At 40.9% G+C, this 110,313-nt stretch overlaps 13 protein-coding genes across 22 annotated transcripts; 4 read left to right on the top strand and 9 right to left on the bottom strand.

Annotated features, from left to right (window-relative positions):
* The first annotated feature begins 1,800 nt into the window (after positions 1-1,800).
* fbxl22 (F-box and leucine-rich repeat protein 22) lies at positions 1,801-5,561 on the top strand. The gene is made up of 2 exons (XM_018739293.2): positions 1,801-2,216; positions 4,489-5,561. Exons 1-2 carry the CDS (start codon positions 1,882-1,884, stop codon positions 4,850-4,852), a joined length of 699 nt encoding a protein of 232 aa, XP_018594809.2. The 5' UTR covers positions 1,801-1,881; the 3' UTR covers positions 4,853-5,561.
* Positions 5,562-6,917: 1,356 nt separating this feature from the next.
* On the top strand, positions 6,918-11,086 carry commd4 (COMM domain containing 4). Its single transcript, XM_018739238.2, has 8 exons — positions 6,918-7,014; positions 7,215-7,286; positions 7,405-7,470; positions 7,650-7,689; positions 7,800-7,919; positions 8,844-8,924; positions 9,597-9,773; positions 9,971-11,086. The coding sequence occupies exons 1-8, from the start codon at positions 7,012-7,014 to the stop codon at positions 10,009-10,011; spliced, it is 600 nt and encodes a 199-aa protein (XP_018594754.1). The 5' UTR covers positions 6,918-7,011; the 3' UTR covers positions 10,012-11,086.
* A 1,074-nt stretch (positions 11,087-12,160) lies between these two features.
* Positions 12,161-26,132, bottom strand: man2c1 (mannosidase, alpha, class 2C, member 1). Its single transcript, XM_018739245.2, has 26 exons — positions 25,884-26,132; positions 25,261-25,386; positions 23,962-24,085; positions 23,767-23,837; positions 23,460-23,637; positions 22,958-23,147; positions 22,701-22,807; positions 22,509-22,619; positions 22,340-22,432; positions 21,640-21,756; positions 20,766-20,861; positions 20,525-20,670; positions 18,834-18,957; positions 18,624-18,745; positions 15,981-16,066; positions 15,478-15,627; positions 15,116-15,198; positions 14,942-15,036; positions 14,737-14,841; positions 14,475-14,631; positions 14,143-14,286; positions 13,568-13,677; positions 13,349-13,428; positions 13,116-13,258; positions 12,943-13,046; positions 12,161-12,864 (listed from the first exon to the last, which is right to left on the bottom strand). Exons 1-26 carry the CDS (start codon positions 26,000-26,002, stop codon positions 12,750-12,752), a joined length of 3,096 nt encoding a protein of 1,031 aa, XP_018594761.2. The 5' UTR covers positions 26,003-26,132; the 3' UTR covers positions 12,161-12,749.
* Positions 26,133-34,801: 8,669 nt separating this feature from the next.
* On the bottom strand, positions 34,802-40,524 carry LOC108926637 (cholesterol side-chain cleavage enzyme, mitochondrial). Its single transcript, XM_018739466.2, has 9 exons — positions 40,119-40,524; positions 39,629-39,784; positions 39,211-39,410; positions 38,810-39,013; positions 38,513-38,673; positions 38,167-38,333; positions 37,659-37,737; positions 37,346-37,537; positions 34,802-37,097 (listed from the first exon to the last, which is right to left on the bottom strand). Exons 1-9 carry the CDS (start codon positions 40,385-40,387, stop codon positions 36,975-36,977), a joined length of 1,551 nt encoding a protein of 516 aa, XP_018594982.1. The 5' UTR covers positions 40,388-40,524; the 3' UTR covers positions 34,802-36,974.
* A 1,489-nt stretch (positions 40,525-42,013) lies between these two features.
* On the bottom strand, positions 42,014-51,904 carry hexa (hexosaminidase A (alpha polypeptide)). Its single transcript, XM_018739315.1, has 15 exons — positions 51,438-51,904; positions 50,755-50,772; positions 49,964-50,035; positions 49,313-49,378; positions 47,659-47,705; positions 47,051-47,161; positions 46,862-46,963; positions 46,619-46,751; positions 46,164-46,344; positions 45,915-46,001; positions 45,655-45,727; positions 45,327-45,501; positions 43,351-43,441; positions 43,064-43,171; positions 42,014-42,825 (listed from the first exon to the last, which is right to left on the bottom strand). The coding sequence occupies exons 1-15, from the start codon at positions 51,709-51,711 to the stop codon at positions 42,762-42,764; spliced, it is 1,602 nt and encodes a 533-aa protein (XP_018594831.1). The 5' UTR covers positions 51,712-51,904; the 3' UTR covers positions 42,014-42,761.
* Positions 51,905-55,267: 3,363 nt separating this feature from the next.
* LOC114910939 (uncharacterized) lies at positions 55,268-65,428 on the bottom strand. Its single transcript, XM_029253533.1, has 3 exons — positions 65,357-65,428; positions 58,427-61,546; positions 55,268-56,388 (listed from the first exon to the last, which is right to left on the bottom strand). Exons 2-3 carry the CDS (start codon positions 61,512-61,514, stop codon positions 55,268-55,270), a joined length of 4,209 nt encoding a protein of 1,402 aa, XP_029109366.1. The 5' UTR covers positions 61,515-61,546; positions 65,357-65,428.
* A 3,700-nt stretch (positions 65,429-69,128) lies between these two features.
* ppcdc (phosphopantothenoylcysteine decarboxylase) lies at positions 69,129-72,617 on the bottom strand. 10 transcript variants are annotated; one of them, XM_018739427.1, is made up of 7 exons: positions 72,577-72,617; positions 71,648-71,706; positions 71,204-71,384; positions 70,345-70,440; positions 70,064-70,192; positions 69,786-69,954; positions 69,129-69,435 (listed from the first exon to the last, which is right to left on the bottom strand). In XM_018739427.1, the coding sequence occupies exons 3-7, from the start codon at positions 71,342-71,344 to the stop codon at positions 69,356-69,358; spliced, it is 615 nt and encodes a 204-aa protein (XP_018594943.1). In that variant the 5' UTR covers positions 71,345-71,384; positions 71,648-71,706; positions 72,577-72,617; the 3' UTR covers positions 69,129-69,355. The 10 variants fall into 10 exon arrangements, with proteins under 10 accessions (XP_018594943.1, XP_018594942.1, XP_018594946.1 ...); XM_018739426.1 differs by lacking the exon at positions 72,577-72,617 and adding an exon at positions 71,801-71,866; XM_018739430.1 differs by lacking the exon at positions 72,577-72,617 and adding an exon at positions 71,801-71,848 and having other exon boundaries at positions 71,204-71,372.
* LOC108926624 (40S ribosomal protein S27-like) lies at positions 71,994-75,477 on the top strand. The gene is made up of 4 exons (XM_018739433.2): positions 71,994-72,452; positions 73,077-73,185; positions 73,277-73,387; positions 75,227-75,477. The coding sequence occupies exons 1-4, from the start codon at positions 72,447-72,449 to the stop codon at positions 75,253-75,255; spliced, it is 255 nt and encodes an 84-aa protein (XP_018594949.1). The 5' UTR covers positions 71,994-72,446; the 3' UTR covers positions 75,256-75,477.
* A 629-nt stretch (positions 75,478-76,106) lies between these two features.
* LOC108926622 (dnaJ homolog subfamily A member 4-like) lies at positions 76,107-81,571 on the bottom strand. The gene is made up of 8 exons (XM_018739420.2): positions 81,148-81,571; positions 80,749-80,894; positions 79,651-79,831; positions 79,122-79,226; positions 77,501-77,728; positions 76,953-77,183; positions 76,771-76,871; positions 76,107-76,394 (listed from the first exon to the last, which is right to left on the bottom strand). Exons 2-8 carry the CDS (start codon positions 80,878-80,880, stop codon positions 76,182-76,184), a joined length of 1,191 nt encoding a protein of 396 aa, XP_018594936.1. The 5' UTR covers positions 80,881-80,894; positions 81,148-81,571; the 3' UTR covers positions 76,107-76,181.
* Positions 81,572-84,132: 2,561 nt separating this feature from the next.
* snapc5 (small nuclear RNA activating complex, polypeptide 5) lies at positions 84,133-87,165 on the top strand. Its single transcript, XM_018739334.2, has 3 exons — positions 84,133-84,319; positions 86,015-86,089; positions 86,262-87,165. Exons 1-3 carry the CDS (start codon positions 84,230-84,232, stop codon positions 86,400-86,402), a joined length of 306 nt encoding a protein of 101 aa, XP_018594850.1. The 5' UTR covers positions 84,133-84,229; the 3' UTR covers positions 86,403-87,165.
* Positions 87,166-87,225: 60 nt separating this feature from the next.
* zwilch (zwilch kinetochore protein) lies at positions 87,226-94,290 on the bottom strand. Its single transcript, XM_018739300.2, has 18 exons — positions 94,097-94,290; positions 93,753-93,789; positions 93,527-93,610; positions 93,330-93,436; positions 93,061-93,248; positions 92,873-92,952; positions 92,585-92,740; positions 92,294-92,365; positions 91,479-91,572; positions 91,351-91,403; positions 91,169-91,280; positions 90,959-91,038; positions 90,052-90,208; positions 89,175-89,203; positions 88,401-88,537; positions 88,109-88,204; positions 87,765-87,883; positions 87,226-87,650 (listed from the first exon to the last, which is right to left on the bottom strand). Exons 1-18 carry the CDS (start codon positions 94,144-94,146, stop codon positions 87,559-87,561), a joined length of 1,743 nt encoding a protein of 580 aa, XP_018594816.1. The 5' UTR covers positions 94,147-94,290; the 3' UTR covers positions 87,226-87,558.
* Positions 94,291-99,479: 5,189 nt separating this feature from the next.
* LOC114910969 (beta-1,3-galactosyl-O-glycosyl-glycoprotein beta-1,6-N-acetylglucosaminyltransferase 3-like) lies at positions 99,480-101,563 on the bottom strand. The gene has a single exon (XM_029253675.1). The coding sequence runs from the start codon at positions 101,440-101,442 to the stop codon at positions 100,156-100,158; it is 1,287 nt and encodes a 428-aa protein (XP_029109508.1). The 5' UTR covers positions 101,443-101,563; the 3' UTR covers positions 99,480-100,155.
* A 5,792-nt stretch (positions 101,564-107,355) lies between these two features.
* On the bottom strand, positions 107,356-109,793 carry LOC108926031 (beta-1,3-galactosyl-O-glycosyl-glycoprotein beta-1,6-N-acetylglucosaminyltransferase 3-like). Its single transcript, XM_018738496.2, has one exon. The coding sequence runs from the start codon at positions 109,791-109,793 to the stop codon at positions 108,507-108,509; it is 1,287 nt and encodes a 428-aa protein (XP_018594012.2). The 3' UTR covers positions 107,356-108,506.
* Positions 109,794-110,313: the final 520 nt, after the last annotated feature.

Genomic DNA, 110,313 nt, shown 5'->3' with positions numbered 1-110,313 from the left:
ACAGCATGAATATTATGATGTTGTATTGTATTTAAATGAGTACTTATTCTATTTTAGCATTACACAATGTAACAAATTTCATTATGCTGATTGTTTTTCCATTGAGTTTTATTACATTAAGCATACAGTTCATACTATATTCCACGTTCGTAGCAAATTTTGAAACCGGGTTCCAAGCACCAAATATTTTAGTACTTTTCAGGATCTGATGCTTTCTAGAACATTTTGGTGCCATCTAGAATCTTCCAATGACTATAAAATACTGAACTAAAACTGACACTCCAGAAGAACTAGTGGTATTTTTGTAATCACTCAACTTTAAATCATAATCAAACACAGAACTGCCCGGCTCAAATTCAAGACCCTGGTTATTGTCTACAAATGCATCAACAGAACTGCTCCCAGCTATTTACATGACTTGATCAACCGCTACACCCAAACCAGACCCCTTCGCTCATCTACTTCTGCTCGCTTGGTGGTCACGCACACGAAAGGTAAAGTGTGGGGGTTCTTGGTTTTGGCTCCGTTGTGGTGGAATGACCTCCTCCTCTCACTCAGAACTGCTGAAACTCTGTCCACATTCAACAAGGGTCTGAAAAACTCACCTTTTCCAGACTCACTTCGCCCAAGATCTCTCCAGCTCATGTATGGTGTAAATGTTCATGCACCATAATTTCATGATCATCCCCAGACAAGCCTTTACACAGCCGCTACTCCTGCATTGTATGTGAATGTTTGTTTACTTATTAAAATAAAACTGAGAAAAAAAATTTATAGGAAGGTTATCAGGAATCATCTATCCTGCGTTTTATGCACCTACTCGAGTGATGAATATCGGTGCATAAAATGAAAAGTAACAAACTAGGTTTACTTAAGAATCATATGTCTGCAGCCATGTCTTTCTCTTAATGTAATGCACAAATTGTATTTTTGTTGAGATGCATGTTGCTTTGGAGAAAAGCATCTGCTAAATGAATAAATGTTAAAAAAAAAAAAAAACACAACATAACTAATAAGCTTGAAAAATTTTGTTTCACTGCTATTTCAATCAAAATATAACAAAGGCCTGTTATACAATATAGCATTTGGACTTGTTGATTGTTTATATACCTTATTGTTCCTGAACTACAATAAAAGGGTGTGTTACAACCCAGCCGTCTAGGGGTGACTAGGGTATAACATCAAGGTGAGTGGGGACAAAAGCACAATAAAAACACATGCACATAAAAATAATGTGCTAAGTGCAAGGTTTTTTTTATAGTGCTAAATGGTGCAGATATTTAGGGGACTTTTCAGAGACCACAAAGACACTTTTCAGGGGAAAAAGGAAATAAAACAGTGCCAAAGCAAAGAACTTAGGAAAATCAAGCAAAACTGTCTCAAGTTGGTAGACTACTCTAGCTATAAAATGAAACAAGTCTTCAGCATCTAGGACACCCTAACTAACCTACTGTACCAAAAACCAAAAGTATGGGGGATGGCATCCATCTCTTCCTTAATGTGTCTAGACAGGAGGCTGAAACCTACATGCTGGAAATGTAGAACATGTGAGATGCTTACCTGTTTATTCTTCTGGAAAGTCATCTCAATAACATTTGGTTCACACACTGATAGGCTCCTTCTCTAGAGCAGCTGATAAGCTGCAGGGACAAGCGCAGCTCACACATGTCCATTTTTCTCTCAGTGGCAGGCAGTTGTTATCCGAGAATAGCCACCACGTCCAGACCTTATATGTGCAAGGCATCTCCTTATATGTACAAGCCCTTTCTGTGCAAGTGCCAGTGGAGTACTCCTACAGCTGTCCCGCTGCTCCACATTGTTGCTCTATCTCTGCTTAGACCATCTACCCTGCTAGAGTTTAAAGACTTCGAATCGTTGAGTATGCACATCCTACAGCTCAACCGTGAATGCTTGCTTCACCTATACTCTTTTTTGGATAAGGACAGTCGTCGCAACCTGTCTCTCACCTGCCACCACCTCAGAGAGGTGTTCTTGGAGCCAAGCTTATGGTGCTTGCTACACTTCCACTCCCCAGGCGAGCTGAAGAAGGACAACTTTGTGTTGGGTCCCTTCCTACACCACCTGTCCATTAGCTGGCACTCCAGTAGGGTTAAAGTATGCAACATAGAGGACTGGATGAAGACCAGTTTTCAAAGAGAAATGTGCAGGAAACATGAGAGATTGGTCAGCTCATTCCTGGACCGTGTCTGCAACACGTAAGTGCTTCACTCGCTTTCCTTTGTCATGCAAATATCCAGCTTGAACATGTGTTGCATGTAGCTGTGAGATACTACACTGTGGTAAACCTACAGTGAATAGCAAGTGGAGAGAATATAACATTTCAGAAATTTAAAAAACTGAAAAGGTTACTAAAGTATAGAGAAGCTTGACAACTATAGCTGGACCTTCAAAATCCAATTTATGGTAATACATGTTAAGAAACATTTAGTACATAAAACTGATGTAGCCTGGAGAACCATCAAAAATACTATAGAAGTATGGTTGAGTACATCAATACATATTCCACTTATAAGAAAAATTACCCAGTTTTTAAATGGGTAAGTCTTTATAAGTAGCTTTATACTACTTCTTCAGCTCTGCATCAGGAAGATGAAGTAGCTGGTGGCAAATTTTTCCTGTGTTAAAGAGCCATTGCACCTGGTTACCTCTGAGGTTGCAGACATGGAGTTTTGTTTGCTAGAAGTCCCTAGGGATCCATATCAGCAACAAAATGGGCTGCTTTCACAACACAGATGGACTATATAAGGATTCAGCAGACTGTTCCTTCTTAAAAGGCTTGTGTATGATGTGTACTAAAATTCTACACATTTTATCAGACCATAGTCAACAGTGTCATCTACTATGCTGTTGTGTGCTGAGGGAAACATCACTGCTGGCGAGACCCACAGACTCAACATACTTCTGTAATGGGTCTGAATTCTGCAGGCTGTGGTATAGGTCAGGATGAGGAGGATCTTAGAGTTCATTATGGACAGTGGTTCACATCCTCTCCATGAAGTGATCAACATACCAAGAGCTCCTTTAGGATTGTTCAGTTATGGTATACAATTAGGCACTTGGGAGTCTTTCTTACCAACAGCCACCTTCCTCCATAATTCCACTCAAGGGCCTATTAACTCTACAATACTGAGAAGCAGGCAAGGGCCTTGTGACCTTAGAGCTGTGGCACAACTGTCTAGTGTAACCGTAATTTGTAATTGTCTATTTTTGTTATTTATTTCTTAATTTTTATCTGCTGTTTAAGTATTTTTTTTCCAGTACAACTGTGCACCTTGTTATGTATCATGTGTTAAGCTGTTGTATGTATACATTTCCCTGCAGGAATTAGTTAAGTACCTATCGTATCCAATCTACCCAGTCCTATCCTAATAATAATAATAACCCATCCATCGATTTTTTATTAACTACTTGTCCTGGTCAGGGTCCTGTAGGTTCACGGCCGATTCTGAAATTACTGGGTGCAAGGTTGAAGGGACACCAGTCTATCACAGGGTAGCCACACACACAGTCACTCACCAATTCACACACTCCAAGCAATTTAGCATCACCAGTCCACCTGAACTACATCTCTTTGGACTGTGGGAGGAAACCAGAGCTCTGGAAGAAACCCACACAGGCACAGGGAGAGCATACAAACCCTACAGACTTAGCTGGAGTCAAGCCTACACCCAGACAACTCAGGCACAATAATAATAATAATTATAATAATAATCTCTGCTATTGGGGGGGGGGGTGCAGTGGCCATGTCCTGCTCTCCGGTGGGTCTGGGGTTCGAGTCCCACTTGGAGTGCCTTGCGACGGACTGGCGTCCTGTCCTGGGTGTCCCCTCCCCTTCCAGCCTTGCACCCTGTGTTGCTGGATTAGGCTCCGGTTTGCCGCAACCCCGCTTGGGACAAGCAGTTTCAGAGTGTGTGATATCTGCTATTTCAGTTGTTAAATTGACATTATTTGATGGTTGTTGTTTATTGAAACTGGACTGAGAGGGCAATATTGGAACACAATGTCCTATGCTAAGCATAATTAAGCTTCTGTCCTTTTTTGTTGTTGTGCTGAGTAACTGCTCTGAACTGATTATCAGTGAAGGGAGGTGAATAAGGGGTTCAGTGCATTTGAGTATCATTGCACTGCCTGTTGTTAGTCAGGATTGTTTTTTTTGTTTTTTTTGCTTTCTTTTTGTGCTTGTTTAGTGGTGTTATTGTCGTTCATGTCAACGGCTACCTTGGAGAAAGTTCTTCACAAAATATTTTAAATGCTTTATTACTAAATCCAGAACTTATAGTACAGAATAAAGGGTAGTCAAAAAAAAAAAAAAAAAACTATGACAAAGATGATTGTTAGTCAATAATAATATCACTTTTGCAGTCTGACTAAAAACAAATTTCTTTGAATGTTATTTAATTTGTCACATGCTTGTATCCTACACCTACGTAATTAAGATTCAACAATGCATTTGTACTCTGTTGTCAGGTGCCCAAAGCTGATCTCTCTGACATTATCAGGGTGTGGTCACATCATGGACAATGATGTGGTTAGCATCCTGCGGAGCTGCACAACCCTACGTAGTCTACGGCTGGAGAACTGTGTCCGCATCACCGATTCTGTCTTGCATGCCATTGTTTCTTATGGCCAAACCTTGAAGACAGTCCAGGTAGACTTCTGTCGCAATGTGACTTTGGAAGGACTCCAAATGGTGGAACTGCAGCGGCCCCTGCTCCAGATCACAGCTGAACGGAGCGCAGGCATGATCCCTGACTGTCCACTGCCGATCAAGCATCCAGCAAACAGACAGACACTAACAGGTGTTCGGCAGAAGATCCTTTCATTCTCCTGACAAACAGTGCCATCAGGAATCAGGTTCCTTTCCAGGTTCAGAGGCACATACCATCTTGTTAGCTGAACTGTCAGCCAGTACTTTGATTATAGCTAGACATGAGAACAATCACTTCTGTTCCCTCAATTTGCATATGGTACTGCATGAAAGTCATGAAAAGGATTTGTATTTAATATCTGATGAATACTGCAGTTTGTGCTTCAAAATCATATCTTTCACATGTTAGTCACTAATGAAAACAGAAACATAAAAACAAAATATTGTGTGGCATTTTGAGCTTAACTATAAAATTGAGCATACCTTTTAATTTTTTATTTTCATGAAAACTCAGGGGACATTGAGATCACGATATTACATTTAGATTTATTCATTTAGCAAGATGCTTTTCTCCAAAGCGACATCATAGAAATGAACTAAGTACATTTGAATAGTATACATTGCATAAATTGACATCCTCCATCCTGCATGGATAATTCAGACTAGTTGCTTTTCATGGGTTGCTTCACATCATGTTCATGCTGTGCATTTATGGTGTTTATCTATGTACCTGTATCAGGAGTCAATGGTTCTGTTTTCTACTTGCTGTCAGTCATATCCTGCTTGTTCCATTGTCCAACACTGGTGGTGTACGAAACAGAGTCAGCATAAAAGAGCCAGCAGACTGTTGTATGTAGTCATAACACCAGCAGTCATTCCAAGAACAGTATACTGGGAATGGCAACATGGCTCCATCCTCAGAGTTGAAAAGAACAGAGGCAATTACTGGAAGCTGTCAGGTCCACCTGTGAGCAGTTAAAGTCTTTCTGGTGCATCTGGCCTGCTTGTCCCCACTTCAGGATAAGATCCTTCAGGCATTATAAATGGAAGAACCCCCAACTCATGAGTTCTCATGCCCAAGGGCCTTTTTACACAGTGAGGCATAAACCTAAGTCTTTCATCCTCAACACTTAGCAGTAAGAGAGATCAGCAACATGGGGCAAGGTTCTAAAGAAGCTAATCAATCTGCACTTCCTGCACTTTTGAATAAATAACTTCCATATACTCAGACACCAAGTCACAGAACTTAGAACTTGTGTCTGTCCATTTCCTGCCTCTAAATGATCTGCAACTTCCTCATTCATCTGAGAGGCAACGTCAACTCTCCTATCACTGTTGATACTATGTGGACTGCCACATCACAGAGAATCTTCACTCCACAACATTTTGGATTCAGAGCACAATTACCCTTAATAAGGGTATCTATTGATACCTTGACAGTAAGAATATTCTAGATGCAAAGACATCAGCTAATAACTGCAGTTTAAACAGCTAAACCAGTATACAGCTACTCCAGTATTCTCAGGACTGGAGAGAAAATTGAAAGCAAATCTCAGTCTGGTATGATGCAGGACAAACCTTGATCCACCCCACCCATGCATGCAATATTACCAGTGCATTTGATTATCTATTTCAACTGGTTAGTCAGTCAAATGTGTTCCCTATAATTAATGAAAAAAATTCAAATAAAGGTTGTTTTTATACTTGACAAAAAGACAGTGTAGTCTTAAAAACAAGTGTTTGACTCATTTGATAACTTTGAAGCGTAATTAAGGGTACTGGTGTTATTAAAGCTGTGCACTGTACAGGACAGTGACAGCACAGAGGGAGGAGAGACAATGCCCTCAGAAACCTCTATTTAACCTACTTAAACCTGTAGCAGCAGAGAGGGGCATGACCTTGAACAAACCAGGATACATGGACCTGCCAGAGAGAGTTCTCTCACCTTCCCCATCATGTTTCTAGTCCCTCAGCAGTCACATATTATGTAAAAAGCACAAACAAGAGCACAAGTTTTACACAGGCCTTTGATTGGTCCTGCTTCCTGATAGCCCAATGTGTCACAATGTAAGTTTTTTAAAAACTAAGTTTACCGTTACTTCTTGGGTTAATTTCTGTAAGTATTTAAAGTGATTCAGGTTTGAATGCCATCCCCTTCTGCAGTGCCCCTAATCCGGTTCAAACTCGTTTGACACACCAAACCGCAGCGAAGCTAAAGACACGAGGGCCTCAGAAACTCCGGGTTCCGTATTTGTTGTCCAGCACGCGGGAGAGAGAAGTCAGCTGACTTGGTCTCGAGCAGAAAGAAGTCTGTTAACGGAGTGGATTAGAAGCACAAAAAAATGGTAGTTTTTCATTTTAATTGATAGCTATGGATAAATTTTACAGTAAATATATATATATATAATGGGTGGTAGTTAGACTCTGCAATATACAAAATTGTCACCTGGGTATTACACAGTTAGGTTGTTCCTAAATGCTAACTGCACTCCACTTGCGAAGATTTAACCCAAACGATTAAGTTAATGTGTTTGTTTTCTCTAAGCGATTCCGGTTTTGTGGAGACCTGGACTGCCCCGACTGGGTGCTCGCCGAAATCAGCACTTTAGCGAAAATAGTTAAGTGACAAATGCGATCTGTCCGCCCACGAACACTGACAGTGAGAGAACTTTATTTCTGTAAAGTATTTCACCTGATTGTAGACGTACTTACAGGAACCATGAAATGTCTTGCAGTCGAGTGTAAAGATGAAACTGCTCTGCGTTCAAGTGATGAAAGATCTTCTTGGAGAAGGAATTGACGTAAGTGGCCTTTTAACTTTTTTTTTTTTTTTTTTTTTTTTTTGCTTCGCAGTGAGTTAGTAAGCCACCTTGGCTGGTGATATAACCGTGTGTGACGTGACGTACGAAAACCGAATTAGCGACTTAGTTTGACCTTAACAGTCAAAACACATTAACCGTGCATTACTGTGTATTTCCAGTACGACAAACTGGCAAAGCTCGCCACGGATGTGAAGTTTGGTAAGTTGAACCGCCGGCAAATCTGTACCGAAGTGTTTCATTAGTCTGCACACTAGCGACTGAAAAGTGTTCCTGCTTGTGCTGGTGTAACGGCTCCGTGTTCCTCTCAGAGAGCAGCGATATGAAGGCCAGCCTGGCGGTGCTCACTTTCATCCTGCTGAGCGCGAGCAAGCATGACGTGGACAGCGAGTCGCTCTCCAGCGAGCTGCAGCAGCTGGGTCTGCCCAAAGGTGAGTCAGTAGGTAGGGGGTGGGGCAGGCTGTAAGAATCTTCGAGTGAAGAGCCACGCCCCCAGCGCGTGGCTCTTCACTCGAAGATTTTCGTTTGTCTGTTTGTTAACCTGTGCGGGACGAGAACTCGCGACGTGTCCCACGCGGTCAGCCGAGCGCTGTATTATTTAGTCGCTTTTTTGTGTGATTTTAATAATTGTGTAGCTGAATTCGTCGCAGAGTCCACATCATGTCAAATTAGGAATAGTTATGGAATTATTATTTTTTTAAAATCCTTTATTACGTTTCTCTCACCAGTTAAACGGGCTATTATCTCAAATAATGTAGTTACTTTCAAAGACATTTGTACCCAGAAATTCAGGCACCTAAACAGAGGCAGTATAATTTTGTAAGACAGATATGACTATGATATTTTCAACTGACGTGAAAAAAATTCTTCAAGTTCAGTAACTCTTGATTAAGTCTGGTAAATTGATGTAACACAGATCTATGCCAGCTGACACTGGCCTAGGAAATTCAATAATATAATACAAAATATTGGATGGACAGACATTTAGTCAGTAAAAATACTGCAAGAGTTATTAACTCCAGAAGTGTGCATTTCTGACTTAACGTAGCTGTATCCTTGTCATTCTTTAAGCCTTCATGTTAAACTGTTAACCTAAAGCTTTTTAAAAAGTTCTGCAACATAAAATAACATTTTACATCTGATTCATAATTAACTTCCCACTTTGACTGTTGCTTTTACTTTTTAAAAAAAAAAAAAAAAAAAAACCCACTGCCTTCACGGTGCCTAGACAAGACTCTACAATGTAAGCTTTTCAGTGCTGTGGCTGTAAGACTCTAAATAAATTGCCACAGTAGTTATTGTCTAATGTTATTTTCTCTTCATATGCTCACGCTTAACTGATATCTTTCCACCAGAGCACACTACAGGTCTGTGTAAATCATATGAAGACAAGCATACTGCCCTACAGGAGAAGCTGAGAGAGACCAGTCTGCGCTGTGAGTTCCTGCATAAACAGTACTGACTTTGTTGTGGAATGTAACAAAATACCATTTTGTCTACATTAGAGCAGAGACTTATGCAAAGTATTTAAAAAGAGGTTTTTCATAACAAGTGTAACTGATTCCTGAAAATCTGCTTGCAAAGTAAATCCTGATGAAACAAACTCAAATTTTAGATGTCAAAAATGTGTTCCTGTGCCTCAAAATTTTTAGCCTAGCCCCTTTCTGCCGAGCTATGTATGAAGTACCATTTGTGATAAAATAATAGTAAATTAAGGTGGGACAGTGGTGCGATTGTTCCAGAGCACCTAGGCTTTTTGGGCATAGGTTTCAATCTGGCTCAGTCTGTGTAGAGTTTGCATGTTTACCCCCTGTCTGGATGAATTTCTAAGAGACAGCTGTGTGGGAGAAACCACAACTGGGGGAAGGTTCTCACCTTGTGTGGCACATGAATTCAACAAGGCTCACCTTCAGCATGGAAATTTCTGTTCTCATAAGGCATTTCTCGTGAGAGTTGATAGCTTGTTTTGCAAATTTTTTTAAAGTAGTGCATAGTCCAAATTTTTGTGTAAATATGTGAGGGAATCTTACTGATTACTGTGGTCTTATGGCATCATATTTGCAGCTTAGACAAGCTATTAATGGAAGGTGTGGTCTTCTGCATTTCAGTCAGTCGTCTTGAAGGGGTTTCCTGGCGTGTGGACTACGTTCTCAGCTCAAGTGAGCTGAAGGAGGTGAACGAGCCTGTGGTGCAGCTTCAACTCCAGACCCAAGGGGCAGAACAGAACTCCACACAGACCACTGTAATGTCCATCGGTGCTGACAAGTTCAGAGTCCTGCTGATGGGTAAGGGCATTATCTAGTGTTGCATGTGTGAAAAATGTACTAAATTTATCCTTGACATATTGTATGAATCCAGTGGACACTATTAAATATAGATTAAAGCTGTTTTAATTAAAGAATTCTTGATATTATGCAGATTTTATTGGGGACATTTCTTATTGCTACATGACCTTTTTTTTTTTTTTTTTCTTTCTTTACAGAGTTAAAGCAAGCTCAAGCACTTATGAATGCACTACACTGAACTGTTTTGTTTGTAATGGAGATTTTCACTTAAACATCCTCACTTTATTTAAAATAATATAGACACTGTGGCATTTTGGGGAACTGATATTAAAAATATTTTAAAAATGGTATATACAGAATTGGTGGTAATTCATCTATTTCATTGTGGGTAAATTGTGTCAAAACCTGTATTAATTTTATTAGCTGCTGTTTTTCAGTTTATTACTAAATGACATTCCACGTCCTACCACCTTCCTTACGATACTTGTGAAGTCTGTCAAACAAACCAATTTAAGTGAATACGACTTACTGCTACATAAATTTGTAGTCATACCAACATTTTTTCTTACCTTGTTTCTTTTTATATCATCAATAACCACTTCACTGCAGGTTGCAGAGGTCTGGAGTCTACACATGAAGCATAAGATGGGGCACTCCTTGGTCAGAGACATTTGGACAATTTGGCTCACAGATGTTTGACCAAAAAAAAAAAAAAAAAAAATCACAAAATTACTCTCCTTGTCTTTCACTTTGCAAAGTGTGGACATTATGCCTTTAGTGGAGCCATGTAGTGTTATGAAGGTAGAAGTAAGATGATCTTCATTTGATTATGAAATTAAGGCTGTATTTACACTAGTGTAAGCATGTTCATGTTATTAAAGCTGTTTATATCATTACATAATTTAGTTAATATATAATCTTTATAGTTTGTCTGAAAGTTAGTATTAAGGGTAATAGCACACAGGTTACAGCTTTACACTGAAAGGACCTGGACTGGAATTTTACAGTTACATTCAATTATTGTTGATGTTAGTGAATGACAGCCTCATTTTTAATGTGCTGAAGATAGACATATTGGCAGGTGTCAGGTGACCATTCATCTCTTTTATCTGTGCCACAGCATTCCTCAGGTCACACTATAATTAAATGTATGGGTCAGCAGTCCTGCACTTAATTTATATTTTAAATTTTGCCCCTCATAAACAGTTTCAACTTGCTAACAAAAATAACCTACAGATTGAACAAATATTCAATTATACTTCTCCAAAAATGTGAAAATTAAATTTTACCACCACATAATTTTTTTTACTGTCTTCCAATAGTCATTTGTTAAACTACAATTTAATATTTACCTCAGAATTAAAGTCACTTGTGATTAGCAAATTATTTTGTAATTTGATAGGTAAGGGCGATCGAGTCAAAGCCGTTACATGGACAGCTTTCGTATGGGTTTTTCACAGTAAGTGAAGGTGCAAAAGTGTTTTAATTGCCTTCTTCTATGCATGTCTGTGTACTGTGGGGAGGGGGCACTGGACACACATACACCACACAACTAAAAGTCAAGATGTGAACCCATACTCATTTGGCACAATGGGCAGTGCTGGGGTCTCATAGGTACTGGGCTGTGAGTTCAGATCTGACTGCAGCTTCTATGTGTTTGTTTCTTCAAGGTGCTCCAGTTACTTCCCATAGTCAAAAGACATGCTCCAGAGAAACTAATCACTCACTTGTGTGCATGAGCTATAGAATGTGTGTGACTACCCTGTGATGGATGGGGTGTTCAGGATATACCCTGACTAGCCTACCACCCTATGACTCTGTGATAGGTTCAGCACCACCGCGACCTAGTGAAACGGATGAAAGGAGGAACTTCTCTTAGCGTGCGTTAAAGTACTTTACTGTGGGTAAATGACTGCAAGTATCTTCTTTTGGAACAAGGTTTCTGCTAAATACAAGTCAGTTTCTGTAGTCATGTTATATTCTTGCTATTTCTGCCAAGTCTCATTTCATAAACAGACATGATTGCAGTGTAATTAGGTGGTGGCCATGAGGAATTGCATAATCTTGTAGAATTATTATTTAAACTGACTATGGAACTAGATAACTAACTACAGTACTATCTTAACTGTAGAAATTGTTTGTAGGCTTTTCCTAAATTCATTATCCTCACCAGTAAACTTAACTACACATCTCTGATCAGTAGAATTTTCAGCTGAACAAAACTTACCACGAAATAAAACTACCCTCACCATTCTAATGATAAATGTAATTCTCTGAGAAGTGCTTATATGAGGTATCTATATGATTTCATACAACTAAGTCCACTAGAAGTCAGTCCATCCAAATGAGTTACACTGAAAAGAAAAAAAAAAAAAAGTCATCGAGTTCAGGTTTGAGTTTCCTTTGCTCAGATAAATCTCCTAAAGAAATGGAAACATTTTAGATACCAGCAGTGACAATATAGACAGACAGACCCTTATCACAAAGAAAGTCTGTCTATAAAATATACTACAGCTTGTGGTTTTTGCCAACATGTTTCTGAACAACCAGCCAGAAAAGTTATAGAGAGTATGCAACACATGAAATTCAGAACAAAAATGTAAAGGATGAAAATGTAATTAAAGAAAGGGCAGGAATTTGGTCAAGATAAGAATAAACAGTTAGTGATGCCAAGAAAATTGCATCCAGGCCAGCATGTGCAGTGGAAAAGTTCAGTAGGACCTGTAAGCAAGGACCCTACTGCATTCTTCCACCAACATGATAAATTCTCAGATCATTGAAAAATGTATTACACACAAGTGTTTAAAAATCTACCTTAAGAAAAGCAGTAAGAAGAATGGTTAATCACTTTTCAGTTCACACAAAGTATTTCATCAAATATTTAAATTAATTTAAACATTTTGGATGCTCAGTTGGAAAGTAATTAGAATGTGACCATAAACTCTCAATTTTTACATAACAGGAGTGTAATGTTCCTCACTGGAAGAAGAGCAGAAGGGACACAATTTGAAAGGGTTGGAAGTCCAGAGATATTCCAGAGGCTGTGACTGGTGTTGGTTGTGCTGATATACGACGCTCCACGAGGTCACAGCTGAGGAGAATATCATTATTAATTAAATTTTAGCTACAGGGTTGTGCAATCACTTGTTCCCAAATTAAATGTACTCACAGTATAGCCTCTCGTAGCGGCAAAGTGGTAGTTAGTGTTGCTGAGACACTGCTTCCATGGGATTCAAACATGCGAACCACAAGTGCATCCTTGTGGTTTTCAGCCTGCAAGGCACAGATACATAAGTATTGGCTTCATGGTGGGAAGTTACCCCAAGACCACTACCAACACACCTGTTTTATGGTCTCCAGGATCACTGCAGAAGGATTGATAGAAAAAGCACTCCAGGAACTCTGGTCAGGGGCATTGGGAAACAGGCGAAGGGGAAAGTTAAGATTGTATGCACACTGGATGACAGAAGATTCCTGGAAGGATCCTGTGAATTAAAATAGAAAAATAAAGCATATTCTCACTTCTGCATTAACCTCAAAACATTTCATGCAACTCAAAATGTGTTCAAACTTGCCTGAATGTGGCATGACTGCATAAGTGAAGTGATGTTGCCCTATGTCTGCATTGGCATCTGGAGCTTTAGGTGCACGAAGTCTGAAAAAGGGAGACAGTTAAATTGTTTTAACAACCACTTCTTACAGTCCTATAATTAGTTTGGTGCGTTCAGTGTTGCTCTAGTGTGCTAAATTAAAAGTACTGCAGTATTTCAGAAAGCAATCAGGAGAGAACTTACAGAGAAAGAGAAAGTGTGTTCCGGTAAGTAGAGTAGCCATATTTGCAGTCATTCAGTAAAGCCACTCCAAAGCCATATTCTGACAAATCGGCCCATTTATGACCCCATACCTAAGAATTATAACACACATATGTCAAACATCTTGTATGTTTGAATTGCTTCTGGTTGTTCTATGGCTATTCCATGTGATATCATTGGGATTCATCACACATCTCAAAGCCACTGACAATACATACAGTGGATCCTCAACCATCAAAAACAATTGGGACCAGTACTCTGAACATAACTGTAAAACCACTTAATAACAATGAATGTGCCTTGATTTATTCACAGATTAGGTTATGTAGAAAACAGACAAAGCAAAAATTAAATATATGCTGTAACACATTTATTTTCATTAACTGCTTGTCCAATTTAGGGTCTCAGTGCTTTTCATAATTATTCACAATTAAATATTCCCAGAAAAATGCTCAAGCGCTCTCTCTGACATCTGTATGAACTGTGTTATACTAGGGCTGATGTTGGAAAGCTCTGGGATGCTCATCTCATTCCAATTCAGACTAAGTATTCTCTACCTCAAAGCGAGCCCAGTCCCATGACGTGTTCCTGTGTGTTGGTCTCTGTACGTGGCCAAACTGGACCTCGTAACTGGCATAAGGGTTGTGCACTCGCACTGGAAACTCCACTTTCAAGAACTTATGGGATTCTGCCCAGTCAACCTGTTACAGGAAAAATACCCAATTCCCAAGGATGTTGAGTGTAAAACAGGACTCCAAGATGAAAAGCACAATGCAACAGCGCTATATGACGTAGAATGAATCAAGGTATTACTGTACTATATCAGCTACTGAGATATTTATGTTTTTTCAACTTTTGCCATGAAAGATACTGATAACAGGATACTGACCTTTGTACTGAACTTTAAATAAGGGCACATGGCATCCAGTATGATATCCTGTGTTAGAGAACTCTTCTCACTGATCCTCAGGGTATATGTCACAGTCCCGCGAAGTCCCCCGGCACTAACCACTGATAGTGGTTTGTCCACTTCTACAACTGGCTTCCTACAGTTTACATGTCCCAAAAGCAAGAAACACAAATACTGTATAAGGCCACGAATGTGTGAAAGAAGGGTAAACAATAATGTAATTCTATTCTGCTGCATTCACCTGGTCTGCAGATGGTAATCCATCACATCCCAAGCATCCCAGTACAACGGCACATCGTCAAACAAAACAAACTGGTTTCCACAGCAGCTGTCTGATATGGCTTCTCTGAAACCCACAAGGACAGTTAGGTACATGAAGTGAATATGGCAAGGTATGTGAATAAATGGCATGGAACAAAGGACTACACCAAAAAAGAAATTCTCACCTGTTTGTTTTCACAAGGCACAGGGAGAGCAAAGAGCCAGTCTTATTTACAACTACACGGAGGATACCATTCTCCATGAGCACATTACCGTCTTCCTGTGGACACAGCAAGGACTCATGATTTTGATGATACTCATAAGTCTGATATTTTTTGTGTGATCAAAAAGTTAAGTACCTGAACTATGACTGATACAGGACATTCCGGCTGCACAGAAGCTGTTATAGAGGTGATACCCACACTGGGTACTTTTACCAGGGCTGCAAAATTAAACAGCAATTTTTTACCAGAATTTCAGCATTTCTATTAGCATATTTAGCTCACATTTTACCAATTTCCAGTTAAAGAATTACATGAAGCTCATGGTACCAAATAAATTACAAAAATATTCAGAACCTTCACTTATGAGTTTTAACACATTTACAATTAGTTATACAACACTGGACCCACTATGCTATATTGTTGGAATCACTGGTTCTGCATAAAGTTACACTTAGTAACAAAGCATGTTATGTGACAATTCTGACTCTTATTTGTACCTAAATTGGATGTGGTGGAGTGGTTAGACAGTGCGATGACCTCAGTCCGCTCCCAGGGTAATGTGTTGAAGGCAGCCATGGCCCTGCCCTGCTCAAGACACAGAGCTGTACATGCCTCCTGTAGCAGCCTAGACCCAGAGCTGCGGATTTCTGCAGCACATAAAGTCAAAATATAGAGAAGGGGACATACACAGAAAGGAAGATGTGGCATGCAGAGAATAGTGGTTAGAGCTGCTGCCTTTGGACCCAAAGGTTGCAGGTTGAAATCTCACCTCTGACTGTAGTAGCCTTGAGCAAGGTACTTCTCCTAAATTGCTCCAGCCAAATTACCCAACTGTATAAATGGGTAAACAACTGTAAAGTAGCTTAACACTAAGTCACTTTGGAGAAAAGCACAAGTTAAATGAATAAATGTAAATGTATGTAATGTAAATGTACTAACTTTTCCAGAGTTACAAGCGTGTATTTGAAGTCCTATTAAAACTCTTAGGTACACGATTTACCCTGGTAGTATCCGAGTGCATCCTGGACCACCATCTCTATACAGCTTCCTGGAAGCACATCATGAAATTGATTGAGGAGCAGCAACCTGCAGAGATAAAGAATGACATCCAAAAAGTCCTCTATAGATAAGAAAACAGTAGCTCAGGATGATTTTGATTACACCCAGGAGCACTGAAAGATGCATGAAACAGACAATGGTGCTGGGATGTCCAGAGACAATCAGAAACAAACCAACTGACAAGCAAGAACAGTTTGTTGGCAGATGGAAAAAACAGCACATAGCATGAAGAAACAACAGAGGGACCAGCTTGAAGCTACGACAACTCATATACACCATGTATACCACCACGATGTAAAGCACGAATTGAGAGAATTACAGTAGCAGTTCAGGGTGGAACGTAAGGAGGAAACAGTAAAGCTGTCAGAGCTTTGAGGCATTTTTATGTTGCATATATGCAGAATACATATTAAAGTAATAAATGAAAGTAAAATAATAGGGTAAAACAAACAAATTAGTAAATCAAATCATACCATGTAATTTATATTAATACTATAACTGGCTCCTGTATGAGAAATGCCACAAATTTAAATAACAAAATATAGGACATTCTTACACATGACAATGTCAGCAACATAATATATTTATTTAGCAGACTCTTTTCTTCAAGGCGACTTCCAATGAACTTTATGTAATCAGCTCACACACCTTATTCACCAAGGTGATTTACACTACTAGATACACTACTTACAATGGGTCACTCATCCATACATCAGTGGAACACTCTCTGTATCACTCACACACTATGGGTGACCCTGAACATCTGAATGTCTTTAGACTGTGCAAGGAAACCCACGCAGACATGGGGAGAACATGTAAACTCCACACAGACTGAGCGGGGATTGAACCCATGTCCTCTCACACCACACATGTGCCGTGGGACAGTAGCACAACTTGTTGTGCCACCGTACAATAATATAAGATAATTACAGTTGACCTTTGAACTGCGTGGGTCCACTTATAAGCAGATTTTTTTTCAATAAATATATTTGGAAATTTTACTGAGATTTGCGACAATTTGAAAAAACTCGCAGATGAAATGCATAGCCTAGAAATATCAACAATATTAAGAAAAAGTTAGGTATGTCATGAATGCATAAAATATCAGTAGATACTAGTCTATTTTAATCATTTACTACCGTAAAATATACACATAAATATGTATAATATGATATAAAACACTGTAAATGTAAGACAATATTGGTGTAGGTACTGACAGACAGACATGATTCATCTTGTAAACAGATGACGTAAGCTTACGGTATCGATAATGTATTTTCTCTTCCTTATGATTTTTTTTTTTTTTTTACATTTTCTTTTCTCTAGCTTGCTTTATTGTAAGAATACAGTATATAACACATATAAAACACAAAATGTGTGTTAATCGAGTGTTTATGTTATTGGTAAGGCTTCCACTCAACAGTAGGCTATTAGTATCAAGTTTTTGGGGAGTCAAAAGTTATACGCAGATTTTCAAATGTGCAGGGGTCGGTGCCCCTAACCCCTACACTGTTCAAGGGTCAACTGTATTTATAACTTGGCTTTTAATGTTGTATTTTCATTCATTCATTCATGTCCACTGGCAAGGTCCAGTGCGACAGTGGCCTGAATTATGGCATTTTAGAAGTTTTGAACGTTAGTTGAAGAAAGAACTAGGGGGTTTTACTGTTTACTCAAATCCCAAGGGAACAACAGAAGACACTTTTGAAAAGTCTCTCTTATGGTCTTTCTATGTGATTTTATGTATTTATTTTATTATTTATATCTTGTTTAGATATTTAAGAACTTCTCATGTTATAAAATGTGCAACAGCATTTTGAACAATTATTGTCCAGTTTTTGAAAATTAACAAAATGCCATGGAAAGTTTATTTTCTGAAGCAGGTGTGGAGCACAGAATGTTTTGTTCTCTTATTTAAATGCTCCATTTCACTCATTTATACTCATTCAGAGAAATCAGGGAATGCTATTGCAACAGCCATTCAAGGTAAGCAAGGTGTTTGTGAACTGAACAGAGAAAGTCTATTACCCGTTGTTAGAGACTGCTTTTAACATTTAAAAACTGTCCTCGTACCAATTAACAGACAGCCTGAAAGCAGTACAACAACTGTATGGCACTGGGACTGAATTGTTCTTTTAAAAAAGAAATCTTGCCAGCTGACTGAAATATTACAACAACAAAGACAAGTGGCATTTATGTGTCAGTTTCTTGGTGGTGTGCTGAATTCATAAGTCCAGTGTATGAAATAGTAACAGTTGTGTTGTGCGAGACCATGTTATAGCTGATCATATTTAATTTAAACAGCTTGTGACCTATATCTTTTTTCTATAGCAGGTGTGCAAGATAGCATGTGTTTTAGTTGGCTTTGATTTTTTAATTGAAATTTCTCTTTTCATAAGGCATTTCTTGTGAGCGGTAACAGCTTATTATGTGAATTTCAGGAGAAAAATATTTGCTCAAAAGTAGCCTTTGTTACATGAGAGAAATCTGTATAATTTCATAACCCATTGGTTTTTTGTCATACAGAACCCTTTTATATGAGGGCTCAGTGTACCAGGTTTTATGCAGTATGCATGTAGCCTACCTCCATAACTCCTGCAGTCTACTACTTGGGTACTGGAATGCTGAGTTTCTGCACAAAGCTAGGCTGCTGGCAACCTCAGCATCATGAAGCAGAACTTCACACTGGCGATTTCCTAACTTGATCTGCAGGCATACAGGGATATAGAGGGACTCATTAAAAACAAGATCAAATCCATTGACTCAATAGGCCTCCACAGTTCAAACCTCTGACCTGTGCCTGTGTGGTGTAAGTGCCATTGTGGAGTTCCAGGAAAAGTTCACCAGACCAGCTACAAAAGAGACTGGAGTCTGCCTCAAGCTTTGAAAAAAACACATCAGGACAAGACATCTGAACCCTGAAAAATAAGCAAAAATATAAAGTATGCATCTTGAAATGAGACAATGTCTAAATCAGTTCATGCTTTTGGGTAATTATGTTCTCAAAACTATATACAGGTATGCGCCACTTAACGACAGGGTTACTTTCTGTGAAACCAGTCGTAGTTCGACTTTGTCATTGTGCGAACACCATGGAATTTACAGTACTGTCTTACATTACGGAACTTTAAGTAGAAAGAGTACACTCTAAAATAACAATAAAAACTACTGTACAGTAAATACATAAACCAGTAGTTGTTTATCATCATTATCATGTATTATATACTATACATAAATCATATATACTTTCATATGTCTGGTTGGTTTGTAGCTGGTTTGTTTACAAATTCAAAACACGCGTAAAACATGATGTGAGCGATGCATCCCGTTACAACCCATACGACGGCTACAACGTCGCTCTTTCATAGGAATTTTTCAGTCCTTTATATTTTTATGGGACCACTGTCATATATGCGGTCAGTCGCTCCCTGAAACGACATAAAGCAGCGCATACCTGTACACTCAATCCTCCATTATTCAGTCTCCTAATGATAATTAATACCACTTAATGATAAGTCTCTCGCCTTCTTGGTTGCATCCTGTTTTACACCACTGTGCTTTAATTTTCTAATATTTCATTTATTCAAGTGAGATATAGACCTTCTCTTCCTGAAGCCAGTTTAAGCATATCATAGTAAATTTGCTTTATGAAAGCATTTTTATTTATTTTATATAGACACTAGACCCTTTACATTCACAGCAGTTTTATGTACAGCTCCCCCAAAAATTAAATTTTCACAAATAGTGCTATTACCCTTTGGAACCAGTAAACCATAAAAAAAAAAAAAAAAAAAAAAAGCAACAATAACAGATCTTTGCTTTTTGAACTTATTCATAATTTACAGAAGAAACAAAGTGAAACATGTTAAATATGGAAAAAAAAAGTTCTCATTCCAAATATAGACAAAAACAATACAAAACAAGGCTCTCATAAGAAGAATGGTGAGAAACCTTTTATACACAAGCCTATGTTTGCTACTACAAGTAAAAAATGCTTTGCGGACCCATTGCTCGCAAAAATCTTCACAGAGGCAAACAAAACCCCCCCAATATTTTCTGACAACAAACTGCAAAAAAACCCCCATTTTTATGTCTAAATATGAAGGGCTGAGTGTGTCATTTTCATTCTATTTTAATGAGTTACAAAAGTTTTTTCTCATGATATTAGGCATCGTTTATGGAGATTTGTGGGTGAACTTGGGATTTGCCAGGATCAAACTGGTATTTTTCCCCACAAGAAATAAAGTAAGTCATTTTATTATCCTTTTCTGATATTTGGTTCATTTTAGGAAAAATTAGAAGTGGATAACAGTGAATAAGCATATAAAAATGTAATATGAAATTAATACAGCAAGGAATACAGCAGGATATACATAATGCAAAGCAAATCATGTACATTTGATACATTTGCAAGGTCAGAGAGAATTCTTTGAGCTGTTATGCCAAACATAGCATAGTCTGAGTCTAGAAGTAGAGAAAACTTACTTGGGTAGACCATCTGTGTCTGGGACTCTATGAATTCGATCTAGCATAAGCTGCGTGGGCCCTCCGCCACCATCTCCAAAGCCAAACAAAAGTGCACTATGGTTTACTCTTCCTTTGTCCTTATTGTTTCTTAGAGTCTTGAGGAACTAGAAGTAGAGAGATGGTTGTGAATGCAAGAAGCAATCTGAGAAATGCTGTGACACTCTCAGAAATGCTGTGATACTGTTATAGAAACACTCACATCCTCAACTCTGCCCTTCATCTCATAGGAGTTCCCTGGAGGGAAATGTGTGAGAACTCGGGAGCTGTCCAGGCCTTCCCAAAAGAAAGTGTTATGCTGGGGACAAGCAAGTCACAGTGCTATATTAATTACATAAGCTCTGCAGAGAGGTAATGGAGAATTCAGTCAAATATGCTTGTCACAATACTTACACAGCATGTGTTACTGAAAATCTGTTTGTAAGTGAATTCTTGTAAAAAAAAAAAAAAAAAGTTTTTTAAAAGTAGAATCACAACCAATTCCAGTACGCAATATACTGGCAATAAAGAGTTTTGAGTCAGAAAATATTTGATTCCCAAGGCTTGCCTTATCCTTTAAACTTAAAACTGTCTAAAAGTCCATAATTTCAGAACTACTTTAGACAGCTTTAAATTCAGCCATATGAATCACATGTTCAAAATACGTAACACATTTACATGCTCAATTTTTTTTCCTCTTTTTTCCATCTTGTTGAGTATGTCACTTATTTTCACATTTTATTGTGTGGATTTATTCTGTTGTTCTTAGGCAGCACAGACACTGGTACTGATGCTCACTTTCTATGCTGTGAGTTTAGAGAAGGATTCAAACCCTTAAGTCAATTCAGAGTTTACATGATCTCCCTATATTCATGTGGGTTTCCTTTAGGCACTCTGGTTTCCTCCCAGGGACAGAACACACATTTCAGGTGAACTGAGAACTCTAAAGTACCCCTAGTGTGTGTATGGGTGAGCAATTCAGTGCTTTTGAGTATGACTGCCTGTGTTGGACTGACATGCTGCCTAGGGTGTACCCTGTTTCATGTTCTGTGCCTCTATGGCTACAATCTATTGTGCTGTGTGCTGTGTGCTCTCACAGGGAAAGTGTTGACCAGGTTCCAGCTAAGCTTTTGAGTCAGGAAGCGAGTAATCCCACTGCCCCGCATTATCTGAGGGAGCTGTGCAGAGTAGCCAAAGGTGTCTGGAAGCCAAAACTGCCGGGAGAAAGTGATAAGAACATAGCCAAGACAAGAGAAAAAAGAAATTTAGCATTAGAAAACTGTGCCTGAAATATAACATTGATTGTGAAGCACAATATTCATGAATGACAGCAAATGAATTTCAAATGTTAACTATAACACACTGCTAGCTTCACACACACACACACTTTCTGAACCGCTTGTCCCATACGGGGTCGCGGGGAACCAGAGCCTACCCGGCAACACAGGGCATAAGGCCGGAGGGGGACACGCAGGACGGGACGCCAGTCCGCCACAAGGTACCCCAAGCGGGATCTGAACCCCAGACCCACCAGAGAGCAGGACCCAGCCCAACCCACTGCGCCACCGCGCCCCCCTTACTGTTAGCGTCATAAAACCACAAAAAAGAAATCTCTGGAAAGGCTGTGCGCGAAACTGCTGTTTGGCACAGTACCTCACCTAACTGAATGAACTGATTAAACAAAATACTGAGCTATATAAATAGATAAAAGTGTGAAACTTAAATACTGTCAGCTAAACAGTTAAAAAAGGTCTTGCATAGTGCCTTAATGAGTTACAAGTGTGTCTGCATCAGTACCTCTTTACAGTAAATCCCAAACTCCTGCTGGAAAAAGTGCTGGCCCAATAGAAACTGGCGAACCATCGACTCTCCTGAGGGCAGGTTACCATCCTGAAACAAGAGACAGATATGACTTCCAGGAACACTGCTGGTAAGTATGTGAAAGTGTGAGCACTGTGGTCATTACCATTTCTACCCACGTTCCTCCGACAGGGACAAACTGCCCCTTCTTTACAAAGTGCTTAATCTCAGAGAAAAGCCCTGGGTACCACTGCTTCACCCACTCAAACTGCTGAGCCTGCAGAAAAGAGAGCAGGGTCAACAGATGATCAACAGCTAGAACTGTTCATGCACAAAGGATGTGTTCTGGAGGACCTGCCTGTGAACAGGTGAAAATAAAGTCTGGATTCTTCTCCATAAGGCGAATTGCAGTCACCCAGCTGCGAGCACACTTCCTGATTGTTTCCTCATATGGCCAGAGCCAGGCTACAAAGAACAAACGTTATACTTACATCCCATTACACTTGCAGAGCAAATCCTCTGTGTGAGTTTAACATGACCTATATATAATTACTGTAAGCCACGTGAATTGCTTGTTATAACTGCATAGCATTTTGGGTCTTGAGGAGCTGACACCTGAGTCAATATGGCAGTGGCCCATTGTGTGGACAGTGTGTTGACTTTCTCCATTCTTCTGGCTGAAAAACTTCTGAGCGAGGCTGTGGGTGCCAAGAAAGGAGCTGGGGTTGGCAGGATCACACAGATTCACCATTTCATTTACTGTGAATAATGCCTGATAGCCGCGTTGGTTGTCCTCACCCAGGAACTTTGAATAACAGAAGAAAAAGAAAACAGAACTCATTACATGTATATATACATACATACATACATTACATGTATTTACTACCAATAAATAACTAACCAAACTCTTTCTACTAGAACAGTATGAGCTGCACTGTAACTGTGAAGTATGAAGAGTTCTTCATGGGGTGTATACAGCATAATTAGTAATTACCTAGTCTTTTAAACAAACCACTTATTATGAATCACAGCAATGAAAAATTGTTGTATTAACCATTTACACTAGGTAAATTGCCTGGATTTAGAAAGGCAACAAGAAATTTCCATATTTTTATACCTTCACAATGTCAACAAGCATTTCGAAGTCTGTCAGTAGCTCTCTAACATGACGATGAAACACAACCAGCTCTGCCCGCTGAAGGGTGTATGTCCTGTGTGGATCCGGAGCTGCAATTGCAGAATCCTTGCCAGCCCCAAACAATCCATTGCAAGCCATCTCCACATAAAGGGTAAAACTGCAGTAGAGGGAACATACTTGAAACTGGAAACTATACTATATGTACAAAACCACACGCTAACCTTAATGCTACACAACACCAAACTAGGCCTGAGTACACAATACATTAGCTGCAAGAACCACTGACCTGTGAGGTTCCTCATCTTTGAGGCTTGGTGTCAGGATAAAGCTAGTTTTCTCACCCTCTTTTGTTAGACCCTACAGTTGAGACAAAGCGCGCACAAAACAATTACTTCTGAATCTGAAAACCGATTCTATACTGAAGTAACCTGAGATTCAGGCAAACACAGTGATGCTAAAATGTTGCTTGTCTTCCCCTAACCTGACAGGGCTGCCCATCCCTCCAGATCATTCCTTCACCATCACTCTCCCAGCAGAGGTGGACCTCTTTCCCTCGCCAAGCATCAGGAATAGTCAAGAACACCTTAAACCAACATGTCCACCACCTAAAAAGAGAACAGAACTTTTGTCTCCATGGATCCAAGTGCAGTTTACACTTGTCATGGAGTTTCTTCCTTTTCAGAGGAGAAATGGTAAAAATACAGTAAAGCAGACAGCAATTTCAACAAGTCTTTATACACATTCCCATTAGATTACATTTGTACCTGAACTTACAAATGCAACTGGGACAAGAGCTCATTTTATAACTGGGAACTACTTGTACGTCCACCCACTCTATCACAACAAATAAAAGCTCAATTCATCAGGCTAAAAAATACATCTTAATCCTACAATTTGTTCACAGGTTAGGTACTGCTAAAAACTTCACATAAAGCTAAAACAATCTGACAATTTGCTATAAGACTTAGTTATTCAATTTTCATCAGCCGCTTATATAGTGCATGGTCTCATTGTCCCTTTGTACTGCAAACATTATAAGAAGAATCAGAAGAATGTGGTGCCCGTGTTGAATCCTATTATCTTTTATTAACATGGAGCAGCATTAAAGTGTACTTTAAAATGACTGATGATAAAAAAAAATAAAAAAAAAAACAAAAAAAATTATTCCTATAACTTCCAATTCAGTGTGTTGTGTCCTCCATATACAAGTGTGGCATTGCTTCTGAGCATCATTCAACTCAGGAGAATGAAACAAAGGGGGTTACAGTGTACTGAAGGATCGAGCGGGGGAAAATTCATTTAAAAGTGTTTCAACTTAAATGTCGATTGCACGTCTCATAGTAAACCTCACAAACTGGCCACAAGGAAGAGATTGATGTCCTAGATAAATGTCTGTCAGCATCTGGTTGATTTAAGCTTTCAGTGAAAATAAAGTAATAACTGGAATGTACCTCTGTTTATTCACTTGGTAGTTCTTGGATATAACAATAAAAAGATAATATGCTGACAAACTGGTTGGAGAAACTGCCAGCTCCCCATTTCCCCTTTTCCCTCATCTTAAGTTTCTATAGAGGGTTTTGCTACACACCATTTTTGCAAAATAGACCTGTGATGAAAATATCATTAGAAATAAACTCAGAAATGTTCCCATTTTCATAAATGTCTAAGTCAGATGTTCGTTACATGAGGTTCAAGTGTAACAATTTTTGTGTCACCTCAACAATTAAGACCCCAAATGTATTAAGATAGCTCTATGAATCCCGGTAAGCCGAAGACTTACGTAGGTCCAAAGCTATCTCCAACGCTGCAAGGCTCGAAGGTCTGCTGCACAGCCTCAGAGAATGAAATGCGTTTTGAAGTCATGAAAGAAGAAAGCGATTTCAAAGGGCATGTTTCCCCATATAACCTGAAAAGATTAGTGTTAATATGATTTATTCATTTAGCCAACACTTTTCTCCAAAGCAACTTACACAGTGTTAGGGTTACAATTATTTACCCAACTGAGTAATTTAGGGTTAAGTACCTTTCTCAAACAAAGGTACTACAGCTGGAGATCGAACCTGCGATCTTGGGATCCAAAGGCAGTGGTTCTAACCACTACGCTACCAGCTCAGCTGGCAGCTGCCCCTCAACAAACACTGATTGAAGGTAAACATCTTCGTAGCACAATATTTTATTAACGACTTTTTAAGCAACACAATCTATAGAGTAAAATAACAATTCAGATACCAGCGTGAGGCCAGACAGGTACTTAATGGTTACAAAATGTGCTAAGTCTAAGAGTATGTACCCAGCACGTGCGCAGCTGGAACGTCATCACAAACCGTTCAGTTTGGTTTTCATGACACTGACTGACAGCTTAACTTAAGCTTAACTTAAGTACTGCTGGGCGTTCGTGTTCACCTTCCACGCAGGTTGCAATCCGTGAAGTAAACGTCAGACACGAACTTCTCTGCTCGTTCCAGCAGAGTCCGTCGATTTTTCAGCACAGGCTGGTGAAACATCGCAGCGACTGCAGACATTGCAGTCTTACAAGAGCTCCTGCAAATGTGCGGAGGGAACTCGTGTACGACACGTTACTCGCAAGATTCTCTCCTCAGGGCACAAAAGCAGTTGGAATATCATTCCGCGCTCCACCAACCCATCTACTGTACTTCCGCACACATGGAAATGTAGTGTGTCTGTGATTGGGCCACGTCACAGCTCACGTGACAAGCGCAGGGTTTTTTTATTTTATTTTTTTTTTTTTAAATTAAAAAAAAAAAAAAAAAACATTTATTTGTGATACTAATAAACACCCACGCTCCAGGGTGTACACACACACACAGGGCACGAGGGGACACACCCCGGAGGGGACACCAGTCCGTCGCAAGCAGTCCAAGCAGGACTCGAGCCCTAGAGAGCAGGACCCAGCCAAGAACGCTGCGCCACTGCGCACCCTCCCCAATTGGATGGGTAGATGGATACATGGATCGATGTATATGGAAGTACATAGAAGCTATACATCGAACAGCTGGTAGCATAGTAGTTAGAAGTGCTGCCTTTGGACCCAAAGGTTACAGGTTTGAATCCCACCTCTGTCTGTAGTATCCTCAAGTAAGGTACATACCCTAAATTATTTAGCACTAAAAATGGGTGAATAATCATAACAAGTAAAATAACACTGTAAGTTGCTTTTGGAAAAGTGTCAGCTAAATGAATAAATCATGTAAGTTACTAGAGCATGAGATTGCAGTGTGCTGGCACTCAGTCAAGATGCTTTGAACTGTCACTATGTTACAATATACTATAACAAGATGCCAGATGTAGGCAGTTCAAGCATTTCACTTCTTTCCCAGAAAATTCAAAGCGATCCCATACTGCAGACCTTTTTCTAGCTCATTCCATTTCATAAATGTTGTTGTAACGTGGGCCAACAAGGTTGGATCGAAGAGCAATTCTTTTTTCCCCAACAAATCCAAAGCACTGATCCAAAATCAAAGACAGTATTCAGGTACAGGTTCAAACAGGATACTTTATACTACACAGGCTCGGAGTCAAAAATGTAAATTAGTTGCACGCAGGACACCAGGAGTAATGACGGAACTCAGTACAAGATGCTCTGGAGGGTGAGGAATGAGTTCACTAAAAGCTTTGGTTTGCACAGGTTTTATGTAGCTTTTAAAAATAATTTAAAGTGTCACAAATTGGGTAGCACCCAGTCACATATCAGGGACCAAAAGATATAAGTATAATTTTCTAAGGGCTACTACCATTTGTGCCTGGTCCCAGTGGAAGGTGGCTGAGGAGACATGGGAAGAAAGCTCGTTTTGTTGGCTTTGGTTTTACAGCTCTGTGTCTTTAATTTAGATTAGATTTAGTTGCTGCTTTCTTCTGTTTTCTTGAGTTGTTGGCTCTTTTGTTAGTCTTGTTTTCACTCCTCATGTTTTATGGGAAAGAATAAAAGAGCCACAGATCCTCCTACAGTCATTCCTTGCCTGGTCACCTCATGATCCTGGCATGCCCAGCATGTTACACTTCTTCACTTTTTGTTACACTTTTACACCTTCCATGTGTGCAACTTTTCATTCTTCACCCAAAGCATATAAATCTTCTTGCTTCAACAAAGCTGTCCTTTCTTCAACCTGGATCTGTCTTTTGCTTGGGCAGCACCGTTGCTATAGAAGTAGTTGTGTTGTAGTTACTAAGAGTACTGAATGTAACACGAGGTTGGTAGTGGATTCCTTTCTTGCATTCTCTGAGCCTGGACGTGAATTTCAGTTCCTCTGAATGGAATATACGATGGAGAAATAAGACGATGTGTGCTCAACATATAGCAGGATATTACAGGACACAGAGCACAATAGTAAGTATTGAAATATTATGGAGACATTACTTGGTATAGCCAGATGTTTTGTTTATTTCTGTTTCTCTGTGACACCAACTGTTTATCCAGCATTACTGGAAATTACACAGGTGGTGAACAAAATAATGGAACTGCATTAAAAAAAGAGATTAATTTGCAGTAACTAAGTGTCACTTACAAATGAAGCCGCAAAGGTGAGTCATATTAGTTTGATTTTCAGTTAGCAGTATGTGTCAGCTATAAATGAGGTCTGAAAGTCAACAGTTTGATATGAGTTTTCAAACCAATATGAAGAAACTAACAAAGTCTCAAAGAGTTTAAATATAGGACATTAATAATAAAATCTGCAAAATTCTTTAATGTGTCAAGGGGGACATTCTCAAAAACAATGATGGCACATGCCAAACATGAAAAAATTGCATTGGCAAAAAGGACCAATGGTCACACGAGATGAAGCTCATTGACAAGGATAGACACTTGACAGGGTAGTTGCTAACTGCTACAAAAGTAAGCCTCAAAAACAGAATTGGATCAGCATCTCTGGTAACCCAATCTGTACAACAACTGCATTGTGGGAGCTTCACAAGAATTAAATTTATGGCAGGCCTGGCATTCGGAAACCACCTACATCTAAGACCAATGCACAAAGATGTATAGCCCGATGTACAAAGCATAAAACCTGGACCCCTGAGCAACTGAAAAAAGTAATATGGTCTAATGAGTTATCTTTCAACCCATTTCCTAGATCTGGATGAGTTTACATTAGGAGAAACCAAAGGATGCTTTCCACCCACAATATCTCTTGCCAGTTGTTAAACATGGTGAGATATCTGTAATGGTATGGGCAGCTATGTTGTGGGAGTGATTTGATCTGATGAATATGCAGCATGGTGGTGTAAGAGCCAAGAAATATGAGGCCATTTTACATTGCTTCCTCATGGTGTTCCCATATTTCAGAATGATAATGCCTCCATACACTGCTAAACAAAGAGTGGTTTCATGAACACCAGGATGAAATCAAACACCTTCCATGGCCTCCCCATTTACCAAATGGAGACATCATTGAACCTTTATGGGAAGTTCTGGACCACAAAGTGAAAAGTAGATTTCCACCTCCTTCATCTGTCAAAAACTGAAGCTTTTCTGAAGGCAAAGGATGGCCCCACACCTTCTTAGGTCTTAGATATTAGTGGGTGGGACAGTAGGTAATGTAGTAGTAAGCACTGTTGCCTTTAGGTTCAGAAGTTTTAGGTTCAAATCTCAACATTTTTTAAATAATTACAAGATTCCTGGAAAGGTATAATAAAGTATTATCTTGCGTGATTCTGTTGTTGTTCAGCCACCTAAGTAGAAGAAAGAACTAAGTCAACATTCATAAATCGTGCAAGATTTAATGAATTGGAAATGTGTTTTTCCACAGCTCCAGTGGAGCGCTTCCAGCATGTGTTCACACAATGCCTTGCCTGGAGTTCTCCAAGAGACATGGTACAAACTTATGTCAACCTAGATCTCTTTCTATCAGTACTGCTGATGTCTTTGATCTTTGTTGAAACTGATAGTCATCTGAACATGCATAAATTGTACTTTTGCTGAGATGTACGTCGCTTTGGACAAAAGTGTCTGCTAAATGAATAAATGTAAATGTAAACATCACATGAATTATGTGATTTGGCTTTTATAAATAGATTTTTCCAGTTTGCCTTCTTCATTTTATGGCTTAAAGATTAATATTAACTTGACAATGTAAGAAAATTTGAATTTCCCTCCCTGGCTCCTCACCTTAAGTGTGATATGAATCAGTAAAGTATTTCTTTACACATACATTACTAGATTCTGAAGTGTATTGATCACCTCAGGTGTCCAGCACAAGTTTCTGAGTGAATCCTTGGGTTTGTACAGTGGAGCTACTATGGAACTGACCCTGCTGAGGAACCTGGTATAGAAATTCACAAAACCATTAAATATTTGCATTTCTTTCACGTTGTCTCCGCCATCCAACCAGATGGAGGTCTACCTGGATTTCTGCATTAATTACTCATTATGTCTGATCTTCAACTAAGTCACAATAATAAACAATCATAAACTAAAATACACAAACAATTGTATTTCTTCTTGTCAATATTTTTCTTGTAATTTCTGATAATTTGAGCTTTAGCAGCAATAGGTTTATTTAAGACACAAGGTACAAGCCATAGCCACCTAGATTTCTGTGTCTTTAAAACCTTTCCTCTCTGCATATATTCCTGAAATTTCCCAGGAAAACTATTCACGTATTCTGCTTCTGAATGACTTGACAGAATTTAGACCAACCCCTTTATGAACTTTATCTGAGCTAAAACTTTTTAGTGCAGATAAAGAGGAGGACCTTTTTTTTCTAATTCTCTTGAAAGTGTTCAACAATGAGTGAATTGAATATATATACTGTTCAGAATCTAATAACTGGATATTTGAATCTTAGGAGGAAGGCAATTAAGTGAAGTTGAAGTATAACATGTAAATTGACCTGTATAAAGGCATTTAGTCTAAATGCAACACAGTAGAAGAAAATCACGGTGGTCACTCATCTTGTGTCTTTCCCTTAGCCCCCAAAAGCCGGGAGCAAGAAATGAAGCCCACAGTGAAGATATTACTGGGCACCCAACAACTGTGAGTTTATGGTACCTGTCATGTGCTCAGGCAGTCACAGCCTAACTCATGGTATAGCTTTCTAAAGTTTACAAGCACACTGTTTATGAGAATGTGTTCATTTTTAATTACTTAAATTGGATTTACAAGCTGTCTACCAGGAATTATGAGAAAGGTGTTCCAAGCAAGAAAGTAATTTTAAAACTGTACTTGTGCTCCGTCATAACAAAGGGAAATTCAATGCATTGTGAGTGACATCAGTGCGATCATGCAAGCATCATTCTCATTTTTCAGTTCTTGAGCATTCACATTATTGCATGTAAGTCTCCTCTACATGAGAGATTTTGTGGGTTTTTCTCCATTTGATTTTTAATGAAATGTTCAATAAGATGATTTTGTGGTTTTATTTGCAAATGATTTTTTTTATATGGTATAATATCAGTATTACCCAGTAATATAAATGGGTAAATCACTTGAGTGGAACTTATTATACAAACATCACACATTGGGAGATATTTCCAGTTTGTCATTACTTTTTACTGTAATTAAATTCCTTTATTAAAATGTTAATAAAAAATTAAGTTTTTTAATTTCAATTTCCTGTTCATTGCATCCTCAGTGGCAAAACACATGTAGAGATGTAACATTTTTGATTGTTAATGAAAGCTGAGTTTGCCAAAAAGACTGTTTGCTTGGTCAGTGTTCTATTTTATCTATTTAGTTTTTCAGTATTCTAACGTCATGTGCAGTATTATGTCTAAGGGCAAAAAAAAAAACTTTACAGACGTTTACATTTTTTCATTTAGCAGGTTCTTTTTTTTCCCAACGCAACACACAACATAGTGAACAAAAGTGCATTTCACCAACAGTTAGAGAAGAAAGCATAAAAAATAATTAAGTAACCCAATGCATGGGTCAGATGAAGTCACCCTTCTTTCAGCAGGCTGGCAGTTCCAAAGGCCCATAAACAGGTTAAAGCAGAATGGACGAGCTAACAGAGGATGATGCACCAGATTACTTTTGCAATGGAAATGTCTGAGCCTGCAATGGCAGTGATAAAGCATGGTACTGTTACCACAGAAAGCTTCAATGTGACATATATTTGGAGCATGAAATAACATGCAACACAGTATAGGCAGCAGTAACGCTGCAACTACCCATCAGTTGCCACAATATAAAGGTAATTAATTTATACCTAAGAACTAAAACTATCACCTGATTACCATGTAAACAAAAGGATAGTACCAATATTTTAAAGTCACTGTAATGCACAGTCTACGTGTCAGAATACTATCAGATTACAGCATAGATCGGAAATTTTTAAAAAGGTAATACGCAACACATAAAACAGATAATCTAAATCTATATGGAGAGTTGCACCAAGGTATCACATGCTTGGTTATAACATTAGCAAAAAAGTGATTTTGATGTCACAATGATGTAACTGTAGTCATGACTGTAAAGTGATTTAATGACTATTTTAATATTTCACCTATTTTATTATTTACCTCCTTTTTATTACATATTTTGAGAATTTCACTACACTAAAGTAAGGTGATTTCAATTCTACCACCCCCCTCTGTGCAAGGTTATGTGGGCTACAGCTCAGCCCCATCAGTTATATCGCACACAAGTCCCCCCAGTTTCTCAGTCATTTTCAGACCAAAGATACTGTGTTTCAGACCAGGTTTTATTAATATCAGGAGTTTTATCAGAGTGTGATAACAATGTGGCAATAATCACACACGCTGGCTGAAAGCGCGGTTGCTGCGAACTGGAGCCAAACCCAGCAACACAAGGTGTAAGGCTGGAGGGGGAGGGGGTACACCCAGGATGGGATGCCAGTCCCTCACAAGGCACCCCAAGCGGGATTCGAACCCCAGACCCGCCAGAGAGCGGGACTCAGCCAAACCCGCTGCGATGTGGCCATAATTAATAACTTAATTCAATCAAACCCATTTGAGTAAATTTCACCCTGTTAATGAAAGGATAAAAGGAGACTGTCTACATCACATTAATAAAGCAGGAAACTAATATGGACCCTTCATTAACTGATTAAATTGGCATACTTAATTCAGTGTATAAGAATGTAGTTGTTTTGTAGCAATGAAAGATAGGGTGGCTGAGGACTCCATATGGCTACAATCTGAACTGTGATTAAGAAAAGATAGTGATTGTGTGCAGTCCAGATTTACAGCATTACTGTCTAATGCTGAAGCACATACATTTAATTCTTCAAGTTAACTTTTTTCTGACAGTATTATCATTTTTTGACAGAATTATCTGGTATTGCATTGAAAGGCTGCAATTTAGATTTTTTTAACAGCAGCCCTAATTTGAAAATCTGAAATATAAGTGTTATTTGAAAGTGGTGGGGAGATAATATCTATAATAATAATACAATACACACACACACACACACACACATTTTCAGAACCGCTCGTCCCATACGGGGTCGCGGGGAACCGGAGCCTACCCGGCAACACAGGGCGTAAGGCCAGAGGGGGAGGAGACACACCCAGGACGGGACGCCAGTCCATCACAAGGCACCCCAAGCAGGACTCGAACCCCAGACCCACTGAAGAGCAGGACCCAGTCCAACCCACTGCACCACCGCACCCCCCACTAATAATATAATATCTAAATAAAAAGTTTTTTCTGAATTACTGCAAGGCTCTGAGCAAGATGGCAGAGGACAGCATAACAAGGAGGCAGGTTGACAGTCTGGAGTCTGATAACAGCCAGCGATGCAGTAACTTGTACCTGCGCAGCGACCTGAGCCGGCCACTGCTGGATGACATGGACATTGACGTAATGACCAACACTGAGATTGCTGACCACATTGGTAAACCTTCTATATCCCTCTGAGCTGCTCTTAATAATTCTAATGTCATAAATGTGAAAAACCTACCAGTCCCAACAATTGTTTGTTCCACATGTTTATTTTTGATGATTCACTAAACAATTAATTTTTGCCTTTGTTGAGCAGTCAACATCTATATTTCCAGTATTCTTTCCCTATTTTTGTGCTTTCCATGTACTTGGTTTACCTTATGAAATGGAAAATTCATAAATTCATTTTTAAATGACATTTTCTCAGTGTTTAAAAGAAAAGGGAAGATATCTTTAGGTTCTTTTTTTACCCATGAAATTAAAAGTTGTCAGAGCACTCATGGTTGCATCAAACTGAGCAAGTCATTTTAGAAATGGAACCTCCTAATGTACAGCACGTAACACATTCTATAGATATTTCTTCCTTGAATACACCAAGTGATTTAGACTGAGCTAACATAGCAAACATACAAACTAAACCAGGAATGTAAAGCATTTTCACATTCAGCATGACATAAGAAGTATACACATTGCACATTATTTGTATATGCATGTGAAAACTGCTGCTCACAATGTTGCTTATGATATTATGCTGTTATGTGACAGCCTCGCTGAAGTTTATGTTGGCCCGTGAGAGCACGAGAGTGACGGTCCAGAATGACAAGATCCAGCAGCTTCAGAACGAGCTCATCAGGGTCAGGCAGATTTTGATGCTTGGATATGATGCAACATCAGTTACTCTTTTCAGATCTACAGATCCATCAGAATGCTTGATAATTGTTTTTATGAAGGATGTATGGTGTTGCTCAAGATGTCCATGTTCTTGCTCCCCAGAAGAATGATATTGAGAAGAAGATGCTGCAGTTGTACATGGCTCAAAAGCAGCAGCAGCAGGACCAGTCCCAACTATCCGGAATGGGGGATCCAGAAGCAAAAATATGCCAGCAAGGGAAGGTTCTGTACACTCTCAGGCTACATATGTTATGATATATATTCCTATATTACAACATAAAGATGCCTCACATTAGAATAGAGATATATCATGCCCTTGTAAAATACATGGACAAGAAATAAGCTCATTTTACACTCTAAATATATTTTATTCTGCCTGTCTATCCTATAGCTATCACTCATTCTACACTGCCAGAAAAGATATATGCCCATGGACGTTCCCAGAGGAAATGTATCATTGTACGCTACTACACAGCAGATGAATATCACCGTGCACTCGGAATTACTATGTACCTTCAGTGTTACATAAAGCAGGTGACAATAATTATTAGGTACTTCTGTGGGACAGGGTACTGGACTAAGGAGGAGTATGGGACAAGATTTGACCATGAAACAGAAATATCAAAGGAGAAGGCAAAGTAGGTACAGAATCCAACAGGTAGGATCATTTTTAAACATCTGTGGAAGTTCATTATTACAAGAATAAAATATATAGAACAAGATACCAGAAATAAAAAATACAAAGTAACTTCTGCCGTACAGTCTACTTGCATACAATTATACAAAAATAATAAAACAGTTTGTTAGTTGAGGGGAAAAATGTTTTAGAACTAACAAAATAAATCTTAATACTGTAGCACCTTAAGGGTAATAAAGACAACAGCACATTAACAGCTAAGGTCTCATACAGTTTTCTGATCACTGGTATGAGATTTATGTTAATACCCTGAGTACAAAGCGGCTGAGTACTAAGATTTTTCTGCATTTAGTATTTTATAATCAGATGCTTTAGACTAAAATACTGCACAAGAATAAACTGTATTATACAATTCAATAAATACAATAAAATGCATAGAAGTACTAGTGTTTATACCAAAATGCTTTATTTGTATTAAAAAAGCAGATACTTCACTTCTTCCACATTATAGTGTCTATGTTGTCTCTCAGAATTTCAGTAGATGTGAAATGTTGATATCCGGAAAACTTTAACTCAGAGATGAGAAAAGCTGTGCTTTTCTAGACCGAAGGATAATCAATAATTAATCAAACAGGATGAAAATAACATTGATTTGAAAAATATCATTGTGTCTGGATATTGAAAACAACAATGATATTGAGGCTGACTGCCAACATATCCATTATGCTACTTGGAAGAAAGGTAGTGAAGAATCCTACAACAAATTGTTCCACATAAAAAAGGATTAATGCAAAGAGAAACTTGACTTCTCTTGTGCTAATGCAAAGAAATAAAACTGTGAAAATGCTATTAAAAATAAATACTTAAACTGCAAAATTGTAACTCAGTCATCCAGCGTACTCATGATGTAAAGATATGAGTATATGAGGTCTGAAAATCTCAGCCTGCAGGTGAAGATTACCACCAAACGTGGAATATGAGCATGATACTGGCAGCAGAAAACTCTCAACTGAGTGCAGAACTGAAGAAGATGCAGAGACAAAAGGTGACCGTCCAGCAGCCAGAACAGGTAAAGGACAAACAGACTTTAACGTGGTTTGCAATGAATGAAACTAGGCAGCGGTAGATGAGTAGCAGCAATGGCAGATTGCTGGTGGATCAGTGAAAACTGTGACCACCATACAGTTCACACAATGACTTGTCTCAGTCAAATGAACCCTTCAGATACAATGTGAAAAAAGGCACAGGTATAAATCAGAATCCTGGAGGAACAAGTAGACATCCCTTGAATCATGAAACTACTTTAGGGTTACTGCCAGACTCCTGAAAACATACTGGCTGAGTGCTTAGTACGATGTACATCTTCTGTTTCAGCTGGAGCATGGTTCTAAGCATTGGAGAAGAGAGCGGGAGAATTTTTTGACTAAACTCAACGAATATGCCCAAGGCTTTGCTTCCACAAACATGATTCCCCTATAGGATTCAATTTTTTTCATTTCGTCTGATTTTGCATTTTAAAACACATTAAGAAATACAAAAGGAAATTCTGAAAAACCAACTCCAGTCTGAATGAGGACATTAATCACTCTTGATCTTATTTGCCTTATAACATTCTATACGCACACACACACTGTCTGAAACCGCTTGTCCCAAGCGGGGTACAGCAAGCCGGAGCGTAACCTGGGAACATATGGCGCAAGGGGACACACTGAGGATGGGACGCCAATCCGTCGCAAGGCACCCCAAGCGGGACTCAAACCCCCGACCCACCGGAGAGCAGGACCCGGTCAAGCCCGCTGCACCACCGCACCCCCTAAATTAATTACATAGATGAATAATTATGTATTTCCACTCTGTAGTTCTCAACCGTAAGAAGCTCTAATGAGTTTTGTTTCCTTGTAAAAGACCACGTCAGACCCTTTGCTATCTGGCAGTAGATACGTACAGCTGCAGTGACCTTGCCTGAATAACCTACTTTGTCCTTGAGCAATCCTTCACACATACCAGTACTATCTTTTAGATAATGCTGTATAACGGTATTGATAAACAAATAATTTGTAACTGTGGTATTCGTGTCTCTCTTTTTTCAATAATGATAAGTTTAAATTGATTATGAAAAACTGTATATTATTATTCAATATTCAGTTCTTCTGAGGCTGTACATCTCATTTCTACATATGACCTGTGAAAACAAATACTTGAAGAAAAAAGAAAAAAAAAACCATGCTGGAAAGGACAAGAATCTTTAATTCTTAATTTTGATCTGATTAGAATAGAGATCTGAGATTCACATCTCCTTAACTTGCCTTCTATTTGTGCTGTATTATGCTGTCTTGTGTAGGGGCCTTAAGGTCAACAAAATGGGCTTCTCCGGCATCAGAATGAGGTCAAAGGTGCTCCTCACCTCCACCTGCCTCTGCTTCTCAATTCGGAAGTTCTCAAGCATCTATAAATACAGGACAAACTAGAATTACTGTGACAGTTCAGAAAACGTATCCAATAATCTCTTTGGACATGACTTTACTGTAATGTCTTCTTTTTTTCCCTCAAAAATCAACACTAAAAAGGGCAGCATGAGGAATCCTGCTGATATTGTACAAATCCTCTGTGTGTTTCAAGTGAGGGCAGTCCTACAATGCAAGTGAGCCAGCTGAAGAAGAACATGTTTGAGTGTACAACAAAGCCAGAACTTACATGGATGAGAAAGATCTGCATCTCAGCCTCTGCAATCCTCCGACCCAGGCACTGGCGTGGCCCAAAGCCAAAACTCAGGCTCCTAAAGTAATGGCCCTCAGAGCCCAGCCAGCGGGAGGGCATGTACTGCTCTGGCCAGGGGAAGATGCGGTGATCTCGGCCCATGGCATACAGCCCGAGCTGGACGAGAGTCTGTGGACATTTAGGTGGGGTCAATGGAACAGGTAGGACTCAAACTCATTCAAACAATGGTCGTAAAAGAAATTTAACCACTCCCCTCTCTCCAAAGAGAAAATGCAAGGTAGATACTTACCCCTGCTGGAATGTGGTAGTTCTGGATAACTATGTCCTCTGTTATGTACCTTTGTAAACTGACACCAACTGGATACAGTCTAAAGGTAGCAGAGAAAATAGAGTGGTGCTCCATATTAGTACAATGTTCTCATTTTCTTTCATTCAGCTGTTATAAGTGATTATATTCTGTATAATACAGTCATGCTGAAAGATTTTGCTTTCCTTTGCTTTTCTGTATCTGAACATGTTGAGGGACATGATCGAATGTTGTCTGACACACTAGTTCAGCATCACCAATATGTGACTGTCATTGCAGTTATAAGTTATGTGTTAAGTGACTGTTAAGTTATGTTCTTCTTTCAAGCACACCCCAACATTAACAAACAGAATATGTGAGTGTATGCTTCTTCACTTAGTGTATATTGGACAGCCATTTTATGCAATGCAGATTTTCCTGTATTTGAATTTTACCAAGAGAACAGCCATAGCCCATTGGGTTTTCTTTTAGCAATATTGCACTATTTTACCTCAGCGTTTCCTTCACAGCCCCTCTGACCAAGGGCACTCTCTTCAGCATCTGGAGCATATCTCCCTGTGCGGAGGCCCTGGCTGCTATAATCTCAGCTCTTAACTCCTCCTGCAGGTCAGGGTGGCGGGCTAACTCGTACAAGGTCCACAGCAGTGTAATGGAAGTCTGAAACAGGGGACGCAAAAAGCTCAGTTTATTAAAGCTGTATTAGAGAACCTTAAAGAGCCAATAACCATGTTTTCACGTTTTCGTCTTTTTGACTTCTTTCTCGCATAGTTTGTTCTTGTATCCTCATGGATGTTTTGCATGGTGGAGGAAAATATGTTTTTGAGTTTAACTCTTACTGTATCCACACCCCCGGCCATCAGCTCAGTTACGCTGGCCTTGATGTCCTCGATAGACAACTTGTCTAGTAATAGCAGGCTGGCCAGCACCCCAGGATAATTCCTATCCATGCCGGCCTCCTGGCGCATCCGTCGATAGATGTTCTGGATACAATGGTCTGCTGCAGTCCCAAAACAGATAACAAATTGAGAGCACTTTATAGCCGTTTCTTTTCTACCGGTTAAACTGTCCATCAGCACAAAGGTTGGCTGATGGTATTATTTCTTTATGAGCTCCATTGCTCTACATTATCTTACCCTGGCTGAAGATGCCATCCCAAGCCTCTACATGCTGTTTCCATACTCTAGACCCCAGCAGGCGCAGCAAACTGGGAGGAATGTACAGCATGGGTGTGGTGGTTTTAAACATGAGGGAGATGCAGTTAATAAAATGTTGGGCTCTGGGATCAATGTAGTCCAGCAGCAAACCCAGCCGCTCTCCATAGAGTACTGAGCTCACAGCTACATATAAAGAACAGGACAGAGAGAGAAAAGGTTACTGGTGACATTAAGGGTGCATGCATTGATCAAATCTTGAGCGATCCACAGAAGACAGCAAAGCAGAAACATAGAGGAACATCAGATTATTTAAAAAATCTAGCGTGAAAGATTCTGTGGTGCAATCTGTGAATCGCAACCACCACTGTCACGGAGCTTACATTCCAGAGCATATTTGAACAGCTCGTAGGAGAGGTCAGTGGTCCATTTGTTCTGTCCACTTCTCAGAATCTTTTTATGAACTCGTGCCACAAAGTCTTGGCCAACCTCATCCAACAGGGGCACAAAGTTCTCCAGCACCTTTGGAGAGATCACCTCTTTATTCAAGATTACTCGGTTGGCTTTCCAGTCCTCACCATCCCTGTGGAGAACAGACTTATGTCAAGGCGTTCCATTTGTTTTTTAAAAAAATCTATGTTTATATGTAAAATATTTTAATACAATTAGATAGTTTTTATATATTTATAGGTTAAATTATTTGTTTTTTTTGGATATGTAGATGATGTAGGAGAAAGACCAAATACAAATAATAAACACAAACTGAGATCCAAAAACACTATGAAACAAAGATTAAATTACTTCAGAAGGACTCCATATTTATGGTTCCTGTAGTCTCTATATGCATTCCAGGGCTCCACTCTCAGTCTCCTGGGATAGTGACCCTCTGCTCTGAACAGAATGGCTGCATCCTCTGGGTTGATGATATTTACACTTTCATAGTAACCAATTTTCTCCCTGCACATGGAAGACACACATTTCACAAATAAATCTGTATGTACACCAATATGTTTCACAAGCATGAAAGAACTGTACTGAATAAAAATGATTTTTTTAAGGAATAAGGAAAATAATATGGAGGAAAGTCCTACGTGCTTATATGCAGATGGAAACACAGTGTACTTTCCTTAGAAAAACTGCATATTGACCATCCATTTACAAATACCAGTGTGTAAGGTGATGTTTTAACATAAGCAAAGGCATTTGAAAATGTCAGGGCAAACCTTAGTTACCAAGAAGCACATAGCACTACCAAACAGTGTTACTGAATTCAGATGAGAATGTTTCTTACCGGTAAATAGGTCCGTAGGTGTTGAAGTTGTGCAGCATGATACGGTGAAGATTCCTGAATCCATTTAACCTCCAGAACGTGTAGAGGTTGGCCACTCCATTTTTCCAGTGCCCAGGGATCTCGTTGAAGGACCGAATAGTGTCTGGGCACATGTTCTGAGAAACAACAGGCACGCTGTTGCTGTAGCCGCTGTGGCGCTGTCCTTCGGGGGTTGTGGCCATGTGACGGAAGACCGCACCACTGGATAACGTTTTCCACCTTGCTGTCATGGCTTTTTTGTGTCCGGCTGTCTCTGTCTGCTCTTTATATATACACCGCTACTCCGCCTCAACTTCAAGACCCCGACAAGGGCAGCTGAGAGTCCTTCAGTCTACTCGGTTTTTTTCATACTTACATGTCACAGTTCTAAAATGACTCTAGCTTTTGCGAAATGCGGGATTTGAATTGCCCACTGGACAGTTCTCATCAGCACATATAAGAAAACTCTTGCGGTGTTATCAGGCAATAAAAGGGGAAGATATCCTCATAACTCTCAGAATGGCTACAATAACATAATGAAAATCCTGATTATGTGATGATCAGAAATTAAAATCTTGTGTTTGTATATATGCATTATATCCAGTATTGTGTTTGTCAAGTCAAAATCATACTAAATTGGTATGATTGCCATTATGCCTTTAATTCAGACTATCTCTGAAAGACCAATTTAAAATCCACATTTACTGCCGTATATTTTTTATGTTAGTATTTGCCTTTGGGTTAGCTGCTAGTACTGGCAATGAAGGATTTCACTTTAAAAACAACCCTGCTTCTATCTAATAGAACTTATTCGGAATAGTAACTGATATTTTAGATTTTATTAAAATACTGGGACAGCTAACACGTGGGCACTACCAGTGTTTTTGTGTGTGCTGAAGGAGTTCAACAAGGTGAGACAGAGTGAGCAGCAGTGAGACCTTGGGAAGGGAGTGTTTTCATTCCAAACAGCTGTGTCCTCAAACACCTAGAAGGCCATCTGTACAAACAACATTACCTAGAGGCCCTCAGGCAGCTTGGGCCTGCAGCCTTAGCTTTGCAGCACTGCACACTAAACCACTGAAGCTTCCCATCTTTAAGCTGAAAAAGCTCAAGACACAAGCTGCTTTCGAAACAAGACATTTTATTATTAATTATTGGTCTTTCCTTAGTACTTGTTTAACAGAAAACTAACTGAAGGTCCAGCCATGAAAGAAAAATGAACAAATCACTCTCGAATGTCTAATTTATTTCTGCTTTTACATGTAGAAGTATTTCATATGCAAAACATCAAGCAAATTCGACATTTAGTTTAATAATTCTATTTCAGCATTTCCAAGAATTTTAATTTCGAATAATCAAATCCTGCTTAAACTGCTTGTTTTGAAGTATCTACAGAGCCCTCAAAAAGCAATCGGCAACTACATGAGCACACAGCTGCACAAGGACCTTTGACGTGTGTGTGTGTATGTGTACTACAGTAACAGAGGCCAAATGTGCAAACCAGCAAGTCCGTTGCTCACACCAGCTGGTTGTGACGGACCTCTGTGACCCACCGAGAAGCTCCCAGTGGTCTCTCCAGTATTGTGTGACAAAAAAAATCTAATTTTATTGATTGTGACATAGTGGCTGACTTGGAAACAATTCTGAGTTAGGAACGGACTTCTGGTCCAGGGGGCCTTGACAACTAACACTATAACATGTGAAACTAGGAAAACGGAGTAATGGAGGTTGGGAAACCGCCAAGCAATAACTGCAAAGATCATATTGTGCTGCTGGTCCCTGATCTGGCCAGTATGGTGGTGGTAGTGCTGGTGACTCAAAGTGTCTGTGAAATGAATGAATGTAAAGGAGGAAGAGCACAGCATCTAAATTCAGTCCTTGTAAATGCAAAGAAATAAAGGCTGAAGTAGGGGTATTAAATGAAACTCCCCGTAAGGTTTATTGTCGTAGCTCTGACGGGCATATCTCGGAGTATGAGCGTAGCGTACGAATTCAGTTCCAAAACCATTTTAGGATGGACCCTTTAAATAATGAAAATTGTTTTAAAATATGGTCCACAGTGCATGTCTCCTGACCGCACTGTACTGTAAGTATAGTAGTTCATATGCTGATTTTCGAGACTTCATGGAAAAAGAGAATCAGCATAGCCTATGTTTAGTTGATGCCCAAGATGACTTACGATGATAGCTGTATACATATCAGGGTATTCGTACAGGAGCGAGTCAGGTTAAATATCTTGCTCAAGAGTCTCTGCAGCAGGAGGTGGTCTTAAACTGGGAACCTTCAGAATACAAGACAACCACTGTTCAACTGTCCCATTATCATTATTAGATAAACTGAATTCATGTGCTTTTGAACCCAAGTGTCAGAGGTAAACTCCTTTACACATGTACTTTACCAGCTCTACCCATTCCAAGACCCCGCTACTCATTCCTGACATGATGTAAGGTGTACAAGTGTACCACTACATGGTAGATGTTCAAGTAAAAAGGAAACAATCAAGACTTAATGACTAGACTAGTGTCTCCAATATTTGAATAGTAGGATACCTTGTATATTTAATAGCAATTCACGATGAACATTTTGCACCAGTTAACTTGTGGCCTGCCTCCCAGCAGCTTACCATCACAAGTCCTCATATTCATGCTTACAGTGGCCCACAAAGAGAGGTTGAGCTTGGACCCCACGCCTTAATAGAAAAAGAAAATAAAATTCCAGGTATCCTTAAATATTAAGTGTCAACAGAATACAGTTTCACCAAAACCATTAAAGTCTTTCAACACTATCTCTTTCTATAATAATATTTGAGTCCATCGCTTGGGCTTTGCTCATAACTACACTAGTGATAAAATATGAAGGACATCTACTAAAAATAATTTTGTCGATTTCCAGAGTACTTTTGACTGTTATTCACGCAGAGAGTATACCTTAAGAGCTTGCAGCGGAAGGCAGCCAAACGGGGGTACGCCTGTGACACGCTAGAAGTCTGGGCTTCATCACTCCATAGTCTTTCTGCTGCAGCACTTGCCCTTGGCCTATGTGTCCACACACATTCACAGAGTACACATATCTTTGCAAGCACAACTCCAGTACAGCGTAAATGAATTTGAATCTTATGTTTTCTCAACTTTAGAAATACAAATAGCTGAACTAGAATCAATTTCACTGTTGAGGTCACACATAAGATATGACTGAGGGAGAGCCTCATCCTTACCATAGGAGTGGGGCGAGGTTGGTGCCGTCCACGTATTCGCCCCACAAGCAAACCTCTCCTCCAATCAACAACCTCTTCTGGTGCTCTGTCCCTGATCCCGCACAGAAATAAATGAGGACTCTGCCAACACTCTTGTGAACATACTACAGCATCATACACATTCAAAGGAAAAACTTAAATTCATAAGCCTCACTAAATTGCATTGAATACCTGTATACCAAAAAATCAACATGCCTTTGCCATGTTATAATATAAACCCTTGTGTGTAAAGAAAGTTTAAAATAAGGTTTAATGGAAGAGCTTTTTACTTTTGCTTTAGATTGTGTTTCCATCTAGTGGTGTACACAAGGCATGAGACTGGCACCTCATAAGACAGCAGTAATCTTCATCATTTTTTCTATAATGCAAGGAACACCCTCTCATTAAGTTGTTCTAACTAATATTATTCAGACTGATTAAATTAGAACTCATTACACTTTCTATTCAAATTAGAAAACTGATTATAGTTTTTTTTTTTAAACTATAGGCCTTCAAAGGTCCATCTGACAATGAAAATTAAATTTTTGTCTTAAGACTCAAGTGGGGTTAGGTCCAAGTTTCAGGTCAGGTCAAGCTTTTCTTACTAGTCTTGGTCTGATTGTTTCAGGTTAAAATTATGTGCAAAATACAAAAAGGCCAGACTTCTTAAAATATGATTATACCTCTTTCTCAGAGTATTTCTGTTAGGTCAGCTGTACTTTATTCACACTAGGGAAGCAGGTAAAATTACAGTTAAGACTACTGTATAATGACAGTTATATGTCAACTCCACAACCTCCTATTTGGTGTCTTCTGCCATGTTCTACCTGTGCACGTCTCATTGAACACTGAGGACACAACAAAACTGGCTATGATTAAGCCACCAATTCATCACTCGATGCTAATAAAAAACTAAAACTAAAACTGTAGGTCAATGTTGTATCCTGGTTTGCACTCTATGTTCCCAGACTATAAGCACACTGAGAAGCTGTGTTGTATGAGCCATTTATGGGATTAAAATAAGAAAAGTAAAGCCTCACAGCAAATTTTAAGTTAATGGTATCTTCATTTGATTTTTTTAAATAGACCCTGACCTGTGAATAATCAAGTGATTAAGTTATATAATTAAACTTAGACTGTGATGTAGTGGTTGGACTCGCAGTGAGTTATGCAAAGACTTCCAGTCTATTTAAGATAGACATTTCCCATTTTATTTTTAATTGCATTTTCTTCACAGTTCAATTATCTAAAAACTTGTTCATACTAATTTTATAGTAAAAAATGGTCTGCATTTCCATTATGGAAGGAAGTTTGGTGGTGGTGGTTCCACACTCATATTCTATTTCTACTTTGCCAGCTAGTGCACTTCACTTACTGCTAACAGCTGGATGGAAAAATGCAGGTTCTGTGCCGCAGCAGAAAAAACTTTTAGAAAATACAACAGTTAAGAAAATTAAATTAAAAATAACCTGGAAAATGTTCAAGTACTGCTTGGGGTGCCTTGCGATGGCCTGGTGTCCTATCCTGGGTGTCTCCCCACCCTTTAGCCTTTTGCCCTGTCTTCCCGGGTTAGGCTCTGGCTCGCCACGACCCCATTCAGGACAAGCGGTTTTTGACAACGGATGGGTGTTTGTTCATTCTTTGATCATTTGTTACTTAAACATTTGAACACAAAATTTTTTAAAAATTGAAAACTTAATATGTTAACCAGTTTTATGTGTAGTAGCCAATGAAGCATAGTTTTACTAAACGTTAAAATAATTCATTATTTTTGGGAATAAGTCAGGTTTGGAAAGGGCAGTAACGGGTCTGGGTAAAACAGAATATACAGTATAATTTGGGACCTGTGGGATCCTTTGGTTTTAATCTCTTGTATTATAATTTATGCAGTCATTTGCTAAGGGGAGACTGATTTTTAAAAGCAGTCTTTCAATACAAACAGAGCATGCAATTCTAACCTGTGAATGCGAGGGGCCGTACAGTGTAGAAACGAGACCACTCGTGTGTAGGTCCGGGCTGGTCCAGGTACCAAGGTGATGCCAGTATAACTCGCACCCCTGCAGCAGTCACCCTGCGCACTTCACACATGTAACACCCTGCTTTCCATACCTCCACCACATCCAAGGACTTTGGCTGAAACACAAACCATTAAAAGAATAGCACAAAAAGGGCAGGGAAACAACAGAAATATTCACAAAGTCAACAATAAACTGAAAAACCATCTGGTAAATAATTATGGATTGTAAGATGTGTGGTTGTGATTCTTGAATTGAACTGTGGGCTCACACTGCTATGGTAGTCAAACACATCCTGCCAGACCACAGACGTCTTATTCAGTGTTTCAATGATATTCATCATGCTGGAAAACAAACACCAATAGATATCATCACAGAGAGAACCTCAAAAGCAATATCCTTCCACCCATCATTTAAACACTTTAGCCTCCCACAGCAAAGAGCCGCATTCTCATAGTGTTGTGATTTTAAGTGATGCCAGAAATGCTTCCTTTTCAACATGCACCGCTCTCGATTAATATATACACTTACTTTTTGAAATATAGCGAACCAAGTTTTCCATAGTCTGTCCCAAATCCCATCTTCTTCATGAACATTCTAACATCAGGATTGGATTTCCTAAGCAAAGCACAGATATTGAAATACTGTACATTTCCCTTATATAGAGAGATTAAGTTGTCAGTCCATACTAGAAGCATTCATCCACTGGTGAATGAAGGGAACAAAAGCAGTGGTTTATGATCAATCTGTGACATTTATTGGTGTGTGGCTATACCATACCAACAACTGAAGTCGACCTCATCCCCTCCGAGGTGTATATAGGGATCAGGAAAAAGCGTGCTGACCTCCTTTAACAGACGACCCATGAAGTTGTAGTTTGTGCTAAGGGTGGGATTAACTGGCCCGAAAGTCCCAGATGGATGCAAACCCTTGTAGCAGGGAGTTAGCAAGCCAGGCTGCCCTGAGAACAGAGTGTGTGGTGCCTGTTAGTCCATATACACTAAAAATCACACTGTACCTTGGTAGCCATACTGTTATTGCAAAAAACATTGTTTCATTCATGCCACTTAAAAAGTGATCTGCTTACTTTTCTTTGTTAGTGTTCTGAACGAAAAATAGTGTCTTTACTTTTGAGATTTAACATTATGTTGTCTAATCTGATTAAATGATACATAGGTCTGTTTTGTGGCTCATAGTTGAGAACAACAGCTATAAGTGCCGGGTCTATGGCATACCTTTCCCCCAGGACTGGGTGTGGCCCGGTGAGTCAAACTCAGGTATGATTCGGATCCCACGTAACCTGGCATGAGAAACCATCTTGCGTATGTCCGCCTGGGTGTACACATGTGACTGGGGATGGAATGCCCCCTGACCCAGGACAAACACATTAAAATGCATCATAAGATGGGATATCTCTAGTTATCTCATCAGTATGATGACTTGCCAATGATATGATGGATACAAAAGATTTTTCATGCCTTGTTGCTAAGGTCAGGGAAACTTTGGCTCTGGTATGGGAAAGAAGGGTCATCCACGACATGCCAGTGAAGCACATTGAATTTGTTGTAGGCCATGACATCCTTAAAAGAAAAGGATTAAAATAAATGAAAATACTCCATTTTTCTCTGAATTTAACCCTTTAAATTTCGCTGTATTTTAATTATTACCAGAGTTTTCAAAATAGTCCTGACTGGTAAAAAGTGTCTGGAGGTGTCCAGCAGAATCCCTCTGTATTGAAAGCGAGGAAAATCTTCAATCTCTGTCTTATTGATGTAGTACTAAAAAATAAGTGAAAGAAGAACTATAATGTAACAGAAAATTACATCAGAAACATACAATGTAGCATTTTCTGCATGCTAATTCTTTTTATACTGTATCCTCATGGTTTATATAACGCAATATGAGGAGATCTGTGACATTTGTTAAAGTAATCTAAGCAGAACTCCATCATAAACCGAGGATTATATGTTCAGAATCACACACACACACACATTTTCAGAACCGCTTGTCCCATACGGGTCACGGGGAACCGGAGCCTACCCGGTAACACAGGGCGTAAGGCCGGAGGGGGAGGGGACACACCCAGGACGGGACGCCAGTCCGTCGCAAGGCACCCCAAGCGGGACTCGAACCCCAGACCCACCGGAGAGCAGGACTGTGGTTCAACCCACTGCGCCACCGCACCCCTGTTCAGAATCAATCCACTTTCATACTTTTTTCTGTTAGGGTAATAGAATGTAAAGAGTAAAGAGAGGTTTCATTGCAAAGGACTTACAGTGTTTGAATCATCTTGGTAAATCAGCTGACTGAATGACTCCAGACCTGAATAACGTTGTAGAATGAGGAGAAAGAGACATTTAGGTTTACATGTTCCACATAACATAACAATGACAAAAGACACAATGTTGAAATCGTCATTAAAGATTTTCTGGTTGAATGAATGTTACATTAAACTTGCCAAAAGATTTTAATACGAGGTGTCCAACCTCTTTCGGCTAAGGGCTGCAGTCATTACTGCAAACTGGTTTTAGGATGACTTGTATAATATACCGAATCATAAACATTAGACATTGTCACCCAGAAAAGAAATGCTGGTTTTCTATCTCACCCAAAATATCCTACATTCCTTAGAAACTTATCATTCTTGCTTGATTTGGAAGCCATGTTCAGCATTTAAAGTATATATAAATTGGATGAACAAAGAGTAACTAACCATAAAATCATATCATACATAAACAAACTGATCTAACCAGAAGTAGAGCACAGTTGGTCTCGAACTTTTGAGTAATAAACTTTTCTCCTTATTTTCTTGAGAGGTACACACACACACACACACACATTTTCAGAACCGCTTGTCCCTTACGGGGTCACGGGGAACCGGAGCCTACCCGGTAACACAGGGCGTAAGGCCAGAGGGGGAAGGGGACACACCCAGGACGGGACGCCAGTCCGCCGCAAGGCACCCCAAGCGGGACTCGAACCCCAGACCCACCGGAGAGCAGGACTGCGGTCCAACCCACTGCGCCACCGCACCCCCCTTCTTGAGAGGTATTTAGTCCTTATTTTTTCATAAATAGAGCTACCATACCAATTTATATCACACCAAAGCTTCATCTGATTCACCATAGATAGCAAATCACTGCCTTAAGTTTGTCAACACCCTACTCTAGCTCTGCCCATCGCTCTTAATTGTTCTTCCTTATTTATAATGGGTCATAAATATGGAGCTGGGGGACTCAGAACGTGCAAGGGTGTGCACTAGGTGTCCAGAGGAAGGGACTTTCTACCAGCCTGGTCTCCTTGAGCCAGTATGAGAAATTGAGCTACTTGGTTCCTGTCCAAACAACAGCACTGCTGCCTCCATGTCCATAGAGCTGTCAAAATTGAGCTACTTGGTTCCTGTCCAAACAACAGCACTGCTGCCTCCATGTCCATAGAGCTGTCATACTGCTAACATTACATTTATTGATACAGTAGATGCTTTTCTCCAAGGTGACTTTATAATTCAGTAAGCAAAAATGCATTTCACATTTAACAGACAAAGTTATAGATGTAGACACAATTCTCATTACACCAAAAGTTGCATACAGAACAGATGAGGAGCCCCAGGTCTGCCTCAGGTCACAGTCAACTAACAAAATTACCCAGCTGTAGAAATGGGTAAATAATTGTAAGTAGCTTAACACCACAAGTCGCTTTTGAGAAAAGCATCATATTTAACTTACAATGTTAATATTCCAATGATTTACTAGTACATGTATAGATGCTGTGCTGTGTCAGCATACTATGAAAGACCATCCATCCATCCATCCATCCATCCATCCATCCATCCAATCACATGTACCATTCAGATAATTTAGTTTCCCCAGTTCAGCTGAGGAACAGGTTTCTGGACAATCTGATGATCAAATCACGAAAATGAGACTCACCTCTGAGCGCTCCCCACACTGTGTTTGCTGTCAACTCTCCATGGCCTGCAGACACACTCAGTCTATCTGTAATGCATTTCAGTAATTAATCGCTTTGACACCATGACTGACTTACTCATATTTCACACTTGTCCATAAATGCTTGGGACACATAAATATTATCATACTATCATGAGATGCACAGGGAAAAGGTAAATCAAAGGCATGAAAAAACAGACAGGAGTACAGGATAGGGCAAACTCAAGCAGACAAGCACAAAATATTGGGAGCACTGACTGAGATCCCACAAGGTCCATAGTAATGCATCTTACTTTTAAAGATGGGTTTGACAGGTTGACAGAACACATGTGGGTTGAATCCTACTGACTCATTTAGTGCTCCCAGGGAGTGTGACATGTTTAGTTAACACATTAACTGTCATCTCAAATGGATTTTAAGCATACAAATGCTATGGCCTACCTAAAAGGTTCAGTAATAAACCATTGATTAAAGTTTATTTTTTTAATATTGACTAGCCTCACATGGGAGCTTGGTGGTGCAGTGAGCAGCATCGCCATCTCACAGTGCCTGGGTGGTGCTTCGGCAAACCGAATCTTTGCAGGTACCAAGTTAAAGTAAGGTCTAGGCTGAATAAAAGACACAGTCACCTACAGTTCTCATTGGAGGCTGCAGAGGGGTATCCATCGCACCCTTTCTCCTGCACATGGACCACCATGGTAAAGGTTGTTATTCCAGTTGTCGTCATCCAGACAGGACCAGGAATTCTCCCACCTGAAAATGTGGGAGTGTAAAAGTTTAAGATAAATGCTTGAGTACTTTTCTTATGGGTTAAACACGGTGTTTTATTGTTTTCACTGTTTTTCTTAAAACACTTTCTAAGGTTAAGGGTTTTAAAGTCCCAAGTCTTGTTCTTAAAAGTGGACATTGATACTTGTTTTTTTAAACTCTGATGCTTTTTTTTCACTCGTATTTGGAAAGATGAGTTTATGTTAAGATGAGTGAATAATCCCTATCATGTGTATGATGAGAAAGGTTTTAATGATGCATTGTCTGGATGTGTTTTTGCGTCTTTGTGATTTTGAATTGTGGAGTATTTTAATTCTTATGGTATTAAATAAAGTTTGAAAAAAAAAAAACTCCTATTTAGACAGAGGAATCACAATTGAACGATTGATGTTGCTCTTTGCAATGACAGAGCAACAGCCTCTTTACCTTGTTGATGTTTTCGAGCTGATCTTGTTTTCCCAACGAATCACAAAGCCTCCTACTGCCATTGTTAACATCGCTCTATAGCACTATAATGCTATTCTTTAATCACACAAAAGCTTTTAAACGCTTATATGCTGAACATAATAGAGAGGAAAAAAGAGAACGACCCCCTTGTAAAAACACAAACTGTTTTGTGATGAGACACAACAATAACAAGCAGTAAAACGACAAAGGGAAACGAAACCACATACCTGGGTTACAGTAGGGCTGAAGGCAAACTAAACAGATACAGATATATAGATATAGATAATGTATATGTCACATCATTAACCCATTAAGAACTTTTAATTAAAATACGTGATAATGGCCCAATGTAAAAGACCCTAAGTTAAGGAAAGTGTGGCACATGCCAAGAGAAGGTTGGATATCATTTTACTCACACACACACACACACACACACACACACACACAAAACAATTTTTAAATCTTAATCACGAAATTTAACTCCCAGCCTGAACAGTATTTCTTACTTTCTCTACTGTATTACAGACAAGCTATAAATATGTTAACATAAATTCAGTTAAATTATATTTTTTAAAAAGTTTGCAAAAACGAATGATCTCACACTTTCTTAAGTTAAACCATCTCATTAACTGAGAAACCGCATTACTATCTAGCATAAATCAAATAAAACCCATGAATGATGATGTAACCTGTAAATCTCAGCCGCCGACCTGTTGTGGCAGAACCAGGGAGCGAGAGAACAAAAGTAATAATAATAATGATAATAATAATAAATAATAATAGGTTATGTAAAAAATGTATGTATATAGCAGTATTGTATAGCATTGATTCAACATAATCTACATAGAAACAACTATATATATAAATATTATTTATTATATATATAATAAAATATATTGTTTACCTGTCTCCACTGTGTTCTCAGGGAAGCATAATGCGAAGTATCTCCTGAAAGCAGCATCCAAGACGGAGCAGCCGAGCTGTGCGCTCGAGTCTCGTCCATAGCGGAAAGAGAAGCCCTGCGGATGTAACGCGTAGCGCTCCGAACCCTCGCTCATCTTGCGCGGCATCGGCCACACTCCTGCTTCACCGCCGGGTGCCACTCTTTGGAGCGTGAGTAAAAACATGAACAAAATCCAGCTAAAATGGCGAGGAGTGAAACACATGATGATCTGTTGGCGTCTGTAGTATTTCAACGGTTTTGTGGAACACCTGCTTAATAATTAAGTCAGATTTTAAAATACAAGCCAAGGTGATTTATATACAGGGAGCGACTCCAGAATCGCCTCCTCCTCCTCCCGCTAAAACAAGTACCAAATGGATGAAGTCGGGACAGGGACAGGTGACACAGGTGTGTGACACAAAAAGCGGTCATATGACACACACGCTGCCTTCAACCGCTGTGCAGCATTTCACTGATGGTCGCAAAACAACTTCCCTGACATTTTTTAAATAACACCAGAAATTATACAACAGCCCTGTGTAAACAATTCGAAGTCACTGCTTTAAAATCTTGAATTATTGATCAATATTATTATTTACCTATTTTGAATTGATATTATATATAAAATTTACTTTGCATTACTTGATATAAAGTTAGTTGTTGATTCAAACTAAATGTTGAATCAACACAATAGTCTAGTTGCATTGTTTAAGTAAATTGTTTTGGAAAAACATTAACTGTCATGTATTCAGTCAAAGGGGGGTGTGGTGGTGCAGCGGGTTTCATCGGGTCCTGCTCTCTGGTGGGTCTGGGGTTCAAGTCCTGCTTGGGGGGGGTTGGGGTGCCTTGCGACAGACTGGTGTCCCGTTGTGGGTGTGACCCCTCCGGCCCTGCGCCCTGTGTTGCTGGGTTAGGCTCTGGTTCGCTGTGACCCTGCTCAAGACGAGCAGCTCTAGACTGTGTGTGTGTGTTGGTTGGATGGTTTAGCTCCAAACTATATCACTTGTGTGTCTGATGAATATAAGCCTGGTAGACCTCTTAGATCAGTAGGGACTGGTCAGCTAGTGGTGTCCAGAGTTGAGACAAAGCCGGGTGAAATGACATTTAGTCATTATGCTGCCAGATGCTGGAACCTCCTTCCAGTGAGTATTAAAAATGCCCCAAATGTTACTACTTTTAAGTCTTTACTGAAAACAGTTTTGTTTTCTACTGCTTTTACATAATTGATTTCTTTTCGATTTCTTTTACCTTCGTTACGTGACTGCTACTTTTAATATCTGTTCTTAAATGTCTTAGTATTTTATACTATATTCTTTTAATTTTTGTATGTATTCCTAATTTATGCTTCTACTTATGTCTATTTTTATTTTATGCACTTTATTCCTGTGCAACGCTTTGAATGACCATTGTGTTTAAAAGTGTGCTATACAAATAAACTTGACTTCACTAGTATGATGAAGGAATATTGTATAAGGGTATGAGGAACACAGAGCATATGCACCCAGTGATTCTGGGTTAGGCTCCAGACCCCCGCAAGTACCCTGATCGGGATACACGGTTGATGAAAATGGATGGATGGATGGATGGATGGATGGATCATCTGATACAATTGCCTTTGCAGTTCCATGTGTTCCTTCTCATGTAATGTTAATGTTATTTCACTAGTAAGTAAAATTCCTGGGTAAGAAAACTGTCTCATTTCATAGTTCCTATGATTTCTTGCAGTCGTCAGCTAACCTACTCCACAGATCTTAAATTTCTATACCTAAGAACATACCTCTGTACTTCATAATGGATCCTTTACAATGCTGGTAAAGCACAATTTGAAACAAATGGACCTTACTGTATTAAGGCAATGAAAATCAATATACTAGAGACAAAGATTTTTATTAAAGGACCGAATATGCACAATGTTAATCCTATTGGAAAACCTGGGCCAAGGAAAAACTACATTTTGCAGTAGTGAACCAGTATAGCCAGAGTGAGACAAGCCAAATGTAATGGCAGTAAAACAGAAGGACTCTTCCAAAGTGGCAGTTTGGTCAAGGTTGGGTCACAGTTGCTATGATTTGTAACATTTAAAATTTCCCCCAAAAAGTTTGGGCCAGGAAACAAACCCGTAAACTACACACGCATAGGACCAAATTTTAAAAAGAAAACCTTAATCGATTTCTATCCATGTATGCAATGCAGAAACCTTGTGTGACACATCGTACCCAGTTAAAGGAGTTACCCGGCACAGGTTATTCATGGATGAACTTCCTATTAATTTTATTCTCAAACGCTATAGTTGCAAAACTCAAAACTCACTTCCTAAAAGAAGCAAACAAGAAGGAAATGGCTTGTCAACCTCAGTAGAAGAAAAAACAAAACTCTGAAACAGAAACACAAATTCAACCACATTTCTCACCTATAATAAGCCACAACTTTATCTCTAAAATTCAACGTCTAGTATCTTCTTCCCCTAGTTCCCCACATCTCTTCCATTATACGCTGTTAGGCTGATTCAAGTAGCCACACCTGGTGCTCCTTTTCTCTCAAGTCACACCCAGGTTGTGGTTGCCAATCTGGGCAGGATTTGGGCATGGCCAGGCTCTACTCTGCCACCTCTCACACCCCTTCTGATAAGTTCCTAGGTAAAGTTCCTACTGATGTGAAGGTAATAAATTACAAAAGTGACAAATTTACAACAAATAAAAAACATATAGTTACAATAACTATTTATAAATGCACAAAGATTTTACCCTGTCAGCTGACTATCTATCCCAGTCACAATCCACTACACAAATTACAAAATCAGGCATTCACATTTCGAACATTCATCTGATTAACATTTAACATGTCCTACAAGACCTTTATTTATTCATTTTGCTGACACTTTTCTCCAAAGTAACATGCAGTGTTATAATTATTCACCCTTTTATACAGCTGGACACTTTAAGTGCCTTGATCAATTTGAACCCAGCTGCTTACATTTCAAAGTGATTATTTTCAGACAAAGAATGGTGAGGAAGATTATTATATTCAGGTTCTTGTGTTTTTCAACTGTGCGGGTGGCACAGTGAGTGGCGTTGTTGTCTCACAGCACCTGGGTGGCGTGAGAGGATGTGGGTTCGATTCCCTGCTCAGCCTGTGTGGAGGTTGCGTGTTCTCCCTGTGTCTGTGTGGTTTTCCTCCCGGTGCTCTGGTTTCCTCCCACAGTCCAAAGACATGCTGTTCAGGTTCACCCATAGTGTGTGAGTGACAGAGAGAGTGTGTTCCACTGATGTATGGATGAGTGACCCATTATAAATAGTGTATCTAGCAGTGTAAGTCACCTTGGTGAATAAGGTGTGTGGGCTGATAACACTACATAGAGTTCATCGTAAGTTGCTTTGGAAAAAAGTGTCTGCTAAATAAGTAAATGGTTTTAAAAAATTTACCAGGAACAAACTGCCTAAAAGTAAAACTGTATGGTTATTCATTGTAATTTAATGTATTGCAAAACATTTTCCTTATATTATTCATCATTTTGGGTTATTTTGGCACGAACTTGGGATGGGCTTGGAACAAACTGGAATTCTTCCATTAAGAAATAATGGAACAAGTAATTTCATTACATTGTTTTTTGATATTCAATCTGTTTTTCATAAGCAAATCGGGACTGGATAACGGGGGACAAGCATGCTTACATTAACCAAAAAGTGCCCTCTAGCCTCAAGTACATGAAATTGACAAATGATGCACAACGCTTGCACTACAGACAGAAACCGCACACCTATACATCTGCTCTTGGCCTGTCAATCCTCCACCTTAAGCCAACCTTTCTTGTAATCCATTAGCAGCTCTAGGTAGTACTGCCACTCAGGTTCGCTGTCATACTTCACCTCAAAAACGGTCTTCAAGGGGTTGGGGTGGGGCTCATGTACACGCACCACCACTCCCTTGTACCACACTTCTGATTTATCTTTCTCTTCATATAGGTGGCAAATTCTCTTTCCGACTAGTTCGGGGTAGCGTTCCTTCATGGCCTGCCTTGCCGTGCGTACTGCTGAGCGCAGAACCCATCTCCTACGCTGTTTGCTGTGGTTGGCTGACAGGTAGGAGCAGTATTTGATGTGAACCATGGATCTATGCAGATGCAGTGCCTTTGTAGACTTGCGCAGATCCAGGGTCTTTGTGGAACGGCAGAGCCGAACAGCCTTAGATGAACTGCGCGTAGATCGCAGGCCTTGAGAAGAGCCCCCTTTCACACGTTTGGCCACTTGTCCATGTATTTTCCATGTTATTTCTCTGTAATTTCTTCCCCCTGCAGCTTTTCTGTTTTCTGTGTACACAGGTGGGCCGCAGCTCCCTGATTTGCAGGTACGCGGATGAATGGACTCAGACCCAACTGGACCCTTGTTGAACAGGACCTTTCTTAACTTCAGGATCATACCTGAGTGTGTCTGGGAATTTGGCAGCGTTGTGGAGGTAGAACAGTGGCTTTGGCATGAAACTGCATATGTTCGTTCTGTCTCAGTGTCACTGCCTGTTGAGAAGTCATCAGACATCACAGGAGCCCATGCACTGTCAGGTACTCCCATTCCATCCTGCTCCAGGTGAGATGAATCCTGCTCCATCTTCACCTTAACATTCTCCAGGTCTTCTCTGCAAGTACCTTGAGAACTTTCTTCCTCTTTACTAAGGGATTTTACAATACTCCAGTTATTAACATAACCCTCGTGTTGTAAGTGTTCCTCAGAAAACAGTCTTTTTGACACATTCTTCCTTCTGCCTTGTCTCCTCTGCTTCTTAAAGCACACCTTATTCTTAGGGGAATCTTGCACAGAGAAACTGCTCTGGGAACATTTTGCACTGTAATCGCTGTCTTTTAGATGAACTTGCTGTTCCTTCTTCACAGTAGTACTAAGTTCTGCTCCTGAAAGACAAATACCTTCATATTACAAAACCATTATAGGGGAGTTCTAGTGACACACACACACACACACACACACACACACACACACACACACACACACACACACACACACACACACAGTTTCAGAACCGCTTGTCCCATACAGGGTCGCGGGGGAACCGGAGCCTACCCGGCAACACAGGGCGTAAGGCCGGAGGGGGAGGGGACACACCCAGGACGGGACGCCAGTCCGTCGCAAGGCACCCCAAGTGGGACTCAAACCCCAGACCCACCGGAGAGCAGGACTGTGGTCCAACCCACTGCGCCACCACACTGACACAGCACCATTCCGCAAATAAAAGTAATGAAGTTTTAAAGTTTTATTCAGCAGTTCAGCACTCAAACTAACACTGGTGAGGCAGGCCTCCCTGAACAAAAACAATACACTCCTTAAATACAAATTAGAGTTGGTGTCAGCTACTAACAACTTGCCATTGGTCAGATCATATGTTTACATGACATTAATTTAGTTATTAAAACGATTCACAAAATATGACACTTAGGATGAGGACATAGGGTATTTCTGAGGACAGAAAGAAAAGAAAAAATCAAACATGAACATCTTGTACGAGGACAGGGGCATAGGGTAAAAGGCAAGATGGAGCCAGAACATCTGGCAGCTGGGGTCTCACAGCAACCCTGTGTACATGACCTCCGTAGTGTGCAACAACAGACAGCATAAATTATTCTCTCACACTCACCCCTTTCAAAATTTCATTACAATTAACAACGCAATCCTTGGTCACGGTAAGGACAAAAACTTTCAAATAAGGGAAAATTCCCTTGCAGCCCCCTCAGGGTGACCTTGTCCTCGCAGCCGGGACTTCCTTAGTTACACTGATGTGTCGTAATCAAGGTCAGCAAGGAATGCCACCTCTTTGAAAGTGTTATCATGCTCAAATTGCTCAGCATCAAGTGACGGAGACAGGGCAAAGTATACAGGACAACAACCAAGAAGAAAACTTACACCATACATTACTGATCTCATTAAATTAAGTACACACACACACACGTTGGCTGAAGCCACCTGTCCCAAGCGGGGTCACGGCGAGCCGGAGCCTAACCCGGCAACACAGGGCGTAAGGCTGGAGGGGGAGGGGACACACCCAGGACGGGACGTCAGTGTATACTAGGGTATCACCCTCCTTTGTTCCCATGAATCCCAACAGCTAATGATGTCCCTGCCATGGAGGACTGGTACAAGTAAAGTGAGGCCCACGTACACCTGCAGCGTGCGGTAGGGTCCAAGAAAAGGCAGACACATCGGTAGCAATGGAAAATGCCTATCTGCTTAGTCAGCAGCTCTGTCTCACTTCACATGACATTTGTTTAAAACTCAGGCTCAAATATCCCCACTTTCCTGTCTCCCTGCTCAAACTTGTAAGTTCATCCATTCTACAGGATTCTTTGTCTGCTTGACCTCTGCCTTCAAGGGAGGTGGACGGCTCTCCAGTCCACATGCCCTTGAATCTCATTAAGTCAGGCTTAAAAGGAACACAAGTGCTGGGGGTCTCTGCAGAATTTCACAAGTGGCTACAGAAGCACAACCATATTAGGCACCACTTCCGGACAGTCTGACTACAACCATACATTTGTTTAATCTCAGTGTCCACAAATTTATCTTGAATCTGTGCACCAGCAATCTTGTTACAGAATCCAAGCAATGCTATATATTTAATGCAGATTTTCTTTCAGTTTTGTGTAAAAAATATGTTCAGTTCTGCTTGTTCCTTCAAATAAAAAGGAAGCACAGCAATGCAGTTTTTCTTAAATGCAATGTATATTTTCAAAATGAAGCAAAACCTTTATATTTTACTACCCTAGTAATGTATAATGAAGTGAAAAAGGTGTTTAAAAACCCAGAAACTAGACACAGAGAAAGGACCATGAATACGAATTTAAAATGGATATAATGTAGAAAAAAAGAAGTGCAATAAGATGCTGTCTTGAACAATTATGGTGGTAGAAGTACCATATGGCGATAGCCACAGTAGCTTACCTAAGCGCTTGCTGGCACAGACATGGTAAAAGAGGTTCAGCACATCTGGATAAACATCTGGAAGGTGCTTCAGGGATAGAAGCCTTCGGAGCTTTGAGGAACAGGCATGTCCCTGAAGTTTTGCAAAGTGCCGCTCTTCAGAGAGTGTTGTGGGTCGCAACTCCACCTTGAGTTCTTGGAGGAGCTGATCAATGGATGTGCCTGGCACCTGTGGGAAGAGGCTCTCCTTCACAACTAGCATAGGGACGAAGACCATTCCTGCCCGAACAACGTGAGGAAAAGGGCATTTATTGCTAGAAACAAAGTCCTTTAACTGGCTAATGATTTGCTGGAATGCTGCAACAGTATCATTACATCTAAGCCATGAGTCTTTGACTGCTGCTCTCAGAAGACTGGAGATACTCTGGGATTTATCCTGAGAGGAAGCACATAAACCAAGGCCTGTCTTGTCCAACCAGGCTCTCAGCTCCTGTTCTGGGGTACAGGAGACAGAGTCTAAGATGAGTCTGCAGAGCGATTGATGAAGCTCCATGAAATGATGTTGAGCGCATCTGGAGGTTTTCATATTGGTGGTGGTTTCCACCAACAGCTTCGGTTGAGGGTTGGGCCCCCAAGAGTGAAAAGGATCTTTAGTGGTGTTATCTGAGGGAGACTTCAGCATGTCTGGTAGAAAAGTTTTGAAAGCAGAGAGTTTAGGTTGTTGGTGAGGGACATGCTGTAGCCAAAACTGTGTGTTTAAAGGTCTAGGCGATGGTATTGACTGTTGTGGGCCAGGATGCAGAAGCAGTAAGCTATTATTGCTACAGCTGAGCTCAGGGGTATCCATGGCTCCATGCACCTTGGAGGAGTGAGTCCTGTACTCTGCTGAGCAATGCGCCAGTTTCTGGAGCTTACAAGTAGAATCATCTGACTCAGACTTTCTCACGCTTAGGTCAAGAACACAGGCAGATAAAGCAGTCAGAAAATCTTCTTTTTTAGGCACCTCTTTACATTCATTCTCATTAATTTCAAATGAACAGTTTGTGACCTCATCTGCATTTTCCTCCGTTTTTATTTTTTGAAATTCCATCTTGATTGAGACATTCTCACAAGAAGACTGTGAAACAATTACAGGCTTCAATCTGTGTTCAATCTCATGTAATTCTTGCTGTGAGTCATTGTCAAAGTTTTGTCTTCCAGGGTTTATTTTCTTTGTAACTGATTCCGAATTACCACCCCCAAGCATATTTTGCGCCGGTAGCATTCCTGTTGCTTCCAGATAGGCTTTATAAGGAGCCAAGCTAAACACACTGTGGATAACTGGCATGGGAGGAGAAGGAGGAAGATCTGGTCCCTCCACCCATTTGTCATAAAGCTCCTCATTTTTTGGATTCTCAAGTCTATTTTGTACATTTTCACTGGCAATTTGTTTTAAATTAGAAGATTGATTAATGATAACTTTGTTTGTGTTATTTAAAGTTGTGACATTTTCTGCTGTAAACAATGAAGAACAAGGGTCTGAGTGACTTGACTGTACATCAGTTCCTCCAGTTTCCCTTTGACAGCGGTTAGTGATGCTGTGATTAACTGATCCATTTGGACTTGTCAATCTGTCATCCATTTTTGGACTTTCACGTAGATTGCACTGTGGTTTGGAGTCATGGCAAAAATTTTCATGATCAAAACGTGGCTGCACACGATGAAATGCACCAGACCCAAAACCCTGACTACAAAGTCCTACTGAAGATGGCAACACGCGTGATTTCTTCTCAGAGTAATCCTCCACTTGTTCAGCATGTGGTATAGATAGAGTAAAACCAGGTCCATCTGAAAATGTCCTCTTTTGGCCTGAATTTAGGTGCATCTTGTGTAACTGGTAAGCAGAGACTTCATAGCTATTAAGACATGAATGACTTGATGGAGAAATAGAACAAGAAGATGAAGTTTCATCAGAAGCAGGATGAGGCACAAGGTATTGGTCTGCAGCACTCTGTTTGTTTACAGGGCTTGAAACTGTATGCCTGTGATTCCCTCTAATATCTGCATATACTGCACCATTTGGAACATTCAAACTCTCCTGTACATAATAAAATGCAGGGTGTAAGGGTCTCTGTGTGTGCTTAGGGCCATCAGGAATGTGGTCTGTGTAGAGTTTGTCTGAGTGTGAGAGAGTCATCTGCTGCATCTCCTCATAACTGCCAGAAGATGACACTGGAAGAGTGTGGTATACTTTAGAAGGAAACTGTAAATGGTGATATTGACCTACAGAGGGGCTTAGCAGTGAGCATGAAGAATCTACATGAGGAAAACTGCGGTAGTTTGGTTCTAGAAAAGCAGGCATTTTGATGGGACCGGAGTGTTCAATGGTACGGTAGTCTTCTGGTTGTGCCTCCTGTAAGGTAAGCCTTTGTTTGTGCTCCAGCATCTGTCGCTGCATCAATGCTTCACATTCCTTTCTCTGCAGAAGTGATATGGGACTATATTCTGACATCAACTCCTGATCAAACGTGGTAGGATGGATCCTTGAACCTCTGTGATGAATTCTGTATGATGGTCCTGAAGGACACTGATTCTCCAAACAGCAGGATTTGTGCCCATAAACAGGTTTAGGAATGGCTAGGTTAACAGAGTCAGTTTTCTGAGAAACATTTGTATTTCCTATACCAAGCTTACTTAAAGGAACAGACATGTGATCCCCTAGAATGCTTGGTCTGCGCATCTCTAGAAGTTGGTTTGAAAATGTCAGTTTTTGTTTGGGTGTAAAGTCTTTTGGCTCCAAGTAAGGACTTTCTTCTATGGGAACGGCTGTGTGTTCTGGTCTATAAGAAATCTGACTTGGTAATGGCCTATTCGTAATTGAGGTGTTAAGTACTGGGTTCTTATTGATTTGCAAGTATGTCTTTGATGGATTCCAGTGGGGTGAAATGTCTTTGCCCTCTTTCCCGCCGAAGCATAATGACAAATATTTTTCTGATTCCTCATTTGAATACCTGGACAGACTCTGTGATGCAGAGAACCCATGAAGACCTATCTCCTCCACAGGTCTCAGTAGCCTGGGCAACTTGTTGTGAACCGCAGAGTCCGCAAAAGTCTGTATGTTGCTCCTCATTTCTTGATCGACCTGTTATTTTCATCCCCAAGCTGAAAAAAGAAAAAAAAGTGTAATCAAAAAGTATTGCAGTGACATAAACTTGATTATATTAACATATTCACAATTTTTTCCAAACTTTATTAGCCAACGGGGCAGCTGGTAGCGCAGTGGTTAAAGCAAGTGCTTTTGGACCCAGAAGTTGCAGGTTTGATTCCCACCTCCGGCTGCAATGCCCATGAGTAAGGTACTTACCCTAAATTTCTCCAGTAAAAGTACCCAGCTGTATAAATGGGTAAATAATTATAAATAACTTAACACTAAGTTGCTTTGGGAAAAAGCGAGATAAATGTAAATAAAACTTGTGAAAAATAAATGGCTCTCGTGTCTCTTCTCCACCTCGATCTCTCTGTCCTCCCTGTCGGACCTGTTAAGAATGTGCGTGTAAGTTGAAGTTCCTGTTTAACTTTTCTCTCTTTGTTTATGTTCAAGGGTAAACGGATGCGACTGAAATATCCCATATCCCCCCATATCCTCTCTATATGTATAACCAATCACAGCGTTCTGTTGCTTCACATTACCTTTTGTGGTTTTGTCCCTAGACCCCGACTCACTTTCTAAACCAATGAGAGCTTATTTCTTTGTTCTGCAAAATAGTATATAATCTTTGTGCACACGCAATAAACTTGAGGAGGATTTGGAACGAAATACGCTGCTTGTTCTTGTGTCCTACTCCTCCCAGTGATCACTGGTCTCTGGTGTCCGGAGGCTGAGATAGAAATTAAAATAATTTCTAATCTAACAAAACTATTGAAAACTAACAAAATATACATCACCACTTACACAAACATTTACAATAATTCATTTAGCAGACGCTTTTCTCCAAAGCGATGTACATCACAGCAAAAATACAATTTGTGCATTACATTAAGTGAAAGAGACATAGCTGCAGACATGTAATTCTTAAGTAAACCTAGTTTGTTACTTTCCACTTGATGAACTGATGTTCATCGATCGAGTAGGTGCACAAAACGCAGGATAGATGAATCCTGATAACCTTCCTACAAATTTTTTTTTTGTTGTTTGCTTTTTTATAAGCTACACAAACATTCACATACAATGCAGGAGGAGAGGCTGTGTAAAGGCTTATCTGGGGATGATCATAAAGTTATGGTGCATGAACATTTACACCATACATGAGCTGAAGAGATCTTGGGTGAAGTGAGTCTGGAAAAGATGAGTTTTCAAACCCTTCTTAAATGTGCACAGAGCTTCAGCAGTTCTGAGTCAGAGGGGAAGGTCATTCCACCACAATGGAGCCAGAACCAAAAACCTCCATGTCCTCAAAATGATAAAATGAAGAGTACAGCAACCAAGAACAAAAGATTGCTCAACCTTGTTCAGGTCATTCCCAACCATGCAATTCCTGTCTATAGTTGCTCCCCTCGGGCCCCCAAAAAAGACATCCCATAATGCACAGCAAGGCAAACAAACACTGGTAAGAATTCGAACCAGCTCAAAGGTAGGGCGCCTTGGTGGGGGCACAGCGAATGGAGACTTCCCTGGATGACAGAGGCGACTATGCGCACTACTGGCAGGGGGTGACAGTGACAAGTGAACATAAAAGTGAGGAGGCTACACAGCACACTGAAGGAGCAGCACCCAACTGGCGCTGTACAACACTCATCTGCTGGCACTGCAGGAAGAAGGGACACTGCTCGTGTTTGACTGCTAAGAGACCTTTGCATCGCAGACTCCTGAAAGGTCCCCTAGACACCACACCAGAAGGGAAAATCCGCCCCGCAGGCAGCGCATGCAACAGGTCAGAGTCATCTTTCCCTGTGGGATGCCAGGGCTCCCTCCGGAGGTTGTGGTGCTTAGAGGGTTGAGCTGCAGAGCACTCATCAACACTGGCTTGGAAGTCTCCATTCTCCAGGTGGACATGTTGCCAGGGACCAGTAAGTGGTACCTGGAGGGGTGGACTAAGACCTCTGCCAGTCTGCACACCATGACAGGGCAGACGGTCCAAAGTGGGGGTGTTGGTGCCCAAGTGTTGTGATCAGAAGCAGGTGCCTAGAGCACGAGTTCTAGCAGGCCTCATACAGGATTCCTGCATCGTGGGGACAGACCTCCTCATCAGGATGGCAGTGTGTTCAACCTGGATTGATGTTCTCTAGACCTGGGTAAAGAAACCATCCACAGGTCAAAAGCAGGTGGCCCACTCCCTGGGTGCACAAAGGACTGCAGGGAGCCATGGGGGGGAAAGGAACCAAACTGCAGTGCGAGAGGAGGTCTGGGAACAACAGCCATAGGGGCAGAAGGAACTGCACAAGACCCAGAGAGTCTTGTGGGAACCTATTTGGTCGTCTCCGTCCAGGGGCACCTAGTCACCTGATAATGCCATGTACAGGAGAGACAAGTCCAGGTGGTGCAGACATACAAAGTAGGTGACAGACGGGACAGTGGTTTACCAGGTCTGAGGTCGGTGCTCACAGGTCCGCGTTAACGTGGAGCCCGGCTACAGAAACTACAGACCCCCCCCATCGCTACAAAGACCTGGTGGGTTGACTGTGGGTTGCCAGGTGTAATGTAGCAGCAGCAGGGGGAACTGTAGTTCTCCCATGGTGCATTGCTGCCACCATGTGAGTATATAGTTTCAGGGCAAATGGAAGTTATGGGGGAATTGTTTGCCCCAGAGTTCTTTGTGTAACAGAGCTTCAGTGGGTGTGTGTGTGTGCTCTGTGAGTGCTTTTGCTTCACCAGACTTAGGAAGAATAAATCTCATCTCCTTTCACTTGTCTCACAAATCATTCTTTACTCACTGCGCCAACGACAGGGTCCAGATGGGTTGTTACAACATTGAACCTTATCCTTAACCCCTTTTACAAAATAGTCCACTTTTTCGCTATTTGTAACCATAAAATCTCCAGATTAGCTCCAGAGTATTTCTGCGTTATATCATTTCAAGTCCATTTCCACAAACAAATGTTTTCAGCAAGAGCTCATGAATTTTCAAGGTTAATTTTTCTTCTCATAGGTATTGTCTTCTATACCTGTGATAAAATGCGCTGGAATAGAGCCTTGTTCCTTGAAAAATTATTTAATAATAAAGTTCTGTTAGCACCTCGGGACTCCTTCCTGAGTTATTCAGTTTTTTTTTCTACAAATAATTTTCAGTTTCTTGGCAGAGAAGTCGCTACTTTCATAGATGCTAAGAATGGAGTCTTAATCATGCTTTTTAAAAAGAAGCAGTGGAACTGGAATCTCCTCAAGATCTCTATCTATCGCGATCCGTTTTTTAAAACCTTTGCCGCTCAGAGGAATTATAAAACTGCTTAAATAAAGGAGTTATTGTCACTTTTTCTTATGTGATGTCTTGCGTAACGGTTTTGATAGGTATTTAGTGGGGAGTCATTTAAATACGTGGTTGTGAATAAGGCAAGAGAGTATCAGTATGTTATAAGCTAAAGATACTCTTTGGAAATCAGTAATGCGTCGTGATTTATATTTTATTGTTTAAAAATGTACTGCCTGGAAGTCGATAACGAATACCATCTGATTAATCTTATCTATTCTTAAGAGTAGTAAACTTTGTAGCAAAAATACTTGCATTTTCATAATGATGTCATCTTTACCTCCAGTAACTGAAAAACACTAAAAGGCATTACACTTATCTCAGACTAGTTGTGTAACATTCAATTTCATTGTTAAAAAAAAATAACGATTATATATATATATATATATATATATATATATATATATATATATATATAATATTAGCGCTGTCAGTTTGCCCTAGGTATCGTCGATACAATTCAGATTTATGAGAAGAATGCAATGCTTAAGAAAACTGTCACGCTTACCTTCACTTTGTTCTTTTTGAATAATAATGTTGTCTTTCTAAGCCTTTGGCTAATTTTGAAACGCTCAACTCCAGCAGCGCTTTCAGTCAGGAGTTTCTCCGCTAAGAAGGTGCCGTCTCCCATCTCACAACTGCTCCGTATTGATGGAAATATCGGGTTCCGACTCACGTGCGACCGAACCCGCTCGAGCGACGGTGGGGCGAGAGAACATGATTGAACTGACAGCTGTTTATAGGATCCAGGGGGCGGAGACTGTCTGCTGCATTTACCGCGTTTTCGCCATCATTCATTGGCTCTCGCTCCAGAGCCATGTCACCGCACAGTCGTAAGAAATCATGTTACAGAATATAAGTGCATGGTAAAAATTCCAGTCTAAGGCTTTAATAAATCATCTGGACATTCTTACAGAATGTAGACTTTACATTTATAATTATAATACTACTACTAATAATAATAGATGGAATTTTTTAAATCAATTTGTATATACGTTTTGACCCTTTTCTATTACCTTGACCTTTTTGTTTGCTCCTCCAATTGATATCATATATTCATACCATCTGCTTGGCTTGTTCCAAACGGAGCTCATTCATCTCCACCCTCGGGTTTTAGGCTGCAATTAGGAGAAGGAGAAGCTTCTTCTTTGAGATGTTTATAGGTTTGCTCTCACCTCTTGGAGCAGTTTGTTGTATAGGTGCTTTATGCTCCTGTCCCAGCAAAGGTGGCTGTCCTTCACTGAGCTGGACACTCAGCGGACATTTGTGGACATCACGTACTCATTAACAGCAATCCAGTCGATCATGTTCCGAAACCCCGAAAACCGGTTTCATCTGGAATGTCCAGATGATTTATAAACCTTGGACTTGAATTTTTACCATATGGACTTATATTCTGTAAAATTTCTTGTTTTACCAGATGCTTTTCACCTAAAACACTTGCTATTTAATAATCTAGCAAGTTACAACAAACAAAAACATCTTGGTCACTTCCCAGTACATTGTTAGAAAGTGACTCAACAAAAGAGCTTTAGACATCAATTGCTCAGACAAATTAACAAAATGTCTTTAAATTTTTTGCATATACTGTATATAATATATATATATATATATATATATATAATACCAGTATATGTCTAATAATAAGTTTAATAAAACTTTATAATGACAAATCTGAATGCCCAATACACTAAGAACTTCATATAACTGAGCTGACAGTTTGTCATTATACAGTATGTATCTTTATTTGATCATTTCACAGTCCTCAGTCTTCCCCCAAAGGTCCCTTTAGGCATACAGAAAGAAGTACGTTGACAAACCATGAAAAATGTCAGTTATGGTACATTTAGAGAGCAAGTAAAGAGTAGTAATTGCTCTAATGTTCACAAATGATAAAATACTCAATTTATCATTCTGCATGACCATTTCATCACCTGGAAAATACACTGTTATGCTGTACTCAGATGCTTTAATTTCGAGTAATTATTGCATCATGCTAACTGCTGCAAGCAATGGATAATTGCGTATCCCTGTGGGCAGGAGTAGTATTGTCTAGACAAGCTGTGGCTTCAGCAGTCCATTGGAGTCTCTTGGGCAATGCATTTCACCTAGGATGATAATATGGGAAAGCTCTTTCCAAAGCACTCCCTAAGCTACTTTCATTTCCAGAAGCTATGGAAACTTACCTTGAGGCTTTATAAATGGTGTGGTCCTGAGATTTGCACAAAAGCCCTATAGTTCAACACTGTCCCCTGTGACCTTTCACAACTTGGAAAAACCATGCTGACATTTATTTACGTGATGACTTCTACATGATGCTGGGGACAGAAAACGTAGTTTTGCAAAGAAAATTTAATACATTTCCAAAATAATATTCAGATTATAATTACAGTACAAGATTACTCTTTAAACTTTAGTTTTTTCTGATCTGTATTATTGCATATATTTTACAGTGGATTTAGTCAGAGTGAAAAGAAACAAAAATCGTGATAGTGTTACTGAGAGTGTCCTGTCATTTATTTCTCAAAGTAGGTTATGCAGCACTCACTACCCTTTAACTGCCCATTAGATTTGGCAACTACGGGCAGATTTTTCCTCTAATTCTTGATCAGCCATTCGCGGCACTGCGGAGAAATTTTGGCCTTTGAAGAACTGCTACAGCTCTCTCCTCAGCTCTACCTACATTCAATCAGTTTATCAGGTACAAGAGAAATTGGTTATTTTACTCTGCTCTGCACTAACATTGCTGAGGCGTACAACTCCACAGCACTCCTCTGTCTTGGGAGACTGAGCCACAGCTGGCCTACCTCATGCCTGTGTACAAGCATATTGTACAACAACTGGTGACCATCAGACAATGGAGAAATGGCCACCAGAGGCTGATAAGGCTTTGATAAGTTGCTTTGAAAGCAAAAACTGGGAGGTTCTACATGACCACATGGGGAGGATATAGATGGACTAAATGAGAGTGTAATGTTACTATTCACTTCACCCTGCCCTCTCATGTATATACAGTAACTGTGCATTTCTGTTTACTTAACATTTATCTAGAAAATACAACCATATAACACTGATTTGTAAGCTGTTGCACTGGCTTCAAGGTAAGTTTAGAGTATTATTATAAAATCTCACTCTTGACATATAAAACAGTATGTCTATATATGCATGTGTTTTATGTGTGTACTATGTTGAATATTTATGCTGTTGCAACCAACTGGAATGTCTTCCTCCAATTTATGGTTTCATTCATTCATTCAAAAGATTCTTTGTCTAAGCATGCAGTGTTGTCAGGTTGAAGCCAGAATTCTCTTAGACTAAGAATATCTGTTTTGGAGTGGAGAATAATGTCACTGACCAAGGACAACTTCACTACTCACAGAAAGAAATGGTAAACAATGCACACTGAATGTTCTTCTAATAGTGCGGTGGCACAATGGAGCTGCCACCTCACAGCACCTAAGCTGTTCAGACATACGTTTAAATTTGGTTCAGTCTATGCGGTGTTTGTACATTCTCCCTGTATCTGTGGGGGTTTCCCCTGGGTGCTCTGGTTTTCTTCCACAGTCCAAAGACATGGAGTTCAGTTGACACAAATTTCCTGTATTGTGTGAATGGGGGTGTGTGGCTACCCTGTGATGAACTGGCATCCAATCCAAGATGTTAAAAAAGCTTTATATCTATGTGCAACATGGCAAAAAATAAATACACAAAAATTATTGTTTCTGTCCCATTACAAGTAATGTAAATTGGAGATTCTTCAGTAGGTTATACTCCTTAAAACTGCAGGTTAAAGACCTGGTATGGTTCCAAGTGTTTATCTTTTCTTAAGAATTGGGGTGATTTCTTGGAAAGTTCTGTAATACTGACCATCTCCTTCCTAAGTTGAGGTGATCCTTAGTTTTAACCCAAGATATGGCTAAAAGTTGCTAGCATGACAGTTCAGAACACCACCTGAGCCACAGTCTAGTAATTTAAGTGGTGATTACCATTCCTATATTTAAGTAAACAAATCCAGACAGTCCACAGAGCCACAATTAAGTGTGAACCCTTCTCTAGGGGTCTTTGTGCTGCTAGTTTAATTACTATTAAAACACTCACTCTCATAAACTGCCTGTCCTAGCAGTGTAGAGTCTATCTTGGATTCACCAGGCATGATGTTGGAAGATTCACTACCTCAGATTTGTGGTACTTCATAGCTTTGGTGCCAGCACTGACAATCAAGGTAGAGACTTTGTTATCAGGCAATGAAACCAACTAAGAGACCCTGACACTAAGGGGGCATTCCACTGACAAAACTGGGGATTAATGGTTAGGAACTGCACCATTCTAAAGCAGTGTTACCAGTTACAAGCACCTTCCAAGTCTTACCTATGTTTAGCTGAGGGCAGAGAACTTGTTCTTGGTCCAATGTGTTGCTATTGTGCAGGAGGTCTAAAATCAGATCTTTGAGATCTTAGTGAGATCAAACATGGAAGAGCTATTGAACAAACAGTTTCAATTTCTACTTTTATTCCTTGACAGTTGACCTTTGAAGGTACTCCTTGACAAAGTCTACAATCGTGGAAACTTCTGCCATGGCTCCTTTACCTAAAGATACAGGAGCCACAAATCAGGACAATGGTGCATTTAAGTTCTAATACTAATTATTTAAGTATACAGTAAAGGCAAAAGTGCAAATCAAAATCTTATTTAAAGACAGTAAAGTAAAAGTTTATTCCATATAAATGCTGTCATCCCTCAGTTCACAGTATTCCTTGCTGCTTACAGTGTTCAATTATTAGGCCTCCAGCACAACTCAAAACTATGTGCAAAAAAAAAAAAAAAAATTAAAACTAGTTACTGGTTTTCCAGTTCTGTGGCACTAACTGTACCACATCAGATATTACATAAAAATAGGATGCGGTAAGCTCAGAAGGCAGCAAAGCCAGGGAACTTACCTTCATCCCCACACACAAGCTTCTTGATGATACATGGCACCTCAATGTATCCAAAGCCCTTGAGCACAGCAATCTGTGTGGCAGTAATAGGGTGCTGCCACATGGCTGTGTTCATGGCAGGACAGAACAGTAATGGCCGGTCCAGGTTCCAGGCTCGCACCACACAGGTCTGACAGCAATACGCAGACATTAGTCACAGGTGAGCATACAGAAAATTTTACATATACACTATACAGAGACTGATATAAACACATCTTGATGTAAACCTAGAGCTCTACCAGGAGGTTATCACAGATCCCGTTGGCAATCTTGGCCAGAGTGTTGGCATCTAGGGGTGCAATAAGAAACAGGTGGGCCCAGCGCCTCAGCTCCACGTGTAGCACAGGATCGGAGCGCTGCGTCCACATCTAAAGGAGAGTGTTGCGTTAGTCACTCTCCTTTTATTCAACTTTCATGTCCTGTGAACATTTTGTGTGAAGCAAGACAGCAATCGGTGTGTAAACTGTAGAATGGCATATGACCCATTGATGTGCACAGGTGGTGGCTCCTCCATACCCACCTCCCATTCATCCTTGTCACTGTAGACTCTCACAGAAATGTCTTCAGGTCTGTAAAAGTGCATAGCATGAGTAGTGGTGACCACTTGGACCTCCACCTAGAGCAGAGAACACCAACAACGCATAAACACACACACACACACACACACACACACACACACACGTCTGAAACCGCTTATCCCAAGCGAGGCCACGGCAAGCCGGAGCCTAACCCGGCAGCACAGGGCGCAAGACTGGAGGGGGAGGGGACACACCCAGGACGGGACGCCAGTCCATCACAAGGCACCCCAAGCGGAACTCGAACCCCAGACCCACCAGAGAGCAGGCCCGGGCCAAACCCGCTGTGCCACCACACCCAAAGCATAAACACTCACACTGATATTGACAATTGATCCACAGCATCTCAGAGGGTTGTTACAATTCAGTGCACTTCCAAGGAAAACAAAGTGTGTCTATATCGATGAAAAAAACTAAAGTTCCATCTGGAAAAACGCATGGAACAGATTCTGTATCATGATCATAACGTCTCTATTTTAAGTGAGCATGAGCTAATTGCGTACAAAAAGCTGTCTGTTCCGAAATGTAATAAAAAGAAAATGCGTATTCAGAGTGAAAACAGTGTTGCCGTTGAATTTTCAGGGTAATTCATTCATTGTGTTTTGATGTTAGGCGAGGCAGTTGGTTAGTGGTCAGTCTGTCAGCAGTAACTAACTTTCTTTTTTTGCGTTAAGTTAGTTTGTGCCGTCAGTTAGCGCTCGGTAACACTCCGGTCATTTAAGGACACAACTGAACTGCCGCGTGCTTACAACTGCCGAGCAGCGGCCGACACACACCGACACCAGTACTGACACCAGCACTGACCTCGGGCAGCTCCAGGAGGCGGGACACGAGCAAGGGCAGTTTCAGGGCCGCGACACTGCCGGTGACTCCAACAAGAACGCGAAACTTGGAACCTCGCGAGACCAAGTGTCCGTGAGCTGCATCAGACACCGGCGTCTGCATCTCTGTTCCGAGGAAAACTCCGCTCTGTCTGTCTGTCTGTCTGTCAGTGAGAGAGAGAGAGAGAGAGAGAGAGAGAGAGAGAGAGAGTCTAAAGTAGCTGCTGAAGAGCTGGTCGTAGGCATGAACACAAAGAACTCCCCACCTCGGAAAGCGAGTTCGTACGTTACAGTGCCCATAAACACCATGTAGCGGTCATAACTGCAGCACCACGTACATAGTAAGCTAAAAAAATAGTCAACTTCCGTAAACATTTTTCAGAGCGAATGAAACGCACCAGCGCCTCCCGCAGGAAGGAGGGCTCACCTTCTGTTTCTTCTCGGTCGGTCATTCTTGCTCCAGTTGAATATTCCGGCTGAAGTGACCTACGTTTTGATTCACAGACAACATCAGAACTTGTTAACTTATTAATAATAAAAAAGGTTCAAATATACATAACTCATAACTAAATACGTTTACTGTATTAGAGTATAAGGCTGATGCTAGGTCCGCAGAGGGGTCGCGCGTGCCCTGAGTGACGTTCGGGCCCCTTGTTGGTGGAGGAGGGACGGTCGCGAGGGCGTTGACGTGCGTGATTGACAGATGGGCGTGGTCAGAGGTTTGGGCTTACGCCGGTTCTCTCTCGTGTGCAAGTGTTTTTTTTTTTTTTTTTTAGCCCTGACAGAAAAATGCGCACCATGACTACGAGTACATTATTAGCCTGACACAATATAAATTGTGAGACTGTAAAAAAGACACGGCGTCAGCGAGAAGTGCAAGAAAAAGACAATAAGAATAACACTACAGTTGCAAAACTTTCCTGATACGAGCAGGCACCCACGCCACGGCGATATTTACATTTATAAAAAGTTTGTTGACTGGAAACAGATGCTTTACCTGCGCGCAGTGTTTTACTCCTGGCGCGTGGCCAGTTAACCGTGCGCACACGCACCTGCGCCAGGTGTAGAGGGAGCCCCGCCGCTTCGAATCCCGCACCGGCGGTACCACGGAAGAAGAGCGAGAGGAGGAGGATTTCTCGCGTACTGCCTGGCAACCATTAATTTTTGCTTTAAATTTCACTGACGAACTAAGATTTGTCCGTGCTGCCAAGCAAGACTTCACAAACATGCCCGTAAGTAATATAATGCGACTTAAGTCTTAAATTTAAACTAGTATGTAACTGACACGGGTCGGTTAGCGAGGATTTGTATTTAATAACGTTTATTCCGGTGTTGTGTAAACTTTGCGAGTCTTACTTGTGCATGTGGTTTCAGCTGGGCGAGGCCTTGGCGTTGGGTTACTAAAGTTGCACTGGTGCAGCCAGGTGGTTTTGTTTCCACACAGCACAGCTCGGCAACTCTGTAGCACTATAGTTAACACTTCAACAACTGCCTTACGCTACTTCGCCATTTTTCTCAATCTTGCCGTACTTTTTTTTTTGCTCGAGTCGAGATAACACGGATTTATAACGCATGCACGATGACGCCACGATCATGATTTATTTAGCGGACGATTTTCTCCGAAGTGGGTTACAAGGCGGGGGGTAAAACACGTCGTACATGTAAATGTAACCTAGGTGTTTTGGTCTGGAGGAACACTGGTCTGGAACTTCAGCGCGCTGCTGCGCACACGCAGCACCGCTGGAAACACGACTGACGCGGCTCAGATTTAACCAGATGTTTTCGTTTCGCTTTCGATCGCATGTCTTCCTCCTGCGCACTTGACTTGTAGCCGGCTCTACTTTTTGTTGTTTCAGTTGGCAAAAGACCTTCTCCACCCTTCTCTTGATCGAGAGAAGAAACAACACAAGAAGAAAAGGCTGGTTCAGAGTCCCAACTCATATTTCATGGATGTGAAGTGTCCAGGTTGGTCACCTGTGGCTGTGCCCTGGTGTGTGTGTTTTGCTGTGTGATGGTGGTTAGTGTGAAAATCAGTGACACACGGGCTCATCTGCAGGCTGCTATAAGATCACCACAGTGTTCAGCCATGCCCAAACGGTGGTGCTCTGCGTGGGCTGCTCCACCGTGCTCTGTCAGCCGACTGGAGGAAAGGCTCGGCTCACGGAGGGTAAGCGTGGAAGGCCGCTCGCCGTGGAGTTGTGCTCATCTGGTTACGTCAGCGGTTCCCAAACTTTTTGGCGGCGACCCTTAACAGTCCTGCTGTGGCCTGGTCACCCTACACATTGGCACAGCGTTAATGCATTGTTTATATAGTTGAATTTCCAGCACGCGGTATTCTCATACCTGCTTTCAACAGTGAAGTTAAAGACAATCGAGGATTTCGGTGGAAAGATTTCCAGGGAAATCAAGTGCAGAACTAATGCTTTGAAAAGTCTCGTTATTACTGCTTGAGTAACGTTTTCACAATCTAATAAACAATGCGTTATGTTCTCAGTTTACTGTTAACGTGAGTAACAAAACTCATGAATTAATACACAACGCAAAACAGAAACATCTAACATTTACTGGAAAAAAATAGTTAATAAAGACGTATTCTCCTGTGATTGGTACTTAACTGGGACTTACAAAAAAGTTCTTCCACAGTGTCGTCTTCCCTGCACCTTATTAAAAACTGTCTGAACATCAACAAAAAATTCCCATGACTTTTGAGAGAACCAGTGGTTGTTTTAGCAAACTTGAAATGGGCATGGATGCTCTTTTTTGTTAGCAATGGCTATCATCTTGCTACTGTTCCCCACATTTTACACTTACATTATAGGAGAAATAGTCATAATATGCAGGGAATGTCCGCTTACTGCCATTATTTCCTGCAACTCCTTTAAGGTTACTGTTAGTGTTTTTGGTAGCTTCCCTGATGAGCTTTATCTTTGCTCTATCATTTGCATTGGAATTGGAGGGATATCTCAATATTTGTAAAATCCATGTGGTCCATACTTCCCCCAGTTCTTAACGATGGTCTGGAAAGTATTCCATTTTGTATTTAATGCCTTTAAAATACATACACATACTCTTCCTGAGTTGTACTTTTTGACAATAAAACCCCCAAGAGCTTTTCATATCTCTGTGCACCATGGTTATTTTTTGCATATTCAACCTAGAGACCTTCAGGAAAGTTTTCAAGAGCAGAGATTTTATTTAATGCAATGCAGAATAATTTTGGTTGAGGTCAGGTGAGTATGAGTTCTTCAATCAGAAAAGTTAAATATCTATCATAATGGGTGTGCAGGCTTGTGCAGCTAAGGCACTGAATATTTTTTCCATTTTTATTTTTCCTAAAAGTCATCTTTTTGTTCTCCACTATTTGTTTCAAGATTTTCTAAAAGGTCTGGAGAAAAAAAAAGTCTGGCATGATTCATCTTGATGTTAGTCTTTACATTAAAATCTGAAATTTTAATAAGGGTGTATAGACCTCAGGTATCTTTTTTTTTTTATCATTGTCTTTAAGATAGTCAAAGCCTTTTACTGTTGCATAACAACTTGTAAAAAATATACAAATTAGGGAGCTTTGTCCTGTACATCTTGAATTTTCTGCAATGGTGTACTGCCACAGCAATGTGTACAATGAAAAAAGAAACCAAATTAATATTTATTGGGATAAATAATAGGTGCATAATTGAGTGGATTGGGTGAAAGTGAATGCATTTCATTCCTCAGGAACACCAACAGGACTGTAATGGGTTACAACCTTGGGTTTGGGAAGCACTGAGTTACACAAACTGTATGACCAAATGAAGTATCAATATTCTGGGCTACGTATTCATTGGTTCATTTTTTATATTCCCTGGTTGAACTCTTATTTGGTTATGATATATGGTAGCAGATATGCATCTGCTATAATAGGACAAAGACAGTTTACCTGGTTTTAAGTGTACAGTAGGTATGTTTGTCTTACAGAAATTGTGCTGGCCATTGCTTGTTAATGTAATATTCCTAATTTTTTTTCCAGGTTGCTCGTTCAGAAGAAAGCAGTACTGAGTACAGTGAAAGTGACATTTGACATATAAGGTTACCACTATGCATTTAACATTTAAATTCTAATCAAGTATGCAATAATTCACTGGAATTTCTGTCCTGTAGTCTGTTCACCTTTCTGATTATAATCTTAAATGCTACTATGATCTGTTTTAAAGAAAAGCAATGTATGGCTGTCGGTAAAACTTGTGCTGTAATTGGGGTTTGTTTTGCTAAATGCAGTTCACACCATAGATAGCATGATCTGTAGCATTAACACACAAAAGGTATTGTTTCAAATGGTTATACATGCTGATCAGTGTGATCCACTTAATTACTGTAACTTTTAAGAGATAAATACCATTAAAAGTAACATGTTTAAATTTTAAGATTACATACATTATTAGAAATCCACTTGAACAAAATTTTTGTTGTTTTCACATGCAATTTTAGCTTATTTCTTACCCATCCAGCTCTTTCTTTTGTTTAAAATTTTGCCAGCTAAACGCAGTGTCACTCGCTAGCTTTCCCCAATAACTTTTCCTTTTAAATGTATGGACCTGAAATAGGCATTGTGTGTGCACAATTAGCTCACTTTGGTTGGTAAATAATTAGATTAAGTTGTGCTTAGTTGGGAAGAAAATATACAGGGGAGGTGCAATAAGGACTGTGACTGCCTTTAATTTGAACAAATTACAGCAAATAAAATTTGTTGCAAGAAACAACATTGCACATTCATATAATGAGAGAGACTTACCTTCATAGAAAGCAAATGTGTTCCCATCTTTCTATGGCATATTTAAGATGAATCAAGAAAAATGGAGCAACTAAACATCCAGGAGTATTGTGTCAACTATCAGGCATTTTCCCCAGTACTGATGCCTTACTATACCAGAACACAAAAAACATGCATAGGATGCAAGGTTCACGTCACATAACAGAGAGCCATATCACTGGGTATGGCACTGCACCCCAGCCCTTGGACATTCATCTTCTTCATATGCCCTTCCACTGTAAGTGTTTTGTTGGGAGTTGCAGTCTATATCGCAGAGATCAACTTCTTCCATGTCATCCGAGGTCATCAGTTCATCTCTAGCAGGCAACAGGGCTTCTAGTTTGGGAAGCATGTGCTCAGGGAGCCAATAATTCTCTGGAAACTCCACCTAAAAGGAGGTAGCATGGCAAAGTGTAAGGTATCTCCCACAGCATAATGTTAAACTGCAAATAGGGCAAGTGCCAAAATTTTAAATTTGACTCATAGCAATCACTTGAGTGGTTTTCATGTAAAGAAGGGTACAGAAGTGGTTTACAACTGCTGCTTTCTACACATCTTTGGACTGCAGACATAGAGAGCATGCAGCCCCAAAATCCCTGAGCTGGATTCAAGCCCCTGCTCAAACATACAGCTTGGCACTTTCAGAAACCAAGGTTACCTCCTACATATTTTAATTTTATAACACCAAGTGCTGTTCACAGGGACTATATAGAATTTAAATTTTTGTTTTTGGTGGCTTCATGTTTAACAAAAAAGCTGTTTACCACAAACTGAATGATGAGTTGTCCCTTCTCATATGGGTCTCTGTGTAGAGGCATGCCTTCCTTCTGGACAAATTTGATGTCACTGGGCTTCACAACCTTGCCTACAATGAAACTCCGTTTGTCATAAGAAATACCATAATGTATAATACATAAATACAGTTAAGGGAGTCCATGGCTTTTACCTGGTGGTGAGCTAACGATCAGCGTTCTGTCATCTAAAGTACAAATGGTTTTCTTGAATCCACAGAGAGCTTCCACCAGCTTGATCTCCATTTTCATAATAAGATTATCCCCCTGCCTCTGGTAAATAGGGTGCTCTTTCTGATCCAAGACAATGATGACATCACCAGGTTCCAACCCTGGTTCCTGGTCACCTTCTCCATGAAATATGATCTTCTGACCATCCTTCATACCTGTTGTGTGGAATATTATCAGATGTAGTAATACTATTTTTACTGGATTAGAATTTCATAATATATCATTTTGTACTCAAGAGTAAAAATAGCTGCAGCAGCACCAACACTCAGTACATTACCCTGCCTCCTCATGCTTCCTGGAATTTGCATCTGACTTAACCTCTGTTTGTGCAGCATTTACATGTTCTGTTTCTCACTGATTTATTTTTCACACATTTTATCTTGGTGTATGACTTTGCATCTGTGTGTGTTCTATGCGTGTGCTGGCAATGGAAGGATTAAAGTCATGACTTATAAGGGAGATGTCTACTGACCTTTTTCAATATGGACTTCTAGAACCTTTTTCTTCCGTTCCACTTTGTGCCCATTGCAGTTCTTACAGCGATCCTTAGAGTTGAATCTCTCCCCTTGACCCTGGCAGTCATGACACATGCTCTGGATCTGCTGGATCATACCTGGGCCTATCTGTTGCACCTGGATCTGAACTCCCCTGCCTTTGCAGTTTGAACACTTCTCCAGTGCCCCTTTCTTTCCCCCATAGCCTAGAAAAAAAAATTAACATCTTCAGTTGAAATATGTATGTAGTGTTATTTTGTATGTAATAAACTACAAAGTTTACCTCATACACTTGAAACAATTATGTAAATATAAGTCACTTCCGATTTTGTTTACTGTAACACGTTCCAAAAAAGTTGGGACAGGTGCTTATTTAGCTGTGGAATGTGTCAAAAAGTAAAGACAAAACATTAAATATCTTGTTTTTATATTGTTCCCAGTTAAATATCGGTAAAAGAGCATTATTTGCATTTTACATACTGTCCCAGGTTTTTTGGAAATGGGTTTATATGTATACAAAAACCAGTGAGCACTTATTTAGTGCTATGAAGTTTTACACAACACAGATGAACAAACAGTGAATCTTAAACTCAAAGCTTTGGTGGATACGATCATTAAAGAAAACGGTGATTAAAAATGTTTAAGCAGATCTACACTGAAGTATTCAGTTGAGTTAGACAAAAATAAACGGGGGATGGGGAGCATAGCACCCTTGTTTATATTTATTCATTTAGCTGATGCTTTTCTCCATAACAACTTACAGTGTTAAGGTTACAATAATTTTTCCCATTTATACAGCTGGGTAATTTTACTGGCACAATTTAGGGTAAATACCTTGCTCAAAGGCACTACAGCCAGAGGTAAGGCTCAAACCTGTGACCTTGCAGTCCAAAGGCAGTAGCTCTAACCTCTACATTACCAGCTATCCTGCTTCACCAATGCATTTCATCTGTACCTCATATCTGTGAAAATTATTGCACAGTGCCCTATTATTAGCATTTCAAAACTACAACATGTAATCCATTGAGATCTGAGTTTACTTTATATGTCTTTTGAGTTCAAGCTGTTTCAGTACATACAGCCCATACAACATGCAAAAACCCCACTAGGGTATTTATTTCATATACGGGGACAACAGCTACAGCCGTCAGAGCTGCCACCCTCAGAGCTGAAGGTCCCAGGTTTAAATCCCTCCTACTGCTACCGTGCCCTTATGCAAGGTATTTAACCTATATTGCTCCAGTAAAAACTAGCCAAGTGTATCAATGGGGACATTATCAGTATCTTAACATAAGTCATTTTGACCCCTTTGTGAGGGATGACTATTTAGTTTTAGTACTTTCACAACAAATTACCAAATTTACTTAAAATACTTTTAAATTGCCTCTGAACAATTAAAGACATTTTAAAAAATTTCCTTGTAGTTGCAAAAATGTGTCTGTTGCACTCTTGTTTGTATCTTTACACTTATGCAAATGTAAGAAAGAACATTTGATTGACCTACCACTCTTTGGCTGTCTTTGCTCCGACAAAGACAAAGCCAATCTGCACTTATAAATACTTAAGAAGAGGAAAATAACAAAATGATGAAGTGCATACCTTCACATTTCTCACATATCACATTCTTCTGGAGGCCAAGTTTCCTTGTAGAACCATTGTACATCTCTTCCAGTGTTACACTAAGTTGGTGAACTACATTCTTTCCTGTGACAAAGGGGGAAAAAAATACATGTGAATATATATCTTATATGAATGTTACCATTATGAAGCCATGATGGGTTGGGACAAGAGCTAATTTTTTACTGAGTTAAAAGTTGTACAAAATTTTGTAAAGTATGCCATATACTATTGTAAAATTTGAATCTCAATGTTTCAATACAAAACTTCAAATATGCGAGAAATCTCATCTAAGAGTATGAATGCAGGTTACTATAAAAACATCTCAAATCCCTTGCTGCCAGAGTTCTAGCACTCTGTACAGTAAACTGCACTACATATTTCTCTACTAAACTGCATTTAGTTCTTAAACTGAATACTGATGCATCAAGGACAGTGTTCATTAAAGGTTACAGTCTTTTGAATCATTACATCTTAGAGTAGTATTTCATCTGCAACAAGAAACTCTTACCTCTCCTCTCGCTCTGCATTGGACTGCCTCCACCAAAAAACATATTGAAAATATCCATTGGGGAAGAGAATCCCCCTCCTCCCAATCCCCCCTCCTTGATGGCTTGTTCACCTCCATGATCATATATATCTCTCTTTTTTTGGTCTGACAGGACCTCATAGGCTTGGGATATCAGTTTAAACTACAGAAAGAAAATATGACCAGCAATTCAATTCATACACTGATTTATTTAGAAAGGATTAAATTAGGTTGAATGATACAATATAATAGGACTCTATTCACATTTATTCATTTACCTGATTTATTAGTCTAAGGCAGCATGCAAATTTAGGTATGATGCACTAAGTGATTGTTCACCAATTATATTTCTACAGGTGTTTAGTAAAAAAAATGTTTACCCATTCACACAGCTGAGTAATTTTACTGTATCACTTTATGGTAAGTGCCCAGGGTACTACAGTATAGAAGAGCTGCAATTAGAATCCAAGCTCTTTGAGTGCCAGGTTGCTCTACTCTGGGAAGTATGACGGCCTACTCTATGTGTGTGTGTGTGTGTGTGTGTGTGTGTGTGTGTTTATTTCAGCAAAAAAAAAAAAAAAAAAAAAAGAGTAACACAAAACAAACAAGAGCACGTATGGAAATCAGGGTATATTACAACACAAACAAATGTTATGAAAAAACACTACAGAGAAAGCAGACAAAGATAAGATACGCTTTAACATTTTTACATCTAATTTAAAGTGTTCAAGATTATAGCACAACGGGTTAAAGTTTATCATCACATGTGTTACTGCATAATACCCTGAACAAGGTACTTACCCTAAATTGCTCCAGTAAAAAAAAAAAAAAAAATTACCCATCTGTATGAACGGGTAAATAATTGTAAAGTAGATTAACACTGTAAATCGCTTTGGAGAAAAGCCTGAGGTAAATGAGTAAATCAATGTAATGTAAATGCACTGCGTCGTCAGATCGTTCGTTCGCTGACAGCTCGTCGAAGCGCCCTCTTCCGGAAAGTTCTGGAAGCTCGCGCGCCTCTCCCTGCACAATGTTGGTGCCGTGCGGGAAAGGACGGCGGAAGGATGGTGTCAGTCGTACCTTGTCGCCCTCGTTTGGGTTCTTGTCCGGGTGGTACTTGAGCGCCAGCTTTCTATACGCCTTCTTGATATGCTCGGCGGACGCGCCGGGACTCACACCCAGAAGGTCGTAGTACCCCGTTTCTTTCACCATCTTCCAAGAACGCTCTACAAACGCAGCAGCAATAACATGATAAGCGCTAGTCGTTGCCACAAAACACACAGTGACTGCGGACAGTGAGGACGGGAGCTCGAACACAGGCGTTTTCTGCCTTTTTCACTCATGTCCCCGCGCTTTTTTTCGTCACCGAATGTATAGTAAAATACATACAGGAGCTACAGCCTGTGTGTAGTATAGTATATACTACACTTCAGAGGTGTGTCACTAAAGTTCACTGGCGATATAAGTGACTGACCATACCTGCCAGCTGCCCACACACTCCGTGCACGAGACGCTGCCACAACTGAGCACTTTGTCCGGTCGATGAGCGCCTGTATTTATACGCCGAAGAAGGAACATTCTGGAGCGCTTTCGGCCATGACGCTACGGTCGCGAGAATATGCAGGGTCACTGATACCGAAATAGCGTATCGATGTTACTCATTGTTACAGCGAACAAAGCTTTTAAAGCTATGAAGACAGAGCCCGTGTTTCTGTGCAAAATGACAAACTAATCCGAGCGGTACTCTTGAAAGCACGATATATGTATAAACTATGAATATACTCTCAGTGGTGGTTCTATGCAAGAACTGAGCGCTAGTATCAGGTCGCAAAACAAGATGAATTCTACATCATGGAGTCGTCGTACTTTAAGAAATATTTTTAAGGACGCAGAGACCTACTGGTGTTGTAGCCAGTCGTAAATGTGTGTGAAAAACTCATAGTCACTGCATTTGTTAAACACACAGCTTCTTACCTACGTGTTTGTGATCTTTCCAGCAATTTCTAGAATAGTATCTTTTGATTCAAATTCAAGAGAGAAGCACTGAGGCATCAGAGATTCAGTAACGCGAGTAAATCGGCTGTTTTAGCGTTTTTATTGTTGTTGTGGAAGTCAATTTCACGCAGTGCTTTCGAAAAACTTGGCTCTGTAAATAGGGAGAAAAAAAATCCCTCTTTCACAGCGGCAAAAGCGAAGTGTCGATCGGTGGGAAGCGGTCGGACACGCCCACTGTGAGCGCGCGCGATGTCCAGTTACTTTTTTCCAAAATGTTTTTTGTTTTTTTAAAAAAATCATATTATCTATTTTTCGTCAGTTTTTTTTTTTTGTTGCACTACAGGGTTTGTAACTGTTTAAGGGCTTTTTATAGGCCTATATCATGATGGACAGCTCAGATGGCTGTTTCTAAGTGTTTCCTAATGGATCATAAGTTATTATTAACTCGTTGCGTAGCTGATACCTTTAAACGTCTTACTTACTGTATTTGACCCAAATTATACATCTTCAAATTTTTACTGCAGCAATTCATAGTAGGTGTATTGGTCAAGGGTGTTGTAGTTATTTTTATACTGGTTTTATGGAGAGCACGGAGTAAAAACAGGGTACAGACAGGGAGTACCGCGAGAAAAATCAAATATGTCCCCGTACAGAGCGCGAGGGCTCAAGGACAAACGGTTACATTTACCATGTAGCACTTTAGAGTAACGTCCAGAAGGGTGTCCAGACGTTCCAGAGTTCATAAGAACTGTCATGCAGATCAAATGTCTATTTTTCAGGTGGGGCAAATTTAAATACTTCAATCATCCAGAGGGAACTTCAGGTGTAGACCACAGCATTATTTTCATTTCTTTGCCAAATATTCAAAGGAGATAGTTTATGTGCCGTAACATTATCAAGAAATGAGTCTGGGTTGTGATTTAAGGATATAATAATATCTGGGGAGAAGTCAAATGATCTGTTAAAGGTTTCTTGGACCGTTGCATGTGCCCCAGTCCAGTAAGCTTGTATGTTATCGCATTCCCAGAATAAACAGATCAAAGCACTGTACTTCATAATTACAGTACATTTATAATTACAGTGGGAGCAGGGAAGCTTCAAGTGAAAAGTAAGTGTTCTTACCTGCTGTTGTGCCCTGTAATGGCATGAAATTGAAGACAAAGATTACAAAAGCCTTAAATGAAACTATGGATGAGTGTATATACAGTATAACAAATGACTCTTTGTAGAGGGAGTCACAGAGGCAGCCACTTTTGGTATAGATTCTGCTGTTTACATAAACCTTTCTGTCTCTACAGATACATTATGGTATTTTAATGCAAAATAGTAATATAATAGTAATTTTGTAAATTTGTAATTTATGCCTTGTGTTTTCTTTCCTTGTGTCCTTATAATTTATGTCATAGGCTGCTGGGAGGATTCACAGAGTAAGAATTTCATGGTGTAACAGACTGTTTACTGTACATATGACAATAAACTCTTGAATCTTGAATCTTTAAGAAGTTGCCTAAAATTGCTCCAGTATATCTGTTACAAGTCCTTCAAACTTGGGTATTAGTAGTTACTGGAATTTTAAAATGAATATTTCTACGTTAGAGTAAGTTCAGCAAGGAGAGACATGAAAAAAAAAATCATTAAAAAGGTGCAACACAGAACTAGGGTAGAAGCAGTAAGTATCTTCTCCCACAGGACAGCTGTGCCTAAGGTCTACTGCTAGAAGCAAATTCAGAACACAAGGCCATTGGAACTTGTTTTATATGAATAAATAAATAATCTATCTAATTTGGAATATGTGTTCTAGTAGAATATGTCATGCACAGCCTGTAATCATTCTATAAAATTCTCTCAGCACTAGTATCCAAATATCCTAACACACCAGAGGGGCTGAAGTGGCCTTCTTTCACATGCAATATTCATGTTTTATTATTTATAAATTCATTTGCTCATACATTCTGCTCTGTAATTGTGCTCCACTCTTACTTTCATCAACCACTTGCCCGATCTAATCCTGACTGTCTGGTGTTGTAGTAACTTGTATAACTGTAACTATTTATAAGAGTAACTATCCTTCTTTTGATGTAGTGGGCTATTTGTAATGCTCTCGGAGATATACGTCACTTTGGAGAAAAGCGTCCGCTAAATGAATAAATGTAAATATTAAGCGTGTGTGTATACAGCAGTGGTACTTTTCAGTTGAGCAGAATTTGGCCACTAGATGTCACTGTGGTGCGATATTACGAACGTTTAGAAAGATTTCATCTTTTTGTGAATCAATCGCTTCATTTGTTCAGACCTTTAAAAGCTCCATTCATGCCATCACTACAGTTTAGTTACTGAAGCATATTTAATGGATAGTCATTTATCGCTAATACTAATACGATAGATTTTAAAATTTTGTTTATTCATTTATTTCTTAAACGGAACGATATGAACGAAGCACTGTTTCCACCCGGACGTGTACGCGTTGTGGAATGCAATGCTGTTTAAAAGGAGAAGCCGTCAGAGCTCGCCGCATAACCGTATGATGCTTGTAGAGATGTAGTGAGTACAGGGCGCTGTCGAGACCATGTTGAGCAGGTTGCAGGAGCTCAAGAAGGAAGAAGAGACTCTGCTGAGGATCAAAATGATGCTACAAGAGCAGCTGAACAGGCTAAAGGTAATAGCTACTAAGTAAACTAGTGAATGGCAGAGCTACCGACATGATTGCAGAAATTACTCAGTCATCTCATGTCATCATCATGATGATCTTTCATGGCTTGCATTTCATTTGCCTTCCGCTATGATTTGAAAATGACTCAGTTCTTCTGTTTAGAAACTGAATAAAATGCACGCATTTTTTTTCTTGTTTAATTGTAGCTTTAGTCATCAGGCAATATTAATTTTGTAAGAAAATTCAACACTACAGTGAACAGTCAGACTGACAGTATTAACCCTAATCAGTGCTTGTTTTGTCTCAATTAGGACGTATTTCTAGCTGAAACATTTTTCCTAGGTAGCTTACAGTGCCTGATACTAGTCTACATCAAATTCCCTGCAGCCATGATTAGTCATTACCCATCCGTGCAGCAGAGCAGTGCAACAGACACACACACGGACTACTGCAATTTCGTCAGCGGTTCACCCGAAACGCTCGTCTTTGGACTGTGGGAGCGAACCAGAGCTCTGAGTCTGAGAAGAAAACCCACATGGACACGAGGAAAATGTGTAAACAGCACACAGACGGAGCAGTATTTGAACCTGCATCCCAATGCTCAACCAGGGTGCTGTGTGAGGCATGAGTTCTGCCTGCTGTGCCTCCAATTGCACATATATGCTTTCAATGACTCAAACATACTTTAAATTGGAAGGTGTAGTCTAATTTTTTTTTTATATTAGTCTCTGGAAGTGTTTTGTGCTAATCATGAAGGAACTTTTCTTAGAGGAAAAAGAAAGTTGAGGGATAACTGGAGATCTAAGCAAAATCTATAGCACTTCCATAACGTGAAGGGAGCCAAGACTCCCTCAAAGGGTGTCTGTGTTGCTCACAGCCTCAAACTATGGGCTGCGTGTTATGAACGTATGCTGGAGGACTTCATACCAATATCATCTGCCTCTGCAAACATTTGCTGTTCCCCAGCTCTTGCTTCACCCCATCAAAACAGACAGTCCTGAGTGGCTGAATGCTGGGGCATAGGTAGAAGGGGGGGATGACAACCAAGTATGCCTGCTATGATGAAGCTGGGGGTTTAACAATACAGTACAGCTTTCTCTCACTTAATGGGCCTAATATGTTATGTCATGAACTCTGGATCATGACCGAAAGAATGAGATCGCGGATACAAGCGGCAGAAATGAGTTTCCTCCGCAGAGTGGCTGGGCGCACCCTTAAGGATAGGGTGAGGAGCTCGGAGTAGAGCCCCTGCTCCTCCGCATCGAGAGGAGCCAGTTGAGGTGGCTCGGGCATCTGTTCCGGATGCCTCCTGGACGCCTCCCTGGGGAGGTGTTCCGGGCTTGTCCCACTGGGAGGAGGCCTCGGGGCAGACCCAGGACACGTTGGAGAGACTATGTCTCCCGGCTGGCCTGGGAACGCCTTGGGGTTCCCCCAGAGGAACTGGAGGAGGTGTGCGGGGAGAGGGAAGTCTGGAGGACTCTGCTCGGACTGCTGCCCCCGCGACCCGGCCCCGGATAAGCGGAGGAAGATGGATGGATGGATGTTATGTAAAATCACCCCATCAGGATACTCCATTACAAGGGAGTCATACTATAATTGATGAATTCATTGCCTCAAGGCCAGAGCAATTCCCTACAACATTTTGGTTGCAGTATGTTTTACTTTCCTGCCTGATGCTGATTTGTATCCTTCTGTTCTTAGTTTGAAGAAGGAGCACTGAGGTCAATGATCACTACCCAGGGTGAGGAAAATGTATCTGAAACTACTGCTTCACAGGTACAGTGGAATTGCAAATGACTTTCACATTGTTATACTGTAAACCTGCCTGTTTCCCTTATTTAAACTTTTTAAAAAGTTGGATGTTTTCCTCTTTATAAAGCCTGCAGTTTTTGGACAGTCATTAAATGTTTTTACAAAATTATTGCACTATGAGGTGTTCTGTGTGCAGAGTTCAGCACAGCTGGATGATGCAAATGAGATCAACCACACCAAACTACAGCTAAGCACTGTAGTGCACTATGAAATGGAGGAAGAAGAGGAAGATGAAGAGTTGGAGGCTGTGGAAGAGGAGGAAGATTGTAACTACTGAGTTTCTTAGAAGTAACTTATCAGGTCACATTGAGGACTGATCTCAAGATCAGAAATGCTGACTTGCTAATTTATACTCACTGTGGAGGTGCTGTACATTTATTAGCTGTATATTGGTGGATCCAGGCTGCTTCCAAAGTTATCTACAATTTCCATAACTTTAGTATTTAATGTCAAAATTAGCTTTTGGTAATTCTTGTTTTAGAACTAACTTTTTTGCTGTTTCCAGTTACATGGTTTGGTACTTTAACTCCAGATGAGCATGTAGACAATAGCACTGCTATCCTGGCAGTCACCTGCAAGATCCTCAACTGAATAAATATTAACTATGTATAAGGAAAAGTGACAGCTGTTGCTGTGGTAACTGTCTTTTGGGTTAAACCATTTGTACAAGTTATGGATGATAAGGTTTCATAAGTGGTACCAGCTATGTTTCAGCACAAAACTTAACCTCTGACAAGAGTGTACAAATATCAGCTGTTCCCAGCAAAATATATCCTGAGCAGTGGGGTAGACCGCTGCACACGTTGTCTGTACAGGCTACGGAAGGCCTCTAGTCCAATGACATACTTGTCTCACTTTCAACCTCATGTCTGAACTAATAAATATAGTCAACTGTGACTGTTGTCCCAGCTCTGCTAGTGCAGCTTCTTTCTCACAGGATTCCACATCCATTGGCATAATGTTGACAGTTGAGTATGCATTAAACTTAATTTCAGTTCATGCAACTAAAAACAGGACAGCCATGAGTTGTCAGGCAGGGAAGAAACTATCACAGAAAATACATATTCAGAATGAACTGTTTTGATATTGCTTTTTTTTTTTTTTTTTTTTTTTTTGTGTAAGATGTCACCCTGAAAACATGTTTAAGCATGTGTTGATCTGCTTACAGAGTTTACTGCCCAAAATAACCAAGTTGTTACTGCTATAGTAGTGTTCAAATGCTTATACAAGTTTATCATTTACAGAAGAAACAATTTCAGTTAACTGGAATAACTGCTTTTTGGTCAAGGTGTTATGTTTACTGGGCTGAGGTGTAAATTCTTCAATTTCCAGGCAGTGTAGGACTTAATTGGCAATGGGTACATTAGAGTAAAATTAACATGAAGTTTTTTTTCATAAGAATACAATGCTATAGTTAACTGACCTCTATAAATTCATACAAAACTGAGAAGGCTGCAGCTAGCTGTGGTCACAAAATAGGCTTGCTCTTCACATTCACCATTGACAGTTGTTTCAAAGGGGAACTCTACAAAAAAAAAAAATTCACAAGTTTGCATACAAAAAGGCATCTGCTACTTAAACTAGTAATGCAACACTTAGTTTTTACCATATGGGGTAAAACAAAGACCCCTGAATTTACCTGTAATATCAGAAGGCAGGTGTTCTACAGGTGATCTGTCAGTGAGTTGCAAGGAAGTCTTGACCTCTCTAGAGCCCTGGCCACTTGACACTTCAACTCCCCAGGTGAGGAGATTCTCCCTAGAGTGGTACAAAATATACACAGTACACAACTGACAGGTGAGAACCTGATCCATATCACCTGTTTGTGATACTTACTGTGCTCCCTTACCTAATAGCAATTCCATAATGTTGTACAGCTTGGCAAATTGAGCAATATGTAGAACAATACTTCAGGAGTAATGTCCAGAAATCCCCCAGTCATCAGGTGGGTCATTAACACACACAGCTGTCCTGTGGCCTCACCTCTGACACAAGCTACTGATCACTGCAGGTCTGATTTGCAGCTGGAAGTTGTGGTCTTCGTTGTACGGATTCACCTCATAGTACTGCAAACAAGACCTGGGAAAACAAGAACAAAAAATTTCCACGAAAACAGGTTACTGTAAGACAGTCAGAGCTTCTGCGGGGGGGGGAATCCACCACCACCACCTAGCAAGCCCATTACTTAAGGCAAATATTTACCTTAAGCAGCATAGTCCTTATACTTAGATGACAGAAGATGGGCTCAGGCAATTGTAACCAATAAAGCACTCACTGTGTCAGAACAAAGAGATGCTCGTAAGTCAGCCCAAGGAATGTGCTGCAGGTCACCACCATCTCTAGCAAATGGTGCAATTTCCTCACACGTACCACTTGCTCCTGCAGGTCCACCTCTGTGTTGATATAGTAGCTCTGCAGCAAAACAGAGGGGGTGGCAGGTGGCTCAAAATGCACGTATTACAGGTGCCAGTGTTCACCCCTTTAGGGGTGGTGTGGCTGTAATAGTTTGAAAGGAACACAAAAGAACTGAGTTATTGGAAATGATGAACTGGAGGGGCAAAAAAGTGAAACAGGTATATAAAGCAATAAGCAATAAGCAACAAGGCATTTGTTTGCTGTCTAAATGACATACGACAGCTTTGATATTGTATTCCTCTTGCAGACTTTAATATTCATTCTCTCGTAAATACTTCTGAGTGAAGTACGAATTAATATTGAATCAGCAGCTAAACTTGCAGATTGTATCTACATAAACAGAAAATTAGTTTTAATACACCTGACTCAAAGTTAGTAAAAGAAGAAAGTTTTGATGTTTCACGCACCTGAGAATACACTTAGAATAACTGCCCCCTTCAGCCAGCATTTAAGTAAAATTCCTCATTATCCCAAAATATGAAATTACTCAAAGGTTGTGCACTGAGAATAAACATTTATACTATGTTGCTTATGAGTGATGAGGTATTTCAGAACATGACGTCTTATAAGAATTATTTTCTGTCAAATACAGCACATGTATGTTGCAAACAAGTGTAGACATGAAGAATCTCACCAAGCCTTTCAGTGTTGCTAGTTCTTGACCTAAAAGACAAAAATGTATTTGCCATGTCATTCACAACATAAAGTTTCCAGTTTTATCTCGTTCATACTCCATTTGTTATTCCTTTAGCAAATGCTTTTCTCCAAAGCCACATACAATGATTAGTAAGTGTTTAGCCGACACCTTTATTTAGGGCGCCTTACTTGAGTAACACTTAGATAAAGGTGTCAACTACAAGCGCTGATGGAAAAGTTTCGGGACTGAGAGTACTACACGTTTTCTATGTGCACAGTGGTGGGGGAGATAAGGATAAAGCCTCGTGACTGTACACTGGTAGCAGAAACGTGTTCTGCTTGTTTCCTGAGTTGTCATACTTAATAGCAGAGCCCTTATTTTGCCATGGAATCTGCAGGAGGTTTGTGTTACGCATATGAAACAGAGAACGACCAGGGCAATACTATTCAAGTGCTGGAAGGATTTCAATGATGGTAACACAAAAGTAAGTATTGACAGTCAATCTAGGAAGCCAAGTGCCACTGTTACTGGCCTGATGAAGTGGTAGAAATTTAAAGAAAGAAAAAAAAAAGTGGCTGCTATCTTAAAGACAATGGCCAAAAAAAATTGCTGCTGTGAAGGTTTTGGAGCACTGCCAGAAGTGTATAGTGTGTAAAGGAAGATAATTTAGATAACTTCAAGAAAAAGGTCTCCCATCCCTGAGAAATTTACAGATGAGGAATAATGGTATAGTCTCACAGCTTTTCAATCAACCTTCATAAATACTAGAAGCACTGTCTATAACTTTGGAGAAAAGTATGTGCTAAATGAATAAATGCAAAATGCAAGTGTAGTTCTCCTAAGAGAAGGAAAACATTTAAGAGAATCAAATTACTGATAAGATAGTTGATATAGTCCTTGCGCATCTTGTCCAGGCCCATCTCCAGCAGCATGTGGACCGGTACCAAACCTGTGAGGGACACAGGCTCCAGCTGTGCACTATATGACTGCAGCACCAGCTTGCTGAGAGAGCTACTGCTGTCTCTGTGGATCTGAGAGAAGATGACTGTCAAAAACACAAAGCACAAGGCTCTCAACATCTAAAATGATGATTTTGTATGAAGCTGTTGCTTTGACTTCCCTGAATTCATTAGTTTCCTCAAAAAGACCAGAGGGGAATTTTTTTTTTTTTTTTGATCATCATGCTTAATCTATCACATGCAGAGCCAGAGTGGCTTGTGAAAGTATTCAGACCCCTGTCAACTGACTCAGCCCATTATACCTAGAGTGTACAGTTTTACTATATACATCCTGAAGGTCACTATGCCATTGCTGACATAAAGAGGACTCTTGACATTTTTTTTTTAAATCTGATTTTGCAATGGTGAGTGATGGTCCTAACTGGAGTAGTAAGTGCAATCTCTCTCCAGCTTCCAGCAAAGACTGAAAACAGAGCCATTGCAGTTAACATTGGTTATACTTCTGGAATCAAAAATGAACTTTTTGAACAGTACCAACTAGATGTCTATTGTGAAAATACTAGGTCATGGTTTAATTTGTGCAGATGTTCAACCTAGATGTAATTTGTCATATCGTATTTACCACAGTATTCCACTCTATGGTTAACTAGAGTCTTTGACACAGTAATTAATTTTTTGCCTTGTATTCCACTGCTATAAGGTGAAATTTGATTATGCTTTGTTATTCAGTCTGTCATAACTTTTTCGTCACTAAGCACCGGTAATGGAAGTCATTTTTGAGAAAGGCGTGTACTAAATGAAGATAAATGTATACGTACATACCCATGGTTTGATATCACCATATTTCAATGCTTTTATAACCAACTGTAAACAATCTACAATGTCTTGATATGAAGTCACACCTATAAAGCAGAGAAAATAATCATTTTAACCAAAAGAAAATCAATCAACATCCAGCAGGTGTTTTTGTAGGCAACAGTAAAGCATTCTGTAAAGGTACATTCTGCCCTCAATTATAAAACACATACTTACTCCTCCTCATTTTCACCCATAACTGTTCCACAAAATCCAAGTCTCCTCGTTGTGTGAGAAGTGTATTAAACATGGTGTTTTCTACTGATTGCTCATTTCTCGACTTCTGCATCTGGTAAACACAAGTATCAGTAAAGACAATAAAGCAACTGAAAACAAAAAGTCCAGGTAAATATCTATACCTCACTGGCATTTATAGCTTTATTCTCCATAGTCTTTGCTTTATCCTGCAGATCTGAAAAGAAAAATAAAATCCAGTCAGGTCTAAAGCATGATCACTCTTTAATTTGAAAAAGCAAGCTCATCTCACCTTCTATGAGTGCTCTAGTGAGCTCCACAGCTGAAGTGGCCTCCAATGGCTCCACCCACTCTGTGACTCCTGTTCTCAGACCATCTGCTAAAATCTGCAATAAGAAACATCAGCATACAAAACCTCTATCTCTGGTAGAACACAAACTCAGAGTACTGGATTAAGAAATTGTACCAAAAAAAAAATCAAGATTACATTAGATTAGTTGGCTTTTGTAAAGTAATACACTTATGAATATTTAGGTTTCAAAAGACATATTTTCCTGTTAGTTTCAACATTTTTCATGAATGTCCATCTGTCCTGCAGTGAAAGCCACCTGCATTTTTGTGTCCAGGTGTTAGTTGGGAGTAAAACACACTAAGACGGAATAAAAACAGAATATGGGTCTAGGCAGCCACTAGTGTTGGTGATCAATAATTGCAAAGCAGATGTTACATGTTTACAGGATGAATCAGTCAATCAGTATTGAGTAGGTGTTTCAGGAAAGTGTTTACTAAAAGCAATAAAAGTATTTCACTGCAATGTAGTAGCATCACATCCAGAGTTTACGGTCTTCTATCATTCTTGGAATACAGCAGACTACTGAACAGCAGATAATTGATAATGGAAGGACGGAAGTGTTAAGGGTATCTTATGCATTTTACTGTTATTGTTTCAGATTTTTACAGAACCTAACCCCCTAATATTATTGTTATTTATATCTATATTTCATTGATTGTGATCTGTGGTTAAAGCAACTTTGGATTCCTGGGACCAAATGTGTTTGTAAGTGGAGAAGCCAGCGTACATATGTATTTTAGTAATTGTTAACATACTTGGACGAATTCCAGCTCCTTGTAAAACTGGTACAAGGGGCTTCTTATGTCTCCACTGGCCACCTTTATGTTCTGTGAAAGAAGACATAACTGTAACAAAATCTGCAAACTTCAACAGTCATTAAAAAAAGGTTTTAACTTTATAAGAGAAAACCAAAATATTAAGCATTTAATAAATACTGAAAAACTTACAAAAATACTTTCAGACAGAAAATCCACTTTCAGGGAATGACACCATGTTTTAGTGTCCAAAGACGGCAGAAAGTACATTTGTATGTCATTGCTACTCACCAGTGTAGCAGTAGAGGACAGTGGTGGAGTCTGCAGGATGCTCTTGACATTGTTCCATCTGAAGTCCACCGTCACGCTGCTCTGCGACTCAATCACTGTGTTCTCAACTACCGTGGACCCAAAAAGGTTGTACTTAGCAAATCCCCTCGTCACCATCTGAGAAAGAAAGGCAACCGACACATCACTGATCATGAAAGCAGGAACTAATCAGCCTTCAAGCCTGAAGTTACTCTCAGATTTTTATGTTTTATTAATTACACTAAGCAAGCGTAAGGAGTGCCTACTTACCATACATGAATGGTGCCTCTCGCTGTGTAGTTGTTTCAGTTCATCTAACCTGACAAATGGACATTTCGCTGTAGATGGACCTGCAAGAAAAATGCATTGAAAGAGACAAAAAAGAAATACATTTTTTAGTTAATCTTGGCTCTGCATAACTAATAAAACTGTGCTATTAAGATTCCAGATGGCATTACCTTTACAGGTGATACTATGCAACTTGACTGCAGTGACCTTGCTGCCATTGTGAATAGCCTCTGCACCCAGCCAGATGGTAACCTCAGAGTCTAACATGTCACAGCGCACCCACAGAGGGTGCAGGACTGGTTTAACCCCTTGAGAAATGGCAGGGTTCTGCGAAATCACAAATAGAGACAGCAGCTGCCTGCAAAACAAACGTTAACTGTGATTTGTTTTTATAACAAAATTAAGATCACAAAATTTAAACAGAAAGTTTACCAGTCACCTCGCTTTCATGATGGTCAAACCACGGGTACATAATTCTTCCAAGGGTTCAGTTTGCTCCTCAGACTCGGAGACCTCAGTGGTGTCATCAGTCTGACATGGAAAAGCCTTTGGAAGATTGACACACTTCTCACACACAACTCAACTTCACCGCACTCAGAAACAGCAAATGATACAAGAAACACCAGTGTAACTCACCACTTTCTCACACACAAAAACTGGCATTCTGATGTTTTGTAGAGGTATATTCAGCCCATGGACCACTCTGATTTGAATCTCTCTCTTGGAACAAAGATGAAAGAAAGCAAATTGATTTTAAGCTGTTTCTCAGTAAATCTTAGCACTGCTGCCAGCGAAACACAAACAATGTATAAATGAATAAAGTGAAATTGAAATGTGAACAGCGGATATGCTGCACTCGTACCTGGTATATCTCGGAGCTGCCTTCATCTTGGCAGTGCCTAAGCGAGTCAACATTTTAACATGATGTTAGAAATAATGTTGCCAGCAGAACATAAGAGAAGTCATGGAAAAACTCAGAAGATCACTAACAGGATTCCATCATGATGTGTGTGTGTGTGTGTGTGTGTCACCGCCACTCACTAATTGTTTGAGCAGTGAGTGACCACAGTTGACCTAACCCCGACAGTTACCAGAACAAAACTCAGTTTGCCTCAACGTGCAAGTTACAGCGTGACAAAGAAGGCTGCATTTGTTTTAGTATATATTTTTACTTAGTACACGTCAAAAAAAACGTCAACGACCCACCTCAGAAAACTCATAAACGCGTGGGCATTAACTTTTATCTCAGCTGACATTTTCCTCCTGATTAAACTGCTGCGCAACACAACATAGGAGGAAAAAAAAAAAAAAAAAAAGAGCCTTTACTACTGCGCCCAGGAAAAGACGAAATTCCCGCGCGCTCCTCTGACACCCGTAACCTTTGAACTAGAGAACAATGAGCTTGCAGTGTGTCATGTGACCACCGAGACGAACGCTTCCGGGTCTTCGCTCCCATCAAACTGGTCTGTGATTGGTCAATAGTCGTGAAGCCCTGAGCACACCGACGTAATGACGTAATACTGTGTTGTACTGAATGATACAGGGAAAAGAGTGGGTCTGTTTCTCACTCAGTTTTCGCAGAAATTACAGCGTGATTAGGGAATATTGGAATATTGTTACAGTGTTATAGCATATGTGGTCCCGTACTGGAATACATTTACCGATAAAGGTGTGGAAGTTACCCATAAAATTTATTTGGACTAATAATAAGTACGAGAACGTAGTCTCATATATAAATTAACAACGTTTGCCCAAGTGCTTCATCCAAGACGTAAAAAAGACATTAAGGTGCATATTTTGTGAAGGTCCTTTAGAAATATATGTATTTTAGTTCTGTTGATATGCCCAACAGTTCTGCTAGGACTTTCAAATATAGTGGAAGCTGGTTTTCCTCTCATTTCTCCTACAAATATCCCTTGGGGTGATGTCAGATGTTCACTGAGGGGACATGGCAACACTGAAGTTTAATCAAACTCTGAACAACACTAGTTTGTGTTCTGGAGATGCTTAAATATAAATAGATGCTCTCACCAGAAACTGCTATTTGGAAAAGTATTTGCTTTTAGTTTTGTGTGGAACTGAAAGATTAAAGTCTGTTTTGTTAAATTCATTTAGTAATGCTTTTCTCCAAAGCATCTTCCAATGAACTCTATGTAGTGTTACCAGCCATCCATCCATCCATCTTCCTCTGCTTATCCGGGACCGGGTCGCGGGGGCAGTAGTCTAAGCAGAGCCCCCCAGACTTCCCTCTCCTCGCAAACCTCCTCCAGCTCCTCTGGGGGAACCCCAAGGCGTTCCCAGGCCAGCCGGGAGACGTAGTCTCTCCAACGTGTCCTGGGTCTGCCCCGAGGCCTCCTCCCAGTGGGACATGCCCGGAACACCTCCCCAGGGAGGCGTCCCAGGAGGCATCCGGAACAGATGCCCGAGCCACCTCAACTGGCTCCTCTCGATGCGGAGGAGCAGCAGCTCTACTCCGAGCTCCTCCTGGGTGACTGAGCTCCTCACCCTATCTCTACCTGCGGAGGAAACTCATTTCTGCCGCTTGTATCCGCGATCTCATTCTTTCGGTCATGATCCAGAGTTCATGACCATAGGTGAGGGTAGGAACGTAGATTGACCGGTAAATTGAGAGCTTCGACCTTACGACTCAGCTCCTTCTTAACCACAACAGACCGGTACAACGACCGCATTACTGCGGACGCCGCACCGATCCGTCTGTCAACCTGCCGCTCCATTTTTCTCTCACTCGTGAACAAGACCCCGAGATACTTAAACTCCTCCACTTGAGGGAGGAGCTCCCCCCTAACCCGGAGGGGGCAATCCACCTTTTTCCGACTGAGAACCATGGTCTCGGATTTGGAAGTGCTGATTCTCATCCCCGCCGCTTCGCACTCGGCTGCAAACCTCTCCAGTGCACGCTGTAAGTCTTAATTCGATGAAGCCAACAGGACCACATCGTCCGCAAAAAGCAGAGACGAGATTCTGCGGCCACCAAAACAGACACCCTCCGTTCCCTGACTGCGCCTAGAAATTCTGTCCATAAAGATAATGAACAGAATCGGTGACAAAGGGCAGCCCTGGCGGAGTCCAACATGCACCGGGAGCAGGTCTGACTTACTGCCGGCAATGCGAACCAAGCTCCTGCTCCGGTCATACAGGGAACAAACAGCCCGTAGCAACGAGCCCTGAACCCCATAATCCCGAAGTACCCCCCACAGGATGCCACGAGGGACATGGTCGAATGCCTTCTCCAGGTCCACAAAACACAGATGGACTGGTTGGGCAAACTCCCATGAACCCTCCAACACCCTAGTGAGGGTATAGAGCTGGTCCAGTGTTCCACGGCCAGAGCGAAAACCGCATTGCTCCTCCTGGATCCGAGGTTCGACTATCGGTCGGATTCTCCTCTCCAGTACTCGGGCATAGACTTTCCCAGGGAGGCTAAGAAGTGTGATCCCCCTATAGTTGGAACACAATCTCCGGTCCCCCTTCTTAAAAAGAGGGACCACCACCCTGGTCTGCCAGTCCAGAGGCACCGTCCCCGAACTCCACGCGATGCTGCAGAGGCGTGTCAGCCAAGACAGCCCCACAACATCCAGAGACTTGAGAAACTCGGGGAGGATCTCATCCACCCCTGGAGCCTTGCCACCGAGGAGTTTTTTGACTACCTCAGCAACTTCAGCCAGGGTAATGGACGAGTCCCCCTCCGAGTCCCCGGCCTCAGCTTCCTCTACGGAAGGCGTGTCGGAGGGATTGAGGAGATCCTCAAAGTACTCCTTCCACCGCCTGAGGACATCCTCATTTGAGGTCAGCAGCGCACTACTTCCACTGTAAACAGTGTTGGCCAAACACTGTTTCCCCCTTCTGAGTCGCCGGACGGTTTGCCAGAATCTCTTTGAGGCCGACCGAAAGTCTTCCTCCATGGCCTCACCGAACTCCTCCCAGGCCCGAGTTTTTGCCGCGGCAACTGCCAGAGCCGCGCTCCGTCTGGCCCGCCAGTACCCGTCAGCTGCTTCAGGAGTCCTATGAGCCAGCCAGGCCCGATAGAATTCCTTCTTCAGCTTGACGGCATCCCTTACCTCCGGTGTCCACCACCGTGTTCAGGGATTGCCGCTGCGACGGGCACCGGAGACTTTATGGCCGCAACTCCGAACCGCCGCCCCGACAATGGAGGCGCGGAACATAGTCCATTCGGACTCAATGTCCCCAGTCTCCCTCGGGACCTGGTTGAAGCTCTGTCGGAGGTGGGAGTTGAAGACCTCTCTGACAGGGGCCTCCGCCAAACGTTCCCAACAGACCCTCACTATGCGTTTGGGCCTACCAGGTCTATCCAGCTTTTTCCCCTGCCATCGAATCCAACTCCCCACCAGGTGGTGATCAGTTGACAGCTCAGCCCCTCTCTTCACCCGAGTGTCCAAGACATATGGCCGAAGATCAGAAGAAACGACTACAAAGTCGATCATCGACCTCCGACCTAGGGTGTCCTGGTGCCAAGTGCACTGATGGACACCTTTATGCATGAACATGGTGTTCGTTATGGACAAACCGTGACTAGCACAGAAATCCAATAACAACTCACCGCTCGGGTTCATATCAGGGAGGCCGTTCCTCCCAATCACGCCCCTCCAGGTGTCACTGTCGCTGCCCACGTGGGCGTTAAAGTCCCCCAGTAGAACGACAGAGTCCCCAGTGGGATCGCTTTCCAGCACGCCCCCCAAGGACTCTAAAAAGGCCGGGTACTCTACACTGCTGCTAGGCGCATAAGCACAAACGACTGTGAGAGACCGTTCCCTGACCCGAAGGCGTAGGGAGACGACCCTCTCATTCACCGGGGTAGACTCCAACACATGGCGGCTGAGCTGGGGGGCTATTAATAAGCCCACACCAGCCCGCCGCCTCTCACCCTGGGCAATGCCAGAATAGTGGAGAGTCCACCCTTGGTCGAGAAGAGTGGTTCCAGAACCCAAGCTGTGAGTGGAAGTGAGCCCAACTGTATCTAGACGGTATCTCTCAACCTCCAGCACTAGCTCAGGCTCCTTCCCCGCCAGTGAGGTGACATTCCAAGTCCCAAAAACCAGAGTTGGCGTCCGAGGTTTGGGTCGACCGGGCACTCGGCCCCGACCACCGCCCAAATCACAACGCACCGGCCCCTTATGTCCTCTCCGGCAGGTGGTGAGCCCACCGAAGAGTGGCTGCACGTCTTGGCTTCGGGCTAAGCCCGGCCAGGCCCCGTGGGCATAGACCTGGCCACCAGGCGCTTGCATGCGAGCCCCCCCCCCAGGCCTGGCTCCAGGGTGGGGCCCCGGTGACCCCATACCGGGCAGGGTGAACAAGATCCTTGATTTAATAGTCATAAGGGGATTTTTGAACCGCGCTTTGTCTCATCTGTCACCCAGGACCTGTTTGCCTTGGGAGACCCTACCAGGGGCATATAGCCCCAGGCAACATAGCTCCTGAGATCATTCAGGCACTCAAACCCCTCCACCTCTAGTGTTATCAGCCCACACACCTTATTCACCAAGGTGACTTACACTGCATCACTCATCCATACATCACTGAAACACATATCACTCACACACTATGGGTGAACCTGAACAGCAAGTCTTTGGACTGTGGGAGGAAACTGGAGCACCCAGAGAAAACCCATGCAGACACAGGGAGAACATACACACTCCACACAGACTGAAGGGGGATTGAACCTACATTCTCACATCACCCAGGCATTATGAGACAGCAGTGCTACTCACTATGCTGATATATAGAATGGCCATTAATATATATATATATACACACACACACACACACACACACACACACACACACACACACACACACACACACACACACACACTTTCTGAACCGCTTGTCCTATACGGGGTCACGGGGAACCGGAGCCTAACCCGGCAACTCAGGGGCGTAAGGCTGGAGGGGGAGGGGACACACCCAGGATGGGACGCCAGTCCGTCGCAAGGCACCCCAAGCAGGACTCGAACCCCAGACCCACCGGAGAGCAGGACCCGGTCCAACCCACTGCGCCACCACGCCTCCCTTTCGTTCATTAATACACACACACACACATTTTCAGAACCGCTTGTCCCATATGGGGTCACGGGGAACCGGAGCCTACCCGGTAACACAGGGCGTAAGGCCGGAGGGGGAGGGGACACACCCAGGACGGGATGCCAGTCCATCGCAAGGCACCCCAAGCAGGACTCGAACCCCAGACCCACCGGAGAGCAGGACCCGGTCCAACCCACTGCGCCACCACGCCTCCCTTTCGTTCATTAATATTCATTCATTAATTCATTCATTCATTATAATATTAATTCATTCATTCATTATAATATTAATTCATTCATTCATTAATATACATTCATCCATACATTCATTTCATCAATACATTTATATTTTACACATAAATTACATATTATACATTTTTCAAAGATAGATCATTTCAATAAAACACAATGGGTAGACAAAAAGATCATTAATATATTTAATTAATATATTTAATGAGCTTTTTGTCTACCCATTGTGTTTTATTGAAATGATATATCTGAAAAATGATGGTTTGAAATCATCCATACCATTTGTGGAAATTTTCCTTTATTTCATTTTATGGGATGATCTTTCTTCTTATGTGATTATGTTGGTGAATTACAAATTTATGCTTTACATGTCTAGTCTGTCCAGGGTATTTGATGATCTCGCTGGAGAGGTTGGAGACTCTTTTTGTCTAAAGCATGGTTTGTTGTACTTGGCCAGTTGCCAGAGCAATCACAACTAGGATAAACATTTCGAAAATGAATAGATTGCCAAACAGTAAAAACAGGTACAAGGCCGTTTTAGTTGTCAAACATGTGCATAAACCAGTATTAGAGCAAGTGAATCACAAAAATCACACCTTTAACCATGTGTTGTAACACCTTTTCATTCCCTCCCATTTTTCTCTTACATTCAACACCATTGTGTTATATACAAACCTACAGTATATATATATATATAATATAAATGTTGGCACACAAACCACTCCAAGTATGATTCAAGCATATGATATTCATAACTTTTAGAATAAACAATTTTTTGTAATGTATAAAAATACAGGAACATAATTTCCAGAAAGACTTTCCAAAAAGATCTACAGAGTTTCCAAAGACAAAACTCAAAATACATATTTTAAAAATAACTAAGAATACAGAGATGCATTCATACTCACACATAAACATTCAAAGATGTCCTTAATGTGTGTTTGCACCCAGTGGTATTTAACCAATTTTTCCATGGATTGCTTTGTAACGAAGATATGTTTCTAGGCATCTGATGGCAACGTCATCAACCTGAAGATCAAACTTATTTGCGAAAAGGTGGTGCTGACGAATCATCCAGTGCAAGTCCCCGGCGCCAAAGATACAAACAGCTCTCTGGTGAACTCCAGTACACGGGGGATACGGGGCTCCCCTCCTCACATCCCCTTCCAGATAACTCCACTTCACCAGTCGAGCCAATGCATTCATATCTGACTGTTGGAATTTGCTGTTAGGCGGATAGGATCCAGGCATCGCTGGCATCCGAAACAGGGTAGCCCAGATGAATTCATCAGGACTATAGGTGTCCTTTGCCCATTCAAGCAAATTCAAGACCTCCTTGCTTTCAAAAATATGTCTCACAAATTCCCGTGTCACCACAAAGTAAGCATTGCCTGAGAACATGGGTGTGCTGATTGGTGGGGGACTCTTCTTAATGCTGGTCCTTGCCACAGTGTTTGTGATATTGTAGTGGTATCGCCAACGGTCTTTTTTGTGCTCAGATGTCTCCTCAGATTCCATGCTGTTTTTCCCATTGAGCAACCTGAGATTTTGGACTATTTCGGCATTTGTTTTGATAGGAAAGTCGGTTCCACAGGTGTTCAGCAGGTACTTCCACTGAACGGGAGATTTCAGCAAGTCCTCCATGCAGTTTAGGTCAGCCTGTACCCTTGACCAGGATGCGTACACCACATTTTCCAGTCTGCTTGCCACAAACACATTGGGAAAGCAGGACACAATGGCCCTCACAGCATTCTTGAAGTCCTCAGATGATTTTTGATCCGCATGAACACAGTACACATTGTGTGGCACATAAACAGCACGCAGCAGCCTCTCGAACATTTCAATTTTCTCGTGGATCACCATGGAATAAGCAATGGGAAAGTGTTTCTCCTCCTCACTCAAAGTGACGGTGAGAAATCCTCTGTTTTTCACATAAGCAGAACAGTCTTGTGTCAGGTTCAGGTAAAACGCCTCAGTCAAGAAAGTATCCCTTTTCTTCGCTGCCAAAAGTTGGATCAGATCAGTCTCTTCCACACCTGCCGTATCTCCTCGAAATATAGCAGAACAAGCAAGTAGATCTCTTCTGTTGGTATCCAGCAAATGGTCTAGTCTTAAAGGCTGCTCATTTTCATGGCATGAATTTTGAGAATGGTTCCACAGAAAAACTGCAAACAGGAATATTGCCAGTATTACCTGGATGTTTATACATAAACTGCGCGACCAAATGATCTTAAAGTGTGCCATTTTCTATAAGATATCCGTATCTGGCGCGGAAGAAATTTCTCTCTCCCCGGCGAACCGATCAACCACAGGAATCCTTCTGCCACTTAACACAAAATGTTCGCACATCAGGCAACAGCCAAGACAGAACATTCCTGTTTTTTTCAATTCGTCCTTGTTTCCAGGTAAGGCAAGAACATCTTGCTGTCATAACATGTTGGAAAACAAGCAGGACCACATTCTGACCTTTATCAGGTCATTTTTGCCAAGTGGTTGTTACAGTCTATTTCACAGTGATTTTCCATTTCATAGCGCAGTGGACAGCCTTAATACACATCACAAAGAAATATTACCAGTTACTATGCTAAACAATTTCTATGACTAATAAATTTGAACACTTCACTCCCCCCCCTTTGAGCATGAAATGCTCTCAGAAAATCATCATCCTTCTTGTCCCAGTTACTCAACAGGGACTCCACGTCATCCTCTACCCTGGTGTTTACAGGCATGATTGATGGAGCAATTCATGTACTCATAGGTTTCATGCACATTATACAGCATAACAGTAAAAGAAAAACACATCCGAGAGAAAGAATAGGTAGGAATAACTTCAAAAGGTCTTTTCCCCTTTCCCCTGTCTCCCAGCTGACCAGTCCCAAAAACATTTCCACACCATCCTTCAATGAGATGTCTTTTAAATCTAGTCGTGCCTTAGTTTCCACTTCCAGCACCTCCAGGCAACTGTGCCCTTCGCCATCTTTTGCAGTAGGCAGCAGTGGAGTGGGGTTTAGTGTTGAACACCTCTCTAAAGACACATGTGCAAGGGCTAATAGAACATTCCGGTAATAAACCACTCATGCCGGAGTGAGCTGAGTGGTTCGTGCCTAAGTGAGAATCATGTGTTCTGCGTGGGGCACCTTGACCACCACCTCATGCATCTCCACCAAGTCTGCACAGGACAACACTGCCTCTACTGTAGATGTCACAGCTCTCAAATGCGCAGGGAATGTGGATGTGACCACATCCAACCGTTTGGAATAGCATGCAACAGGACGCTGTTGTCCCCCATGGCTCAGGGTCAATACAGCAGACATGAACCCTTACTTTTCGTCCATGAACACCACAAACGGTTTGGTGTAATCTGGAATTCCCAGCACAGGGGCAGCTGGTAGGGCCCGCTTCAAGTCATTCAGAGCAGCTTCTCCTTCACCTGTCCACGTCAGTCCATCTGTCAAGGAAAGGCTTTATTATCATGCATCATATTAAGAAGCGGTTGAGCTCTTTGTGCGTAGTCCTGGATCCATGGGCGTCAATATCCAATCGTGCACAGGACAGACAGCATCTGTGATTTGGTTATGGGTTTTGGTATATCCAATATTGATTGTATTCGTTTGGTCCCTAAAGAACGACCCGATGGGGTCTGGACATATCCTAGATAATCCACCCGTTGTTAAACCAATTGCAAGTTTTTCCTGGAAGCTTTGCAGCCATTTTCAGATAAATAGACTAGGAGCGCTCAAGTATCTGTTTCACAGGCTAGCTTGGTTTCTGAACACAAAAGAAGATCATTAGCATACTGCACCAATACACTTTCACAGGGTGCGACAAACCTGACAACTCTTGAACATACATGATGGGCGCTTTGGTGTACCCTTGCAGTATCACTGTCCATGTCCAGCACTTCCCCTTGAAAGTAAAAGCAAACTAGTATCATGAGTCCGGGTGCACTGGAATTGAGAAAAGGCATTTGCTAGATCTACAACAGATAACCAATTAACATTATGAGGAGTGGAGGACAGAATAGTAGCAAGGTTTGGAACAATGGGTGTCCGTGGGCATATTCCATCATTCAGCCACCTTAGGTCCTGCACAAACCTCCAGGACTCATCTGCCTTTCTAACTGGTAGAATGGGCAAATTTACAGGAGAATAATCTATCTCCCTTACAGCCTCCCTTTTTACTACGTCTTTGTGCACCAGCGCAATACCTTCTTCTGCTTCTTTTGACAAGGGATATCATGCCCTGTGCCGTCGGAAACTGGACTTTGGATGTACTGCTAGTAGAGCTGCGGTCTTTATTTTCCCGTAGTCATTTTTCCCTTGCAACCATACGACATCTGGGATATCTTTCAACCATCCAGGCTCACCTTCACAGCATTCCCTAAGCCTTCCCCAGCTTCCTCGAATCCCATTACTGTCCTGCTTACTCTGGCTTCAGTCTGAACCTTATACTTCTGGACTTCCCCATCCTGTGAAACCCATCTATTCTCTTCCACCCAAATCCAATCTTTCCTTTCACACCACAATTGGACCCATGGCCCTAAGTCCTTCCACTCTACATTTCCTGTCTTTCCCAAGGAGACATGTGGAACTGAATCCCCCTTGTACCACCTACTTTGGGCTGGAGTCAGGACAACAGATGTTGCAGCACGGTCCTTTGCTGTGAAGAGATCAGACACAATGATTGTCTTTTCCTCCAATTTGTTTGCCATAAACTCTCATTGTTCTTGTTGATCCTCTGCAGTTTCCTCGGCAAAGAAGTGTGCCGTGCAGTGCAACCGTGTGGGTGTGGTGTCTGACTGGGAGGAACTTTACTTCGCAACAGTGTGTCATCGTCCAGCAACCAAGCAGTGTAATGCGACAGCATCTGTCATGAGAACAGTCCCAACACTGGGAATGTAACATCTGTGCCTTCCTTGGTTATGGAGACAGTCACCCCCAGCTTTGCAAGCAGGTCCCGACCCAGTAGATTCACCGGGGAGTGTCCACTGAGAAGAAAAAAGTGGTTAGTTACCACAATGTTTTTTGTCATTCTCACCAGCAGCGGATCAGTTTCTTTGAGGTTCTGGGTAATCCCCGATGCTCCCATGATCTGAATCTGGTTTCCATTTGTGGGGACCCCTGGCATCTCCTGCATCCTAGTGGTGGATCTCATCAGCCCCATGCCTACCAGGAAGGAAATAAGCTGTATCATCGGGTCTGATGTGGGACACCAGTTTATGGTGACAAACTGGCTCGTTTCTTCGTCGTCCGTTTCCACCTCATCTTAGGCGTCCTGGTCAAATGCTGTCACTCCCCTTGGCGGGGGTGCTGGCCAGGAGTGGTTCTGAGCTGTCTGCTGCCTGCTGAGAGATCCTCTTCTCCAGTGGCCCACCTTACTATATAGTAAATTTATGGTCATACACATCAAGCCATACATGTTTAAAGGTAAAAGAGAAATCAAAAGAAAAGCAGGTTCCTACTGAGTTAAGACAATCTGACCAACACTTCTGTGTGTGGCTACAGAACCAGAAGAGGTGAAGAGCTGTTTCTGGTGGAACTTCACAACATGAGAACCTGGTTCCAATGTCTTTCTTCAGTCTCCAAAAAAAGTGTTTACTTGGTAAAAGTCTGAATTAATCTCTAGGAAACCTTTCTCAATATATTTGTGAAAAAAACCTCAGAAGTAGAGCCCATGCCTTTTTGGAGGGGATACAGTATTATTAACAAATCTATTCCAGCGTGTGACCATATATGGGACTGTAACAATATCTCCTTGGAATAAAGCCTTACTGCTTTGTTATTTTCATGAAGACTGGGTGAGATGCATATGTGCCCCACAGTAGAGGTGCAAAGATCCATATCTAGAGTGATGGAGTTTGCAGAACGTTGTTGGCTTCTCGACATCATGATAACCCTCAAATCCCTTCTTATAAAGGGGTTCGTAAATGGACGGTGATGTCAGGACATGACTATCCCTTGGGGTGATGTCACATGTTCACTGAGGTGACATGGCAACACTGAAGTTTTATCAAACTCTAAACAAAACTAGTTTGTGTTTTAGAGATGCTGAAATTTGAATATAGATACCCTTACCAGAGGCTGCTATTTGAAAAGTATTTGCTTTTAGTTATGTGTGGAACTGAAAGATTAAGGTTTGTTTTGATACATAGAATGGCCATTAGCGGTAGAGTTTAATGAGCTTTTTGTCTACCCATTGTGTTTTATTGAAATGATGTATCTTTGAAAAATGATGGTTTGAAATCATTCATACTATTTGTGCAAATTTGACTTTATTTCATTTCATGGCATGAGCTTTCTTCTTATGTGATTTTGTTGGTGAATTACAAATGTCACATGTGTATACAAGGGGATATGGTGGCTCAGCGTGCGTAGCTGGATCCTGCACTCTAGTGGGTCTGGACTTCAAGTCCTGCTTGGGGTGTCTTGTGACGGACTGGCGTCCCATCTTGGATGTGTCCTCTCCCGCTGCACCCTGTGCTGCTGGGTTAGGGTCCAGCTTGCTGCAACCCCGCTTGGGACAAGCGGCTTCAGCCAGCGTGTGTGTTCGTGCAGAGGAAAGACTGATATGTTTTTATGGATGACAGTTTTTCTGCTGAATTAAATAACTTTATTCATTAAACCCTACTGTGTATGTCCATTGAGGTAGACTGCAGAATCTTTGCAGGGAATAACCTGTCCAGGGTCTATAGTGGGGGGGGGGCATGGTGGCACAGCAGGTTTGGCCTGTGCCTGCTCTCTGGTGGGTCTGGGGTTCAAGTCCCGTTTGGGGTGCCTTGCGACGGACTGGCATCCCATCCTGGGTGTGTCCCCTCCTCCTCCAGCCTTGCGCCCTCTGTTGCCGGGTTAGGCTCCAGCTCACCATAACCCTGCTCGGGACAAGCAGTTTCAGTCAGTGTGTGTGTGTCTATAGTATGGAGGATATCATATCTAATAGAGGATGAAGCCCATCAGCTCAGATATAGAGGCTCTCTTGAGGGCATCTAGATTTCTGTGGATTGTGAGAGGTGAGTTGAGTGATCACACATCTCAAGCTTCCATGGGAAATTTATGCTTTGTATGTCTGGTCTGTCCAGGGTATTTGATGATCTCGCTGGAGAGGTTGGAGACTATTTTTGTCCTACTTGGCTAATTGCCAGAGCAACCATAACTAGGATAAGCATCTTGAAAATGGACGGATCGTCAAACTGTCACACGGAACCGAGGACGCCGGGATGGCTGGACCCAAGTGCAGGATCGTTCATCAGGAATCAAGGGGTCAGGCGAATTCTCGTTGTCGGGGACAGGCGAAGGGTCGGTCAATTGGCGGTCAGAGTGAGAGCTAGGATCCAAGGACATTGTCTGGGGACGAAGCGAAAGGTCAGCTGATCGGCGGTTGGAGTGTGAGCTAGGATCCAAGGATGTGGTCAGGGGACAAAGCGAATGGTCGGAAGCAGGAAGCAGGACAGTTGTCTCAGACAAGATTCCACGAGTGTACGGGAGCTGAGGAAGGTCTTTTAAGAGTGAGTGTTCAGTCAGGTGCTTGATTGGTGTCAGGTGCTGTTGACTGTGGTGCGGACGTGGACGTGACACAAACAGCAAAAAAAGGTACAAGGCCTTTTTAATTGTCAACAAATGTGCATAAACCAGTATTACAGCCAGTGAGTCACAAAAAACATACCGGCGTGAACCATGTGTTGTAACACCTTTTCATTCCCTCCTATTTTTCGCTTACATTCTCCACCATTGTGCTATATATGAACATTAATGGTCCACTATATTAGGAGCAGCTTGCTTTGCTATTCATGACTTGTTATGGTGAGGGCACTGGGGAGATTTCCCTGTGAAGCAGGGCTCTTGTGTGCCATGGTTGTGCCTTCTTCTTGCTAAATTTCACTAGGTGGAGCAATGTGACTATTGTACTCCATTGTTTTGTTACATAACCATTTCCAAAACAAAGTAAAATAATTATAAGTTCATTTTTAAGAGGAAACATGTACATTTGGCATTTGTTTAATAGGTTTTATCATGTTAAATAAATTTAATATTTATCTTTGTATACTTCCAACAATTAAATCCTGTTTTGTGATTATTTAAGGGTTTCTTCTCATTGTTAATAACTTTTAGTTTTACTCATTTACTTGTGATATGATATATGTATTGCAAAGTTCATGTCCTGCTATTTTTACCAATAAATGTCCTGATTCTTGGTCCTGGAGAAATCTAGTGGTGTGTGTTTCAATCCAATTAGTTACTGTCACACTGTCTACAACCACTTATCCCGTGCGAGGTCAAGGCGAGCTGGAGCCTAACCCGGCAACACAGGGCGCCCTGTGTTGCAATTAGCTACTGACTCGACAAACTTATTTGCAAAACAAAATTGCACATAAAGCTGCAAAAGTGTTGTACAGATTAAACAAGTTATTTTCATTAATATCTGAAGAAAGAGTATAAAAAATGTGGTCTTAAAAGACATTTATAATTGTCCTAAGTTAGGTATAATTACAAAAACATAATTTGGAAATTAATAAATACCTTTGGAGACATCAGTAGGTGTGGCACAACACAACCAGTGGACAAACTCCCTGTCTTTACAAATGCGACTACATACATTTACATATATAATTTATAATGTAATTTACATTTGCATTTGAATTTTTTATATATCATTAGAATAATTAATATATTTGATCTAAAAATGTTGGAACAGAAACCAGCATATAGGGGTTGTGCTTCAGGTACAGTATTAATAATTTAGTTGTAAAATAATACAAATTGTGAAGAGGATTGCTGTTTTTCTTTGTTTTGTGGGTCTTGCACCAACAACAGGTTGTCAGAGCAACCACAACTAGGATAAGCATCTCGGAAATGAACAGATTGCCAAACAGTAAAAACAGGTACAAGGCCGTTTTAGTTGTCAAAAATGTGCATAAACCAGTATTAGAGCAAGTGAATCACAAAAATCACACCTTTATCCATGTGTTGTAACACCTTTTCATTCCCTCCCATTTTTCTCTTACATTCAACACCATTGTGTTATATACAAACCTACAGTATATATATATATATAATATATATGTTGGCACACAAACCACTCCAAGTATGATTCAAGCATATGATATTCATAACTTTTAGAATAAACAATTTTTTGTAATGTATAAAAATACAGGAACATAATTTCCAGAAAGACTTTCCAAAAAGATCTACAGAGTTTCCAAAGACAAAACTCAAAATACATATTTTAAAAATAACTAAGAATACAGAGATGCATTCATACTCACACATAAACATTCAAAGATGTCCTTAATGTGTGTTTGCACCCAGTGGTATTTAACCAATTTTTCCATGGATTGCTTTGTAACGAAGATATGTTTCTAGGCATCTGATGGCAACGTCATCAACCTGAGGATCAAACTTATTTGCGAAAAGGTGGTGCTGACGAATCATCCAGTGCAAGTCCCCGGCGCCAAAGATACAAACAGCTCTCTGGTGAACTCCAGTACACGGGGGATACGGGGCTCCCCTCCTCACATCCCCTTCCAGATAACTCCACTTCACCAGTCGAGCCAATGCATTCATATCTGACTGTTGGAATTTGCTGTTAGGCGGATAGGATCCAGGCATCGCTGGCATCCGAAACAGGGTAGCCCAGATGAATTCATCAGGACTATAGGTGTCCTTTGCCCATTCAAGCAAATTCAAGACCTCCTTGCTTTCAAAAATATGTCTCACAAATTCCCGTGTCACCACAAAGTAAGCATTGCCTGAGAACATGGGTGTGCTGATTGGTGGGGGACTCTTCTTAATGCTGGTCCTTGCCACAGTGTTTGTGATATTGTAGTGGTATCGCCAACGGTCTTTTTTGTGCTCAGATGTCTCCTCAGATTCCATGCTGTTTTTCCCATTGAGCAACCTGAGATTTTGGACTATTTCGGCATTTGTTTTGATAGGAAAGTCGGTTCCACAGGTGTTCAGCAGGTACTTCCACTGAACGGGAGATTTCAGCAAGTCCTCCATGCAGTTTAGGTCAGCCTGTACCCTTGACCAGGATGCGTACACCACATTTTCCAGTCTGCTTGCCACAAACACATTGGGAAAGCAGGACACAATGGCCCTCACAGCATTCTTGAAGTCCTCAGATGATTTTTGATCCACATGAACACAGTACACATTGTGTGGCACATAAACAGCACGCAGCAGCCTCTCGAACATTTCAATTTTCTCGTGGATCACCATGGAATAAGCAATGGGAAAGTGTTTCTCCTCCTCACTCAAAGTGACAGTGAGAAATCCTCTGTTTTTCACATAAGCAGAACAGTCTTGTGTCAGGTTCAGGTAAAACGCCTCAGTCAAGAAAGTATCCCTTTTCTTCGCTGCCAAAAGTTGGATCAGATCAGTCTCTTCCACACCTGCCGTATCTCCTCGAAATATAGCAGAACAAGCAAGTAGATCTCTTCTGTTGGTATCCAGCAAATGGTCTAGTCTTAAAGGCTGCTCATTTTCATGGCATGAATTTTGAGAATGGTTCCACAGAAAAACTGCAAACAGGAATATTGCCAGTATTACCTGGATGTTTATACATAAATTGCGCGACCAAATGATCTTAAAGTGTGCCATTTTCTACAGAATATCAGTAGCTGGTCAGTATGTTTTCAGTTTTATTTAAATTCCATAAATACTGCTGAGTACAACTATCACACTGAAGCTTACTTCAGCCCAGAATTTCTTTTAAATGAGGAAAAACCAACACCTAGCACTGCCCATGTTTGCACAACGATAGCTCATTTCTTCGGAATATAAATAAAGCACTTTAAATAAGTACCAAGAACTATCACTGTAAGAATTTCTGTTCTTCTATTTGCAGTTTTATGCAAAAGTTTGGGCAGCCCTGATCAAATTACATATTTAGTTAATTTTTCAAGTGAAAAGAAGTAAAAACTGCTGCAGGAAACAGTTTGTTAAAAACAACATATCTGCAAATATTATTGCACAGTTACTTTTTTATTTCATGAACTTTCAAACACAGAACAAAGATAATAGTAATTGTGGCATATGCAAAAGTTTGGACACCCTTCCACTTCTCCGGTAAAAGAGTTTTTTTTACAGGGTTGCTGACCCTAATAATCTCATTAGACTT

Source organism: Scleropages formosus, chromosome 7, assembly GCF_900964775.1.
Source record: "Scleropages formosus chromosome 7, fSclFor1.1, whole genome shotgun sequence".
In the NCBI taxonomy this organism is placed as follows: domain Eukaryota; kingdom Metazoa; phylum Chordata; class Actinopteri; order Osteoglossiformes; family Osteoglossidae; genus Scleropages; species Scleropages formosus.
Note: the sequence above shows the minus strand (reverse complement) of the source record. Positions and strands in the feature narration are given on the sequence as shown.

Excerpts from the sequence above, each read along its gene's own strand:
- fbxl22 (XM_018739293.2), top strand. The coding sequence starts at position 1,882 with ATGCACATCCTACAGCTCAACCGTGAATGCTTGCTTCACCTATACTCT. Across the intron at positions 2,217-4,488 it reads CTGGACCGTGTCTGCAACAC|GTGCCCAAAGCTGATCTCTC; the intron begins GTAAGTGCTTCA and ends CTCTGTTGTCAG.
- commd4 (XM_018739238.2), top strand. Across the intron at positions 7,471-7,649 it reads TTCTTGGAGAAGGAATTGAC|TACGACAAACTGGCAAAGCT; the intron begins GTAAGTGGCCTT and ends GTGTATTTCCAG. Across the intron at positions 9,774-9,970 it reads GTTCAGAGTCCTGCTGATGG|AGTTAAAGCAAGCTCAAGCA; the intron begins GTAAGGGCATTA and ends CTTTCTTTACAG.
- man2c1 (XM_018739245.2), bottom strand. The coding sequence starts at position 26,002 with ATGTCTGCAGTCGCTGCGATGTTTCACCAGCCTGTGCTGAAAAATCGA. Across the intron at positions 15,628-15,980 it reads TGCACTCGGATACTACCAGG|AAATCCGCAGCTCTGGGTCT; the intron begins GTAAATCGTGTA and ends TATGTGCTGCAG. Across the intron at positions 13,678-14,142 it reads GGGACTGGGCTCGCTTTGAG|GTATGGGGTCATAAATGGGC; the intron begins GTAGAGAATACT and ends TATAATTCTTAG.
- LOC108926637 (XM_018739466.2), bottom strand. The coding sequence starts at position 40,387 with ATGACAGCAAGGTGGAAAACGTTATCCAGTGGTGCGGTCTTCCGTCAC. Across the intron at positions 38,674-38,809 it reads GGATGGCATCTTCAGCCAGG|CAGACCATTGTATCCAGAAC; the intron begins GTAAGATAATGT and ends TTGGGACTGCAG. Across the intron at positions 38,334-38,512 it reads TGGCCGGGGGTGTGGATACA|ACTTCCATTACACTGCTGTG; the intron begins GTAAGAGTTAAA and ends CCCCTGTTTCAG.
- hexa (XM_018739315.1), bottom strand. The coding sequence starts at position 51,711 with ATGTGTTTCACTCCTCGCCATTTTAGCTGGATTTTGTTCATGTTTTTA. Across the intron at positions 46,002-46,163 it reads GAGGTCGACTTCAGTTGTTG|GAAATCCAATCCTGATGTTA; the intron begins GTATGGTATAGC and ends TGCTTTGCTTAG. Across the intron at positions 45,502-45,654 it reads TGTTTGACTACCATAGCAGT|CCAAAGTCCTTGGATGTGGT; the intron begins GTGAGCCCACAG and ends TTTGTGTTTCAG.
- LOC114910939 (XM_029253533.1), bottom strand. The coding sequence starts at position 61,514 with ATGAGGAGCAACATACAGACTTTTGCGGACTCTGCGGTTCACAACAAG. Across the intron at positions 56,389-58,426 it reads CTGTGCCAGCAAGCGCTTAG|GAGCAGAACTTAGTACTACT; the intron begins GTAAGCTACTGT and ends TTTGTCTTTCAG.
- ppcdc (XM_018739427.1), bottom strand. The coding sequence starts at position 71,344 with ATGCAGACGCCGGTGTCTGATGCAGCTCACGGACACTTGGTCTCGCGA. Across the intron at positions 70,441-71,203 it reads GCCTCCTGGAGCTGCCCGAG|GTGGAGGTCCAAGTGGTCAC; the intron begins GTCAGTGCTGGT and ends TCTCTGCTCTAG. Across the intron at positions 69,436-69,785 it reads GCTTGTGTGTGGGGATGAAG|GTAAAGGAGCCATGGCAGAA; the intron begins GTAAGTTCCCTG and ends CTGTATCTTTAG.
- LOC108926624 (XM_018739433.2), top strand. Across the intron at positions 73,186-73,276 it reads CATGGATGTGAAGTGTCCAG|GCTGCTATAAGATCACCACA; the intron begins GTTGGTCACCTG and ends GCTCATCTGCAG. Across the intron at positions 73,388-75,226 it reads AAAGGCTCGGCTCACGGAGG|GTTGCTCGTTCAGAAGAAAG; the intron begins GTAAGCGTGGAA and ends TTTTTTTTCCAG.
- LOC108926622 (XM_018739420.2), bottom strand. The coding sequence starts at position 80,880 with ATGGTGAAAGAAACGGGGTACTACGACCTTCTGGGTGTGAGTCCCGGC. Across the intron at positions 79,227-79,650 it reads AATGCAGAGCGAGAGGAGAG|GAAAGAATGTAGTTCACCAA; the intron begins GTAAGAGTTTCT and ends CCTTTGTCACAG. Across the intron at positions 76,395-76,770 it reads AACTCATCATTCAGTTTGTG|GTGGAGTTTCCAGAGAATTA; the intron begins GTAAACAGCTTT and ends ACCTCCTTTTAG.
- snapc5 (XM_018739334.2), top strand. The coding sequence starts at position 84,230 with ATGTTGAGCAGGTTGCAGGAGCTCAAGAAGGAAGAAGAGACTCTGCTG. Across the intron at positions 84,320-86,014 it reads AGCAGCTGAACAGGCTAAAG|TTTGAAGAAGGAGCACTGAG; the intron begins GTAATAGCTACT and ends TTCTGTTCTTAG. Across the intron at positions 86,090-86,261 it reads CTGAAACTACTGCTTCACAG|AGTTCAGCACAGCTGGATGA; the intron begins GTACAGTGGAAT and ends TTCTGTGTGCAG.
- zwilch (XM_018739300.2), bottom strand. The coding sequence starts at position 94,146 with ATGTCAGCTGAGATAAAAGTTAATGCCCACGCGTTTATGAGTTTTCTG. Across the intron at positions 91,404-91,478 it reads CACTAGAGCACTCATAGAAG|ATCTGCAGGATAAAGCAAAG; the intron begins GTGAGATGAGCT and ends TTTTCTTTTCAG. Across the intron at positions 88,205-88,400 it reads CATCTCTTTGTTCTGACACA|GTCTTGTTTGCAGTACTATG; the intron begins GTGAGTGCTTTA and ends TTGTTTTCCCAG.
- LOC114910969 (XM_029253675.1), bottom strand. The coding sequence starts at position 101,442 with ATGGCACACTTTAAGATCATTTGGTCGCGCAGTTTATGTATAAACATC.
- LOC108926031 (XM_018738496.2), bottom strand. The coding sequence starts at position 109,793 with ATGGCACACTTTAAGATCATTTGGTCGCGCAATTTATGTATAAACATC.